At 48.2% G+C, this 142,075-nt stretch overlaps 3 protein-coding genes and 1 long non-coding RNA gene across 8 annotated transcripts; 2 read left to right on the forward strand and 2 right to left on the reverse strand.

Annotated features, from left to right (window-relative positions):
- Positions 1 to 2,917: 2,917 nt before the first annotated feature.
- LOC132507574 (uncharacterized) lies at positions 2,918 to 33,634 on the forward strand. 3 transcript variants are annotated; one of them, XR_009536222.1, is made up of 5 exons: positions 27,574 to 28,011; positions 28,168 to 28,316; positions 29,535 to 29,630; positions 30,752 to 30,783; positions 32,156 to 33,634. It is a non-coding gene; the product is annotated as an uncharacterized LOC132507574 (long non-coding RNA). The 3 variants fall into 3 exon arrangements; XR_009536221.1 differs by lacking the exon at positions 27,574 to 28,011 and adding an exon at positions 2,918 to 3,037 and having other exon boundaries at positions 28,168 to 29,630; XR_009536220.1 differs by having other exon boundaries at positions 28,168 to 29,630.
- On the reverse strand, positions 31,740 to 66,105 carry RASSF4 (Ras association domain family member 4). Of its 3 annotated transcripts, none has more exons than XM_060127078.1 (11): positions 66,012 to 66,105; positions 56,577 to 56,670; positions 54,482 to 54,557; positions 43,109 to 43,239; positions 41,620 to 41,711; positions 40,766 to 40,923; positions 36,670 to 36,771; positions 36,348 to 36,399; positions 35,604 to 35,725; positions 34,660 to 34,757; positions 31,740 to 33,267 (listed from the first exon to the last, which is right to left on the reverse strand). In XM_060127078.1, exons 2-11 carry the CDS (start codon positions 56,636 to 56,638, stop codon positions 33,207 to 33,209), a joined length of 954 nt encoding a protein of 317 aa, XP_059983061.1. In that variant the 5' UTR covers positions 56,639 to 56,670; positions 66,012 to 66,105; the 3' UTR covers positions 31,740 to 33,206. The 3 variants fall into 3 exon arrangements, with proteins under 3 accessions (XP_059983061.1, XP_059983062.1, XP_059983064.1); XM_060127079.1 differs by having other exon boundaries at positions 56,577 to 56,673; positions 66,012 to 66,078; XM_060127081.1 differs by lacking the exon at positions 34,660 to 34,757.
- DEPP1 (DEPP autophagy regulator 1) lies at positions 46,961 to 48,439 on the forward strand. Its single transcript, XM_060127082.1, has 2 exons — positions 46,961 to 47,187; positions 47,758 to 48,439. The coding sequence occupies exon 2, from the start codon at positions 47,785 to 47,787 to the stop codon at positions 48,409 to 48,411; it is 627 nt and encodes a 208-aa protein (XP_059983065.1). The 5' UTR covers positions 46,961 to 47,187; positions 47,758 to 47,784; the 3' UTR covers positions 48,412 to 48,439.
- A 16,862-nt stretch (positions 66,106 to 82,967) lies between the features above and the next one.
- TMEM72 (transmembrane protein 72) lies at positions 82,968 to 104,373 on the reverse strand. The gene is made up of 5 exons (XM_060125693.1): positions 104,304 to 104,373; positions 90,367 to 90,433; positions 86,606 to 86,677; positions 84,864 to 85,003; positions 82,968 to 83,446 (listed from the first exon to the last, which is right to left on the reverse strand). Exons 1-5 carry the CDS (start codon positions 104,371 to 104,373, stop codon positions 82,968 to 82,970), a joined length of 828 nt encoding a protein of 275 aa, XP_059981676.1.
- Between the last annotated feature and the right edge of the window lie 37,702 nt (positions 104,374 to 142,075).

Here is a 142,075-nt window from a genome sequence, read left to right on the forward strand (position 1 = left end):
CTTCAGTGATCACTTCGTTATTAAGTAGTGTATTGTTTAGCCTCCATGTGTTTGTATTTTTTACAGATCTTTTCCTGTAATTGATATCTAGTCTCATAGCATTGTGGTCGGAAAAGATACTTGATACAATTTCAATTTTCTTAAATTTACCAAGGCTTGATTTGTGACCCAAGATATGATCTATCCTGGAGAATGTTCCACGAGCACTTGAGAAAAATGTGTATTCTGTTGTTTTTGGATGGAATGTCCTATAAATATCAATTAAGTCCATCTTGTTTAATGTATCATTTAAAGCTTGTGTTTCCTTGTTTATTTTCATTTTGGATGATCTGTCCATTGGTGAAAGTGGGGTATTAAAGTCCCCTACTATGAATGTGTTACTGTCGATTTCCCCTTTTATGGCTGTTAGTATTTGCCTTATGTATTGAGGTGCTCCTATGTTGGGGGCATAAATATTTACAGTTGTTATATCTTCTTCTTGGATTGATCCCTTGATCATTATGTAGTGTCCTTCTTTGTCTCTTCTAATAGTCTTTATTTTAAAGTCTATTTTGTCTGATATGAGAATTGCTACTCCAGCTTTCTTTTGGTTTCCATTTGCATGAAATACCTTTTTCCATCCCCTTACTTTCAGTCTGTATGTGTCTCTAGGTCTGAAGTGGGTGTCTTGTAGATAGCAAATATATGCATCTTGTTTTTGTATCCATTCAGCCAATCTATGTCTTTTGGTGGGAGCATTTAGTCCATTTACATTTAAGGTAATTATCGATATGTATGTTCCCATTCCCATTTTCTTAATTGTTTTGGGTTCGTTATTGTAGGTCTTTTCCTTCTTTTGTGTTTCTTGCCTAGAGAAGTTCCTTTAGCAGTTGTTGTAGAGCTGGTTTGGTGGTGCTGAACTCTCTCAGCTTTTGCTTGTCTGTAAAGGTTTTAATTTCTCCATCAAATCTGAATGAGATCCTTGCTGGGTAGAGTAATCTTGGTTGCAGGTTTTTCTCCTTCATCACTTTCAATATGTCCTGCCACTCCCTTCTGGCTTGCAGAGTTTCTGCTAAAGATCAGCTGTTAACCTTATGGGGATTCCCTTGTGTGTTATTTGTTGTTTTTCCCTGCTGTTTTTAATATGCTTTCATTGTATTTAATTTTTGACAGTTTGATTAATATGTGTCTTGGCGTATTTCTCCTTGGATTTATCCTGTATGGGACTCTCTGTGCTTCCTGGACTTGATTAACTATTTCCTTTCCCATATTAGGGAAGTTTTCAACTATAATCTCTTCAAATATTTTCTCAGTCCCTTTCTTTTTCTCTTCTTCTTCTGGAACCCCTATAATTCGAATGTTGGTGCGTTTAATGTTGTCCCAGAGGTCTCTGAGACTGTCCTCAGTTCTTTTCATTCTTTTTTCTTTATTCTGCTCTGCATTAGTTATTTCCACTATTTTATCTTCCAGGTCACTTATCCGTTCTTCTGCCTCAGTTATTCTGCTATTGATCCCATCTAGAGTATTTTTCATTTCATTTATTGTGTTGTTCATCATTGTTTGTTTCATCTTTAGTTCTTCTAGGTCCTTGTTAAATGTTTCTTGCATTTTGTCTATTCTATTTCCAAGATTTTGGATCATCTTTACTATCATTACTCTGAATTCTTTTTCAGGTAGACTGCCTATTTCCTCCTCATTTGTTAGGTCTGGTGGGTTTTTATCTTGCTCCTTCATCTGCTGTGTGTTTTTCTGTCTTTTCATTTTGCTTATCTTACTGTGTTTGGGGTCTCCTTTTTGCAGGCTGAAGGTTCGTAGTTCCTGTTGTTTTTTGTGTCTGTCCCCAGTGGCTAAGGTTGGTTCAGTGGGTTGTGCAGGCTTCCTGGTGGAGGGTACTAGTGCCTGTGTTCTGGTGGATGAGGCTGGATCTTGTCTTTCTGGTGGACAGGTCCACGTCTGGTGGTGTGTTTTGGGGTGTCTGTAGACTTATTATGATTTTGGGCAGCCTCTCTGCTAATGGGTGGGGTTGTGTTCCTGTCTTGCTAGTTGTTTGGCATAGGATGTCCAGCACTGTAGCTTGCCGGTCGTTGAGTGAAGCTGGGTGCTGGCGTTGAGATGGAGATCTCTGGGAGATTTTCGCTGTTTGATATTATGTGCAGCTGGGAGGCCTCTTGTGGACCAGTGTCCTGAAGTTGGCTCTCCCACCTCAGAGGCACAGCACTAACTCCCGGCTGCAGCACCAAGAGCCTTTCATCCACACGGCTCCTTAATTTGGGATGATTCGTTGTCTATTCATGTATTCCACAGATGCAGGGTTCATCAAGTTGATTGTGGAGCTTTAATCCGCTGCTTCTGAGGCTGCTGGGAGAGATTTCCCTTTCTCTTCTTTGTTCTCACAGCTCCCAGGGGCTCAGCTTTGGATTTGGCCCCGCCTGTGCGTGTAGGTCGCTGGAGGGCGTCTGTTCTTTGCTCAGACAGGACGGGGTTAAAGGAGCCGCTGATTTGGAGGCTCTGGCTCACTCAGGCCGGGGCGGAGGGAGGGGCGTGGAGTACGGGGCGGGCCTGCGGTGGCAGAGGCCGGCGTGACGTTGCGTCAGCCTGAGGCGCGCCGTGCGTTCTCCCGGGGGGGTTGTCCCTGGATCCCGGGACCCTGGCAAAGGCGGGCTGCACAGGCTCCCCGGAAGCGGGGTGTGGATAGTGACCTGTGCGCGCACACAGGCTTCTTGGTGGCGGCAGCAGCGGCCTTAGCATCTCATGTCTGTCTCTGGGGTCCGCACTTTTAGCCGCGGCTCGCGCCTGTCTCTGGAGCTCCTTTAAGCAGCGTTCTTAATCCTCTCTCCTCGCGTACCAGGAAATAAAGAGGGAAGAAAAAGTCTCTTGCCTCCTCGGCAGGTCCAGACTTCTCCCCGGACTCCCTCCCGGCTAGCTGCGGTGCACTAACGCCCTGCAGGCTGTGTTCACGCCGCCAACCCCAGTCCTCTCCCGGCGCTCTGACTGAAGCCGGAGCCTCAGCTCCCAGCCCCGCCCGCCCCGGCGGGTGAGCAGACAAGCCTCTCGGCTGGTGAGTGCCGGTCGGCCCTGATCCTCTGTGCTGGAATCTCTCCGCTTTGCCCTCCGCACCCCTGTTGCTGTGCTCTCCTCCGCGGCTCCGGAGCTCCCCCACTCCGCCACCCGCAGTCTCCGCCCGCGAAGGGGCTTCCTAGTGTGTGGACATTTTTCCTCCTTCACAGCTCCCTCCCGCTGGTGCAGGACCCGTCCCTATCCTTTTGTCTCTGTTTATTTTTTTCTTTTGCCCTAACCAGGTACGTGGGGGGTTTCTTGCCTTTTGGAAGGTCTGAGGTCTTCTGCCAGCGTTCAGTAGGTGTTCTGTAGGAGTTGTTCCACGTGTAGATGTATTTCTGGTGTATCTGTGGGGAGGAAAGTGATCTCCGCGTCTTACTCTTCCGCCATCTTCCCGGAAGTCCTCCAGAAAGTATTTCTCTTTTCATTATTGAGTTGTATGTCTTCATACTTCCTGATAAGGGGCTGGATATTTTGTTGCTTTGGTGGGTTGTCTTTTCACTTTTTTATGGTTATATTTGAAGCACCAAAGTTTTTAATTTTGAGCAAGCCCAATATATATATATATATATATATATTTGTTTTTCTTTTGTTGCTTGTGATTTTAGAACCATATCTAAAAGAGTGTTGCCTATGCTAAAGTCACAAAATTTTACTCCTATGTTTTCTTCTAAGAAATTTGTCATTTGAGTTTTCATTTAGACCTATGATCCATTCTGCTAATTTTTATGTATGGTGTGATATGGGGATACAAATGCATTCTTTTGCATATGAATATCCAGTTGTCCTGAAACCATTTGTTAAAAAGAAGATTCTTTCTCCATTGAATTGTCTTGGCATCTTGGTAAAAAGTGAATTCACCATAAATGTAAGGGTTTATTTCTGGACTTTCAATTTTATTCCATTGACCAATATGTGTGTCTTTTGTCAGTGCCACACCGTCTTGATTACTGTAACTTTATAGTAAGTTTTGAATTGGGAAGTGTGAATCTGCCCTTGTTCTTTATTTTTCAAGAATGTTTTGGCTATTTTGTGTTATTGCATTTTCATATAAATTATAGGATCAACTTGTCAATTTCCGCAAAAAATAAAAGCAAGCTGGGATTTTGATAGGGATTGCACTGAAGCTGTAGATCAACTTGGGGAATATTGTTATCTTAACAATATTAAGTCCTCTAAACAAGGAACTGGGATATAATTCAATTTATCTAAATCTTTTCTAATTTATTTTAATAGTTTTGTAGTTTTCACTGCACTTTATTTTGTTAAATTTATTCCTGAATATTTTGTACTTTTATTGAAGAAAGCTGTATATATGTATATATGGTTTTTGATCTCTCCAACTTTATTAGGGTATAACTGACAAATAAAAATGGCATATATTTGAGGTGTGCAACATCAGGTTTTGATGTATAAATACATTGTGACATGCTTACTGCAATCAAGCAAGTTAACACATCCATCACTTCACATAGTTACCTTTTCTTTTTTTTGGCTTGGCAAGAACACTTAAGATCTACTCTATTAGCAAATTTCAAGTATACAAAAGAGTATTATTAACTATAGTCATCATGCTGTACATTAGATATCCAGAACTTGTTCATCTTGTAACTGAAAGTTTGTACCCTTTGACCAACCTGTCCTGATTTTCCCTACCTCCGCCCCTGGTAACCACTGCTCTACCCTATGGCTTTGAGTTTGAGTTTTTAAGATTCCACATAGAAGTGAGATCGTACAGTATTTGCTTTCTGTGTCTGGCTTATTTTACTTAGCGTGATGTCCTCCAGTTTCATCCATGTTGTCACAACTGGCAGGATTTCCTTTTTTATGGCTGAATAGTATTCCTTTGTGTGTGTGTGTGTGTGTGTGTGTGTGTGTGTATACACACACACATATACATATGTACACATATATACATCACATATATATCACATTTTCTTCATTCATCAAAACTTAGGTTGTTTCCATATCTTGCTATTGTGAGCAATGCTTCAGTGAATATTGGAGTGCATAACTCTTCAAGATCCTGATTTCATTTCCTCTGGATATGCACAGAGGTGGGATTGCTGGATCATATGGTAGTTCTATTTTTAATTTTTTGAGGAACCTCCATACTGTTTTCCATAGTTGCTACACCAATTTACATACCAGCAATATACAAGAGTTCCCTTTACTCCACATCCTGACCGTTGCTTGTTATCTCTTGTCTTTTTGTTAATACTCCTAACAGGTGTGAGGTGGTATCTCACTGTGGTTTTGATTTGCATTTCTCTGGTCATTAGTGATGTTGAGCACCTTTTTGTGTACCTGTTGGCCATTTGCTAACCTTCTTTGGAAAAATGTCTATTCAGACCTTTGCCTGTTTTCAAATTGAATTTTTTTTTTCTTGCTGTTGAGTTATATGAGTTCCTTTTTCCTTGTATAGTTTGGAGGTTAACCCCTTATCAGATATATGGTTTGCAAATATTTTCTCCCATCCAGTAGGTTGTCATTTCATTTTGTTAATTGTTTCCTTTGCTGTGAAGAAGCTTTTTGGTTTGATGTAGTCCTACTTTATTTTTACCTTTGTTGCCCTGCGCTCTTGGTGTCATCCAGAAATTATTGCCAAGACCAATGTTAGGGAAATTTTCCCCTATGTTTTCTTCTAGGAGTTTTGTGGCTTCAGGTCTTACATTTAAGTATTTTATCCATTTTGAGTTGATTTTGCATATGGTGTAAGATAAGGATCTGATTTCATTCTGTTGCTTGTGGATATCCAGTTTTCCCAACATAATTTATTGAAGAGACTATTCTTTCCCCATTGTGTATTCTTTGCACCCTTTTCATAGGTTACTTGACCATATATATGTGGGTTTATTTCTGAACTCTCTTTTTGTTCCGTTGGTCTATGCGTCTGTTTTTATGTCAGTACCATACTGTTTTGATTACTATAACTTTGTAATATAATTTGACATCCAAAAGTGTGATGCCTCCATCTTTGCTCTTCTTTCTCAAGATTGCTTTGGCTATTCATGGTACCATATGAATTTTTTTTTTACACCTTTATTGGAGTATAATTGCTTTACAATGGTGTGTTAGTTTCTGCTTTATAACAAAGTGAATAACTTATACATATACATATGTTCCCATATCTCTTCCCTCTGTGTCTCCCTCCCTCCCACCCTCCCCATCCCACCCCTCTAGGTGGTCACAAAGCACCGAGCTGATCTCCCTGTGCTATGCGGCTGCTTCCCACTAGCTATCTATTTTACGTTTTGTAGTGTATATATGTCCATGCCTCTCTCTCGCTTTGTCACAGTTTACCCTTCCCCCTCCCTATAGCCTCAAGTCCATTCTCTAGTAAGTCGTGTCTTTATTCCTGTTTTACCCCTAGGTTCTTCATGACATTTATTTTTCTTAAATGCCATATATATGTGTTAGCATACGGTATTTGTCTCTCTCTTTCTGACTTACTTCACTCTGTATGACAGACTCTAGGTCTATCCACCTCATTACAAATAGCTCAATTTCGTTTCTTTTTATGGCTGAGTAATATTCCATTGTATATATGTGCCACATCTTCTTTATCCATTCATCCGATGATGGACACTTAGGTTGTTTCCATCTCCTGGCTATTGTAAATAGAGCTGAAATGAACATTTTGGTACATGACTGTTTTTGAGTCATGGTTTTCTTTTTGAATTATGGTTTTCTCAGTGTATATGCCCAGTAGTGGTATTGCTGGGTCATAGGGTAGTTCTAGTTTTAGTTTTTAATGAACCTCCATACTGTTCTCCATAGTAGGTGTACCAATTCACATTCCCACCAGCAGTGCAAGAGTGTTCCCTTTTCTCCACACCCTCTCCAGAATTTATTGTTTCTAGATTTTTTGATGATGGCCATTCTGACCGGTGTGAGATGATATCTCATTGTAGTTTTGATTTGCATTTCTCTAATGATTAATGATGTTGAGCATTCTTTCATGTGTTTGTTGGCAATCTGTATGTCTTCTTTGGAGAAATGTCTATTTAGGTCTTCTGCCCATTTTTGGATTGGGTTGTTCGTTTTTTTGTTATTAAGCTGCATGAGCTGCTTGTAAATTTTGGAGATTAATCCTTTATCAGTTGCTTCATTTGCAAATATTTTCTCCCATTCTGAGTGTTGTCTTTTGGTCTTGTTTATGGTTTCCTTTGCTGTGCAGAAGCTTTTCAGTTTCATTAGGTCCCATTTGTTTATTTTTGTTTTTATTTCCATTTCTCTAGGAGGTGGATCAAAAAGGATCTTGCTGTGATTTATGTCATAGAGTGTCCTGCCTATGTTTTCCTCTAAGAGTTTGATAGTTTCTGGCCTTACATTTAGGTCTTTAATCCATTTTGAGCTTATTTTTGTGTATGGTATTAGGGAGTGTTGTAATCTCATACTTTTACATGTAGCTGTTAGTTTTCCCAGCACCACTTATTGAAGAGGCTGTCCTTTCTCCACTGTGCATTCCTGCCTCCTTTATCAAAGATAAGGTGACCATATGTGCATGGGTTTATCTCTGGGCTTTCTATCCTGTTCCATTGATCTATATTTCTGTTTTTGTGCCAGTACCATACTGTCTTGATTACTGTAGTTTTGTAGTATAGTCTGAAGTCAGGGAGCCTGGTTTCTCCAGCTCCATTTTTCGTTCTCAAGATTGCTTTGCTATTCGGGGTCTTTTGTGTTTCCATACAAATTGTGAAATTTTTTGTTCTCGTTCTGTGAAAAATGCCACTGGTATTTTGATAGGGATTGCATTGAATCATTAGATTGCTTTGGGTAGTAGAGTCATTTTCACAATGTTGATTCTTCCAATCCAAGAACATGATATATCTCTCCATCTATTTATATCATCTTTAATTTCTTTTATCAGTGTCTTATAATTTTCTGCATACAGGTCTTTTGTCTCCTTAGGTAGGTTTATTCCTAGATATTTTATTCTTGTTTTATTGTTGCAATGGTAAATGGGAGTGTTTTTTTGATTTCACTTTCAGATTTTTCATCATTAGTGTATAGGAATGCCAGAGATTTCTGTGCATTAATATTGTATCCTGCTACTTTACCAAATTCATTGATTAGCTCTAGTAGTTTTCTGGTAGCATCTTTAGGATTCTCTATGTATAGTAGCATATCATCTGCTTTACTCCTTCTTGGATTCCTTTTATTTCCTTTTCTTCTCTGATTGCTATGGCTAGGACTTCCAAAACTATGTTGAATAATAGTGGTGAGAGTGGACATCCTTGTCTCATTCCTGATCTTAGAGGAAATGCTTTCAGTTTTTCACCATTGAGAATGATGTTTGTTGTGGGTGAGTCGTATATGGCCTTTATCATGTTGAGGTAGGTTCCCTCTATGCCCACTTTCTGGAGAGTTTTTATCATAAATTGGTGTTGAATTTTGTCAAAAGCTTTTTCTGCATCTATTGAGATGATCATATGGTTTTTATTCTTCAATTTGTTAATATGGTGTATCACATTGATTGATTTGCGTATATTGAAGAATCCTTGCATCCCTGAGATAAATCCCACTTGATCGTGGTGTATGATCCTTTTAATGTGCTGTTGGATTCTGTTGGCTAGTATTTTGTTGAGGATTTTTGCATCTATATTCATCAGTGATATTGGTCTGTAATTTTCTTTTTTTGTAGTATCTTTGTCTGGTTTTGGTATCAGGGTGATGGTGGCCTCATAGAATGAGTTTGGGAGTGTTCCTTCCTCTGCAAATTTTTGGAAGAGTTTGAGAAAGATGGGTGTTAGCTCTTCTCTAAATGTTTGATAGAATTCACCTGTGAAGCCATCTGGTCCTGGACTTTTGTTTGCTGGAAGATTTTAAATCACGGTTTCAATTTCATTACTTGTGATTGGTCTGTTCATATTTTCTGTTTCTTCCTGGTTCAGTCTTGGAAGGTTATACCTTTCTAAGAATTTGTCCATTTCTTCCAGGTTGTCTGTTTTATTGGCATAGAGTTGCTTGTAGTAGTCTCTTAGGATGCTGTATTTCTGTGGTGTCTTTTGTAACTTCTTTTTCATTTCTAATTTTATTGATTTGAGTCCTCTCTCTCTTTTTCTTGGTGAGTCTGGCTAATGGTTTATCAATTTTATTTATCTTCTCAAAGAACCAGCTTTTAGTTTTATTAATCTTTGCTATTGTTTTCTTTGTTTCTATTTCATTTATTTCTGCTCTGATCTTTATGATTTCTTTTCTTCCGCTAACTTTGGGTTTTGTTTGTTCTTCTTTCTCTAGTTCCTTTAGGTGTAAGGTCAGATTGTTTACTTGAGATTTTTCTTGTTTCTTGGGGTAGGCTTGTATAGCTATAAACTTCCTTCTTAGAAATCCTTTTGGTGCATCCCATAGGTTTTGGATCCTCGAGTTTTCATTGTCATTTTTCTCTAGGTATTTTTTGATTTCCTCTTTGATTTCTTCAGTGATCTCTTGGTTATTTAGTAACGTATTGTTTGGCCTCCATGTGTTTTTGTTTGTAATTTGTTGTAATTTTGTAATTCATTTTTAATCTCATAGCGTTGTGATCAGAAAAGATGCTTGATATGATTTCAATTTTCTTAAATTTACTGAGGCTTGATTTGTGACCCAAGATGTGATCTATCCTGGAGAATGTTCCGTGCGCACTTGAGAAGAAAGTGTAATCTGCTGTTTTTGGATGGAATATCCTATAAATATCAATTAAATCTATCTGGTCTATTGTGTGATTTAAAGCTTCTGTTTCCTTATTTATTTTCATTTTGGATGATCTATCCATTGGTGTAAGTGAGGTGTTAAACTCCCCCACTATTATTGTGTTACTGTTGATTTCCTCTTTTATGGCTGTTAGCAGTTGCCTTATGTATTGAGGTGCTCCTATGTTGGGTGCATATATATTTGTAATTGTTATATCTTCTTCTTGGATTGATCCTTTGATCATTATGTAGTGTCCTTCCTTGTCTCTTGTAACATTCTTTATTTTAAAGTCTATTTTATCTGATATGAGTATAAGTACTCCTTCTTTTGATTTCCATTTGCATGGAATATCTTTTTCCATCCCCTCACTTTCAGTCTGTATGTGTCCCTAGGTCTGAAGTGGGTCTCTTGTAGACAGCATATATATAGGTCTTGTTTTTGTATCCATTCAGCAAGCCTGTGTCTTTTGGTTGCTGCATTTAATCCATTCACGTTTAAGGTAATTATCAATATGTAGGTTCCTATGACCATTTTCTTAATTGTTTTGGGTTTGTTTTTGTAGGTCCTTTTCTTCTCTTGTGTTTCCCACTTAGAGAAGTTCCTTTAGCATTTGTTGTAGAGCTGGTTTGGTGGTGCTGAATTCTCTTAGCTTTTGCTTGTCTGTAAAGCTTTTGATTTCTCCATCATATCTGAATGAGATCCTTTCTGGGTAGAGTAATCTGGGTTGTAGGTTCTTCCCTTTTATCACTTTAAGTATATCATGCCACTCCCTTATGGCTTGTAGAGTTTCTGCTGAAAAATCAGCTGTTAACCTTATGGGAGTTCCCTTGTATGTTATTTGTCATTTTTCCCTTGCTGCTTTCAATAATTTTTCTTTGTCTTTAATTTTTGCCAATTTGATTACTATGTGTCTTGGTGTGTTTCTCCTTGGGTTTATCCTGTATGGGACTCACTGTGCTTCCTGGACTTGGGTGGCTATTTCCTTTCCCATGTTAGGGAAGTTTTCCACTATAATCTCTTCAAATATTTTCTCTGGTTCTTTCTCTCTCTCTTCTCCTTCTGGGACCCCTATAATGCGAATGTTGTTGCGTTTAATGTTGTTCCCCAGGTCTGTTAGGCTGTCTTCATTTCTTTTCATTCCTTTTTCTTTATTCTGTTCCGCAGCAGTGAATTCCACAATTCTGTCTTCCAGGTCACTTATCCGTTCTTCTTCCTCATTTATTCTGCTATTGATTCCTTCTAGTGTAGTTTTCATTTCAGTTATTGTATTGTTCATCTCTGTTTGTTTGTTCTTTAATTCTTCTAGGTCTTTGTTAAGCATTTCTTGCATCTTCTCGATCTTTGCCTCCATTCTTTTCCCGAGGTCCTGGATCATCTTCACTATCATTATTCTGAATTCTTTTCCTGGAAGGTTGCCTATCTCCACTTCATTTAGTTGTTTTTCTGGGGTTTTATCTTGTTCCTTCATCTGGTACATAGCCCTCTGCCTTTTTATCTTGTCTGTCTTTCTGTGAATGTGGTTTTTGTTCCACAGGCTGCAGGATTGTACTTCTTGCTTCTGCTGTCTTGCCTCTGGTGGATGAGGCTATCTAAGAGGCTTGTGCAAGTTTCCTGATGGGAGGGACTGGTGGTGGGTAGAGCTGGGTGTTGCTCTGGTGGGCAGAGCTCAGTAAAACTTTAATCCACTTGACTGCTGATGGGTGGGGCTGGGTTCCCTCCCTGTTGGTTGTTTGGCCTGAGGCAACCCAACACTGGAGCCTACCTGGGCTCTTTGATGGGGCTAATGGCAGACTCTGGGAGGGCTCACACCACAGAGTACTTCCCAGAACTTCTGCTGCCAGTGTCCTTGTCCCCACGGTGAGCCACAGCCACCCCCCTCCTCTGCAGGAGACCCTCCAACACTAGCAGGTAGGTCTGGTTCAGTCTCCCCTGGGGTCACTGCTCCTTCCCCTGGGTCCTGATGCACACACTACTTTGTGTGTGCCCTCCAAGAGTGGAGTCTCTGTTTCCCCCAGTCCTGTCGAAGTCCTGCAATCAAATCCCACTGGGCTTCAAAGTCTGATTCTCTAGGAATTCCTCCTCCCGTTGCTGGATCCCCTGGTTGGGAAGCCTGACGTGGGGCTCAGAACCTTCACTCCAGTGGGTGGACTTCTGTGGTATAAGTGTTCTTCAGTCTGTGAGTCACCCACCCAGCAGTTATGCGATTTGAGTTTACTACGATTGTGCCCCTCCTACCGTCTCATTGTGGCTTCTCCTTTGTGTTTGGATGTGGGGTATCTTTTTTGGTGAGTTCCAGTGTCTTCCTGTAGATGATTGCCCAGCAGCTAGTTGTGATTCTGGTGTTCTCACAAGAGGGGGTGAGAGCATGTCCTTCTACTCCACCATCTTGGTTCCTCTTCTGCCCCCCAGTCACTCATTCTTAAAAGCTCCTCTGCCCCACTCATCATATGGCCAACTCATTATTATCTTTTGGGCCTTAAGATTCTGGTCACCAATTCTGATGTGTGGGAGGGTTCCCCACACCACCAAACAATTCTCAGACACCAGCTAGATGTGGTACAGTTCAACTTGATTCTGACAGTATCAACCTGGAGATCTGAAGAATTTCTTAAAGGTGACCACTGGCCCCAAAGAAATCTTCTACTCCTAGTATCTTACCCCAGGTGTTTCCTCTGGAGCCAATTAGACTTCAAAAATAGTTTCTGATTCTAACGAAAACTGTTGTTTCTGTTTTTCCCTTTTCTTCTCAGTAACTCTCAAGGTGAAATGTATAGGATCATTCACTTTGTTTTAGCAGCTTTATTGAGGTATAATTGATATATAAAAACTGCACATATTTAATGCGTACAGTTTGATGAGTATGACGTGCAATCACTACTTTGTTTTGAATGTAGAAATTTCAACTTTAAACCCTGGACTATGCATTTAGAAAAATGCCTGCGATTTCTCACTGTTCCTTTACTTTGTTCTCAAATCAACTGTGATGATTTAGCTCTAAAAGTTACACAGCATTGCAAGAAGGCAATGCTACCCTCCCATTGTTTCAGAATACAACTGGGTGGACAAATCCTCCATGTTTAACTGGACTAAAAAATTGATTCTCTTTATTATGGCAAATAAAAATGATAGAAGCAAGTTATGAGTGTATAACTGAATCTTTGGGATTGAAGAAAAACATATTGTTTGCTATTGTAGATGGAAGCTGAGAGTACAATTTGATATTGATTTAAAAGGGATGAGTTGTTCATCCCTTTTAACTGGATGGTTCTTCATCCAGTATTCTCATTGTCATTCATCAGAAGCAGAATGATTTGGGGCATGAAATTCAAGAATTTCATGAACCATAGGCTGACTGTGGCATTGGCACATAGGTTGGTAGAAACCAAATCTAATCGCTTCTAATGGGATTCTGACACACAAAAAAAACATGTTGAAGCCCTCAGTGGTCTCAGAGACTATGCAATCAATAGAGCTTTGAAAACTACCGCTAATGACTCAGTATGATCACTAATAGATTTTCTTTCTTTTTTAAAAAGTATTTATTTATTTTTAGCTGCGTTGGGTCTTAGTTGTGGCACATGGAATCTTTTGTTTCAGCACTCAGGCTCTTTGTTGTGGCGAGCAGGCTTCTCTCTAGTTGTGGCGCATGAGCTTAGTTGCCCCATGGCATGTGGGACCTTAGTTCCCCGACTAGGGATGGAACCCACATCTCCTGCATTGGAAGGCGGATTCTTAACCACTGGACCACCAGAGAGGTCCCTGATCACTAATAGGTTTTCAACATGCCATGAAGAACATATGTTGTGTTATTCATCTTGGTTTCTTATAATTTTATATTTTCTATATTTTGTAATGGATTAAAAAATGAAATACTTAGACAGGTATCGAGTGTTTAACAGAGCATTACTCATTTAACAAAGCAGAAATATGAGACTTGATTTGTATCCTTAGAAAACTGATAACCCAATTAAGAAGACCCTAGTACCCATGCTGGTGAATATAAAAAGAAAAGGCATGAAGGGGGCTGCACTGCACGGTGTGGTATAACGGTGCTGTGGATGCACAGAGATGTGTGTAATGTGGAAAGAGCCCTGAGCTGGGGGGAAGAAGATATGGGTTCATATCCAGGCTCTTTCAGAGCACTCAATCCATTTGAGCTCTAGTTTCTTTCTAAATATGATGAGGACAATAAATCAACCTAGAGATGCAGCCAAGACTGAATGAGAGAACTGAAGACAATGATGTCAAGTGCTATGCAGGTTTAAGATGTTGCTATTGGTGAGTGATCACTGAGGATAGGAGCAGCCAAGGAAGCTGAGAGGTCACAGCTCCTCACCCCTGCCTGGCTCAGAGTGATGTTTGCAGTGGTTAACTGGAAAGGGTAAGTGGGGGCTAAATAGCATGTGACCACACAGAAAGAGGCCTCTGGGACCGCTGTGGATTTGACTGTAAAAATGACCTAGTGAGAAGAATCAACTGGGCTGGGTAAATGAGAAATCATTCAGTGGCCCCTGATTTAAAGTAGATCCCGTTAATCTCAGGAAGCCTCAGGCTCCTGAGTGACACCATCCCTACTCAGGAAAGGCCAAAAAAGGGAGTTCCCTGACAGAGATGGATCATCAACCTTTCCTTAGTCCTAGATTCTCTCCCAGCTCCCAAAGCCCATCTTCTTTCAGACCCAATGTTCTTTTTCTTTTTCCTGCTCTTCAAATTCAATCAGGTCCATTTTTTTCAGATCACTTCTTCTCTTTCCCGTTCAGTTGAGTCCCCTGTCTTGGGCTCTGTTCATCTTATCCATCTGAACTCTATCTAAGCAGTTGGTCCTCTCTCTGTAGCCCTTTTGGTCCAGGTAGATCATCCCTCCCTGCTGAGTGTTGCCTTGCTTGGAGTTTGCCTTCTCAGAACAAATGCATTCTTTTCCTTAAACTGACCTGGAAACTGAGATTTTGGGTTTTTTGGTGGGAACTGGCACCAATGTGCCTCCCTTAGTTGAGACACAGAAGAAGCTCTTGCTTTCCCATAATGTTATCTTTTAAAATTAGTCCTCGTGATTTGATGCAGACAGACTCATGACCTTGTGTGCATTCAGCAGGCAGCACTTTTCTATGACTTCACATTATCAATTCTTTGAAGAGCCATAGAGAGGAACTGATAGAACTTTCACTTCTATTTCTCTGCTTTTTGTCTTTGATAATAAGTATCAATTTTTTGTTCTCGTTCTGTGAAAAATGCCACTGGTATTTTGATAGGGATTGCATTGAATCTGTAGATTGCTTTGGGTAGAAGAGTCATTTTCACAATGTTGATTCTTCCAAGTGAAGAACATGGTATATCTCTCCATCTGTTTGTATCATCTTTAATTTCTTTTATCAGTGTCTTGTAGTTTTCTACATACAGGTCTTTTGTCTCCTTAGGTAGGTTTATACCTAGGTATTTTATTCTTTTTGTTGCAGTGGTAAATGGGAGTGTTTCCTTAATTTCTCTTTCAGATTTTTCATCATTAGGGTATAGGAATGCCAGAGATTTCTGTGCATTAATTTTGTATCCTGCTACTTTACCAAATTCATTGATTAGCTCTAGTAGTTTTCTGGTAGCGTCTATAGGATTCTCTATGTGTGGTATCATGTCATCTGCAAACAGTGACAGTTTTACTTCTTCTATTCTGATTTGGATTCCTTTTATTTCTTTTTCTTCTCTCATTGCTGTGGCTAAAACTTCCAAAACTATGGTGAATAATAGTGGTGAGAATGGACAACCTTGTCTTTTTCCTGATCTTAGAGGAAATGCTTTCAGTTTTTCACCATTGAGAACCATGTTGGCTGTGGGTTTGTCGTATATGGCCTTTATTATGTTGAGGTAGGTTCCTTCTATGCCTACTCTCTGAAGAGTTTTTTATCACAAATAGGTGTTGAATTTTGTCAAAAGCTTTTTCTGCATCCATTGAGATGATCATATGTTTTTTGTCCTTCAATTTGTTAATATGGTGTATCCCATTGATTGATTTGCGTATACTGAAGAATCCTTGCATTCCTGGGATAAACCCCACTTGATCATGGCGTACGATCCTTTTAATGTGCTGTTGGATTCTGTTTGCTAGTATTTTGTTGAGGATTTTTGCATCTATGTTCATCAGTGATATTGGCTTGTAATTTTCTTTCTTGTGACACCTTTGGCTGGTTTTGGTATCAGGGTGATGGTGGCTTCGTAGAATGAGTTTGGGAGTGTTCCTCCCACTGCTCTATTTTGGAAGAGTTTAAGAAGGATAGGTGTTAGCTGTTCTCTAAATATTTGATAGAATTCGCCTGTGAAGCCATCTGGTCCTGGGCTTTTGTTTCTTGGAAGATTTTTAATCACAGTCTCAATTTCAGTGCTCGTGATTGGTCTGTTTATATTTTCTGTTTCTTCCTGGTTCAGTCTCGGAAGGTTGTGCTTTTCTAAGAATTTGTCCATGTCTTCCAGGTTGTCCATTTTATTGGCATATAGTTGCTTGTAGTAATCTCTCATGATCCTTTATATTTCTGCAGTGTCAGTTGTTACTTCTCCTTTTTCATTTCTAATTCTATTGAGTCTTCTCTCTTTTTTTCTTGATGAGTCTGGCTAATGGTTTATCTATTTTGTTTATCTTCTTAAAGAATCAACTTTTAGTTTTATTGATCTTTGCTATTGTTTCCTTCATTTCTTTTTCATTTATTTCTGATCTGATCTTTATGATTTCTTTCCTTCTGCTAACTTTGGGGTTTTTTTGTTTTTCTTTCTCTAATTACTTTAGGTGTAAGATTAGGTTGTTTATTTGAGATGTTTCGTGTTTCTTGGGGTAGGATTGTATTGCTATAAACTTCCCTCTTGGAACTGCTTTTGCTGCATCCCATAGGTTTTGGGTCATCGTGTTTTGTCATTTGTTTCTAGATATTATGATTTCCTCTTTGATTTCTTCAGTGATCTCTTGGTTATTAAGTGGTGTATTGGTTAGCCTCCATGTGTTTGTATTTCTTACAGATTTTTTCCTGTAACTGATATCTAGTCTCATAGTGTTGTGGTCAGAAAAGATACTTGATATGATTTCAATTTTCTTAAATTTACCAAGGCTTGAATTGAGACCCAAGACATGATCCTGGAGAACATTCTGTGAGCACTTGAGAAGAAAGTGTATTCTGTTGTTTTTGGATGGAATGTCCTATAAATATCAATTAAGTCCATCTTGTTTAATGTATCATGTAAAGCCTGTGTTCCCTTATTTTTTATTTTTATTTATTTATTTATTTTGCGGTACGCAGGCCTCTCACTATTGTGGCCTCTCCCGTTGTGGAGCACAGGCTCCGGACCCACAGGCTCAGCGGCCATGGCTCACGGGCCTAGCCGCTCCACGGCATGTGGGATCTTCCCGGACCAGGGCACGAACCTGTGTCCCCTGCATCGGCAGGCAGACTCTCAACCACTGCACCACCAGGGAAGCCCTGTGTTCCCATATTTATTTTCATTTTGGATGATATGTCCATTGTGAAAGTGGGGTGTTAATATCCGCTACTATGATTGTGTTACTGTCGATTTCCTCTTTTATGGCTGTTAGCATTTGCCTTATGTATTGAGGTGCTCCTATGTTGGGTGCATAAGTATTTATAATTGTTATATCTTCTTCTTGGATTGATCCCTTGATCATTATGTAGTGTCCTTCTTTGTCTCTTGTAATAGTCTTTATTGTAAAGTCTATTTTGTCTTATATGAGAATTGCTACTGCAGCTTTCTTTTGATTTCCATTTGCATGGGATCTTTTTCCATCCCCTCACTTTCAGTCTGTATGTGTCCCTAGGTCTGAAGTGGGTCACTTGTAGACAGCATATATATGGGGCTTATTTTTGTATCCATTCAGCCAGTCTGTCTTTTGGTTGGAGCATTTAATCCATTTACATTTAAGGTAGTTATCGATATGTATGTTTCTATTACCATTTTCTTAATTGTTTTGTGTTTGTTATTGTGGGTCTTTTCCTTCTCGTTTTTCCTGTCTAGAGAAGTTCCTTTAGCATTTGTTGTAAAGCTCATTTGGTGGTGCTGAATTCTCTTAGCTTTTGCTTGTCTGTAAAGGTTTTAATTTCTCTGTCGAATCTGAATGAGTTCCTTGCTGAGTAGAGTAATCTTGGTTGTAGGTTTTTCCCATCTACCACTTTACATATGTCCTGTCACTCCCTTCTGGCTTTCAGAGTTCCTGCTGAAAGATCAGCTGTTTACCTTATGGGGATTCCCTTGTATATTATTTGTTGTTTTTCCCTTGCTGTTTTTAATATTTTTTCTTTGTATTTAATTTTTGATAGTTTGATTAATATGTGTCTTGGCATGTTTTTCTTTGGATTTATGCTGTATGGGACTCCCTGCACCTCCTGGACTTGATTAACTATTTCCTTTCCCATATTAGGGAAGTTTTGAACTATAATCTCTTCAAATATTTTCTCAGTCCCTTTCTTTTTATTTATTTTTTTAATTAAAATTTTTTTTAATTTTTGGCTGCATTGGGTTTTTGTTGTTGCGAGCGGGTTTTTCTAGCGAGTGGGAGCTACTCTTCATTGCACACGGGCTTCTCATTGCAGTGGCTTCTCTTGTTGTGGAGCATGGGCTCTAGGCACACAGGCTTCAGTAGTTGTGGCACTCGGACTCAGTAGTTGTAGCTCACGGGCTCTAGCACACAGGCTCAGTAGTTGTGGCGCATGGGCTTAGTTGCTCCGCGGCATGTGGGATCTTCCCAGACCAGGGCTCGAACCCATGTTCCCTGCATTGGCAGGCGAATTCTCAATCACTGTGCCACCAGGTTAAGTCCCAGTCCCTTTCTTTTTCTCTTCTTCTTCTGGAACCCCTATAATTCAAATGTTGGTGTGTTTAATGTTGTCCCAGAGGTCTCTGGGACTGTCCTCAATTCTTTTCATTCTTTTTTCTTTATTCTGCTCTGCAGTAGTTACTTCCACTATTTTATCTTCCAGGTCACTTATCCGTTCTTCTGCCTCAATTATTCTGCTATTGATTCCTTCTAGAGACTTTTTAATTTCATTATGTTTTTCATCACTTTGTTTGCTCTTCAGTTCTTCTAGGTCCCTGTTAAATGTTTCTTATATTTTCTCCATTCTATTTCCAAGATTTTGGATCATCTTTACTATCATTACTCTAAATTCTTTTTCAGGTAGACTGCCTATTTCCTCTTCATTTGTTTGGTCTAGTGGGTTTTTACCTTGCTCCTTCATCTGCTGTGTGTTTCCCTGTCTTCTCATGATCCTTTGGTTCTTAAGGTACAAATAAATCCAGACTTATGGGAATCTATGCAACCAAGGTAGACTCAGCCAGGGAGTCAGGAGAGCTGAAGGCTGTGTATAGAGTCAACACTCATTCTTATTGTCCCTATTCTTCATGTCTCCTCTCTCTCTGAGGTCAAAGAGGATGGGGTTGTTACTTTTGTTTCTGATAGCCATAAAAGTGGATTCATCTCACATGGTCTAGGATGTGGTAACAAGATTTTAAATAGGGGCATTCAAAAGAACATGGACCTTTTGGTCCTGTTTAACCTTGAGTAAATTACTAGAATTCTCTGTTTATAATAGGAAATATCTATTGGGGTCTGAATTGTTTCCTCCCCAAAGTCATATGGGAAAGCCCTAACCCCCAGTGTGACTGTACTGGTAGATAGGGCCCTTAAGGATGGAATTCAGGTTAAATAAGGTCAGAAGGGTGGGGTCCTAATCTAATAGGACTAGACTGGTATCCTTTTAAGAGACACTAGAGAATGAAATCTCTCTCTCTGCTCCTGTGCATGGAGTGAGGAAAGGCCAAGTGAGAAGGCAGATGTCTGGAACGTAGGAAGATATTCCTCACTGGAAACCATCTCTGCTGGAACCTTGAACATGGGTTTCTGGTCTCCAGAACTGTGAGAAAATAAACATCTGCTGTTTAAGCCACTAAGTCAGATATCTTGTTATGGCAGCCCAAGCAGACTAGTATACATCTAACGTATATAAAGCATCTGGCAAAGAGTGGCACAAATATTGAGTTCCTTCTTCAATATCTTCTACACTTCAGACACAGATATTCAATCTCCCGTTATATTTTTCACCCAGATATTCCAAGCATCTCAAGATCAGCACTTCCTAAAGCAAATTAATCGTCTTCTCCCTCACACCTCCTAGTCACCTAGGCTGGAAACCTCCATCATCTTGTTTCCTCTCTTGCTTGCACCTCAAATCTGATGTGTCTCCAGGCCTGTCCACTGCTACCACAGTATCTCTTACTTCTTTCCTCCCTGCACTCCCTACTCCATAGCCCTGCTTTAAACATTTCTTTCAACTTGGACTATTACAAGAGTACCCTTGACTCTCAGGGACACCAAGTGGTCTCTGTGACCCAGGTGTCTACCTTTCAAATCATAATGAGAAGTCTCTCCAAATTACCAACTTCACATCTCTTCCCAAAAACTTCACTGACTTTTGGAGGATATGGAATTGCTTGGTCACAAAACTGATATATAAAAAAAAGTCTCTTTTAAAGTCTGCCAAGTCCTAAAAATGTTCCAGATATGCTTTTAAGGGGGAAAACACAGAGTTTTGGGTGACTTAAAAGTTGAAAATGACATTAGTTTTCTAAAACCATATAGATTCTATGTGTATTTTATACTTCAAAGAACATAAGAGAAGAATCTGGTCATCACAAAATAATCATCCAATTTAGAGGAGGATGAGGTAAGTGGCCTTCCCAGGTTCCTTCAGACCATGAGAATCTGATTGCTTAGAGTTTGATGGTATTTTATACATCTGTCCTTTCACTACCTATTTAATTCATTCAACAAATGTGTGTGCTATGTGCAAGGCTGAAGAATGAATTATGCAATGAGCAAGGGCTTTCCAAAGAATAGAGAAGACTGAAGAAGAGGGAGAGGGATGGCAGACAGGGAAAGTGACGTTCTAGGTGGGACTCTAGCTAGGTTGCCACGGAAGCTGACAGCCAACCTAAAAACTTTCCAGAACTAAATTCTTACCTCTTTCTCTAACCTTCTTTCTGTACTTCCTTCTTGGCCTTTCTTCATTAAAACTTTCAATTGAATGACTACTATAAGCCAGGAGTTCACTGTCTAGTGAGATGGTTACAATTCAGTTAAAAGAAGAACATCTAAGGAAGGTTCAAAGCCTACTTTCTGGAGGCCTAACTCTCAGAAATATATACTAGTCAAAGCAGAATAAGCAAAGGTACAGAGCAGTTTGGAGTTGATGTCATTAAGTGTGGGACAGGGAATGAAAGGTGACTTGCGCCCCAAGGCAGGAAGTGAAGCTTTGTAGGTCCAGTGAGCCAAGTGGGTCTCTTCTGGGAGATTTTTCTTCTGGCTGGCTATTATTTCTCATTGGATCATCCATTACCTTCTAACCTGTGCTCCAAAAACCTTCATGCATCCCATCTTATTAAACCATTTCACTCTTAATGTTGATATTTAAGGCTCTGCTGGAGGCCCATTCCAGCCTTCTCTCTCACAACTCTTAGATGAAACTGGACTGTCAATAAAGCAGCCACCTGCTGTTCTCTGAGCAGATTCTTCTGTGCTATGCAGCTTCTGCTCCATCATGTACCTCTGCCTCTCACCATACCAGGCTCTCTCCCTCTGCCACCCCCTCCTCCAACACAGACACAGTCACACACAGAGCCTTCAAAATACAATTCAGGTGTGGCAAACTGGTTAAGAAGTGTTGTGAACTTTAAAATCTGTTTCTCTTGGAAAATCAAAAGACCTGGCATATCTGGGCCAGAATCTCTGCATGGCATTAACTGGCTAAAACTGAGTCAGGGTTATCCTTTTAGATGGGCATGTGCACTTCAGTTTACAGCACTCAGTTCTTCTCATTTCATTTACATTAGCTACCTGGCCTCTACAGACTTTTGGGTTTCTATTCCCTAACCTAATGTAAATGTCAACCCTTTCAAGATCCCTTCCTTCTTCCCTGTACCAGATGTAAATTCTCCCAATTTGAATGGCAGTCATACTGTATATTCATGACCTGTATTTTTAGTATTACCTTAAAAAAAAATTACATTTTCTACCAGTCTTTTACTCATGGCCAGTATTCAACAGATATTTATTTTCTCGACAGAATGACAGCACTTTACTTCCCTAACATGAGAATAAATACTGTTTGTGGCTACGAATTTCTATTTTGAAGAGGTACTCCCACTACCTGCCAAAAAAAAGCATACAAATACTTACATTTTCCTTAGGAACTTATTAGATGGTTTTTGCCCTTTATAGGTATCCCTTTCTCTCAGGAGTACTGACTCAAGCCAAAATAAAATTGAACTCACCTTTAAATTTGTGGGAGTAATACTTTTGCCACTGACAATTTCAGATTTGATTCAATAGCTTCTCTGCCTCTGAAGACATAATAAGTCGATCAGTAAAATCTAAACAATGTCTTTTGTAAAAGATAACTGTGATCACTTCATAAGGTATACCTTGTATTATTGTGCTTTGCCTTACTGCTTTTTTTTTTTAAATAAATTGAAGGTTTGTGTCAACCCTGCATCAAACGAGTCTATTGGTGCCATTTTTCCAACAGCACTTGTTCACTTCATTTTTCTGTGTCATATTTTGGCAATTCTTGCAATATTTTAAACATTTTCATTATCGTTATATTTGTTACATGATCTGTGATCTTTTTTTTTTTTTCTTCGGTACACGGGCCTCTCACTGTTGCAGCCTCTCCCGTTGTGGAGCACAGGCTCCGTACACGCAGGCTCAGCGGCCATGGCTCACGGGCCCAGCCGCTCCACGGCATGTGGGATCTTCCCAGACCGGGGCATGAACCCGTGTTCCCTGCATCGGCAGGCGGACTCTCAACCACTGCGCCACCAGGGAAGCCCTGTGATCAGTGTTCTTTGACGTTACTGCTATGACTCACTGAAGGCTCAGACGATGGTTAGCATTTTTTAGCAATAAAGTATTTTTAATTAAGGTATTACATTGTTTTTTAGACATAATGCTATTGCAGTTAACAGACTACAGTACAGTGTAAACATAACTTCTATATGTACTGGGAAATCAGAAAATTCAAGTGACTCACTTCCTCACGATATTTGCTTTATTGTGGTACTCAAGGCATGCCTGTACTCACAAAACACTTTGTGGATATCCTATTGGATGAAATGCTGTCAACAAAGCCATCTTCTATGACTCTGCACTCAAATACAAGGCCACGAGGGAGGCAAAGTTCAAGTATGAGACAATCAAAGACAGACAAAATAAGTGATTCTTCCAAAGGCTGTGATTTTAGATGTTGCCTACTACATCAAAACAATTTCCCAAGAGAAAAATAAACAGAAGGTAGTAGTATCCAAAATACTCCATTTAAAAAAGTTTTTTATGGATAACTATCATTATGAGTACAGCAGGAACTGCTATGATTTGAAAGATACAAAAAAAACCCAGAAGAATGTTAGCATTCAATAGAAATTAAAACCTAAGCTGAAGGCTAATCAAAATGTTTGTTTGGTACTCGGCATTGTTCTGATGAAAGATAAGAAATTGTTTGGTTTTGTAAATAATTCATATAACTCAGAAAAAGTTAAACTTAGATTTCAAAGGAGCTACAATGCACCAACACTTGACTTTTTAAAAACCTCACTTTGCTACAGGCAAACATTTAAGATAATCAGGGTTATATGAAGCTCTCAAAGGGGAAGGCAGGGAGGCAAGTAAATTGTAGATTTTTAATTTGCAAGTTGAGATGGTTTTGGAAAAATAATTTTGGTTTAATTATTTATTCATAGATCTAAAAGGCTAGTTCAGTTTGCCAGAGCACAAGAGAATGCCAAGAGACGTCAAATCCAAGGGGATGGACTAACATAAATCCATTCTGATTTCTGGAAAACAAGTGACATGGCGTAACACCATCACAAAGGATAGTATTAGCAGGAATAGGAGACCTACGGTCTAATTCAGTTCTCTCTTTGGCTTCTAGAGTATCACTTACTAAGAATTTAGTGAAAAACAGGGAAATTCTACTCCTTTAATTAATTATCCATAAGCAGCAGGAAAGAAACAAAGGAAAGCTAACATAGAGTGATGCACCTTCTTGATTAAAAATTTGTGAACATGAATTCATTTTAATATGTTGAATCTTGAGTCATACTTACAAACCAATGGCTAATACACTACAAAACTTTACAAACATAAAATCTCATCTACTACAGAACTCCAAAACTAATGGAATTAATTCTTCTCCCTTTTAAGTATTCCTTCCACAGAAATTCCTGAAACTGAGTAGTCATTGGAACTACACTTCTACACGTGTCATCAAAACATGACTGTTTTGTCAAAATGATGCAAGAAGCAATTTCGAATGAGATCAAGCTTATATTCTCTCAAAACACATTTTCAATTCTTTGTACTCCAAGTTACATAAAAAATAAGGAAGGTTGGACTCAAATTTCTCTCAGTCCAATGTCATTAAACTCCCAATGTCTCCATGCTAGGAAAGGATACAGTATTTAAGTGCACTATTAAAAAATATCTCCAGTTCTAAAAGAAATGCTTTTTATTTTTAAAAGAGGGCTGTTGCAGTGCCCTTTACTTAGCGGAGACCAGCCACTGACTTCCTTCCTTTACCAGCTTTCCAAGATGATACTAAGTGAGTTTTTGCCCTAATATTTTTGCCCCGGGTTTTACGAGGCTTCTCTTCTTTGTGCACCTTCATGTGCTGCCTAAGATGAGAGCTCTGGCTGAAGCATTTGCCACATTCACTGCACTGGTAGGGTTTCTCCCCTGTGTGGGTTCTCTGATGTTGAATGAGGTGGGAACTCTGGCTGAAACATCGGCCACATTCATCACACTGATAGGGTTTTTCTCCAGTATGAATTCTCTGGTGCTGAATGAGATTTGAGCTCTGTTTAAACCTTTCTCCACACTCATCGCATTTGTAGGGCTTTTCCCCAGTATGGATCCGTCGATGCTGAATGAGATTAGAACTCTGAAAGAAACTTTTTCCACAATCAGCACATTTATGGGATTTCTTTCCAGTATGGATCTTCTGGTGTTGAAAAAGAGTTGAGCTCTGACTGAAACTCTTTTCACATTCGACACATTTATAAGGCTTCTCATCCAAGCTTCTTCTCAGTCTACTCAAGCTTGATTCAAAGCGAACAGTCATTCCCCATCTCTGCCGCTGCCGGCCTGTTTTGCGCTGGTTCTCATAGACTTTTCCTTGGCTCGAGCTCCGAGATATACCTCCCTTAGGTTTTCCTAACCGCATGGTGAAGAGCCAAATGTATTCTTAAGAGTCTACACGCTTCTTCTGAATGAATATTTCACTTCCTAGAGCTACACAGCTCAGAATTTTCTATGTGTAGAAAAAAAAATAGAAAACAAATTATAGATGATTTGTTAATTATTCAACTTTAATATCTCTTCAGCCCATCAAAACTGCATCCATTTTTAAATTAAATATCGTATATTAAAGCATATATATGGAATCTGAAAATATTGGTATAGATGATCTTATTTACAAAGCAGAAAGACACAGAGAGAGAACAAACATGAATACAAGGGGGAAAGGGGGCGGGTGGGATGAATTGGGAGATTGGGATTGATATATATACACTACTGATACTATGTATAAAATACATAACTAATGAGAAACTACTGTATAGCACAAGGAACTCTACTCAGTGTCTGTGGTGATCTAAATGGGAAGGAAATCCAAAAAAGAGGGGATATATGTATATATATATATTTGCTGTATATGTATATATACATATGTATATATGTATTTGCTGTACAGTAGAAACTAACACAACATTGTAAAGCAACTATACTCCAATAAAAAATTTTTTTTAATGTATTCAATATATATAAAAACAAAGACGGGCTTCCCTGGTGACGGGCTTCCCTGGTTGAGAGTCCGCCTGCCGATGCAGGGGACACGGGTTCGTGCCCCGGTCTGGGAAGATCCCATATGCCACGGAGCGGCTGGGTCCGTAAGCCATGGCCACTGAGCCTGCGCGTCCGGAGCCTGTGCTCCGCAATGGGAGAGGCCACAACAGTGAGAGGCCCGCGTACCGCAAATAAATAAAAATAATAATAAAAACAAAGACAATTCTGGCAAAAAATACTTGCAAAATAATTCTAATAATTCCAGAGTCCAAACATAATAAATATAACCAAATTTACCTTTGGAGTTTTTGTCTATTGGGACAGGACAAAAAAAAAAAAAAAAAAAGAAAAAGTGATAATATGAAATCTAAATTTTTGTTGGACAATAACAAATGAGATTAAAAAGTGGAGACAATGTAATATCTTAATAGGAATAAAAGAACTCCAAAAGACAATCAAAATTTGGGTAATAGATTATCATTATATTTTAATATTTACTCCCATGTTAAACTTACACTCATGGGTGACTCATTATGGTGTCCAAATCAGAAAGAAATGACAAATCATACTACTTTGTTAACTATTTCTGTTTATCCTTGTTTGTTTAGCTGTTCTACTTGCACAGCTTTAGAGAACAACTGAGTTCTAACTTTGTAGCATAAGTTGTTTTGAATGCAAGAACTACTCTATAAGGAGTGGAAAATTTCTGTGAATCTATTCAATAAATACTGGATGAGGAAAATGTCAATGAAGAGATATTTCATAATTATTTCCTCTAGACTTTAAAATGGGAATAATTACCCTGGGTCTCTGCACACAAGCTTACAAAGCAAATAACTGAAAACAAAAATTACATCATTGTTCTTGCCTTTCCATCACCTTATTGTATAATTGAGACTCCAGGCCTGACAGTGCTGAGACTTCGTGTATTTAAGTATATCTGCTGCAATTAAGGTAAGTATCAGAAAAAGCAAACTGCATACAACACAAAACTACAGAGAGAGCACTACTCATTTCTTAACTTTAGTAAATATTTATAGAACATCTATTACAAGGAGGTATGTCAGGTACATGATGTTGGTGTTCAAAAATAGCTATAATGGTAATTATACACTGAAAAACACCCCACGTTTATTTTTCAACACTACAGAAGTCAGTTCTAGTAGGAAACTCAGAGACTATCTAAACCATCTAGAACACTACAGATGAGGAAATCATACCAACAGGCAGCCTGGGTGCCAGTCACTGGGCTATCTTATTTAATTCTCAGAGCAGCTTTATGGGATTATCTTCATTTTACTTCCATTTCTAAGGAAAGGCAGGTATACTTTGGCCAGGTTCCCACCCCCTAGTAGCCTGACCCCAGAGCCTGTATTCTTAGTGGCAGAACTGACTGCAGCCTCAACTTCCAACGCCAAGTCCAGCGCTCCGACTGGTGCTCGGCCTCATTTCACAGCAAGTGCGGGTATTAAGGGAAACTTGAGTGAAAGGAGCTGTTGGCTATGCGAATACGCCTCACTGGAATGTGCCTGCTTTCTCGTCCATAAAATGGGGATGACAATAAGGCCACTACATTATCATGGTGTTAGAAGTTTAAATGAATCTGTAAGTCGCTCAGAACAGCCCTGTGCTACCCAAGCGCTTGGTTCAATCTGTTTTATCCTGACACGCGACTGATGGAGGGCGTAAGGAATGCGGCTCACGATCCCGGGCCTGTCCTCCTCTGGCCTCAACTCGCCCGGGCTACCGTTAAGATCTCCGCTCTCCCGAGGCCTCTGGCTGCCGCTCCTCGCAGGCCGGGCCCGCCCCGCTCCCTCCGTCCCCGGCGCCAGCCACGGCAGAGCCCTCGCGGCAGCCGGGAGTTGAGGACCGAAGCCGCGCCCGGCAGCCCGTTGCCCAGTCGGCACCGCCCCACTGCGGCCAGCTCGCGCTCCTGAGGCCCCGGCCCACTCACCGCGCCAGCCCGCCGCCGCCCTCGCTCGCTCGCCCCGCGCCCTTCGCGCCGCCGGAAGTGCAGGCCGAGCCGTTCGCCTGCGCCGCGCGGTCGCTCTAGGATCCTGGCGGAGTGACCCTCTATGCTCACGGGCCCAGCGGAAAAAAGCAACTTTTCGTTTCTTCCTGTCGTTTTGTTTTCCTCTCCTACCCCTGGAAGGCGTCCTGTGGCCCCCAGGACCACAAGACCTTTGAGATGGAGGAGCCACCCACAGGGCCGACGAGCTGCAGCCTGTGTGTCACGGCTTTTGAAACGCAACACCAGCCTATCCCACCCTGAGACTTCATTCTTTTACAAATATTGTTTAATTATTATATAGAGGTACTTTTGGAGAGCCTAAACTGTTCCCGATATTTTTCATGAGTCAACTTATTTGATTATACCAAAAAGCCCTTACAAAATGGGAACGATCATACTCATTTTACAGGTAAGGAAACCAAGGCTTAGAGTAGAAGTTTGCTCGAGTTCAGACAGTGTATAAGTGGATGGCCAAGGACTGGAATGGCTCCAAAGTCTCGTGATTTTCAACACACCCCCTTTTTTCTCTTTAGTAATGATCTCTCCTGGTTCTCATTTCTTACAGCCAACCTCCTTCTCCGCCAACCTAACCTGTGCTGGGTCACCCCATCTCCTCTCTTCTCTCCGGGCCCTCGTTTGCCTGCAGAACTCCTTCAGTCTAATGGCTTCAGATACCATCTGTAGTCGCTGAAGACTCCCTAACTGGTAACTCCAGTCCAACCTTGGGATGCAAATATTACTGAACTCTAGACTTATATATCCAGTTAATTACTCAATGCCATTTGCACGTGTGATGGACATCCCGAACCTAACATACCCCCAGATATTCACCTAACCTGATAGAAGATCTTTCTGGGAAAACTGGGTCAAGAGAGGCCAGATCCCTTAATGGCTGGGGTTCCTCTGGGAAACGGCTCGCAGTGGGGTCCAGTGTGTCCCTGAGCCCAGTTGTATTTGAAGGGCTCATTCTAGGAAGAAGAGGCTTCTGGGCTGAGAACAGTCTTGGCAAGACAGCTTCCTTTTACTATGGCTTTGTCCCTTGCACCCCACTCCCTTGCAGACAGACAGAGACACACACCAAAAAGCACTGTCTCAACAGGGAGCACTGCTGCCTTGGGTCTGCATTTGGCAACAGTGCAAAAGAAGCCAGTCACATGTGTGGTCCAAGGGCCAAGTGCAGTAAGCAGCAGTCTGTCTCCCATGAAGGGCCCCTGAACAAGGGTTCTGTCCACCAAGTCTGAGACTTTGCTTTCTGTTTCCTTTGGGTTCTCTGGGAAAGGAGACTCTGGGAATTCCCATTCCTGAGTTTGCAGAAAACATCTCTGTTAAAAGCCCAGCCAGGAGGGAGCAGAGCCCCACCCGAATGCTGGGAGTCCAAGGGCGGGTCAGCAGCTGGCTTTCTCCCAGACAATCACAGCTCATGGGGGCTAAATACAGCACTTGTACTTGCTGTTTTTACATTTGGAAAGGCTTGAGTCCGACTGCCTTTCCTGCCCTATCATGGCTGAGGGACTGAGGGGCAGGGAGGCTGCTGCCTAGCAGGGCACCTGACAAAAATATCCCACTGCTGCTTTGCAGCTGCAGGGCACCTGTGTCCTGCCCACATGGGCACATTGTGTATTGCCAGCTTCTCCACAGATCACCTGATCCGACAGGATAAGCCTCGTGCTTTGTTTCCCTAGGACTAAGGGGCCAGATGTATCCTGGGTGGACAAACAGCATTATTTTAACAGTGGGAAGGTCTTTAATCCATTTTCTTGTAAACATTCTAAGCAGGTAGCATATGGTTATCACCATGGGAAAAACAAGCTCTTTTTTGATTCCTTCTGGTAATTTGCTCTGGGCAAATCACCCTGTTTTTCCTGAGTTCAGATCTTCTTTTGCAATCATGTTGATTTTATCCTGTGTTTATGATTTTCCCTGGTTCCGGAGGCCTGACCTGGGAAGACCGTCCTGTTTTAGGTGAGGACACTCATCACAGGAATTCTTCACTTTATCTTTGGATAACATTTACTACCTGCGATACCAGTGAGTTAAGCAACATATGACAAATAATCTATGCTCTGTGGAGAGAGGCACATGGAACTCCCATACAAACCATCAGGAAACCGCAGAGCCAAACAGAGAAAGTCAGGGTGAGCTGAATTAGCAGGTTTTCAAATTGCCTCTGAAAAGCAAGTAGTGTCGATAAAAAGTTTTGTAACGCCCCAGATGATTGCAGAAGTGCACAGGCATACCTTGTTTTACTGTGCTTTGCTTTATAGTGCTTCACAGGTATTGCATTTTGTTTGTTTGTTTTAATTGAAGGTTTGTGGCAACCCTGCATTGAATAAATCCATTGGTGCCATTTTCCCAATAACCTTTGCTCACTTTGCGTCTCTGTGTCACATTTTGGTAATTCTCACTGTGGACAAAAAAAATGTAGCCAGCCATTTCAGTAAACAAGAAATGTTGGTGCTATCAAGACATCAGCCACTGCAGCTGCTCCAAGGGGTGCACCCTGAGGGCAGCTTAGGATGGAGAGAAACAGGATACTGGCCCTAGATAGTTAAGATGCGTATCTAAGGAATAATTTTAATGAACCCAGACTCTTGCATCTTCCCATACACCAAAAGGCACTAAAATCATTAACTTGAGACTTCTGCTTTTTGTGGTCAGCAGTCATGTTTTGGTGTTCAACTACATGTTTGGCTTTTTTTTTTTTTTTTTTAAGCAAAAACTCCTGCATATCTTGGTTCCTCCCCTACCTCTTTGGAACAGTTCCTCAGAGCTGTCTGACAGGCTGTCTCATGGGATATAGTTCTCAGTAAGGTCCCCAAATAAAACATAACTCACAAATTTTAGGTTGTGTTTTTTTTTTCAGTTGACATCACGATTTTCAAGCCTTTCATTATTATTATATCTGTTATGGTGATCTGTGGTCAATAATCTTTGATGTTTCTATTGCAAAAAGATTACAACTTGGCTCAGATGATTGTTAGCATTTTTTAGCAATAAAGTATTTTAAAATTAAGGTACGTACATAGTTTTTTTAGACATAATGCTATTGTACACTTAATAGACTATAGTAGGGCATAAATGTAACTTTTATATGCACTGGGAAACCAATCTGTGTGACTCACTTTATTGTGATATTTGCTTTATTGCAGTGGCCTGGAACCAACCCTGCAACATCTCTGAGGTATGTCTGTACATTTTCCCCTTTTTGTATAACTTGTTAGTGATTTCTTAGCTATGTTATTCAGAAGTTAGTTTTGATAATTCTATTTCACAAGTGACACGTATCGAGATAGGCCTTAAATGAAGTAATATTGTAACAACTGAAAGAAAACAAAACAAAAAACCCCAAAAGCAAAACTGGGGATGTTTACAGAGGGTTTCTTCATCTGATGGCTTCCCATGTGCCAAGCCCTGTCTGCTCCAGGGCTGGCAGGCCTCTTCAGGCTAGAATGTCACACACACTCTCTTAGGCAAGTCGGGCTCAGCCTTGGGCCTCCTTCCAGGGACCTTCACCATCTCTCTGCCCTGCTGGTCCCCTGACCATCCAGGGTGTGTGGCCGGCTTCTCCCAGGTCTTGTCTGAGACCCCTGAACACAGGGCACAGCATGGCTCTGTCTTTGTCCCTCTAGGGCTGAGCGCAGGTCTGGCACAAGGCGGTCCCTCAATTACTGCTGAACAATGGACAACAGCTGTGCTTGACCTGAGCTTATAAATACGGTCTGGGAGCTATTTCACTATTCTACTGAGGAGCCCTGTTTGAGTCGTTCTCCACCCTCTCCTAGACCCTGTCACCATGCCCCGCCCCCAGCCCTGCAAGATCCCCGAGGTCCTCCTGATGCTGGGACTCTGCGATTCGGGGTGACCCTCGTGCTTGTTGTCCGGGCTGTCCACAGACCCCCACCAATGACTCCTCCTCTTGGCCCTGCAGCTGCCTCTGTCCTCAGGCCCCACACCAGCCCCAAGAATGTGCACGGAAAGGAAGGAGTCGTGTCAGTGTCATGAGCCGCGGGCTGTGGCTCAGCTTTGGCTCTTCTGCCAAACTTGGCCACGCGGCCTGTGGGACAGGAGTGTCAGAGGTTAGAGCAGAGGGTCAGGGTGGACACACACAAGCAAAAAATAAAGCTTGGACCTAACTCCTTCAGTTCAATACCTCACACCTTTATTGAGTACCCAGGAAACTATGCTGCCAAAGGCAAGCAGAGACAGCAGAAACTACAGCGGACCCTCCCCTGGGCGTCTCTGCGCCTGCCTCTGTGCAGATGGTGCCAGGTCGGGGCAATCCTGTTGCGAAGTTCACCCTGAACGGTGGGTTCCATTGGCACGGCTGCTCCCAGGCTCTGTTCTTTATGGGCGCTGCACAAGGCACCGAGGGAATCTCCCTCATATTGAATTTCTGTATTTGGGAGACTTTATACTTTTTCCCTTTAAATCCGCTATCCATGGGCCCCAGTGGGAGAATTTGGTCTTCAGTTTGCTCTGTTTTGGACAAACACCTCACATGACCAATGTAAACTGTTACACAATTTTTGCAAATGCCTTCTTGTTCATTCCAGACGTTTTCCATCAGCTGACAAACCCAGATCGTTCTGCATCTGGCCCCAGGGAATTCAAAGCCCTTTCTCCTCAAACAGACATTTTTCCCTTGGTGGCCCTTTGATGGGAAGTATTGAGAGAGGAGGAACGCACACCCAGAGAGGGCAGGAGGCACACAGGTGTCCGAGGAGAGCAGCAACGGGGCAGAGCGCGGCCTTCCCGAGCCACTGCCGGCGGTCCCTGGACAGCTCCTGGACCCACACGCACCCTGGCAGCATCCTTTACAATGCCACGCGGGTCACCTCCTCAATGTGATCAAATTGACATGTTTCTGGCAGCAAGCTCCTTGTAAGAATCCCTTCAGGTCTTGCTGAGGAAGCTCAGAGTGAGTGTTGCAGAGAGAAGATGGGCTGCTGGTGGTCTTACTCCCAGTCTGACCTCTGCTGCCGGGGCACGGGGCTATGTGAGGCTCATGGAGTGACATCAGAGGCTCGAGGGCCAGGGACGCCATGGTGAAGTGATGGCTGGGAGCATCGCACACCCCATACCCGCTGGCAGCCCTTGCTTTGCCCAGCGGAGTTTCTGAGTGGCAGCATGAGACGAGGGCAGACGGGGGTCGAGTGGCTCATGTGTTTGATGAGGATAAGGGCTTGTGGTTCTGGGCTGGGCACTGGGAGAGCAGATGGAGCCCACGCCCTAGCAACAAGGTCATGTCCTGCTCTCCTGAGCAGGAGACGTGTGGAGTGAACAGAACTGGCCATGCTATGCAGCTACATAAGTGGCCCATGTCACAGCTTCAGGGCTGCTCACGGCCCAGGCCAGTCTCACACGCAGACCCCACCCAGCAAGTTCCTGGCTCCTCAGGCTTAGATCTGGGCACTGTGAGTGCTCACCTTGGAGCCAAGAGCCAGGGACATGGGACTCACGCTACCTAGGCAGGTGGACAGGTAGAAACACGGGTGCTGGATTCCTCAGCCAGTGTGTCCAATGTGTGTGACAATCAGGGCCCGGCCACCAGCGCTCAGAGTGCGCTGGCTGCTGGGGGCTTCGGAAGAGGCAGGTGCTGGTGGGCTACTTGGCCTCCACCAGCTGCTCCAGGCGCTGTAGCATCGTCAGACGCAGGGCTTGGAACCTGGAGGGAGACACAGCCAAGAGGACTCACTGCTACTGGAGGGGACAGGGAGGGGGCGAGCAAGGGAGCACGTAGATGCTGGGCCCGGAGACCCACGGCTCCTGACCGGCTGATTAGTGGCCACTATGTCTCCTCTGCCAGGAGAGGGAAAAGCCAGGCCCACATCCCACAAGACCACTGGCTTTGAGGAGCAGTCAAACAGGGCTGCAGAGCCTGCCAAGCTTCGAAGCAGAGTGATCTTTCTATTCCAAAGATTCTCCAGTACAAGATATGGGGACATATGTATATGCATAGCTGATTCACTTTGTTATAAAGCAGAAACTAACACACCATTGTAAAGCAATTATACTCCAATAAAGATGTTAAAAAAAAAAAAAAAAAGATTCTCCAGTACAGACAGGAGTGTGCTGGAGTGTACAGGGCGGCAAAGTAGGGATCAGGAAGCCTCCGTTCAAGCCCTGGCTCTGCAGTCACATGGTGCTGCCTCCTTATCGCAGGCCGCTGTTTCCTCTCTGTACATTGAACAGGCTGACCAGGTGACCCTCAAGTCCTTTCTAGCCACGGTGACACTGCTGACTGCATGTAGATTGTATCCTCTGATCGAGGTCTCTGCTGACTGCCTGAATGGGGCCTGACTGCACACATAGAAGCCTTTCTAAGAATCATTCAGCCAGATGCCAGAATCGGAACCAGTCCCCTGACCGCGGGCCCTCACAGCAGCCTCTCTCCTTCCCTGCCTAAGAGGGACTCTGGGACCGAGCTTCCCCTGCAGAGGGAGAGACAGATCATTGGGATGTGCAACCTGGCTGACCTCACACAGCTGGGCCCTGAGGTAGCTTCCCCAGGAGCCAGCAGGTAACACCTGCTCACCTTTCCATTGAACTGGTCCCCTGCACCTGCAAGCATCAGCTGGTGCAGGCAGTTCCAATAACTGCTGCTTTGGGACAGGCCTAGGATTCCAGCTAGCGTGAAAGGCCCAGGCGAGGCTGAGGGTGCACAAGCAGGCCCCCTCTCGGTTGCTCCTCCAGAGCAATGTCACCAGCAGAACACACAACCCTGGTCCAGGGCCCGCCCGTGCTCCTGCCTGACTCTCCTGGGCATCTTTCAGCAGCGTGTGCCCGTCCTGTGCTGGCGAGATTGCCGAGGCTAGATGAGTGGTCTGGGCTGCATCCCCCTATTCTGGCAGGCTGTCACCCCAGCTTGGTGTCAGTGTTGAGCAAGAGGTCAGAGGGCGGTGCTGGGGAGCCAGGGTTAGCAGGTGTCCCCGAGCTGCGTGAGGACACCTGGCACACCTGGAGGAGAGAGGCCTCCCAGCCGCGGGCCTGGGTGCTCTGCCCTGCAGACTTGCCCTGACGTTCGGTACCCACGACTGGCTCTTTAAGTGCTGCTTACTTCATGGTCAGTTTGATTATTTCTCTTTCCTCCTCTTCTTTTAATTTTTCAACAAAACTGTCCAGCACCGGCATTTCAAACTTAATGTACTGAGCGACCTAGAAAATCCAAGAACATTTTAATGTGTTTTAAATTAGAAGCCAAAAGTGTGTTTTCTTTTCCTCGTGGCTTCCATAGTGGCCGATTCAGCAGTCTTAAATCCAAGGAAGAGGCTGTCCTGCTTTCCTCCCACGCCCAGCACTGCTCTGTGTGTACCAGGATGGGAGGATGGAGCCCATTCTTACCTCAAAGGCAACTACCATCCCTGGGAGGAAAGATTAAGCTGAATTTTAGGAAAAGCATTCAATAGTGAGTGGAGTCACACTGGGTGTTCTCTGGGGGTGGGGTGGAGACGGTGGGAATGCCATTGTTTTTAACAATGGAATGAAACTACACTAGTCTGAATGGCTCAAGGGATACAGGGTCACTGGGCCTTCTCCTTGGGGTCCACACCCTATAGGCCTTTTCTGTGCAGGGAGTTTGGAAATGTGCCCATTGCCCAGCCAGGACTCAGGCTGTCCTGAGACACAGACCTCCATAGGGTCCCTTCCATAAGCCCTAGTTAAGGAGCCCTTGTTGTGGGTCTTTAATGCAATGACAACAAACCACGCTCCAACGAAGGAAAAGATTCTATCTGTCTGAGGGGGAAAGGCCAGGCCATGGTTTTCTAAGACCCAACTTCTTATCTCCCCTGAGCCAGCTGATACATCCGGTGGTGGCTGACAGGAAGAAGAAGGGCTGAAACGAATACTGTACTGGTCCTTCAGAACGGCCATGGGGGCCCTGGAAGCATCGCCCAAGAGGGCTCTGCCCAAGGTCACCTTAAGAGCCCTTGGGGGTCTGCCATGCTGTCCCCCAGCCCCTAACTCAGGAGCAGGCCTCCCCGAGCCTCAGCTCTCACTCACTTCGTGGGGGACTTCCTCGCCCAAGTCAGCTTCCATCAGGAATATCCTGGCAATCTTCTCACAGGGCCCGTGCAGGATTCTGGAAATCAGCGGGTACTCAGAGTCTTTTAATTTTGTCCTCTCTGAAAAAGAAAGCGGTGGACAAAATTCATGGCATCTCTGCGTCTCTTTGTTCCAGGACAGGAACGTAATGGAAGACAGGTGTCCAGGGGGCCTGGCAACACTGCCAGGTGTTGTGTGGTGGACACTGCCCTGATGATGTGTGATCATGTCCTTCAGTGAAGGCCCAGCTCCGAGAGGAACAGTGGCTGAAGGAGCGGGGGATGGGGAAGTGGACTTGGGGAGGCCAGGCCTGCTCAGTTATCAGACCTGTGCTGTGCAGCACTGGACACAGGGCCATGCAGTACAAGTTCTGCAACAGCAGTTCTCAGTGGGCGAGGGGCTTCTGTTCCACCTTGAAGACCCAGATGCACATTCCTCCCCACTCCCTGCTGAACCTACTGGAGAGAGTGGCTTACCATGTGGTTTTGGTGGGATTCTCAAAGGGATGACAACGTGCCTGGATTTGGGCCTGGGAGGGATGCTCGTGGTGGGGGCATAGCATGTCCCGAGGCCAGGAGGGCACCTGCCCCATGCCCGCTGCACAAGCCAGCCCAGCCCTCAGAGAAGGAGCACAGCTGGTGAGCTTGCCAACTGGACAGGGACTTTCGTTTTTATGATCAGGAAGCAAAGGCAGACACTTACCCCCAGACTCGTGAACGATGTAGAGTGCAAACTCACTGGGACCATTTTCCACCTGCACAGGTAGTAATAGGAAGTCAGACCACGGTTTTTCCAGACAGGAGAGACAGAAAGGGACCCCGGTAGTAACCACATCCTCAGTGCCACACACACAAATCCCCAGGGACCCTCCCCTCTCTCTGCTTAAATTCCCAGAGATGCCAGCTCAGCTGAGGAAACCTTGGTCATCCTTCTAGCCAGGAGCCATGGCTTTCTCCAGCCCCCTCCCCCAACAAAACAGCAAACCACCAGCAACTGGGGCAGGGCCGTCTGTGGCCAGACTTACTCGGAACTTGTTCAGCAGCAGGGTGAGGACCTGCAGGGTGGTCATGGTGCTGTTGACTCTCACGTTGGTCATGGACCCATAGGCAGGAGTAAACACGGAGGTCTGTACAGGAACGGGGAGGCAGTTCAGGGCAAGTCCAGAGGGGACACGGGGCTGACATCACACAGGGTCTGGGCATACTGTCGGCCAGATGGTGCTGAGCAGGCTGGAGCAGTAGGCGAACCTGAGCTTCGGGAACACCTGCGTCTATCCATCCACAAAGATCCACACACAAGCTATGCCCAGATCTGGGCACGCACAGGGAAGCTGTAACAACTCACATCTTACAGAGGCCTCTAAGAAAGATGCCTACAAAGCTATAAGGTCCAGCTCTCTGGATCCCAGGAACCAGGGCCGTAGAAGTAACTCACAAGGGGTTGGGGGAACCAGTCTCTCCTTCACTCTTTCTATCCATCAAATCACCAAGTGTCTGCTGATCCGAAGGCTGAACATTCTCAAATCTGTCCACTCCTCTCCATTCTCCCAGTGGTGCCTGAGGTGAGGCCCTCCGCTTATACTGCATCAGCTTCTCAACTCTCCCCTTCCAGTCTCCGCCCTTTCAACCCATTACCCACACTGTTGGCCAGAGGAACAACCTTTCAAGATTTTGCAACTCAAAGTGTGTTCTGGACCAGCTGTCAGCATACAGTCTCAGGCTCCCCCGAGTCCAGACTCCTGGATCAAAATCTGCATTCGAGGGCTTCCCTGGTGGCGCAGTGGTTGAGAGTCCCCCTGCCGATGCAGGGGACACGGGTTCGTGCCCCGGTCCAGGAAGATCCCACATGCCGTGGAGCGGCTGGGCCCGTGAGCCACGGCCGCTGAGCCTGCGCGTCCGGAGCCTGTGCTCCACGACGGGAGAGGCCACAACAGTGAGAGGCCCACGTACCGCAAAAAAAAAAAAAAAAAAAAATCTGCATTTGAGGAAACTGCCCCGTGATGCTATCTGTAGGGTACACTTTGAGAAGTACTGTCTTACAGCATGTCCCACAGCCTAGACAGTGCCATCCGTGGCTCCTCTCATGTTATGCACATATGATACATGGTTCCCTCCCAAGTACCCTGTGCTCTAGCCACATGGCTTCTGCACAGTTATGGGGGCCCATGACATTCTCACAGGTATCTTGCCTTTGTTTATGAGACACCATCCACGAAAGTCAACCAGGGCATTGTCTGAGGCTTACTGAGTCCTCAGTGATCACTAGCTAGGTAGGAAACCTGCTAAACACTTTATATATAATCTTTGATTTAATTCTCACAACAGCCCTTAGAAGTACCTGTCACTAGTCCCCTTTTCTTAGGAAAGACATGGAAGCTTGGACAGGTTAAGGGGCTTGTCAGCATCACCCATCTAGAAAGGGCAGAGCTGCCCCAAACCCCATGCTTCACCACTGTGGCACAGGGGCCTCCCTGCGCGTCTGACTTCCGTGTGGGTAAGCTCCTCCTTGCTTTCCAAATTCCAATTCACACATTCCTCCCGTATGGCCCTAGCTCTGCTTTTCCCAGTAGGGGCTCGGGGTGCGCGAGGGACTTGTTCAGCGTCCGCAGCTGGTCCCCGAGTACCAGAGCCAGACTCCAACTTGGACCTGCCTTCTGCACAGTGAAATGTAGAATGTCTCTGGGTGATACAGAAAGCCAGCCTAGGTTTTCAGTTTCTAAGAAATATGGAATACAGAAGTCAGGCTATTTCTAGGAGAAGAAAGGTCATGTCAATAAGACATTGTTAGTGTTTCTTCTGCCTGAAGTTTTTTCTCAAGAAGATACCAACCAACTCCACGTAGAAACAAGGGTACTGTGGCTGTTTTCCCATCTCTAACCACAATGGTTTTCCCCTCACAGAACACATGTGAATCTAACAGGCCAGGGCAAAGCAGTGAAAACAAGTACTAAGTGTGACCCAGTCTGGAAATCAAGCCAACATTGCTGTGAATAAGAACACTTTTGGAAAATAATTGAGTGAAGCAATAGGGTACAGTTCTAAGAAATAAAACCTGGAATAACAACCCCAGGAAGTTAATTCTAGGAATTTTTTTTTTTTAATTGTTGCCTGTGGCTCAAGTACTTTGCTGCCTGATTTCTAGGGACACTGATTCTGAATGCATGTAGCGCAGGGAGAAAAAGAGGGAGCCCCTTACTCATCCAGGAGATGTGAATCAACTGTCCAACATGCCTAAGACACTAGTTCCTGTCCTGGCAGGTACTCAATTTGCCTGGAAGAATGGGTCTACATTTCGGCGCAGGTAAATCTGTGACTGGGGGAACATCTGCCCTTACTGGGGCCTGAATGGGTAGTGTATCAAGTGTTGGCCTGGCTGGCTAAGAAGCCCTTCTTGGCAGGATGGCTCCAATGGACATGAAAGGCTGTGATGAAAGCCCTCACTGTTCATTTGTTCATTTCAAAGGCTACAGAGTGCTCAGACATCTCCACGTCCCTGTGACATTTGCAATGACTAACGTAAGATTTAATGTGCCCAACACCCCTCTTAGAGATGACTCCTTTAGAGTAGAGGTGAATGTACTGAAGATAAACCCCGCTATTTGGTACCTTGAGTCATGGAGCAAAAAGCTCCTTTTTAGGAATGTAGAACTAGAAAGAGCCTAAACCCGTGCAAATAGTCTTTATAAATTTTTGAGTAATCCCTTAAAATAGCATATCAATATATATTCAAATACTAGCACATGGTACTTAACACTTTAAGGACAAAACCCCTTTGGAACAAGATTTAAAGAATACCCAAATCAGATGGTGGGTTCTTTGGCTAATCTAGACATTCTTAATCTCTGTTTAACTTCAGCCCTGCCTCCCCCTCCCTCTCTCAGGAAACTACTCTCAAATAGTCCTGGGTTTTCCTGGATTTAGTAAAGATAACCTATTGTCCCTCATGAACACTCACTGCAAACCTAGCAGGGAGTGGAGGGAGGTCCTGATGGTGAAGCAGGGTCCTTTCAGCTGCCTTGCTGAATTCTTCATCCCGAAGTGCAGGGCACCCCAAGAGTGGCTTGAATGGCTCCCAGCAGACCTCACCTGGGGGACTGTCCTTCAGATCTGACCCTGAGCCTTCCCTTTGCCCAGGCTCCCCTTCCCCTCCCACGAGTCATCACCTATCAAGAAGGCAGCTGCTTAACCTAAAAACCTTGGCTTCCAGTTTCCCAGTGCTGCAGGATGTGGCTCTGTTACCAGGACACTCCCATCTAGGGCCTCACCCACACGGCCACTCGTGCCATTTATAGTATAGCAATCAACTTCTCCTTTTACAGTTTGGTTTGTTTACGGAATGATGTCATCTGGGGAAGGAGCTCTTTTTCCTGAGGTCAGTACAATACTTGGACAAAAGGCTAATTGCTGGGAATAAGGAGCAGTGTGGGTTCTCTGGGACACAGACACATGTGCTCCTGGGCACACCTCAACCTAGTTGCCTTCATCTACCAAGTGGAAATGACAGTAGGGGACAGGACGTTCTCATATCAACTGAGCTTGGGTGGAAACCTCATAGAAAATCGCCTGATTAAAAGTGAATTTGGTATCACTTTCCAAATATCCATGCAACTTTTTTTTTTTTTTTGTGGTACGTGGGCCTCTCACTGTTGTGGCCTCTCCTGTTGTGGAACACAGGCTCCGGACGCGCGGGCTCAGTGGCCATGGCTCACGGGCCCAGCCGCTCCGCAGCATGTGGGATCTTCCCAGACCGGGGCACGAACCCGTGTCCCCTGCATCGGCAGGCGGACTCTCAACCACTGCGCCACCAGGGAAGACCTCCATGCAACTTTTGAGAATGAATTGACAGTGAGTGTGTGATGGAAAAAATACAGGCTTTGGGGCCATGAAGTGGAATGATATTTTGATGTGACTTTGGGCGAGACAGTTCTCCTCCTGAGCCCGTTTCTGCATTGGGACAGGGGCATGACCACATCTGCACACAGGGCCATGGTGAAGGTGAATTCTGGCATGACCGCCACGGAGCCCGGCCTACAGAAGGCCCAGTGGTTACACCCGTGCTTGAGGCTGTTCCCTGTGGCCTCAGCTTCAGGGCCCAGGGGAGAGGCCAGGCTGGGACATCACCTTGTGGTTGTAAAAGTGCCCGTTGATAGAGAACCGATGTCGCCGGATCCTCTGGGCCTCACCGGGGGCGCGGCACCTGGGCCGCCTCTGAATCACACAGGCTGCATCGCTCTTGGTCCGCATAAGCTGTGGGGTCTCCTCGTCCTCCTCCACAGGCTCTGTGGTGAGAAGTGGATGAGGGGGTCAGGCTGGGGTGAGGGCGGTGGTGACAGAACTGCTCCCGTGGTGGTCCCGAGTGTGGAGCATGGCTCCCTGTAGCACTGGGCTGCAGCAGACGGCGATGTGACCACTGTCCCTGAGTCGGAGGCTGGGGTCCAGCCTGCGTGATGCCCACTTTGCAGATGGGAAAGGTGACCCCCAGACAGGATAACCTGTGTCACCATGCCACATGGCCATAAGCCTCTGGGCCTCCGTCTCCAGGGATCCAGAGCAGGCCTTTGACAGCCCCAGCCCTCTCCTCCGGGACAAGCCCTTCACTGAGTGCAAGGGGAGAGCACAGAGAGGACAGACCCACAGGGATGGATCCCGGCGCGTGTGGGGAAGAGGTCCCAGATGCCTGCAAGGCCAGGAGGCAGCCGCACCCTCTGCTGATGTTCTCTCCTTTCTATAAGGGTGCGTGTTGCAGGGACTCAGGCAAACGACATCACCTCTGCAAGCCTCTGATTCCTTTTCCCTTGGTGAGGAGTCGATGAGAAAGCCTCTTCCGGGTTAAGGAGGGATTTAGCAGGGGCTGCGGCTGAAGGGCAACAGGCCATTCTTTGCTACTCCACAAAGCTGATATTCAGAGACGGTGGTCATGAGCCAACCCCTCCCTTCCTTCCCACCCCAGATGAGCAGGACAGGGCCCCCCTGACCTGAGCTGTCTCTGGAACTCTCCTCCCTGGGTCCGGCCTGAGCGCCTGGTTCTTGGGCAGTGACTCTGCCATCCTGAAGAGGTGGCTCCTTTCTGAAAAGAGACAATCGTGGTGCTCAGAGGGCTGCGGCAGAGAAAAGTAGCTCAGGTCAAAGGGAAGAGGCTGGCTGCCTTTGTGGACAGGACACAGGCAAGAATCAGGGCAGGCAGAGCTGAGGCCAGGATTTCATATTAAGGCAACGTAAAAGATTAAAAGAAAGGCAAAGGATCGCCCCAGTGTCTGCTGGAAGGAGAGCGAGTCTGTCCTGAAGACCCGGTGTACTGTGCTGGGCGCCGTTGCATGGACACAGGGACACACACAGTGCCCGGGTGCTGCTGGGTGCTGGGCTGAGGCAGCTGGCATCCGCGGCCACATGCTGAGGGGGCTCTCTGGGCTGCCCTCAGGCCTGCGGGGGCCGGGCAGCAGCAACCTCGAGGGGGCCAACCTCCAGGCCTCTGAGCAGGGTGGTCTCCAAGCCAGGGTAGCTGGTGGTGGGCTGGGGAAGGAATGGGCGTGATGGGAAGTGGCCACACGGTGAGGAGGAACCTGCAAGGAGCAGACAGAGCATCCAACCCAATGCTGAGAGGCCTCTGCAGGCCCTTGTCTGAGACTGCTCGTGTGACCACTTTTACCCTCCTTTCTAAGGAGCCCATCCAAACTCTAAGCTCGAAGTCTGTGCGGCTCAAAATTTGCTATGAGTGACCAGGGATACCTGGGGACGCCCCAGGGGTGTCAATGTGTTAAGGGCTCTCAGAGAAGCAACTTTACTTCAGTTTCTGAAGGGGAAAATATTTTGAATTTCTGACTCTTAGAAGGATTTATTACATGCAGAAGCAGGCAAAACGCAGCAGCAAACTGCCCGTCTATGGAGTGGGGTGGGAAGAGGCAAACGTCCACTAAAACGATAAGGCAGGTAGAAAGCCATTTCATCCTGATCGAAACATTCTTCTGACAGTTAAATAAATCTGATATTAAATTCTGATAAATTTATAAAAATAAATTCTGATATTGGAATAAAAGCAGAGCAGGAGGAGGCTAAAATTGTGTGCGTTTTTAACATAGAACAGGAGGTGCTGAGATGCTTAACTTGCAGAGGGTGTTGGAAGCCCCCCACCTAGAGCCCTCTCTCTCTTACGGACAAGGAAAGTTTGAGAAGCACAGCCAGAGGTGAGGGGAGCCTGGAACGTTCTCCAAGAGGGAGGTGATTTGGTTGTCATGGAGAAGGACCACCTGGGGGTGAGGCTGCAGGTTGGCAGGTGAGGTCATGGGCTGAGGACGTCACGGGGTGACAGGGATGAGGTTGGGTTATCCTGCCATGCTCCTGCCCCAAATGGGAATGGGGCTAGGCTGAGAGCAACTTCCCCCGCCCCCGACACCCCAAACGATACTTTCGGGTTGAACGGGTGTCACGGAGACCGCCTGGCCCCGCCCCACCCAGCCTGGCACTCACGGGTGTCCTGGTGCCCAGGAGGCGGGGGAGAGGTGCACGCGCTCTCTGTCATCCTGTATCTGGAGCCGGATGGGCCGCCTCAGTCCCCAGGAGATGTTGAGGAGCCCCTCGATGATCAGAGCCCCTTCTTCCTGTGGGGATCCACACGGGTCAGCCTCTTCCCCCAGAGCAGCTGCGCTCAGGGGTCACTGCCCACCCTCCCCACCCGCCCTCAGGACTCAGCCCCTGCCCACGGGACTCACTGTGCACTCAGGCCTCCCCAGACACGCCCTCTCGTCCCTGGCGTCCTGTCCTCCTTTGGGGGAAGGCCCACGAACTTCTATGTGCTCCAAGGCACGCGGCCCGGGGCCGAGAGGAAGCCTGAGGCGTGCCCTTCCACCGCCCAGGCGCAGGGTCTGGGACAGGGCGGCTGAGTCAGGTGTCCCACAGGAACGCGGCCGCTGTCTGGCAGGCACGTCCACAGAGCGGCAAGGAAACACATTCCAGGGAAGCACGGCTGTGCAGACACCAGTGCAACACAGGGCACCTCTCCACCCACTGCTGCACCTGGGCAGGGGACCCACGGTCAGCTGGCCCTACTGGGCATGTGCCGAGGGCACCGGATCCCATGCCCACGAGAGCAGAGGTGGACTAGGACAGTCCCCACACTGTTCCCATAGTGGCCTGAACCCGCCCCCAGATTACCGAGCTGCCTTCTTTCCTGAGGGCCAGTCTCGCTTTCCTCACCACCTGGGATATGGACAGTCCCGCGCCCCACCACTGGTACACACTCGGAATATCTACAACGGCTCCCAGCCCGAGTCCCCGACCAGCCTTCATTTCCCAAGGTCTGCAGACGGCATGGCCACGCCCCTGCCACCAACCCTGAGGTCCTAATCGACAGAGTCCTCCGGAGGCACCCTCAGCCAGCTCCCACTTGCTCCCCTCAGGTCCTTGATTCTGTTCCTCTGACCTATTTGTGGCTCCTGTAGGAGCGCTACCACCTCCAGGCTCCCTGTGTCCAGCCTCATCACTCCCACATGTGTGCCTGGCCAGGCTGCTTTGTCTGCACCCTCAGAGCACCTGCCAGAAACCTTCTCAGCTTCACGCTTCCACAGAGTCTAGGTCTTCCCAGCTATGTGCTCCTAATCTGCTTTGATACTGGTCTTTTGGCAATGAACTTAAATCGTCATTCTCCCAAAGCCATCTCAAGCACCATTTTAGATTCACAAATGCCATTTCTTTCTCCTTGCTGACATCAAAAGCCCTGTGAGAAGAGGGACCTTGTGGGAAATGTCATATCCCTGGCAGTGCTTACAGAGGTGTCCTGCAGTGTCGATTTCATGGTTAGTCAGTAATAGTTTAAAACACCCTGCCATACACGGAGAAAACATTTCTCCTCTGTTCAAGTTTATCAAAAATACACATAAAATGGCCTTGCACTGTTTGCTAAAAAAGAAAACAAACAACAACAACAACAAAACCAGAGCTATTTTTGATAACCACTGATGCTACATAGGCACAGATATGTAACTAAAGATATGGAACTGTATGTATGTAATATGTAACAGATATGTAACTGGAAAGGAAAGACTAGATTTATCCACTGCAGTTAAAGGTCCCGTGGGGATAGTAAGAAAACCCAAAGTGGGGTTCAGGTCTTTGTTTTCAGACTTAGCTTCACACGCCTCCATCAGATGTTGACAGGTCGCTGGAGAGAGCCTCTGCCCCACCAGGAACACATCTCGGTGTGTTCATTCATGGACATGTTTATTCATGGACACCAGCCCCATGATGGACTCTGGGTGGAGGAGATGAAGCAGACACAGCCCCAGACCCTTTGATGCTCTGGGGGCACCGCTGGGGCAGGGGCAGCAAGGCCAGACCTCCAAAGCTGCTGTATGAAGGCTCTGGGGACCTTGCCATGAAGAAAGAGGCAGGGGGACTTGCTCTGGGGAAGCGAAGGGCTGAGGCAGAGCTGCTGCCTCTGAGGTCAGGGTTAAGCTATGCTGGGGACCAGCTGGCCTGATGTGACTCAGGCCTGGTGTCCCTGCACAAGCGGCATGGGTGCGCCCAACCTGAGCCCCCTACCACTGCTCTACTGCTCCCCCAGCCTGGCCCCATCAGAATGGAGGGGAGGCCCTGTCAGCCTGCAGCATTCTCTGATCAAATCAGAGAAGCCCAAAGTAGAGAAGAGGGACCTCCAGGGCAGCCCTCACCACGCAGGTGGGGAAGTAACAGGACGAGAACACAGGTCCCGGGGCCTGGACTTTCTACAAGTTGGGAAATCAACCTGGGCCCCCTAATTCTATCCCAGTCAACACTTAACTCCTCAGTTCAGCCTATTGACTTATTTGCTAATTGGTAATGAATTCAAAGAGAGCCAGAGAAACAGACACAGGCTCTACAGAAGCGTCCAGATGGAAGAGCCATGGAAGTGGGACTTGGTATGTTTAACTGAAATCCTGATCACGGGTTGGCCGCATGCCTTGGCCCATGAGAAATACTCTGGCCAGAATGCATGAACTTGGGACTGCCAGCTCCTCCCGCTTGCCTCGGCACCTAGGGTCTGTCCAGCAATCAGACTTCTGACCTGAGCTTCTGTCTCAGTGACTTGCTTTCCATCCCCTGCCTGTGGGAACAAGACAGGTACCTTCCAGGTGGGCCCACGGCTAGGTGATGACGTGAGGTCTGTCTGAGAAGGGCATGGTGCTGGCTCTCTACAAGGGCTTTCCCAGGGTCACCTGCCTCTCCCTCAGCTGCCTCCTGTGCTGACACACTCATCCCTGGACACTAGCAGTGGCCTCCCAATGCTGGCCAGGTGTTCCTCGGTCTCCCTGTTAGCTGCCCTTTAGCCCACGCACAGCGGCAAAGTCAATCCTTCAAAGCAGAAGCCAGACTCTTGCACCCTTGTTCAAATCCTGCAGTGTCTGTCCATCCCCTTCAGAGGGAAACCCAGTGTCCATGCCAAACCCACTGACTTCTCCCCACCTGGGCCAGTCATATGGGCCCCTGGCTGTCCCCTGCCCAGCAGACTCTTGCCACAGTGGCTTTGCACGTGCTGCCCCTCCCCTGGGAACACACGACCCTCGTTTGTTCAGCTCTCTGCTCCATGTCCCCTCTTAGAGAGGACCCTCCTGACCCCTTGACCACAGCGCAGCTGGCCTTTTCCTTGCAGCTGTAATCAGTACCCAACATCACAGCACCCATCCACTGAGTACTTAATTCTTTCCCTCACTAACAGCTCAGCTCTAGGACGCAATGATTCGTTCACTGCTTATGTCCTATGTACCTAGAACAGTCACTGGTGCACAGGAGTACTAATTAGATACCTGGGGAACAAAGAAACAAACCAGTTATCATTTGAAAGCACATCTGGGAAGCAGCAAGACCAGGACCCTGCAGGCTGCCCCTGGTTCCAGAAGAAGGTGGGCACATCCCAACTCCCAGCAGGCCCAGGGAGCCTGGCCTTAGCCGCCTCCAGGCTAAGCCCTGCATCGCTGTGTCTGGCAGGGTCCCTCACAGGTGCAGGCCCAAAGCTCTGCAAGAGCGAGCACCGGGCCAGAGTGTCCTGGGGTTGCAGGGTACTAGTGTAAGGTGTAGTGGGGAGCACTTCTAGGCGGAGGTGGCAGACCCTAGGGTTGCTTGTGGGAGCCCAGTGGAGCCCTCTGCCTCTCCCAGTGGCCACCCCACCCCTGCCCTGCAGAGTAAACATTCCCAGAATGTCCCACAGGCACAAAGCCTTGCTCCAAGCTGGGCCAGGCCCCGCCCGCCAAGCTGTTTTCCTCTGAGAGCCTTCCTGAGAACTGCTATTTTTGGCCCGTGTGACGGTAACTGATTGCTGGTGGAAAGGTATAAAAGCAGCTGCCAGGCCCCGAGGTTCGCCAGACAGCTCAGGGAGGGTTCTGCTCTGGACAGTGGCACATCGTACAGGGGCCGTAGCACATCTTCCTCGTCGTCCCCCTCCCAGCAATCTGACGCCGGACACAGGGCTCCAACTACTGGACCCCGATCCCTCTGCTCTGAGCTTCCTGGGGGCTTTCTGTGGACTTCCTTGCTCATCCAGCTCCCCTGCTACCCCCAGACCTCCTCAGCTACAGGTAAGAGACAGCAACTGCCCTCTGGTTTGAGGTAAAACAAAAAGGCGTTGGGTATCTTTGAGGCAGTTCTCAGCCTGGGACGCGCACAGCCTCACTGCGGGTTAGAGACCAGGATGCAGCTAACTGCTGTAACAACAGCTGCGGAGGGCTTTATATTCATAATGGAATTTCCCATGAGGTGTCATTCCATAAGCTTTTCCCAACGCCCCTGAGAGGTGTATTTTTAACCCCATTTTATGGATGAGTAAGTGGAAGCTTGGAGAGGTGACTTTGCCAAAGAACTCCGGGTCAGGAACTGCTAAGTTTGGTTTTAAACCCAGGTTTCCTCTGACTCCAGTCCGTGAGGCTGGGTTCTCTGATTTGTACAGGTTCCTGAACAACAGTAATGATAGAATCTTAAGTAACGTTAGCAGGAAGAGCCCAGGAGTTCAAGCCTGGTCTTGGATCTGCAGACTTTAAACTGCTCTCAGACATGTGATTCACCCAGGCAGCCTCAGGTGGGGAGGGGACACAGGAAGGGTGTCAGGATGGCACACTAGTCCCTCACCCCAGTCCTCTGTCAACCAACAGGTTGCTGCTTCCTTGTGGCCGGCAGCCATGAGGTCCCGGCTTTTGCTTTCCGTGGCCCACCTGCCCACAATTCGGGAGACCTTGGAGGAGGTGCTGCCCAGTGGGCCTGGAGAGGACCCCCCCGCCTCCCCTAGCCTGGATGACTACGTGAAGTCCATCTGTCAGCTGGCGCAGCCCACCTCAGTGCCGGATGAGGCTGCAGCCAGGGTCCGACCCAGTAGACCCTACCGGCCAGCCCGTTCCCGTGAGAAGAGCTGCACCACTGGGTCCCTACAGGACATCACCACCCGCTTCAGTGGCCAGCAGCCCACACTGCCCGGGGCCAGCACTGTGGACCCTCTGGACTGGCTCTTTGGGGAGTCTCAGGAAAATCGGCCAAGTGGGAGGGACATGCCAAGGAGGACTGGATCCTCTGCTGACCCCTGGGCTTCATGCAGACAGACAGACAGAGGCAAGGCCCGGGGGGCCCCCAGAGGGAGGGTGAGTGATGTCAGGGCTCCAGGGCACTCTCTGCTGAGACTGCAGAGGGACTGGTGCCAGTGCTCCCAGGCTTCTGGGCAACCTGGCCAGGATGCAGTTTCCCCAACAAGCCCCCGTCCCAGCAGCGTCCTTAGAACTCTCTATTTGCACCTCCCCGTGATCCATGAACTCTGACCCCTCCCCAATAAAGACTTCTGCAAATCACATACAGGTCTGCATCACCTCTCCACCCTCTCCCTACCCCCACCCCAGGTGGGCACCGCCCCTGGCAGGTCTCTGGGAGGGAACAGAGCCTCTGCAGAGAGGCTTCCTGCTTTGGCAACTCATAGTGAGACCCCTGCTCCAAATAAGAGCCTATCTCGCATGATGTGGCAATCGATACGCATCCCGTCTGCACTACTCCTAACTGGCTGATCACCTCGGGCAAGTTATTTTAACATCTCTTCCTTGGTTTTCTCACAGGTAAAATGGGGGTAATTAATGGGACCTGCCTCCTAGGTTGTGCTGATGAGTAAATGGGCTAAAACGCGCATACATCCTGGGGTGCATGTTACAAGCCCACACATGGAGTACCTGTTGTTTACGTGGCTGCCTCACAGGTGGGGAAATGAGTAGGTGGGGGGAGAGGAGAAGCAAAGGCCTCAGCCCTGGTGGTTTCAGAGCCAGGCCCTGGGCACTCTCAAGTCAGCCCCGTGGCTCCCGACACCCCTGCTCCCCCAAGAGGCCCATGAGCAAACCGGGGGTCTCAGCAAATGCACCTGCTGTGTTTTGGGGGACTTGTCACTGGGCCACCCGCGGGTACCTCAGTGGCTCCACCTCACAGGTCCTGTTGTGTCGTGGGGAGCGTTTTCCCCACGCTGACGGCCAAGACAGAACCTGCACCAGCTAAGCCTGCAGGGCACCAAACAACTGGACCAGGTGGCCCTGTCCCCGCCCGTCCCCACCCTTACCTGCCTCCACCCAGGGGCCACTTATCCGTGGGGCAAAGTGCAGGGTGTTGTCCAGGTGCCCTGCTCTCGGGCAAGTTCAGGGGCCAGGGCCTCACTCCACATGTCCATGGGTCCCCCACAGCCCTGGGTCCCTACATCCTGGCAAATCCCAGTTCCCAGGGGCATCTGGCAAGCAAGGAGGTGAGGGTGAGGGATAGGGGAGGGGGCAGATTGCTTTCCTCAGGGAGACAGGTGAGGCATCAGAGAACTCAAAGAGACAGGCTTAAGACCCATTGCCCTGTTCTCTTGGGCAAGGCCAGAGCTGGCTGCCCTGGTCAGCGTGGGAGGGACAGAGGAGAGGAGGAGGATGCAGCTAGGGCCATGGGCAAGCTCATGGCCAGGTTCAGCTTCCCCCACCTCCTTGCCCTGTGGACTAGCAAACTACTTTGCCTTCCATTTCTCTCTCTCCCTCCCTCCCTCCATCCCTCCCTTCCCCCCTTTTTCCTTTCTTTCTTTCTTTCTGACTTTAAAATATTTTAAAAATTGCTTTGGACATTTACAATATTTATCTGTCCTTTTTTTTTTTTTTTTTTTTTTTTTTTGTGGTACGCGGGCCTCTCCCTGCTGTGGCCTCTCCCGTTGCGGAGCACAGGCTCCGGACGTGCAGGCTCAGCGGCCATGGCTCACGGGCCCAGCCGCTCCGTGGCACGTGAGATCTTCCCGGACTGGGGCACGAACCCGTGTCCCCTGCATCGGCAGGCGGACTCTCAACCACTGTGCCACCAGGGAAGCCCTGACCTCTTTTATGTGTTTTGTGGGGAGGCAAAATGTAAACCGTGAATTTAAAAGAAAAAGTTTCAGACAAGCAGTTTACTTAGTTTCCTGATCTGTAAAATGGGGACAGCAACGCCTGTCCTTCATACCCTACAGTGGTTGGGGAAACAGTACAAATGAACTTGGAGATGGAGTTATAAGCACTGTATACAAATTTTCCAACTGTCACAACCGCTGTGTCTCTGGTTGACTCAAACCTCTGGGTCCCTGACTTTCTCCAGCAAATATGTGTGGGGCAGGCTTTGGTCAGAACGTCCTAAGGAGGTGGTGAGGAGGGCTGACCTGCTGAGCGGGTGCCTGGCTGGTGACTGGACGGGTCAGGCTTACTGCGCCAGCCTCATAGCAAAGCGGTGTGAAACTAGGATGACGCTGGCTAATCCCCCCAAGCTCAGAAATCACACTGCTGCATTTGGGGAGATCAGATAGGGCCAAGGAGATTCCTGGGCTCTGGGCTCCTCTGCTAATACCCCCGACGTAAAAGAAGCTAATGGCACCTTCAGAAGTTGCCAAAAAAAAAAAAAAAAAAAAAGATGAATAAAGGGCTGGGGGAAGGGGCTTCTGGCAGTGACCCAAGCTCCTGAGGACAGAACAGCCGAACATAAAGTCCTCATGGTGGGGCCCTATGGAGCAGTCTCATTCTCCTCCCACCCACCACTGAGACAGGGAAGGGACACAAATGCCCCTCCCGCCTGGAGAGACAGACTGGAAAGCACTCAGGAACCCCCAGGGAATACATCCACGGGCCTAGCACTCACCAGGAACCGGTGGTCTGTCTGTCAACCCTGTCATTCCTGCCTTCAGGCCTTAGAAGAAGAGGGATCATTATAAGAGGAAAGGGCACCCCTGGCGGAGGGAAGGTCCTTCCCTTTCTTGCACTTGTGCAGGGGGCCAGGGGCTGAGGTCTTACACTGGGTGTAGTGTGCGCTCACGCCACCAGGGGGAGCTCTGAGCCTACTCAGAGCGGAGCGCGGGGCGGGGTGGGAGGCTGGCTTTGGCAGCGGCCACACACCACACACCAGGACACCAGGGCCCTACTGCCTCCAGCTCACACAGTCAGCAGTGATATATTTGCCCACTGGCATTTCCGGGGTGGTCCATTATTCTGTAGAGGCACCAACCAGCCTGGTTAAAATGCTTTGCTCTCTTCAAAAGGCACAATTGCTCCCAGTTGATCACACTTTTCATTGTAAAACAAGCAAAACGATCCCAAAGGCAAGGTTTACAATGAAGGAAGCTACTGCTCCGGCCTCCTGAGCGGGAATCCTTTGTTCCTAGTTCTGTAGAAGCTGGCGGAAAGTTCACAGGGAAATGCCTGGCCCAGGGTGTGGCCCCTGCCAGTGACACATTTCATCTCTCTGAGTTCTGTGGGCCCCAGATGAGACAGTGGACAAGAAAGTGCCCCAAACTGTAGCAGCCAGGCTGAGGGTGCTCCGGGGCAGGCCCAGAGACAACAAGCTGGGTGGGAGGGTCTCTTGCAGAGCCCCTTGCGGCGCTGGGAGGGCATACCCGAGGCTGAGCTCCCCACGCTTAGCTTGGGGATCGAGCTTGGGGGGGCAGGGGTGACAAACCGCTTTCCGAGTCCCTGAGTCCTGGTGAGTCCTACTCAGTCAAGACCTCCACAGACCTCCAGAGCTTAACGCTGGCGATGGTATCGCTGTATTATACACTTCTCTGCTCAGGCCTTGGAGCCACGCCAGAGCCTCTGACTTCCTTCAGGGTCATCTTGGGCCAGAGACTCTAAGAGTCTCAGTTTCTTTGTTTGGAAAATGGTCACTCCTCCCTCACAATGCCCTTGTACTACAATAAATACAACAGAGGCAAAGCTCCTCTGGTCTGCCCTGCCCTCAGCGTCTGCAGTGCCGGGAGAGCCCAGTCTCGGGTGGCCCGGCAGCAAGTTCTAGGAACTATGAGTCTCTGAGGCCCAGAAGGTCCCAGGTCAGCAACCTGAGGAACTGCAGAGCCCCGGACGCTGGGTGGTGGGTGAGTCACCCAGAGATGTCGTGCCCCAGGACCCAGTCACGCATTTCAGCATTAGAACTCCCGACTCCCAAGCCGGTAGCCTGTCTCTATGGTGGCGGTCACCTCCCAAAGACACACACTCCCTCAGGCAGGCACACCTTGGCTGTTAAAGCTGCAGAAGGTTCCTGAAAGGTACTTTCCGGCTCCAATGAGATCAGGTCAGACCCTCACACCTTCTTTAGGGTTAGGAATATGAAAATCCCTGCCTGTGGGATGTTAAGTTCCTGCCTTTGGGGCCAGCAGGAGCGCCTCTTCCCCACTGCAGGGTCCTATACTACTCCATGTGGACTGTCCCATCACACAAACAGGTCTGGGGCTTCCCTGTCCCTCTCCCCACTCAGCTGTTCCAACAGAGGGGATTGTTTTGGGGAATCCCAAGTGCCAAGATCAAGCTCTTAGACTGGCTGTTCTCAGACTTGGCCTTCATCAGAATCCCCTGGAGGACTTGTCAAAACACAGCTGGAAGGGTGAAGAGTTTCTGATTCAGCAGGCCTGCGGGAAGGAGGGTGATAAGAATTTGCAGTTCTAACCAGTTCCCCGGTGATGCGGAAGCTGCTGGTGTGGGGACCACATGTTGAGAACCATCATGATCTTAGAGCAATCCCTGGATGGCCCAGAGCTGAGGAACAGGGTCCAGTCAGAAGACCGCACCCCATGCCTTCAGCACAAGAACTGAAGTGGGCCCAACTCCTCACTTAGCAGCACAGATCAAAACTGCCCAGCACGCTGGGGCTCAGGACTCATCCCAACTTGCTCCAGGCCTGCATCTGCTGGTTAGTTATCTAATACCTATGCACAGGTACCGCCCCATGCCTAGCCGAGGGGATGCAGGACTAGTAGGGCACTTGGCCCAGGTCTAGGGGCTTATCACTCAAGTAAGAAAAGAGACAGCAAAAGCAGAGATAGCAGGATGCTAGGATGAGAGCCCTGCGGGCAGCAGTAAGGAGCTGGGCCAGGGCGGGCTGCTGAGACAGGCGTCAGAGGCTGCTCTGCAGAGGAGTGCGAACACAGAAGCATGCAGAAATTCTGAGGGGTGGGGAACAAGTTGTCAGGGCTGGTCCCAAGGCCCCACGCAGGGTGGGTGGGTCAAGGGGAGGCAGAGTGTGAGGTCTGTGTCATTCCAGGTTGTCACAGGCAGCCTAGCACTGCCTGAGCCAGGAGCTAGCAGCCTCCCTCCCGTCCAGGCTCCTGAACTGTGTGACCCTGGCCTGGCCTGGCTGATGGAGGTCACCTCCCTGACACTGACTGGCTATCCCCCTGCTGCCCAGAGCTGCCTGCACCTCGGGGCTCACCCTCTGTTCTAGTAATTACAGAAGGGGATGTGTGGTTGTTTGAAGAACTAATGGAAGCGAGATTAGTGAGCAGAGTGGCTTCCGCCTGCATGAAGTCTCTGTGGGTTGCCGGGGCTTGAACTATCCGTTCCCATGTTCAACAACAGAAGGGGAACTCAGAGGCCACTGGCCCTTGCCAGACACTGATGGACTAGAGAAAATTCCAAGAGTCAACCCGATCTCAACCGTGGAAACCTCCCAAAATAAAGCCTAATCACGATCACGAAAAGACACCCCATTTTGGCTTTTCAAATGCCCCAGTATCCCGACCAGGGCTCCCATGTGAAAGATTTGGAAGTTCTAGATGGTGGGTGGCAAGACCAGGCCTTCACCTGACCTGCCCGGTGAGCAGCTCCCCGAGCCTGGGCCCTGCTGGCCACTCCCTGGAGTCCAGCTGGTGCCCACGTGCTTGTATTTGGCTTGTTTTGCTTAGGCCACACGGTGCTTCGAGGTTTGGGAATTCCACATGAAATTCCAGATACCTAGCTTCCTTTGAAAAATCAGGAAGGGTCTGGGTGTACCAAGCCCACATCCCTGCACAGCTGCCCTGGGTTTGATCTGACCCGTGCTCTCCAGTGTCCTCCACTCCCCACGCCCACCCTGCCTCTCAAGTGCGGACCTTCCTGGCCCTGTAAGCATCTTCTGGGGAGCTCTCCTCTATCGCAAGGCTTTCCTGTTGGTTGACAAGCACAGAGAGGCTGCTTTCACTCCTGCATTGCCCCGTGAACTTGGGCAAGCCAGGTCCTTGTGCTGAGTTCCTCATCTATGCTGGGATGAGCAGAGGAAGCACTGGACCGTGCGGTCTCAAAGATTTCAGACTCCAATGTCCCGGCCTTCATGAAGACAAAAGTCCCAGGTGGAAGGAGAAGGCGTACAAGGGGATTTCCATCGGCTCTGCATTCTCACGGGGATGGTCCGACCCTCAGTACCCCTTGCAGGGATCTCAAAGGAGATAACCTGGTCCCCAACTCAGGGGATGGGTGACCTTACAATTTATTATCCAAACTGGACACTCAGAATGAAGGAAATGGTCTTTAGCATTACCCTTGATTAACAGGTATAAAGCAGCACTATTTTTGGCAAGCCAGGATAAATGGTGACCCTATGAAAAAGAAGAGAAATGGGCCTTACCTCTCTGTGTCTCAGCTGAAAGCTTCTGCCCTCATGGTAGCAGTTGTAGGTCTTCAGCAGGCTTAAGAGCTCTGACCTAAAAAAGGTAAAGACACACATATGCTCTTGGAATGTGGTGGGGCCTTGGATAAGGCATCTGGCTTCGCTGGGCTCAGTTTCCTCATTTGTAAAATGGGCATAATGTACACATTTTGCCAACAACATATAATCCATTGAGAGACTAGACTTTGCCATCAGACACACACCCTTTGGTCTTCTAAGGAGTTTCGCAGATCAGCGCTCCTGGAAAGCCCGGGGTGGGGCTGCGAAGGAAGCAAAACTCACAGAGGGGTCCAGGTCAGAACTCACAGAGGGGCCCACGCTATTGTACTTCTAGGGTGTTTGCACAATTTCACTATTATAGATAAGAGTTCCTGGCAATCTCCCTGTACCTTACTTCTGAGTCACCTTCTCAGAATAAGTCACTTGGGCTTGGATAATTGGCATTTTAAAGGCTTCCTTTTTCTCCCCATATTTCTTCCTACAAGGGTCTGGGGTGGCTGCTATGAAGGTACCACCAGGGTGCCTCTTCCCCATCCTGACTTCCGGGACGTGTGATCATGGGATGAAGGTGACAGCCCCTGAGACTAAGATCCTGAAGGCCCTAGGATGGCTACTCTGTCCAAATGCTGTCTCCCCAGGATAAAGGGAAAGCCACAGCTTGTGCCTTGGCCGAGGTGTGGCAGAGAGAAAACGAGGACAGCTCCCTGTACCCAAGCTGGGCTCTGCAGGGCAGTGCAGTCCAACAGACATGCAATGCAAGCTACACACATCATTTTAAATCTTCTAGTAGCTATACTACCAAGGAAAATAAAACAGGGGAAATTAGTTTTAATAACATTTTATTGAATCCAGTGTATCTAAAATATTATCATGTCAACGTGAAATCTATGTAAAAATTATTAATGAGATTCTGCTCGTTATTTTATTTTGTAAGAAATGTTCGTTAGCTGGAGCATCTTTTATATTCACTACATCTCTCCAGCCACAGGTCCCGTGCTCGGCAGCCACATGTAGTTGGTGGCTCCCCTACTGGACAGAGATGCTCTTGAACCTCTCAGGTACTGCTTTCACCCACACTCGAGCAACCCAGGGCCTGGATGAGAAAAACACGCTCTGGTGCTCTGTTGTGCAGCCCTGTGTGATGTGGGGTGATGGTAACTGACAAGGGCACCCATTTACAACTTAATGGCATTAACAATGCAGGATTCAATACTGCATGTTCACTGTGCTTATAAGTGTGCAAACGCCGAATATAAAATTGTTAGGATACGTACATGTATAACATCTAAATCAAGTATGGTTGTTATTATGACTTTTTTCAAAATGATATTTAATATTGTTACATTGTTCTTATTATCGGATTTAAATAAGGAAAATGATGGTGTGGGAGCACTGTCTGTTTTCTCAGGGTCTTTAGTAGGAGGACCCCAGCGGGCAGGTCCTCAGCAAAAGCTAGTCCATTTCAAGGAGGCTTGCTTTGTCTTCAGAATGGCAGATAGGAGCTACCCAAATTTAGAAAATACTTGGACTCAGGACTTGAAAAGCAAGATAAAATGAAAAAATACACTTTTCTTTAGTTCAGCAATGAACTTGGAAAAGTATCCCAAACAGTTTTTTATGATGAGACCAGGAGTCTCATCATAAACAAAATAAAATAAATAAAAATAAGCTGAGAAAAATATACCTTTTTAATAAAAACTCAAAACTAGTTTTGAGGTTTTTTTTTTTTTCCTGAACTGTTTAATGCAATAAGATGTTAGTATTGCTCTAGTTTTTATATAAATTAAACGCCATCTCTGCAGGTTCACAGCAGGCACTGTCACGCTTTCCTGCTTTTGTCTGCCCAGGGAGGCGGGGGTCAGAATCATGCCTTGATCCTTGATCTCCAAAGCACTTCAAAAAGAAGTGCTCTCATCACTGTCCCTGGGGCAGGCGCATCACTGTATCTACAAAAAGTGCCCAGAATTCCTCCACCCACAGGCTGCCCATGGCAGGGGAGTGGCCACGGGGGAAAGGCAGGCATGGAGACCCCTCTTTGCTCACAATGGCTTACTTCAGAATGGACTTGCTGTCGCTGATGGGCACGTGAGAACTGGGTGGACAATCTTCCTTCATCTTCTGTTGTTGTCTGCAGACTCGGAAGTTACCTGCTGGTAGACAAAGGAGGGCCCACAGACACCTAAGCTGGGAGGAGTGATGGCCAGTGTGGCGCCGGAGCCTTGGTGCAGAGGCTGCAGCTTCTGCCTCACCTCCCACCTCCCCACCCTCTCACGTGCCCACGCCCCAACCTCTACCTCACTCCCACCCCATCCCCGCCCCCAGGTACAGGACCAGACCTAGAGGACTTCATGGGACCCCACACCCACACGCGTCAGCCCTGGCAGGGCAAGGTCAGAACCGCCCTATCAGCCCCCTTCCCAAAACCTATTCATGAGCCCCAGGAATCAATCAATCGCCTCAGTATTTCAGATTATATGCTTTTTGTCTTGATGGACACCCTGAATGATGGGTTCTACCTTGATTGCTCCCTCAAACCTCTAAGTCACCCCTGGCCTTTCTCCTCTGTTTCCACGGAGCCTGAGGTGGTCCCCCCATCACTGCCTTTGGAGTCAACACACCTGGACCAGCTCTCCTAGTGACGGGCTAATCGGTACCATGTTCACTACATGCTGGAGACTGTTGAGCATATTCTATGGATTATCTTGTTTATTCCTTACAACACCATTATGAGGTAAGTACCATCCTATTCCCATTTCACGGATGAGAAAACAGGGACAGAAGTTAAGTACTTGGCCCAAGATTCCCAGTGAGTAAATGGCGAAGTCACCAAACACAAGCATCTAGACTCCAGATGCCGGTCTCTTAGCCCCTTCTCTATACTGAAATCGGACAGTAACTTAAACCCCCAGACCCTTCATTTTCTCATCTGTACGATGGAGTAACCTCTATCCTATAGGATTGTTCGTGGACTCACCCATGAAACTGTCTCTATCTCTTCTCATTCACAACCTGGAAACGTTTGTGGTGCTTCCCAAGCCCTCCTGGGTTTCTTTCACAGAAAGAAGTCCACTAGATCCACCAGAGCTTTCTCTACCCTGCTGGCATCCTCCGTATAGATTCTTCTCTCCGTCTCTGCGTTATTCTGGCCGAGCACTCTCTTATCAAGGCCCACTATGTGTCGGGCACTGAGCCCCAGCTTCACACACATGCATACTCTAACCTTGACCCTGCCTCTCCCCGCCCTTCTCCCAAGTTGCAGCTAGTAATCTGAGGGGTTTAGTTACCCTGGGAGGTGGCACGGACAGGGCACACAGTGTGTCTTTCACACCATGGAGCTTGCTTGGCTCCTTCACAAAAAACCCCCAACATCTGTTCACACAAACCTGGCTCAATCGTGTCTTCCTGACCTGTGTGTGCCTGTGCTACTGGGGGTGGGCGGGAGGTGGTCAAGGTCAGGTCCAACTGCCGTGTTATCGGTGACCTCAGAGCAGAGCCCGTCGCGGCGGAGGGGCGCTGACTCTGACTAGCCCAGCACGCTCTTGCCTGCTGGCTTGATCCACCCACAAACAAGACGTACCAGCCTTCTTGTGGCCACATCAGCCCTGAATGAGCATCTGACGCTGGAGACAGGGGACACACGGCTGGCGTAGAGAAGGGGAATGGTTTGAGAGAGGTGGGCTTCCCAGTGACATCAGAATCATCCCCTAAATTCCTCCCCTCTGCCTGAGTCTACAGGGAGGCAAACTGTGGCCTGCAGAGAGGGCAGGCCCCCGGCTGTGGCCAGCAGCCAACCCTACCTCTGTAGGGCACAGGGCATTGGCACCGTGGGGGCCTGGAGCTGGGGACTCCCAGCTGCCTTCTTCTTGGCCTATTTCAAAATAGGGTTTCGGTTCCTCAGCACCTCAGATACCCTGTGGAAAAAGTGATCTGCCAGGCTCCCTCTCTGGGTCCTTCCTCAAATGCTTCCAATGCAGAAGCTGGCTTCAGCCCAGGGCAAGGCTGGGTTTCTCCGTCAACACCGTTTCTGTGGGTCCATGACACAACTGTCTTGCTTTAAGGCAGCTCATAACGGGAAGGGCTGGATTTACCCAGAAATAACAAGAGATGGTTTTTTCTCTTGCCTTCCTCTGTAGCCAGCTTCTCTTCCACTCCCCCCACGTCCTGCTCTGAGCTCCACAGTTCCCCTAATGGGCTCTATGATTTTTCTCTTGCCTTCCTCTGTAGCCAGCTTCTCTTCCACTCCCCCCACGTCCTGCTCTGAGCTCCACAGTTCCCCTAATGGGCTCTATGATTTTTCTCTTGCCTTCCTCTGTAGCCAGCTTCTCTTCCACTCCCCCCACGTCCTGCTCCGAGCTCCACAGTTCCCCTAATGGGCTCTATGCTTTTTGTCCCCTTTGGGCTTTTACAGCCATTCTCTGCTCAGAACCCAGCGTCGTCCTCGTCCTACACCCTAAACCGTCGCTTGCCAGGCAGCCCGTGCCGGAGCAGACCCCTTCTGCAGCAGTAGCAGCAACAGCTCCTCTCTGGCCTAGTTCCTGCTCTCGGCTCTCCCCTGCAGGGCCGGCCTCTTGTTTGGACTCTCCCAGGAGAGGAGGAGGGTGGTGTGGCTGGGATGTTGCTTTTCTGCCTCACCACTTGTTTCCAGCACGGAGTGCAAGCCTGGGACGCTGCAGGAGGTCCACAAATGGCTGTTAAATCATTGGACGAATACAGAAAGCCTCATGGGGTCCCCCAAAGTCAACTTTCGAGAGTTGTGCATACACAGCTGGAATAAATCATGCAAAAGTCTCCAGGGGCCGGGGAAGTGACTCAGCTGAGGGACACTGGTCAGGGCACTTGGGGACACATTCCTCTTCCAGAGGGGCAGATCTTCTGGTGTTTCACGAGAAGCCAGACATCTGGATTTTTATGGGCTACATTTTACTGTTTAAAGTTGGGTGACTGTGGTAGAGACAATTACTGCCCCTGGAATGATCACATGATAGCTCCCGTTCCCCAGCCCCCTGCAGCTATGGGGCCATGTGACTAGCTCTGCAAACAGAAGTGTTGTTGTCACTCTCAGGCCAGGGCATCTGAGCCAATGCATGACCCTGCGGCTCTCCTGTTCCCTGTCGTGGTGACCCAGAAAGCCACATGTCCCAGTAAGTACAGCTTCCTGATGGTCAGCCTGGGTCCCAGAGTGCTTCTGCGGTTGCCTCTGCCAACCTACAACGAATGTGGACTGGGAAAGAGAAATAAACCTCTGCTGTGTTTCAGGGATTTGTTACTGCAGCATAACCTAGGCTATCCTGACTGATTCGGTAAAGAATAAAGTTAAAATGAATATATACATGTATGTATATGTGTGTGTGTGTGTATGTGTGTGTATAACTGCTGACGCATGACATGACTCCATTTATGAACACTGTATTTCTCCCAAAGCATGTGGGGAATATGCCCATTTTGCTCTATTTAGAAGGGACACTTACAAGGGGAATTCTCTATATCAAGCAGTGATTAGTTATTAATAGAAGATGCTTCTTAAAGTGCTTTGGGCTGGGAGCTGCGAAAGACCCGTGTAGCTTCAGTTGCATGCTTTTTCCTCTCTGGGCCTTGATTTTCCCATCTGTACAATGAGAATATCGATCTCCAATGAGTTAGAAATTTTCTCAACTGTAGAACTCTTTGTTCAAATGTAACAGTTATGCAAATCAGATTAAAGGGGCTGCTCTGGTTGAAGGTGAGGTGCGTGGCGGGGAGCCCCATCCGCGGCTTTGCCTAGGGCTTTTGATAATACTGTGCTGAGTAACACAGGAGAGGCTCCCTGCAACGGCCTTCTGGAAGGCTTTGCCCTCAAGAGCCTGCTTATTTAAAGGACACAACCAAGGAGCCGAGTGTCTTCAGCTGGAGTTGGGTGACATCAGCTGGGGGAGGTAGCTCAGAGGGAATCAGGAGGAAAGTGCAGAAGCGTCCTGGATTGCAGAGAGCAAAGTGAAAGGAGAAGGTGGCTCGTAGGGTAAACAGCTTATGTGGCAGGGACAGAGAATGGGGTACACCATCCCAGGTGAGGGAAGGAGATAGGTGAACAAGGCTGGGGGAAGGCAACGAACTGAGGGTTCTTTCAAATTGCCGGGCGGGGTGTGAGCCTTATGGGGGGGGGAGAACTTTGCTCTGTAGAAAAACAATCTCTTCTTTGAGAGAACCACATACTGCTGTGTCCTCTGACATCCGTCATGTGCGTGGCCCGAAGCCAGTCTCATGGTCTCTGGTTCTCACATGTCCCATCCCCCCACCCCAACTCGGCAACACCTCCATCTCCTTGTGTTCCAGACCTGAGCTCTGGGGTCACTCTCAGAATTCCTCTCCCAATGCCAGCACTGCATTTGCGCCTCCTTTACCCGACTGGAGGTAGAGGAGGTTTTCATTGATTTTGATACTCCCAGTGTCTTGTCCGGTTCTCAAGTGAGCTGCATGTGTACCTGAGAGGCATCCTGGGGGTAACCTGAACGAGAGAGCTTTGAGGGACAGCGGGCACACAGACCCCGGGAAGAAAGCCAGCTGAGATTTCTCTCCATTTGGAACGTGTTCCTGAAACCGCCCGTTAAACACTCACCGTCCTCATGCATTGGGCAGGACTTAAATGAATCTCCAGTGGAGCGTTTTTCTACCTTTTAAAAAAGGACAATCTTATCTTTAAATAAAGCCCTAGGAGAAGCTTAACACACAAACGGATTAAAGCGGGGCTGCTCTGGTTGAAGCAGGAGTCGGGGAGAGGATGGGCTGGCCCACCACCCAGGCGCAGGCTGCAAAGCACAGAGTGACAGGTGCAGCTGCGCAGGCCAAGCCCTGTGGCTCTCGGGAGTCCAGCCTTCCTTGTCCCAGCCTGCTCCCCTCCCCCAGGCCCCAGGGCACAGAGCTCAGGCCTCCACACTTGCTTCCCTGGCTGGAGGAGGCTCTGTCCCCAACCCGAGGACTCAGGCTGCGCCAGGGCTCCCTGTCCCCCGGAGGAGGGGCCCCAGGGCAGCAAGCCAGCCCTGGTTACCTGTCCCAGTGAACAGGCAGTGGATTGTTTTCGCTTTCCACTTCAGCAGCTGCTCTGCCAGCCGTGAGGAGGGGCTGCTGAGGACAGTGGGCCCGCTGCCTGCCCTCGCTTTGTCCCTGGCCTTTGGTCTGGGACAAAGGACAATGAAGCCTTTAAAGCTGCGGCCCATCTTTCCTCTTCTGGGGTCATGGAGCTGCTGATTATGGGAGCAGGCAGCTCTGCGGCTCCTCAGGCCATCACTACAGCCCACTTCCTACCGTCTAACGGCAGAAGGAGAAAAAGAAAGCTAACGCAGTGGCGTTTTCATGAAGCTGCATCCACTGCGTTCAAAAGCCTTTTATTTCAAGACGACGTGCTGCCTACTTATTAGTCCTACGATGCCCTCTCTTTCATAAAAGAGTGGCAATGATAGATGGTTGTTGTTGTTCTAACTCGGCAAAGTGGAAAATGTATCGGCATCCAAATTAAAACGTTCTGAGGATGTCTGTGAAATCTGAGTGCTTGGTAACCTCTGTTCTAACATCTTATAAAATTATGACTCTGAAGTTCTTCTTTAGGCAGGATTAAAATCAAATATGTAAAGACCGTGACATGGCGAGTCCAAGAAAGAGGACGGAGCACGTGGGGGCACAGCTGGGAGCCTCTCAGCCCAGGCTGCTCAGACCAGAAGGAGGTCGGAGGTTCCTAGGGAAAGGGCAGTTGCTGGTGACACTGCCATGCATTCCTGTGAAGGCTGAGTCCCCTCCTCTGCAGTCCGTGGCTGCACCTTTCAAATGCCAGCCAGGGCCAGCAGGAAGGTGGCGCAGAAAACAATGAACCTTTAAATGGGCCCTCCCTAGCTAGCACCTGTTAACCGGCAAATGGCAGGAGGTTGGCCAGGGAAGAAGCTGTAGTGCCTGCTAGTACCAGCTGCCTCTGAGAGGGGGTCTGGCCAGACACAGGCCACCCCTTGGCAATGTATTTTTGCCGAGAAAGCCAGCTGTTGGGATGCGGGTGGCGGGCAGGGACGCAGCAGCTGCAGCTTCCATCCCCTTCCACACTGCTGTCCTTGCCCTTCCTCGCTCCTCTACCTTCACCCCCTGGGCTTGGCCACACCCTCCCTGCCCCAGCCTTGGTGGCTGGAAGCCCAGGGGGACGTTGTGCACAGTCCAGCTGGAGTCGAGGGAGAGCAGGAACGGCAGCTGCAGAGCCACCCGTTACCTCCACTTGCCGCCTTCCCCTTGGTCTACCCCCTGACCCCAGCTCACCTTTACTGTGTCGTCCCCACCCTCGAGGTCCTGGGCTTCCACCAACACTCTCCCTGAGCCTATCCCAGCACCAGGCCCCCTGACACCATTGCTCTTCCTCTGAAGAGCCCGGGCCTCTGCATCCAGGCAGGTTGGCCCTCCTCACAGCTTTCTGACAGTCGCCACCTAGAGGCAGTGCTGCAACCAGACCCCTGCAGCCGGGTCTCTGGCTTCTGCCCTCGTTTTCAAGGCCTGGCTCCCTGGGGCAAGAAAGCATTTCCCATCCTACTGCTTCCCCTTACATACATATTCCCTGGCCCCGCGGGATTCTCCCTCCCCAGACTGAGCTTAGCTCTTGCCTATGGAAGAAGAGATCTAGGAAAAAAGGAATCCTCTCAGCTATGCTTTTTGGGCCAAACAGGTACTCAGAATGACCACTGGTTACTATCCCAATGGAGCCAGAGGTGCCGGCCCTCCGAGTGCCCAGTGCCAGCTGCTGCAGGGCTGCACTGGGTGCACAAAATCGCTGCCCCCCCTCGTCCCCCACGTCCTCTCATCCCCCCAGCCAGCGCTACCCACTGCACCAGACCTGTGCGCTGCACGCAGCTGCTGGAGGTGGTTTCCTGTGAGACGCGGTTCGGCTCAGAATATTCTGGGTCATGGAGCCCTCTGGAGTCTCCTGAAAGCTTAACACACTGTCTCCAGAAACATGCCCGTGTGCGCACACATACACACACTGAATTTGCACACATACACACACTGAATTTGCACACCATTGCAGAAGGATCAGTAAGCCCCTGCTCATGTGCTCCCGGACCTGCAGGTCCCAGGTTAAGAACTTCTACTGAAATGTGCCACAGCAAGGGAGAGGAGGCAAAGGGGCATACTAGAGAGAAGTCTGGGTATGAGCTTCGCTGGGGTATCAGCTTGGCACATGACTTCAATGTGTTGTGACATCTCTCGGGCCTCAGTTTAGCCAGGATTGCACTGGCAGCTGGACCAGAGCGTCTTTAGGTCTCTTCCTAGCTCTTTGGCTATGGGGCTGTATGACACCCTCGACTCCACCCCCCAAGGTCAGGCAAGGCAAGGGAAGGGGGTTCCAAATCTCTCTAAGCAGTGCATCCTGGGGAAGGAGGTCAGACAGCCAGAAAAGGAGACTGAGCAAACTGCAAGTTCCCCTTTAACAAGAGTGACAAAACTGCAGAAGCTTCGGGAAGTGCAGCCACTTCCTAGTTGATTTTGATTTACTTTAAAACAACTTGAAAATATTTTCTTCAGTGCACTCTGTGAGAGAATAACCACCAGCCTTTGCAAGGATCTGGGTTTAAAGCTCTGCTCTGGGATTCTTTAGCTGTGTGACCTTAGGCAAGTCCCTTTTCCCTCTCTGAACCTCAGGTTCCTCATGAGCTGAATCACTAACTGCTGGGAAGGTGAATGAGGAAACAGGTGAGATGGGCCTCATATGGGGTTCACCCATGATAAACAGAAGTTCCCAGTAGAGGTCATAGTGGGAGTCAGGGTCTCCAGAGAGACAGTGAGGCTCTGGAGATGGGAACCTGGGACACAGATAGGATGACAGTCCTCAGCAGGAGCATCTGTGAGCCACAACATCTGGCTGAGTTCACTCTCAAAACCAAGATCAAGTCCAGAGTGCTTTCTGGTAATCAGAGTCTCCCCTTTGAGCCTTTGCATTTACAGGAACTGAGCTATAACACACGCCTGGGTTCTGTTCATGTTCTGTTGTCATGGGTCATTGTCCAGCTGACCCTCACCCGGGGGGACCCTGGACTTCACTCTATTCTCAACCTCCAGGCCACTTGCTGGAGTCTCATGGTGGAAATATGGTCCCACCTCCCGGCTTTCACACTGACACTTTAATCTGTGGCCTCAATCTCACTTTCCCTGTAAAGTCTCAAAGCACAGGCACTACACACAGAGGGAATAATGACAAAAACTAATGAAAACGTACCGACAGTGTTGAAACACACCCCATCACAACTTCTTAGCCAGCAATTTTGTGACCTAGGTTTAAGGAATTCATCTTCTCTTCTCTCCCTTCCCCTTCCTGTCCTCTCCCTCCCCAGTACACCCCCTGCCCCCCACCCAGCACCTCCCACCCTGCTGGCAGCAGCTCAGGAATTACTCAGGGGAGCGGGGGTGGGGGGGCAGGCAGATTGGCATTTTAGCTGTAGTTAATATTTACTCATGGCTTCTGGCAACAAATCTTGATTGTGCCGTGAGCAGTTAAACTAGATAGAAGCCAGTGAGGATCCTGCCTGCAAGTGCAAGCACATGGCTTTGGAGTCCAACCTGCTTGGGCTAAAATTCCAGAATCCCAGCCCTCACCTGTTGTGACCCTATTTAATTCCTCTGTGAAGTGGGATTACTCACAGCTCTCTTTTCAGTGTTTCAAGAAAACACTGGCACTGGCCTGGCACTGATCCTGGTGTGAGAGAAGGCCCTCACTCCCCCAGGCCAGATGAATAAAAACAAAGGCATCTGTCTGGAGTGGGAAGTGCAGGACACAGTCAGGAGCACGGGGGTGAGCAGAGTGGCTGGCAGGGTGAGCTCTGAAGTCAGTGGGTGAAATGAATGAGACCTGGCATAACAAGCCCTGGGTTAAAATGCTGACTCCACCACTGACTCATCTGGGTAAAACTGGACAATTCCATAACTCTTAAAGCCTCAGTTTTCTCATCTGAAAATGGGGATAATGAAAGTATCAAGGCTGTGAGAAGTAGGTGGCATACTGTGCTAAAGCTCTTAGCACAGGTCTGGGAACAAGGCAAATCCTCTATAAATAGCAATTGTGAGGCCCTGCTTCTGCTATTATCTTGGTGCTCATGGTCTTCTATCCATGAAATCTGAGAACAGTGCCAGAGGCACTTCGAGCCTCTCCCCCCAATTCTGAGATCAATGCTTCTAGGATACTGGCCAAGATGAGAGTCAAGGTGGGCAAAGATGTAGCCTGCTGCCGCGCACACACCTGCTGTGCTCAGGTTTTAGCCTCTAAAGTGCCCTCTCCTTGAAGGAGGTGCCTGGCGCAGTGCTCACTCTCAGCCTTGGGCCCGAGGCCCGCAATACGCCAGGCTGGCAGAGGGAGGGGACTTTGCACGCGGCAGCCAAGGGCACCAGTGCCCAGACTCCGGAGCCCCTGGCTGGGAAGGTCCTGGGCTCGGGCGGTGGGCGGAGGTCGGAGCTCCGTGGACGCCCCGAACTCTCTCGCCCGTGCATCACTCACCGTCCACTCATCGCGCTGTCCAGAAGCCGCTGCTGGTGCCTTGCCCTCGCAGTCACCGGAGACGCATCCGCAGTGCCTACTGCTCCGGGGCTTGGAGCGTCAGGCCCGCCCCTCCCCGCCCCTCGCCCCGCGCCGGCCAATGGCGTCACGTCACCTTGTGCGGCCAGCCCAGCCCCAGGCACCGCCGGGAGGGTCCGCTCCAGGCGGTGTCTGAGAGGCCTCGGGGAAGGTTTGGGGCGTCTGCTTTGCGGGGTGTCCCCGGACTACACAGAGGGCGCCTGGAGACTCGCGGAGGAAGCAGCCCCGACTCGGTCGGGAGGGTCCGGTATGCAAACCAAGGACAGGGAACTTGGGGGAAAGGACAACCTTGGGTTTCCAACAAAGGTCGCAGTGCGGGCCCCGCAAGTACTAGTGTGCCTGTCACGAAAGAGGAGGTTATCAGTAGAACCTGAGCGATGTTAGTTTTTGCTCAAGGGCCACCTGTGTGCCGTCTGGCTGTTTGCTTGCTGTGGCCTCTCAGAGCTCCACTCGATTTAAGAAGCCAGACCCTGGACTTGCCTGATGGCGCAGTGGTTAAGAGTCTGCCTGCCAATGCGGGGGACACGGGTCCAATCCCTGGTCGGGGAAGATCCCACAGGCGGCGGAGCAGCTACTGAGCCCGTGTGCCACAATCCATGAACCCTAGAACCCGTGCGTGGCAACAAGAGAAGCCACTGCAATGAGAAGCCCGCGCACCACAAAGAAGAGTAGCCCCCGCTCGCCGCAACTAGAGAAAGGCCCCGCACAGCAAGGAAGACCCAATGCAGTCATAAACAAACAAACGAACAAACAAATAATAAATAAATAATAAAATCAAATCTCATTTGTAAAAAAAAAAAAAAAGAAATCAGATCCTCTGATGATTAAGTGGAGATAAGCTTCTCTGCCGGTTACTGCCTGCTGGAGGAGGATTTGCCTGTGCAGAGGCAGAGGGGACAGAAGGGCACAGGCCTTTTGGGGAACTTAGAGCAGTTCAGTGATTCTGGGGTGTGGGGTGACAGGGAAGGGGAAGGGGCTGATGGAAACAATTGCAATTTCTGTTTTGTGTCGCTATCCCAGTACTGACCTCGGGACTTCCCCTTCCCTCCCCCAACGTGAATCATTTTACTTTCGTTCAGTCTGTGGTTCCTAATCTTTTTACAGTCACATGGCCATTTTAGAATCAGATATGGACCTCTTAGAAAAAGGCAGGTGCCCACATAGGCAAAACTCAGCCTGGGATTTGAGTCTTTGAGCCCCTGGACCCGACTTGAGAGAGGCTGGGCTAATCGTTGTTGTTAGGGTTGCTGGATTGGGGGTAAAGAGATTGGTCTCTACCATCTACTTCCTGCATGACCTTGCCATGTTGCAATCGCTCTGGCCTCAGTTTCCCTACCTGTAAAAATGAAGGCGCTAAAGATGACCAGGCCAGGTAGGGATCTTTCAGCTCTGCCTTGACATGAATTCGTGAAGAGTGGCCCAACCTCTGCCAGCTCAGGGCATCCCAGTGGCTGGGGACCTCCACTCCTGCATAGCCCAAAGGTCTGATCCGCAAAGCTGAGGACAAAAATTGGGTGCTTCACAAAGTTGTTTTTTTTTTTTTTTTAACAGTAAGTAAAATTCAACATAGCCCTCAACCTCTGAGCATTCATTCATGCCCAGTAGGATAAGTAGACATACCACCCAGGTAGGATACAATTTCCCTGGCGCCCTCCAGCACCTGAGAGTGTGGGTGAAGCTGATGCTCTCATCAGGGCCAGGACTAGCCTGGAGTGACGATTGGCTTTGAGGAAGCAACCTGATGTGTCCTGCACGCCCACTGTGTGTCAGGCACTCCGCTAGGTGCTTTGCAGCAGGGATCCCACACAATCCCCTCAACGTTCCTGGGGAGTTGGGTGTTACTACCCGCATTTCACATGGACCATGAGTGTCCATCGTCAAGTACCTTCAGAAGGAGAATCACCTTTTCCTTCAGTATTCAATGGAACTGTATTTGACCCGCAGCTCACTTATGGTGGGTGTTGTGTATACGGTTAGTGGCCAGCCCAGTACCCATTCCCTTCTTTGGAAAAAAGAAAGAGAGAAAGGAAAGAAAAGAAAGGAAAGTTGATGCAGCCACTATGGAGAACAGTATGGAGGTTCCTCAAAAAACTAAAAGTAGAGTTGCCACGTGATCCAGTAATTTGGAGAAAACTAGAATTCGAAAAGATACATGAATCCAATGTTCATAGCAGCACTATTTACAATAGCCAAGACATGGAAACAACCTAAATGTCCATTGACAGATGAATGGATAAAGAAGATGTGGTAAATATATACAATGGAATATTACTCAGCCATTAAAGAAGAATGAACTAATGCCATTTGTAGCTACATGGATGGACCTAGAGATTATCATACTAAGTGATGTAAGTCAGAAAGAGAAAGACAAATACCATATGATATCACTGACATGTGAAATCTAAAATATGACACAAATGAACTTATCTACGAAACAGAAACAGACTCACAGACATAGAGAACAGACTTGTGGCTACCAAGGGGAAGGGGGCATAGGGGAGGGATGGACTGGGAGTTTGGGATTAGCAGATGTAAACTATTATATAGAGGATGGATAAACAACAGGGTCCTATTGTATAGCACAGGGAACTATATTCAATATCCTGTGATAAACCATAATGGAATAGAATATGAAAAAGAATACATATATATATATATGTAACTGAATCACTTTGCTGTACACCAGAAACTAACACAACATTGTGAATCAACAATACTTAAAAAAAAAAAGTTGAGAGGGAGACAGAGAGAGAGACAGAGAGGGAGAGAGCAAGGGTGAGCAACTTGTTTGGAGCAGCAATGTGCCACTCCCTGGTGAAGGATCATGACAACTTGTATTTTTCATACTGTACTTACAACCCAACAGTGTATCATGAAATTAAGTTAGTAGGTGATTTGACTAGTATTTAAAAAAAATAGAAAATATCAGTGTATAGCACACATAGTAAATGTAAGTTGTGTCTTGTGAAACTTTTGTTTGCACTATGTTTCATTTATGTGTATTAGGCTGCGATATAAAATGTTTCTCACTGTGGGCCACAGTCAAAAGAGGTTGAAAGCTAGTGTCTAAGTCAGTCTTGACAATCTTTTTCATGGCTTTCTCAGCTTCCTTTGAAGCTATAAGTGGTCACATGACCCAATTCTGGGCCAAGAGATAGGGAAAAGTGTGCTGTGGGAGAGTGAAGACAACATTTGCTTTCCTGATAGAAGGATCAGATAGATACCCCCTTTCCCTGCCTTTCTGTCTCAAATGTGGAAAATGTGCAATGTCTGGAGCATTGGCAGCCATTTTGAGGTTATGATACAACATGTCCACATACTAAAGCTAGGGGAGCACAAAGATAAAAGAAGTCTGGGTCTTTTTTAACATCATGGAGTTGCTGCATAACGCCTTCACTGCCTACTCTAGACTTCCTGCCATGGAGAAAAATAAACCACTATTGGTTTAAGCCAGAGGTTGGTTAAGTCTTTTCTGTAAAGGACCAGATAGCAAATATTTTAGGCTTTGTGGGTTAAGTGCTCTGTGCTGCAGCTCTGCTGTTGTGGTTCGAAAGCATCCATAGATAACAAGCAAATCAAAGGGCATGGCTGAGGTTCCAATAAAACTATTAACAAAACAGGATAGGCCACCTGTGTCACATGGGCTATAGTTTGCTAACTTTCACTTTTCCTAGATGATCTTACCCCTTTTATTGCCTCTCTGACCTCATCTCCTCCCACTTCCCCTCCCTTTCTTTGTTCTGACCACACTCGTCTTCCCACATATCAGGCCCACTCCCACCTCATGGCCTTTGAACATGCTATTCCCCCAGCCTGGAAAGCTTTCCCCTCAAACATCTGCATGGACTCCCTCCTTCATCTCCTTCAGGTTTAACACAAATTGCTTTTCTCTGAGGTCTTCCCTGGCCCACTATCTACAATGCCCATCTCTGGCCCATGAATACTATTTTCTGGCGCACTGTGTATTTCATATCTTTTATCATGAGCTCCTTGATGGAAGGAGATTATATCTGTTTCCTTAGATATTGACTCTGCCTGGAATGTCAAGGTGTTTAATCAACATTTGGTGTAGGACTGATTTTTTTTTTTCCTTTCTGCAAGATTCAGGTAAGAAAACAGACTTGGGGAGGCTCATTACCCCATCCAAGGGGACATGGAATCTGGGTGTGCCCCCTGCTGGCCCTGGTGGTCATGATTGTGCCACCAGAGAATGAGAGTAGAACGATATCTACCTCTATGGGAAGATCAGGCCTCAGGGAAGCTGGGGCCACAGAATTTTCTGCAAGACTACTTCCCCCAGGGCATCACCCCAATAAAGGGGGCCTTTGGGAGTCCATTAAGGGAATAGAGCATTTATCCTGTTATCTTGGGCAGTCTCATTTTTTATAGCATTCCTGCATCAGAAAGTCTGTAGAAAAGTTATTATTTTGTGAACAGGCCAGACTGACTTGTAAGATCCATAAAAAGCCAAATGGGGGCGCTCACGAGCCAACATCTTTAGCTAAGAAAGAGCCACGGAGAATAAACTTATATTTGATTTGTACGTGTGGAAATGGAAAGGAGCCTGAGTCTGATCAAACACGTGTGACTTCTTGCATCGGGTAAGGCTGCCCCTGGGGCAGGGTGCTCTGCTCAGCTTTCGCCTGAAGCTGCTTGGCAGTAGGGCACCGTTCCAAGGAGACTGAGCAATTGCTTTCTTCCCTCTGGTGCTTTGAGAGGCACGTCGTGAAAATGACTCGGTATAATCACATGTTGTTGAGACGCAATTTAGATTTCTCTGTGTCTTGAAGGAAAAACAGGCTTATGTATTTTAACATAAATCATATTAATAATGAAGATTATTTTCAAGGCCATTCCCTTAAAACAGTAAAGGGGAGTTTGAATTAAAATTACTGGTTAATTGCCTAAGGTCTTTTATGGAAGACTTTGTATGATTTTTCCCCTTTACTCTCTCCAACATAAGATTCTGAACAAGTGAGTTTTTAAAGCAATTTTTCAAAAAGTCTGCAGATTCTGAATGTATATTCTTTAGAAAACAATTGGATGATTGTACTTGATTGAGATCTGTAAGATCCAATTTAAACCAAGCAGCTTTTCTTTATCTTTAATGGGCTCTGTTTTATTAAACCCATCAGGAGGAAGAGGCCACTTACAGAATGCTTCTTGCACCATTTGTTTTGGTGGAATCCTTGAGTAGTAAGGTCATCCCATTGCACGATCTTAACATGCAGCAGGATTTGCCATCACTTTTTAGATGGTTTCTCAAATTATTTGCATACCATCTACCTTTCTTTCCTATGTGAAATGGTTTTCATTAACTCCATTTGTTAGCATAAATATAATAACTTTAGGTTAATATATGGAATTCTGCAACCCATTCCAGAGGTGGGCTGGGAATGGGAATTTATTCTCCAAATGGACATAAATTTCAGTGATATATGCCATATAAGTGCCTTCTCCTTAAACGGGCATGCATGTGCGCCTGTGTGCGTGCACATACACACACACACACACACACACACACACACACACACACACCATATTGTTTGTCCTTTAAGTTATGCTTTGGAAAACCTTCTGTATCCCATTCTGCAGAACTAATAAGTGCTTAGGCACTGAGTTTCCTAGGAGGAAGAGAGTTTGCTTTAAAAGGTGATACTGCTAAAGACTGCTGCTGAAACTTCCTTCTGAGGAAGAATAACAGCTTATCTCAAGTCCCTTCTCCACTTGGTCCAGAGAAGACGATGTAAATTGGCCCCAGATCTGCTCGAAAAAAATATATGAGAACAAGGATGGCATGAACATCTACAGACAGAGAACATAAACAGATCTGGTTTGTTGGTAAGTCAAAGATCTTTCTCTTCACCCCCTCCTCCCTATCTTCCTGACACTGGACATACATACTTTTTTTTGGTTCATCCAACAGTACAAATCAGAAGGCTAGGGAAAGGACATCTCTCCACTTGCTTGGATTTTCCCTGCCTTCCTGAGCCTCCCCCAGACCTGTGTCACCTCCCCACTCACCTGCATTTCATATGTTCTTCCACCTTCTATGTGGCTATGCCCCTGGAGGATGCTGCTAGAAAGTCGATTATTATGAATGGATATTGTAATGGCCATGAGTTAATAACGTCTTAAAAATAAGATGAAAATAACTGGCAATGCAAAATTCCTGAGCAAACTGCATTTTCATTGTAACTATGATTTTAATAGTAGAAAATGACTTTATGTTTTTTTTAATATTTTGATTCATTTAGCAAAGAGCAAGACCGTTTATTGGACACAGTGGCTGGCCATGAAACAGTACAAGGGCAGGACTTACAGGACAAGGCTTCTCAAAGGAGAATGTCTTCAGTAAGGCTTTCCCTCCACACAGAGTCTGTTGCTGCTTAGGAGCCAGAATTTCTATGAATAGCAAGATACTGACTGATACTCAAGGCTGAGAACTAAGTGTTAAGACCTTCCCTCAAGCCAGGATATTAAGCAGCCAAAGGAAGTGGAGACCTTCTAGATGGAAAAGAAAGGAACCTTGAGAGAGCACAGAACATTTGACAAACAAGGGCTGTTTGTCCAGCTCCTGGGTTGTGAATTTCAAAATGATCTTCCTCAGGCACTTTGGGGAGACACACCAGCTAGAGAATGTGGCTGCTACTGTGTCCTGGAGGGAAGAGCGGGCTCCCCTACCTCTTCCTCTAAGCATGCAGCTTCCCGAGGAATGTAAAACATCCCCAGTGGGGAAGGGGCAAGCTGGCCAGACTTGACCCGTAAACCCTGGGTTTAAAAAGATGTTTCAGCTGAGTTGACCTTACCTCTGAACCTGCCATCAAAGCCACCTCTGTTTAGCCCCTGATGTGACAGAGGCTGTCCATTCCCAAGTTTCCTTCCCCAAATGTGTAACTATAAACTAAGGTCCTGGGTGTTTAAGGAAGGATGGCGCCATAGAATTACTAAAATTCTTAAATTTTGTGTCCATTGGGAATCATTTCTGGTTCTTCACTTTGAAAACTCTCTCATTGTAATAATTAAGATGTCAGCCTTACAGATGGGACAGAATTAGAATGACCAGTGTAATAGGGTTCTTAAGAGAATCAGACCAATAGGAAATATGTATTATGTTATATTATTATATTATATTACATTATACTATATTTATTATATACCCTATCGTGATAGGTAGAGATGAGAGATTTATTTATTTATTTATTTATTTAAAGGAATTGTGAATGTGGGGCCTCACACAGGTCCAAAATCTTCTGGAAGGGCCAGCTGGCTGGAGATTCAGGTGAGAGTTGATGTAGCAGGCTTGAGTCTGAAAGCTGCAGACCAGCAGGCTGGAAACTCGGTCAGGGTTTCTATGTTGCAGTCTTGAAGCAGAATTGTTTCTTCCTCAGGAAACCTCAGTCTTTGCTCTTAAGGCTCCCTTAAGGCCTTAAGATTGGATGAGACCCACCCACGTTATGGAGGGAAATCTGCTTAACTCAAAGTCTCCTGATTTAAATGTTAATCCCATGTAAAAAAAAAAAACCTTCACAGCAACGTCTAGGCTTGTGTTTGACCAGACAGTTGGGCACCATGGCTTAGCCAAGTGGATGCAGAAAATTAACCATCACAACCCGTGAGTTTGACCAACAGCTTGTATCCCCTCATGTCCTTCTCGGGACAGACTCTGTGGCAGGTTGTGGCCTGATGCTTAGCATTTGAGACACTTTAGGATGTGACAGTGCCTCCTTTCCTAGGGATTTCATGTTTTCATGTACCTATATATAATCTGTGACAATTTTTTTTTTTTGCGGTACGCGGGCCTCTCACTGTCGTGGCCTCTCCCGTTGCGGAGCACAGGCTCCGGACGCGCAGGCTCAACGGCCATGGCTCACGGGCCCAGCCGCTCCACGGCATGTGGGATCCTCCCGGACCGGGGCACGAACCTGTGTCCCCTGCATCGGCAGGCGGACTCTCAACCACTGCGCCACCAGGGAAGCCCAATCTGTGACAATTTTTGAGGAACTTTTGCTTCTCTATTGGCCTACTGAGTGTAAATTAGGAGTTGGCCAGATAGTAAATATTTTCTTATTTGTACTCCATGCTGTCTCTCTTGCTACTACTTCTCAAGCAGAAGCAGCCACAGACAACTCTGTAAAAGAAGGGCATGGCTGCGTTCCAGTAAAACTTTATCTATCAAAGCAGGCAGAGGGCCTCATTTGGTCCACGGGTAAAGAAAGATTTGGGGTTGATATAGGACATTTTCTTTATGCAAAACCTGGCAAAGGGTGTGGGTAAGTTACACTCTAACATGGGATGCTTTCATCTGTGAGGAATAAAAAACCCAAACAAAGGGGATTTTATTATCTCACACAGTAAAAAGCCCCCAAAATGGGTAGTTCCATGGTTGGTTAAGTCAGTATCTCAAAGACATTTTCAAGGACCCAAGTTCTTCCCGTCTCTGCACTCATCCTCAGCATAGTGGTTAAGTTCCCGCTCATATTTGCACATGGTTCCTGTATTTCTCAGCAGTCATGACCATATTCACCTGAAGGAGAGGAAGGGTTTCATCCAGTCTGGGTCATTTTAATAGCAAGGAAACCTTTTCCAGAAGGTACTGGGCCACCCCCCTCTCACTTCTTGCTGTCTGGCAGTGGGGTAGGGGTGCGCTGCAGAGGATGGACCCTTGTGACTGACAGGGTGAAGCACATGGCTGGTCGAAGGGAGGAAGATAGATCAGCTGTGAAAATCCAGGCTCTACCAGCAAGCAAGGGATCAACGGTGCCCCTGGCAAGAAGTCCGGCAATGCCTGCCCTGACTGCAAAGCCCCCGAAGACAAGGCCAGCCCATTCCAGGGAGCAAAGTCACTGTCTTGTGATGAGTGAGCCAGGTCTGAAGGGGGAGGGGGAGGACAACAGACGGAGAGAAGGTCAGGAGAGTACTGGCCTCTGTTGAGCACCAAGGAAGTGGGGTGGATGCTCTGAGTAACTGGGAGAGGACCCTGGCTAGAGAAAAGTGGCCTGGCTGTGAGCACAGGGGGCTGCCCAAGCCAGAGAAATGGGAACTGAAAAGGTCCATGGAGAAATGAAGAGCGGCCGTGGGGTCCTGAGGCCAGAAAGACCTCCCACCGGCTGCTGGGGGGGCGTTAGCCAGGGGGCTCTGGGCTCAGGGAAGCAAGGGGACTTTGGGAGGTTGTGCCGGCTGGTCTCTCTCTGCTGACCTTTTTTTATAAGCCCCAGGGACTGGAGCACAGCAAGCAGAAGCCGCAGGAGCCCCGGGCCTCTGGAGGGAAACCAGAGGGTAGCCTGGGTGTTGATGCTGTCTCCCTAAGTGTCAGAGATGTTTGCTTCGCCACTTCTCACCTGCATGGCGGGGGAGACCCTGCTGAGGCTGGGAGTTTTGTCCTGGGCGTGGAGGCGGGCCGCGTGGCGGGACCTGGCGCAGCTCCCAGGCTTGGCTCAGGCCCATCAGCCACCAGGGAAAACCCCAAAGGCGCCAGGCCTCTGGCAGGGTGAGCCGCATGGCACTGACCGTGCCGGGGGCAGGAGTCAAGCACTGCTCAGGCTCTCTCTGTGTTGGGGTTGGGAGAGTTTAATGCTCAGAATAGAAACTGCTCCTGGGCATGCAAACACAGGGTGAAAAATGGGGTAAACACAGTCACAGCCTCAGTGCGGAGCTGGTTTTCTGCCTCGTCCCACCTAAGCTAGCTCTCTAAACTTTCTTTCTCCCTCCCTGTTCCTTTCCTCCTCTGCATCCACCCCTGAGAAAAGTCAGTCTCAGGTGACTTAGATGTCAAGCACCTTAGGGTCATTTGGTCAACACCCTTCTCTTTCAAAACACAAGGGTGAGAGGCCCAGGGGAAGGGGCGTGGTCAAGTCTATGGGCTGATGAGGTCTGTGGCCAATCTAAGACTTTGTTCTCCTGATGGCGTTAAGAATTTCACTTCCGGGGACTTCCCTGGTGGCGCAGTGATTAAGAATCCACTTGCCAATGCAGGGGACACGGGTTCGAGCCCTGGTCCGGGAAGATCCCACATGCCCGTGTGTCACAACTATTGAGCCTGTGCTCTAGAGCCCATGAGCCACAACTACTGAGCCCACGTGCTGCAACTACTGAAGCCCGCGCGCCTAGAGCCCGTGCTCCTCAACAAGAGAAGCCACCGCAATGAGAAGCCCGCGCACTGCATCGAAGAGTACCTCCTGCTTGCCGCAAGTAGAGAAAGCCCACGCGAAGCAATGAAGACCCAACACAGCCAAAAATAAAAATGAAAAAAAAATTAAAACTAAAGAATTTCGGCGCTGGAGTCTGGAATGAATACTGGCTCTACGGCTTTTTAGCTGTGAGCCAGCGTGCAAGTTACTAAATTCTCCATGCTATGATTTCTCATTTGCGACATGTAATTGTAAAAGACCCTGCTTCATAGACTGTGAGGATTAGAGGAGAATGCACCTGCAAAGCACTGAATGCCCCCCACACACTCACGTCGCTTCTGTCCACTGTTATTGTCTTTGTTGTTGATAGGGTTCTCTGCCTTACGCCTTCTGTACTGCACAAAAATCTTCTTTGTTATGTATGGAGAACATATCGGCTGGCTTCAGATTCTGATGGACTTTGCCATGCTCCCCTTGTCCCAGGATAGACAATTACATACCTGGTAATATTCTAGTCCTTCTTCTGAAGCTCAAGACAAATCTACTTTCCTAGGTCTCCCTCTGAATTCATGTCTCGTGGCACATTGTCTGCAATTTCATTGTAACGCTTATATCTGCCTTGTGTCCGCCACACTTCCATCTATGGGGTCAGACAGTAAGCTCGACTCACCCCTTTAGCCCAGCACCTTGCATAGTGCCTGGCCCCCCAGGAAGAGTTTAATGAATATTTGTTGAGTTAAATGGACTCTTGTCCCTAGCAACCTATTCTCTAAGTTTATACTGGTGCTACTGATCGAAAAGAGAGATGTGTTCCACTTTGGAAAGAGGAACCTGCGATTAGGAGCTGCAAACATCTCACCGAGTTTCCTGGAAACTGGATACTGAAGCGATAGTGGGCTTCAGGCCCCCTCATCCCCACTGTGTACCACGTGCAGCCTCAGACAGAAGCAGCTGTTTAGGGGCAAATGAATTATCACCGGCATTGCCTATTTACTCGTCATCTTCTCTTCAAAGAGGAATTTGATTTGAGACTCACAAAGGCTTTCAATATCCATTAGGTGGTAAACATTTCATTGGATGGTCTCTTGCACCTGCCCCAGTATACGTCAGTGCACTCCCGCAGTTCTAATGCTCCCAGCTGCCCCAGATCTCTGTCTTAAGAGGTTGTACAAATTTCCCGGATGATCATGCTGTTAAAAAACAACAACAACAAAAACCACACAGCCTATCTTTAGACTCAATATTGGATTTTCCTTGGACCTGTTCTGAAGTCTGGGCACGCACTCCCTGTTAATGTGCCCAGCTGGGCATCCCTGAGGCTTGGAGCTGGCAGAACCCTTAGAGATGACCTCATTCTCTCACGTTACATATGAGGAATGACCCAAGGCCCCAAATCTAAGCAGAGCCCAGTGGGACCATTCTCCTGGCCTCCTGGAAGCTTCTTTTTATAAAGTGTCTTCACTCTTATCATAATGTGAAACTCACAACATAATGTTCCACTGAAATGAAACTTGGCTTCTCTGAATTCCACCTCTCTCCTGTGCAAAGGTCTTGACTTACCAGTTTTTCCTTCTTCTCCAGACGACGATAAAATAACCAGCCAGGCAGATCTCATGGGGGCAGCCCCTAGCCAGCCAATGGGGACAGGCCCTCTTTGTCTCCCAAGAGCAGTAGTTTTTCCTGCCATCGACAGGATGGCAGCTCTAATCTCCAGCTTATCCCAGGGTTTTGAGGGGAAGGTGCAGGCTGGATGACTGACCAGTTTGCAGAGAAAGCTTGAAATTTTGTGCAGGCAGGGGATGGTGCAAGAGGTTCTCCCATTTGGATATATCAAATAGTATGTGTCCTTTGAGAGATCAGTGAGGTGTGGAATGGAGTAGAACACCAGGAAAAGAGGCTCAAGTGTGTTCCCAGGACATATATACCATTGGCAAGGTTTTGGCTCTAGGCTGAGCTGAAAGGGTAGGTGGGACTTCGAGACAATAACATGCAGCCTGCAGAAAGGAGCTGGCAAACGCTTCCAGAATGGCTGTAGGCACCCGCATTCCAAGAAGGGAGCACTCAAGGACCAGGAGGGCCAGGGAGCTGATGCTTACTGAGCCCCTGCCAGCAACCAGGTGCTTTACTTCACTGATAACATAGTATTTGACTCTCAGTCAATTCTTGGAGGTAGGTACTTTTATTATTTCCTTTTTACAAATGGAGAAGTGGAGGCTCAGAAGGGTTACACGAGCTCTGGCCACATAGCTGGTGAAAAGCAGATCTAGGGCTCCAGCCTACATCTTGTGCACTTGATGGTCAAAGTTCTCATCAATGCATCCCATTTCTTCATGGTCATGGCACAAAAAATTAGGAGCAAGACTTCTGGACCGGCAGTGCAAGGAGCTGGGGGGACACTCTCCCTACAAACCAACTATTTAACTGGAGGAAATTAAAAGTATCAATTATTTCAAATCTCTGGAAATTGTCCTAAGGGCATGTAGCAAACAGAGAAAAATTCATTCAAGAAAATCTACTAAATCTTGGTGAGAACAGGGAGGGTATATGGCGCTTGAACCACTACCCCTTCCCTTATTCCCTCTCAGCTCTATCTCTTGGAAATTATTCCAGGCACTCCACTCTGGGCAGGGATGGCTAATAACATGGGGACTCCCTCTCCCTCCAGCGTTCACTTTACATTACAGTTTTGCCCCAAGCATTTGACAAATCGAATAACCTTTCGTGATAGGATCACTCAACAATGTGGAAATAGAAACTTCCCCAACCTCATGAGGACATCTACAAAAAACCTAGGTATCATCGTATTCAAGGTGAAAGAATGCTTTCCCCAAGAATCAGGAACAAGATAAGGATATCTGCTCTTGTTCTATTCACTGTTGTACTGGTGGTGGTAGCTAGGGAAATCAGGCAAGAAAGAGAAAAGGCTTCAAAGGACTCTATCAAGAAAGTGAAGAGGCAACCCATAGAATGGGAGAAAATATTTGCAAATAATGTAACTGGTAAAAGTCTAGTATCCAGAATATGTTAAAAACCCTTACAATTCAAAATAAAAGGGCAAATAAACCAATTTTTTTTAAAAGGGCAAAGCATTTGAATGGACATTTCTCAAAGAAGATATATAAATGGTCAATAATTACATGAAAGGTTGCCCCAAACCGTTAGTCATTAGGGAAATGCATATCAAAACCATAATTAATGAATGACTATAATAAAAAAGTCAGACAATAACAAATGTTGGTGAAGATGTGAAGAAATCAGAACCCTCATACACTGTTGATGGTAAATGGTGCAGCCCCTTCGGAAAACTGGCGGTTTCTTAAGAAGTTAAACACCGATTTACCACTTGACCAAGCAATTCAACCCCTAAGTATATATCAAGGAAATGACTATATATGTCCACCCAGAAACCTGTACATGAAAATGTTCATAGCAGCATTATTCATAATAGGCACAAAATGGAAACAACCCAAACGTCCATCAGCAGATGAATGGATAAACACAAGTAGTATAACCATTATAATTGACTATTATACAACCATGAAAAGGAATAAAATAAAGATACATGTTACAACATGGGTGAACCTTGAGAACTTTATGCTAAGTGAATAAAGCAAGTCACAAAAGACCACATATTACAATACAGGATTCGATTGACATGAAATGTCCAGAATAGGAAAATCTATAAAGACAGAAAGTAGATTAGTGGTTGCTTAGCATAGGAGTGGATTGGAGTGGGGAATAATTGCTAATGGGTAACAGGCTTTTCTTAGGGGCGATGAAAATGTTGTGATCTTAGATTGTGGTGAGGTCGATCTTGAATATAATAAAGGACATACAATTACACACTTTGGTGAATTTTATGGTACTTGAATTATATCTCAACCAAGTTATTTTAAAAACTAAAAAGATCCTTTCAGACTGGTGGGAGAGATATTGGAACACTGGGTGACCCCCCAGGGCGTGGCTCCCCGTGACTGGCGGTCCACTATGGCTCTCTAAGCTGGAGGGTGGTATCTACACCCTTTCCAGGCTCAAGCCCTGGAATCTGGATTTGAGACCTGCATTGGCCTTGCCCTGGAGATAAGCCTTGGTGATGTTTTCTGTTTCCTTACTTTGGGGTTTCCTCACTGAGAGGTCCCCATAGCAATAGGAACATGCACTCACACCGACTTGGGTGATTTGTAATCTGAAAAGCACTTTCCCCATCTTTCTTGGAGGACTCATTGCACCCATCCTGAGAGAAGTGCTGTTACTCCCACTTACTAGGGGAGCCTGAAACCAGAGAAATGAAGGGGCTTGGCCCAGGTCAATCAACGTGTTAAGGGCAGATTTAACGATCCCCAGCCCAGGGCTCTACTTCCAATAGCTCAGTTCTACGTCTACGCAACATCTGCTCTGCCTTCTGCTGACAAAGGAAGGCGGGCTACGACAAGGTCAGCCCTTCTAGTCTGTGTTTCTCAGCAAGGATGGGTGTCATTACACATTTGCAGGGACAGCAGTAGCTAAGGATGTGGTTGTAGCGTCTTGGGCTGAGAATCAAATGGAGACACGTGGTAGTCGCCTGCTTTTGAGGAAGGTGTCACTTTCTTGCCTGGTCCACTGACAGAGATGAGGGTTCTGGTCTCTTGAATGATCTCACCCAGACCCTTTTTTCGGGGGAGGGGGTGGGGTCAGCAATAAGAGTGTGGAAGAGCTTTACTTTGTTAACCTAGGTAAGCTCATAATCGCCTCAGCCTCTAATGCAGCATACCCAGCAGACTCCCTTAACTGATGGCAGCCACCAGGAAGCCTCGATGTCTCAGAATCACACGCATATCACCCAGAACTCCCAATGCCCGCCTCACCTCTAAGACACATCCCAAACGCTGCTATAGCAGAGGTGTTTATTAAATGGGGTCTGAAAGCTCAGACATTATGCTTCCCAGTTTGCTTCCTGCAGCCTACTCATCTATCCAGCTCTGCTGACTCGGGCTGAGAATGGGGCAGGACCATCGGGTTCCCCACAGGCCTGTGCCACGAGGGTGTCTGTGCCCATCGTATCCTCCTCTCCACGTGACAGGTGGGGACCCTGGCTCCTCCCCACTTGGGACTCCTTCTGTGCACTGCAGGCCAGCCTGGGACACCTGGCCCATTCGGAATCAGGTACCATCCCCGCCTACCCAGACCCATGTTCCATATTACTCATCCTCCCCCAGCTGTGACTCTCAGCCCCTGAACTTCCTCCTGGGTGGCGGCTAAAGAAACAACGCTATTGCTTCCACCTCTGAAGGCTTGTGAGAATGTCTTTTCTCACTTGGTTTTACAGAAGAACTGGGTTATTGCAGGGAGGAGTCTACTTGTTTGGGATACCTGCTGCATTTAGGCACCAAACTGATACAAGCTCCTGCTTGGCTATTTCCATACATTTGCAAAATAACTTGTAGGGAATGTTGAAAAGTGTACAAGAATGAGCGCACGTTTCTAATCTAGACCTTAAAGCATGTGCTCTAAGTTTTGCTCTACAGAACCCTGGTGTTTGCTCACACGCACGAATGAAGAAGCATTGTAATTTCTCATTAATTAAGATTGCCTATGAAGAATAATGTGTCTGCTCTGCCTTGTAACGATCCCACGGACCACAGAACACTTTGTAGAAATACATATTGCACATCCTTCACTGAGTATCCGATTCATCTTTGTTTGTTCATTCTGGGTTAACTGTCGCTTCCGTGGCCCCGTGGCAGAGGCCTAGCCTGCTGCCTGCCCACTTTCCTGTCTTCCCTCTTTTCCCATCTCTTCCTTCCTTCTCTCCCATTTTCAACAAATATAGATCTCTCACCTATCCTCCCGACAGTCACCAAGCAGGGCAGAGCGATGTCTCCGTGCTGTGTGAGTCTCCAGGGCACCGCCTCTGCGGTCCCTGCATACAGCAGGCGCCTTGTCCTGTGTGTTGGCATTCACGGCTGAGGACTGTCCGATTTCAGTCTCTTTCAGTTTACATCATCTACTTGGAATCTTGAGAGCCCATGTAGTGAGGATGTAGGGAGCCCTCAGCGATGCTTCTGGAAGGAGCATTGCTCATCTGGCCTGGCCCTCCCTGCAGTGAGCACAGAGCCGCATTGTCTCAAGTCGCTCTGTGACTCCTGCTGCCGGGCGCCAGCCCCAGAGCGCGCAGAGAATTCGGCCCACTGCTCGGCGCTACTCCCGTCCTGAGGGCTCGCAGCCTTGCCTTTTCTCCCTGCTCCCGTCCTGAACCACCTCGGTTGGAGTTCAGGACCCATAGCTGTAGTCTACACCTGCCTCTGAGACGTGTAAGCTGCCAGAGCGTCCCTGGCCTTTCAGAGCTGAAATGTTACATCAGAGATGAGATGGGCCGTGAGTCCTTGCTGAGTGCTGGGTCCTGTGTCAGGAGCAAGAGAAGCCCCAGGGCTCCTGGACTGACGCAGCCTTGTGTGAAGTGGGAATGATGTTCTCCTTCAGGGAAAGCACAAGGATTTCTCCGCTCCATGTCTGGGAGAGAGAAACTTGTGAGGGTTCGAGGCAGTGCGAGCTTCTTTGGAGCCACCCTCAAGGTCTCCGCAGGACCTGTCGTGTCGCTCGATGGTCCCAGAGGCCCAGCTACCGTGGGGATGTCTGGTCAGCCATTGAAGAACTGACCTGTGAAGACCCCGAGCTCCCCGCAGGGCCCCTGGACATCAGGAAATTCCAAGCAGGGCTGTCTATCTATACAGACCCCTTGCTGAGCATCCCTCAGCCTGGAACAAGCAGCTCAGAAGAGGCTGGTGCCCGCGAGGGAAGACAGGAAGAGTGGGGCCTCGGGGGGAGGGATGATGGGGGCGGTGTCAGAGGTGACCTCCTCTGGCTCGCTGTCCCCATCGTTCAGGTCTTCGGCCAGGTCCGGGATCATTCTGACCGTACTGTCCTCAAAGTGCACCTGCTTCTTCTTGGCCAGTGGGTCAGCTGGCTCCAGAGTCAGCTCCGTCAGGGCATCTGGGTGCTGGAGGGCGTTGGGCTTCCTGGTCCCTTTCAGGATGCTTTTCATGTGGATGAAGAGGGAGCCAGGCCCCTCCTTGAGGGCCCCATGGAAGGTGTACGTTTGCTCGGTGTCCCCAGAGCCGGTGGTGCTCACGGCGCTGCCAGAGGGGTCCGTGTACTGCTCTGGGGGGGCCAGCACCTCTGCGGCAGCTTTTCTCTTTTTCCGCTTGCTCAGCAGGAAGTAGGCCAGGCCAGTGATGATGAGCATAGAGCCTGGAAGAGATCTGGGAGGTCAGGATGCTGGACGAGTCCTGGAGGAAAGCCAGAGGCTGTCCACGCCCACCATCCCAGAGGGCCACTGCGGCACGCCTGTGTGGCCACACTCAGGTCCCCAGTGCTGCAGCCCTCACGCCTGACTTGTCCTCACAGACCCACATCAGACCCGTGTGGCAGGCCTGATGCCTGGCCGGGGGATGTCAGCGGGGCCAGTGCTGTGCTGGGGCCCTCACCCTGACAGTTAGCCAGGAGACCCTGTGCCCCAGGCCCCCTTCTTGCTGACAGCCGATCCTGGTGCTGCCCGCCTGTCCTCCCATCACCACGCTCAGCCTCCCTCTCAGGGGTGGCTTGTTGGGGCTGGACCTGCAATGCTTTCGACACACCTGGACTCTATGCTGGATACTGGGCCCAACTGCTGAACTGGGCTTCCTTCCATTCCCAGGAGTGGGGGGATCCTGCTTTACTGCCCGCTGCCCTACAAACATGGAGGAAACGGCAAATCCCTGTGGGTACAGCTGGCACGGTGTGGGCTCCCCTCCTGGCCCCTCATGCAGCCTCCAGGCCAGAGGTCCCTCTGTCTCCTGCTGGCATCCCCACCCTGTCCAGAGGAAGGGGTGAAGGTGGCTGTCCCGCCTGCCAGAGCCAGGGCCTCCCATGCATCTCACGCTCTCTAAGGAGTGGGGGGCCGTGGCTCGCTGTGGCCTCGGCAGCTCAGGAGTGAAGGCTGCACGGGGCGTCCCTGAGAGGCCACGACAGGTACTTTAAGAGAACCAGCAGGAAGGAAGAGGAGGCTCCACCTTTCCACCTCATCTCCAAGGGCGGTCTGCTTCCTGGCACTTTTAGATGGGTTGTGAGGAGGGGTGCAGTTTTCACAGCTAAGGAGGAGGGAGAAGGGTCCTAGCAGAAAAAATCATTGTCAAAGCCCAGGAGGTGGAAGCCTCAATGCTGGCTTCTGAGATCAGAACCTGGGCTGACGAGCAGGGCGAATGGGGTGGGAGAAGAAGACGGAGTTGCAAGGGTCTTTGGGGATCCCATTTGGTGTGCCTTTCAAACCAGGCTGAGGAGTTTGGACTTGAAGGGGTAGGTGCTAAGGAGGCACAGAAGGGTTTGGATGGAGAAGTGACTATCTTGCTCCCTCTGAAAGTTCAGACCGCACACCAGCACTGGAGAAAAGGTCAGTTCGCTCTTGTGGGTAGAGCCTCTGGACGCCTATAGGAAAGGTGCACTTCTTGGGACTTTCCTACCACTTGATCAGTTCCTCATCCCTATGCTCTATGCTAGAAAGGGCAGAGGGGCTAGTGGGGCCCTGGGGCCAGCATCACTGCAGGTCCATGAGAGCGGGATGCAGCCCCTTCTGCTCAGAGCCTACCTGCAGTGGGGGCTGCCTGCCTCCACTACCTCCTGGAGCTCCTACCTGGGATGGTCACGTGCCAGACCAGGACAGGGTGGAGGAAGCAGGCCACAGAGAGCAGCATGTAGGCCAGGAACCTCTGGAAGCAGCCCAGCCAGTGGGCCTTCTCCCTTGCTCTGTAGGCCAGGGACCCTGGCTGACACCTGGGGGGAGGAAGTCCAGGATTGGCAGGGAGTAGGCAGCGACCCAGGAAAGCCCCAGCAATATATAAAGCCACCAGAGTCTGGAATTGGGTCCTATTATGGCCATGTTCCCTGCAGTGGCCTCTGGTTGAACACCCCCAGGGGCTGAAGACCTCACTGTGGGTTCCACAGTTAGGGGCCTTGCCTGAGCCTTTCCAGAGGGTCTCCAGCAATTTTGTGAAATGCAGCCCAGACATGCCTGTTTGGCCCAGGGGGGAGGAAGGTAAATGCTCTCAGGATGCTGCAAAGGCAGTGGGGAGAAGAGTAGGAGACTCAGGGGCACACTGGGAAGTCCACAGTGTAGTGCAGAAAGTGTGCAGTACAGGAGACACCTGGCTGGGACAGTTGTAAGGGTTGTGCCCTGCACAAAGGGCCTGGCCACAGGCCAGGGCTGTGAGAGGGCTGGAATCCAGCTGCACCCTACTCAAAGGAGCCTTGGCTAGGCATGAGATGGCATTGTCCCAAGGGGGCTTCTCTGTTAACTGACATGCAAGGACCACACGTGGGCCTGGCAGAGGCCTGATGCTGGGCAGTTTTCCTTAGGGGAGCTATCTCCAGGCTGCAAAGGAGGAAAGTGTTTGCCTTTAGGTCCATCTCCTTCATCCTCTGAATTGGCTTGGAGCGGGGCTCTGCACACCGCCTCCTGCCCAGTCTGGCTTTGGGGGAGTGGTGTGGGCTGGCGGATGACGTGTTGGACCAGAGCACAGCCCTCCTCCCACATTCTGCGGCCATGGCTCATTGGTGCCCTCTGGTGGTCATTATTTTGTAACAAACCCTGGCTGGGAGTGGAGGGACTCCAGAGACGGTAAACTGCCCCTTCAGGCCCGGGGCACCTCCCTGCCCTGCCCCGAGAAATTGCAAAGGTCCTTTAGCAGTGACATTCAGCAGAAATGGGGGAGGCCTGCTGCCTCAGGGCGGCCTTGCACGATGCCAGGACAGCTGGATTTGAAGCCTGGCTTTTTAGCTGACCACCTAGAGACCCAACTGTCTAGATTCTGAGAACTGTGGCCAGGGGTCAGTCCTTGGCCACCCTGATGACTGCTTCCATGAACGGAGCATGACTGGGCAGAGGTATAGGCCTCTGTGGCCATGTGGTTTCCCAAGATTCTGAAAAATCTGCATTCCTGCCTCACAAACGGGCATGGAGGCAGGCCCTGACTTGTCCCTGGGTCCCAGCAGGAGGCAGAGTCAGTTCTCAAACCCAGCTCTGGCTGCTCCAAGCTGGCTTTCCGCGAGGTACTCGCCCCGTGGTAGATGACTCAGATGGGAGGTACCGTGACTGGTTGAGGATGGGGATGGACTCTGTCGGGGGACTCTGGGGGGGGTCAGGCCCTGAATGGATGAGTCAGTCCGCTCCCTGGTTGGGAGAAGGGAAAAGGGGACCACTGAGCTCCACGAGCCTGAGCCCATGTCCAGGCTGGGGCTCGCGGCAGGGTCGGGAGGGAACCTGTCCGTGGCTGCTTCGGGAGCAGAACATCTACCGGGTCGTGGTCTCGTGGGTGGAGGCATCTGGGAGTGTCTGGGGCTGGGGGTGGGAGTGGGGCCGCTCTGGAGGCTACTTACGGGAAGCAGATGGCCAGCAGCTGAGCCACGAAGTAGGCCCCTTCACTCACGGAGACGGCGGCTCCTGTAAACCTGTGGCGGAGGCAGGTGAGGGAGGCCGGGTACCCTCTGACCCTCCCTTCACTTCCCTCGGCTGTCTTCTCCCAGCGCCTTGGCCTCCTGGGCCTCTGTGTAGCCGAACAACTGACCAGGAGTTTCTTGACCTAATCTTGTCACCCAGTCAACATGCACCAGAAGCTGCCTGGACGCCAGGGCCTGTGCTGGGTTGGGCTGGGCCGGGGCCCAGAGATAGGGGAGGGAGCTGCAGGCCAGCAGGGGAGACAAACTTGTCCCCTACACTGTTGCTTGGACACCGGCAGGCACATCCTTCTACCCAGTGTCGCCAGGGCTGACACCGACTGCTGGTTGTCTGAGCCTTAAAGCTGGATCCCTTGCTTTCTCATCATCCAAACAGTCACCAGCAGGGGCTGACTGTGTTCCTTAGACAGCCTGAGAATCACTCCCATTCTTTCTGGTCTCACCTGTACTGAATTGGACACTGCCCCCTGAATCCTTATACCAGCTTCCCCTTTTGGCTTCCCTGACTCCCTGACCCTCACCTCCTGGCCTCTGTTCCTCCAATCTATCACCATCAAGCTGCCCGAGGGCTCCTTCTGAATCTGATATTCCTCCGCATCCAGACTTCTTCAAAGGCTCCTCTGCTTCAAGTGTGGTCTGGGGATCCTGCAGTCAGAATCTCCTGGAGATTCCTGGGCCAGCCCCAGACTGTATATATCAGAATCTTTGGAGGGGAACTTACATTTTTTATTGGAGGGTCTTACTGGCCTATAGAAATGAAATTTCTTAGCACGCCTTTGAAAGCCCTACATGAAGCTGTTAGGTGCCACATGGCCTTTGCACAGGCTAGTGCCTCTTGGAGGTCTCCCCCTTTCTTCTCTTGTCCGTTTGACAATGTTAGTTATTTCTCTCTTTCTCCCTCTGACCATTTAGTACTTAATCTCTACCTTCTCCCACTTTCTCTGTGCCTCCCAGTATCTGCCTAGCTCTTTCTCCTCAGCTTTTAAATGGTAATAATTAATTTACATAATGAATACATGGCGTACATTTCTAAGGGCTTTACAAATACCAATTCATTTAATGATTTTTGTTAAATCACTGTGATTACCCTCAGTTTACAGCTGGGGAAACTGAGGCACAGGAAGGTCAAGCCCCTTGCTTATGGTCACATAGCTGATCAGTAGTGGGCCAAGATTCGAACCCAGCACTCAGACTGCAGAGCCTGTATGCCTACCAAGCGCACCAGAGCATGTGTTTTTTTTTTTTTTTTGCGGTACGCGGGCCTCTCGTTGTTGTGGCCCCTCCCGTTGCGGAGCACAGGCTCCGGACACACAGGCTCAGCGGCCATGGCTCACGGGCCCAGCCGTTCCGCGGCATGTGGGATCTTCCCGGACCGGGGCACGAACCCGTGTCCCCTGCATCGGCAGGCGGACTCTCAACCACTGCGCCACCAGGGAAGCCCCAGAGCATGTGCTTTGATAAACAAGTGACATTGCCTTTTTCTATGTCCTGGAGCAGAGGGGGAAACTGAGGCTTTGGGAATAGAGTGGCTCATTCAGACTTCCCAACTGGTGCTACAGAGGCTGTGCCTCTTGAGGCCAGGGATGCTGGGCCACTCAGATGAGGCAGTGAATCCAAGCAGGGAGCCCTGCCCTTGTAGCAACATCCTACACACGAAGGCCTCTGCTCAGGGTTCCATGCTACCCATGTGCACCCTTCAGCCACCGTTTGTGGGTAAGTGTGAGGAAGGTGTTGAGGGGCCTCTTTGGAAGGAGGAAGACAGGAGGCAGCAGGGGTAGAGGAGAAGTGGAGAAAAGCCCGGAGAAAACCAATGACAGGTCCGCTCCTACTGGTGCCTACTCGCAGCCATGGCCCCTGCTTGGCCCTGGGGACACAGAGCAGGAAGTGACAGTCTTATGGGGAGATGCTCCAGTAGACGGAGAGAACACAGTGGCAGGACTCTGAGATCTGCAGGGGTGGGGGAGATTGTGAGTATGGGAGGAGGATAAGTGGAAGAAGGAGTGAAAAGAGGAGGGAGGGACATTTGGGCCTTTGGGTGTCCCTTGCGGAGTGAGTGGGGTGTGAGTAGCAGGAGGGATGGGCCAGGTGGGCAATGGGTGCCCATCCCAAGGGGTAAGAGCAGGGCATGGGTGGAGAACATAGACTAGTTTACAGTAAGGGGCAAGGGTCTTGAGGGTGGAAGAAACATCGTCTAGGACTGGACCACAGAGTGACCAGATGGGCACAGTGTCCCCTCAGCACAGGGACGGAGCAGTCAGGAAGAGGCAGGGTTCTGGGTAGAAAACAGTCTGCATTAACCAGCCATGGATCTGGACTGTTCCGTAGGATAATACCCTCCACCTCTTACCCGAAGTGGATGTTTGTGGGTGAACTAGGCAGCCATGTGGAGAGGAGGAAGGCCCGCCCTGCTTCTGGATTCGAGGCAGACAGTGCACCGTGGCCAGGCACAGGCTCAGTAAGATGTGGAGGCCCTTCGGAGCAAGGAGAAGCCCCTTCCAGCCAGCAGGGGCTCCAGGCTCGGGGAGGCTTCCCAGGGTGAAATGCAGGGAGGAATGACAGGCTTTGGGAATGCCGGAGTGGCTGGGAAGGCACTCGTGTACTTTACAGGATGGAGCAATGGCTTAGAGGGGAGGTGATGTGGGTGAGTTTGAGAAGAAGACAGAAGCTCTTGGGGTGTAAGTTGGGTGACAAGAAATAAGGTGGAGGCCAGAAGATGGCAAAGGAGTGTGGGCTGGAGGCTCTGGGATCCCTTGAAGGTGGACAGAGGGACCAGGTTTCTAGGTGGCAGTGTGGAGATGGGCCAGAAGGGTGGAACGGAGTTGTGGATGGGGTGTGATCCATGTAGCAAACCAAAGAGGCTCCCTGGGGCAGGAGGGCTCCTTAGGACATAGACCAGGCCACCGTGATGAGGGTGGGTATGGAGGGGAGGAGTTGGGGGGCAGAGGATGCAGCCTGGTGACCCTGCAGGCAGGCCAAGGCTCCCTTAGGATGGAGCTGCTGAGAAGCTGGGCTGTAGAGCCCGCAGGGACCCCAGGCTCTCCTCATCCCTCTGGGATACCACTGCACAGCGATCTTTTTCCCACTAGGGGGCGTCTGTAGAGGCAGCTGGCAGAGGAGAAAGGACAGAGGCTGAGACACTGAAGGGACCCAGGTGGATGAATCTGGGCCCTGCTGTTCATGGGCTTGGTGATGTGGGCTGAGCTGCTTACTCCCTCTGAATTATTATTTTTTTTTAATCTGCAAAACGGACTATATGCACTTCTTCTGTAATGCTGTCAAAGGTAAAGGACATAAGGTAAATAAAACATTTAACTGTGCTTGGCGTGTAGAGGAGCTCAAATAGATAGTCCTTTGAACTGATTCCCCAATCTTTAAAACAAGAGCTTGGTTATTGTTTTCTGAATAAAGACATGATTGAAGAGATGGATGGATGGATAGATGTATGGATGGATGGGTGGGTGGATGGATGGATGGGATGCTAATTGGTTGATTTACAAGATGATCTGGCGAAAGTCCTTCCCAACAAAGGGATATTCCAGAAGCCACCTCTACTCCTTTCACCTTTGGGATGGAATGGAGCTCGTGTGGGATGGGGGAATGCTGTGGGGGAGTCTCAGCAGATGGACTTGGGGTGAGCTGGAACAGAACATACAGGCAGGGAGGGCACATGCACACATACTCACAGCAGGTAGAAAGCCAGGCTTTTAAACTGTCCCCGGAGGAAGGTCTCAGTGCCCACGCCGATCAACACTAAGGGGAGAAGAAGAGGAGGGAAGAGTGGGCCCAGGTGCTCCAGCCACGGCACTGCCTTGTGCAGGCTCCTTGGACATGGAGTGAGCCCTCTCCTGGGAACTGGGGACCAGGGTAGGCTCCTCTCCATGTGACACAGGGAGCTGTAGCTGGGAAGGTGCAAGAGAGCAAGGAGGCTTCAGGATTGGTCTCTGGAAACCAGAGGGGTTTCATGCAGCACCCCAGAGGCCTTTTAATCCAGTCTTCCCAGAGCAGATGCCTGTCCTTCTCTGTCCACATTGGTCATGCTGCCACCCCTTTAGTGCCCCTGAAACAGCCCACACTGACAGGCCACCAAGCCCTGGGCTCCACCGGTGTCCTCCACATGCAGTGGCTTCAAGGGCCCTTACCATCCCGTAGGCCCATGTGGGCTGTGTTTCTGGGCCCTAGAGCTTGGCCATGGGACCTGCCCCCACCTGTGTTCCCTTTGCCCAGATCACGGTTCTTGCTCTTTCCGTGCCCTCGTTTTCACTTGCTGGCTTGGCGGCTGCATCACGCACTCCTGGTTCATCGCTTTGGACCCAGGGCGGATTAAGCCCCTGGGGTTTTGCTGGGACACGAGATGCGGCTCAGCCTCATCTTTCCGCCCGTCTCTTCCTGGCAGTTGGTGTCTGTGCTCAAATACCTGACCTTGCATTTGCACGTGTAAATCCATCTTGGACCCACGTGTGTGGACTTGCTGGGTCCTGGCTGTCTCCTGACTCTCAGGGCTTCACTCAACCAGCCGCAGCCCTGACCCATCCGCCCGCTGATGGAAACGCTCCACGGACAGCTGCAGATGTTCCTCCCGCCGTGGTGACCCACCCCTCAGACCTCTTTCTGGCCCTAACTGATTACAGCCCACGCACCCTACGTTTCCCTCTCTGGGCTCTGACGACCCACGCTGGTATTTGCCGAACACTGACTTTAGCTCGTCTGCCTCCCAGAGAGTCAAAGATGGTGGGACTGAGCTTCTGTTCTCGGCTGCCCGTGTGTGGCCCTTCATCTCTGCCGCGCGGGGGGCTGCTTCCCTGGGCCTGATGCCTCCTCTTTGCCCTGACAGATTCTCTGTGTAAGCACCCATGCTCGGGTGACCGGAGCCCTTTGCCCACTGCGGAAATGCAGGGTGGAGCTGTTCACTCAGGTGCCAGCACCTCCTCCCCTCCCTTCGTGGGGGGATGCGGAAGTACTTCAGGGAGAAGGGGACAGAGCTCTTCCATCGAGGAAGGGGGTGCCTATGTATTCTTAGCGATGGGGGTTCCAGCGCTCCCCGTGCTTATGGGCCAGGGCGGTGGAGGACACTGTCCTCTCCAGGTCCTAGCCACTTGCTGGCTTGTCCCAGGTGAGGAGTCAGGGATGCCACACAGCCTCGCTCCCCTCTGCAGTGTTAACGTGACCTGTAGAGCACTCAGTGGCTGATACACAACGGTCACACGTGTCCTGGTTCCTCACAGCAGCCCCGCAGCACACGGAGTGCTATACTCCCCATTTCATAGGGACGGAAATGAGGCTCAGTTGCCTTGTATAGTTCCCCCAAGGACACATCTAGAAAACAAAGGACCGATAGAGCAAACTTGAGCCTTCTGGCTCCAGGCGATGGGCCATTTCCTGGTTTCCACTGTCGACCTGTGCGTGCGTGTGTGTGTGTGTGTGTGTGTGTGTGTGTGTGTTATGCAGGCAAATATTCACGTATTTAGTTTTCACTGTGTCTCCTGTCCTGTTCCCAGCACTAAGCATTTATTAACTTATGTAATCATCATAGCAGTCCTATGTGAAAGTACTGTTACCCTCACTTTACAGAAGAGGAAACTGAGGCACAGGGAGTATAAGTAAAACAAAGAAACAAACAAACCAATCATGGATGCCTAGGTCAGGTCCTGCATTTCGGTCTCCCATTTGCCAGTTAATAGCTGAGCCAATCTCTCTGAGGATTCAGTAAATTAATTAATGTCAAGCACATCACCGGTGCTCAGTGAAATCACCAATCTTTTGTACAAGAATCCAGTCCAGCCCGGGGAAGTGTCTTCCCACCCAGCGCCCGGGGAAGGGGTCTTTTGCTCAAGGCTGTTGCTTGTGATTGTTCACTTCTGGGGTGAGGCAGGACCTTCATCCACCTTGTAATCTTTGTAGATTTGCATGGGATTCTGGCGATGACCAGCAGATGGCAAGAAGGGGTCTTGGGAACTCAGCCCCTTTTCCTGATTTGCACCCCTTTGGCATATGGAATGCTATTTTGACGTCTTTTGATGGAAACAGAGGGTCAATAGTCAAAGGGGCATTTCAGGAACACTCTAGAGGCAGTTTGCAGTCAAAAAATGAGAATAACAATAGGGAAAAGAGAGAGCTGGGTTGAAATCCCAGTTCTGTGTGGGTAACGGTGGATAAGTACTTAATTCATCTGAGCTGGGTTTACCATCTGTGGAATGGGGCGAATTCGTTGTATCTCCTAGAGTTGTTGCTTGGATTGGAGAAAAAAAACGGGTCTGAAAACCTGGGATTTGTGCTCATAAATGTCACGTGGCCCATACACACAAGCTCCTTCCTCCCTCTACCTCTGGCCTGGGCAGCTTTCCCAGCCTCCAGGTAGCCCATTTTGCATCAAGGAAAGTGGGGTCACTCTTCCAAAAGCTCTCAACCAACAGTAAACATGCTGGATTCTGCAAGCCCAGGGACAGAGATATGCCCTTTGGTAGGGGGAGGAGGGCAAGGGGGTGAAGTCAGAGACATGACCCCTCAGGCCAGGAGATCTGTAGGGGGTTCTCACGGGAGGCCATAAGTCCCTTTGACACTGGGGTCAAAGGGTCCCCCGCTGGATCCTCCCAGTTCTGGGGCTCATGCTCTCAGAGGCAGACCATGTGAGGTTGAGGCAATGCTTCTGTCCCCCTCATCCGTCTGTCTGCTTGTGGCCTCGACCCAGCTTCTGCCCGCAGCTGCCTGCCCAGGCTCCGTGGTGTCTCCTGACAGCTATTCCTAGACTGTGCTTCCATCTCGTCTTCTGTGGTTTCACAGGGCTCTAGCTCTGAGCAAAATGGGCCAACTTACAACAGCCACTCACCCCAACAAATGACGCTGTGGCCCTTGCCCTGAGCTGGACCCGGGGACAGAGGAGATGAGATTGAGAATGGAGATGGGGGACAAATGCCATACATGTCCCCAGAATCATGGCTTCATTGTAACAACTTCTCCATAAGAAAGAATTGCCCCAGAAGAGCCTTGATCCTGGGCGGCGTTGTTCTTTGTGCCACAGGGGGTGCGGGCGCTGGGCGGAGCCGCCTGTGCTGCTTTTGCACCCCCACGGAGGGGCCTTAGACTCCTTCCATCCCTCCCTGTTGTCTGTCCCTTAGGATCACGTTGCCCCTCATCCCAACCCAACAGAATCATATTACAAGCCCACCCTGGCATAGTCTGGCCCACCCCTCCATCTCACTTCCCCTCCCTGTCTCCAGGGAGGCATCTTTTCTGGCGTCTGGTTAGAAACCAGCATCTGTGGACCAGCCTGTCCTCTGCGTCTTATTCCCTGGTCTCTAGTTTCTTTCCCTCCTGTCTGGGCCGAGTCCAAGCACAGCACAGTAGTTTCTTCTCCCAGAGGCCAGGGCTTTCTTCTGAGCTGCCTTCCTGAGCTGTTGGTTACAGTTCAGACTTAGCAGGGATCAGAGATTCTGGACCTGTGGTGCAGGCCTGGGCCAGGCACACACCGGAGCATCTTTCGGGCATCCTGAGGCTCTGGTCCAGAGTGTGGGTCGATGAAAGCTATGGGCGTGCAGTGCTGTGACAGAGAAAATGCGGCTTGATCAGAAAAGCGGAGTCCTGGCTCCTCAAGCAAACGATAACTCCCTTCCTTGTTTCCTATTCCAGAAAAATGGGGATGATACAACACGCATAACTGACTAGGAGCCTCAGGCTTAGTAAATTATAGAGAGTTGTGCGAACGTAGATGGTGGCTAATGGAGTTATTAGGAGAGGCAGGTCGTTCCCATCAGTAGTCTCAGGGGAAGGGGAGGGTTTATTCTTATCCTTTCCTTCATTAATACATGTTTTTATTGTGGCTCAAGAGCTCTTCTCTATGTATTGATGTTGTTCATTGATTTTCCTGTCTCGGGTCCCTTCTGCAGGCCTGATTGATACAAGTGGCCCAAAGCCCCATCTACCGGTACATCTCATGTGTTAAGCCCCTCTGTGCAGCCTGCTAAGGGCCTGTGTGCTCCTGAGGATGGGGCCTGTCTGTGGTACTAATGGCTAAAGGACTATCTCCAAGGCTTCTGGCCTCGTGCTACCTTTGCCTCAGGGCCAATGTCATGGTTGGCTGTAGCTTATCTGTTCTGACTCCATCACTGGGTTGAGTTTTGACACCTGTCTTGCATTCAGTGCAGTGCCCTGGTGGCAACATAGGACACTTCACAGAGGTCACTAGAGGCCACGCTAACTGGCTTTCCATGCCAGGCAGTGGTCTTGGCCCTGGATGACTGGGGAGCTGGGTGAGTATGTCATATTCACTGCTGCTAAGGGCACCTCATAACTCCCCACGTCGTATTTATTGCTTTTCTTCATCCTCAGCTATGGCATATCTCCTACTGGTCTTAGTGTCTGTAGGGACATCTCAGGTAGGGACACACTGATCTGATGACAATGGCTGGGGATGGTTCAAAGGGGGTCACAGCTGACTGTAGACACGAAGGCTAGGTTTGCACCATTTCTAAGAACACAGAGGTGTTGGAACTAGTTGCTAAGAATCCAATGAGACAATAAAGTAGTAGCTGCAGGTTTCTTAACTCAGGAGAAGTTGTGGCAGATGCTAAGCCTGGCAGGGAAGTTTACCAGTGTGTTGAGAGCCATTCAGGGGACACCTATGAGCCAGGGTTCAGAGACACTATGAGAAAAGGCCAAGATTTTATAGAAGAAAATTCTAGATATTCAGTTAGAAGAGAATTTAGAGTATAGGGTGGCCCTCAGTGCCCTCCAACCCACTCACAAGCCTGCTTAGGGAGAATTTCCTGAAGGTGAGAGAGTCCTCATTCTCTACTGGATTCTCTACTATCGACTATAGTAGATCATCCAAGAGGACTGTTTTGTTTGGCCTTGTAGATTGGCCAAAGTGCCTGTGGTAGATTGCAATGATGCCCCTGCAAGCCTTCACCCCCTTGGTATCCACACCCTTTGTTATATGACTTTGCAGTCCCTTGCACTGAAGAGAAGTCTGTTCCCCCTTCCCTTGAATCTGGGCTCAGCAATGTGACTTGCTTTGGACAACAGGATGTTATCAGGTACCAGGCAAGCACAGATGGGAAACGGGCTTGTGAACTGGACCTGCTTTCTCACGCCTCCGCCATTATCATGGGCACATGGCCAGGCCAGCCTGCTGGAGCACAAGGGACCTTATCATCCCAGCCAAGGCCAGTCTAGACAAACCAACAGCTGTCTGACCCTCAGATAGGTGAGTACACCCAGCCTACGTTAGCAGAGATGCCTAACCTACTCGCCCAGATGTGTGAATGATAAAAGCTTATTACTCTATGCCACTAAGGTTTTGCAGTTGTTACACAGCGTTATTCTGGCAATAGATAACTGACACATCCACTATTAAAAACAGCTTTATTGAGGTATAATTGACATGCAACAAACTGCACATATTTAAAATGTGCAATTTGGTAAGTATTGACATGTGTGTATACCAGGGAAACCATCACTCCAGTCAAGATAGTGAACATATTTATCACCCCAAAAGTTTCCTTATATCCTTGTAATCTTACCTTCCAATGCTTCCGTCCACTCCCAGGGAAACACTATCTATTTGGATAATAATATAGCTTTTCGTTTTTAGTTGTTAATATGGTCAATTACATAAATTGATTTTGGAATATTAAAGCAACCTTACATTTCTGGGATAAACTGTACTTGGTTATGTATATTATATTTTTGTATATTTTAATTTGATTTGTCAGAACTTTTAGAATTTTTACATTTATGTTGATGAGGGGTATTAGTCTATAGTTTTCTTTTCTCATCATGCCTTTTTCTAGTTTTGGTATCACTATAATGATAGTTCATAGAATGACTTGAGAAGTACTCCCTCCTTTTCAAGTTTCTGGAAAGGATGTGTAGCATAGATATTATTTCTTCCTTCAAGGTTATAAAATTCAAGGTTATGAAACCATCTGGGCGAATACACCACCTTTTGCTGATGACATCGTTTACGTGGAGGGACTCTGCAGACCTTTGCTGATGCCATCGAGGATATTGACCCTCAGGCAGAACAGCATCCTTCTTGCAGAGACCCACAAGGGGAAATTTCTTCTAGGTCTTGATTTCAGGTCACAGTATTTGGCTGAAGTATTTGATTCTTATTCTTTCTTGCATTTAAAGAGAATGTATCTGCTCACTCCTCCACATGGCAGCTTTCCCGGCACTAGAAAACAATGACCGTGCCTCCAAATGGTCTCTCTCCATGCTACACATACCATGTTTCTTTCTTTCTTTTTTTTTTTTTATTGGAGTATAGTTGCTTTACAATATCGTGTTAGTGTATACTGTACAGCAAAGTGAATCAGCTATATGTGTACATATATGCCCTCTTTTTTGGATTTCCTTCTTATTTAGGTCACCACAGAGCACTGAGTAGAGTTCCCTGTGCTATACAGTAGGTTCTCATTAGCAATCTATTTTATACATAGTATCAAGAGTGTGTATATGTCAATCCCAATCTTCCAATTCTTCCCACTCCCTCTCCTTTTCCCCCTTGGTATCCATACGTTTGTTCTCCACATCTGTGTCTCTATTTCTGCTTTGTAAATGAGACCATCTATACTCATTTTTTTCAGATTCCACATATATGCGTTAATATACGGTGTTTGTTTTTCTCTTTCTGACTTACTTCACTCTGTATGACAGTCTCTAGGTCCATCCATGTCTCTACATGTTTCTTTATCCGACCTTTACCTAGCCTATGGCAAGCTAGGAAGGCTCAGGGGAAAGCCCCAGGAGGGCTCCATCTCCCCAGCATCAGCCATTTGTTCCTGACTACATTCTTTTTTGATAACAGCCCTCTTCAGATGGTTGCACAGAGCTAAAGAAAAATCTTAAAAGAACTGTCAGCCCATGAAAAATTAAATGAGGCTACCATCTTTCTTCTGGTTTCATCACTACATGTGATGCAGAAATAACTAATGTGCTGTGGGATGATCTTAATGACCCAAGCACAAAATGTGAAGAAAAATGTTACTCAGCGTTAAGACCTTTCATAGTCTAGCCCCTTCCTCCCCTTCCAGCCTCCAGGGTCATATGTTAGCTTGTTCCTTTCCTCTGATCTTTCTTCTTTTTCCATCCTGCAAGAAGTTCTCATTACTCACACTGTGCCATCCCTGTGTCCTGCACGTTCGTCTAAAATTAACCAGCGCTGAGTGAGAATCTAGGTGCCATGAAGTTTGCTGCTTTAGTCATTGTTTCATTGAATGCTCACGTTCCCAGAGCTCAGATGCACTTGTTATTCCCATTTCATAGATGAGAAAACTGACATTTAAAGTGATTAGCTGACATGCCTAAGGTCACACATCTACTAAGTGGTAGAGAAGGACACAAATTCACCCTCTCAAACACTAGGCTGCAGTGTTTGGCGCTGGAATATGTATTTACTAGCTTGTCTCCCTGGTCACCTCATGCGCTCCTCTAGGTTAGAGGTCATACCATCCTAATCTATGTGTCTACATTGCACAAAGTGGGGGCTCAGCCAATGTTTGTCAGATAAATGAATCCTAGGTGGAGATCCAGATTTTTTGTTCTAAATCTAAGAAGGAGGACACAGGCACAAATAAGTAAAGAAAGAAATGCTTGAAGTAAATTATATTATCTTCCAGTGGTAAGAGGGTGGAACTAAGGTGGGGGTATTTCATTTGCCCATTGGGACAATCAGACTGGAAAACAGTGCACATCCACTCACAGGATCTGAAAACAATTCGTTCTTGCCTGGTAATAAACCCACCTGTGGACGTGTTGGAGCGCACGAAGCTTCCTGAGATGGCAGGAGGTGGTCACTGAGATATACATTTAAGAAGGCTGGAAATTAGCAAGGAAGGCCCAAGATGATTGCCTCAGAAGCATTCTTTTTTTTCTTTTGAAGGCTTTGAATAGGGCTAGAGTCAAACTATGCATTTGTTGTACTCTTTAAATAATAATGAGAACATCTGGGTTTAAATGCTTCTTTTATCCTAGACTATATTAATAAGCCTGCATTTGAATGGAATGTGGCAAGGAATGGGGCTGTCAGGAATGTGGCTCTGTCCTTTATGTAGAGAAGAGGTTAATGGGTCAAAAACCTGGAACAAAGCAAAACTCCTAAGTGATCCCAGGTTGATCGAAAGTAATTGATTTCTGGCAAGCAGGACTTGCTTAAAATGGCTTTGTCTGAAGCCCGGCTCCCGTCCTCATTGGCTGAGTGGTGCCCTTCTCTTGGGAGCTGTGTGCCGACAGCCCTCAGATGTTCCGCTGCATCACTGCCCTGTGAGTGGGCAGACTGGGGCTCCAACACCAGATCTGCTGTTTACTGGCTGTGTAACTTCTCCCAAACTACCTAAACATTCTGAGCCTCAGTTTCCTCATCTGTAAAATGGGATTTAGCTCAGCACTCGGCCCTCACAGGTACTGGTAGGGCTGCAGCAAGATAATGGCTTTACAGCAAGTTGTCAGTCATGTACCTCTGGACCCATACATGGAAGGTCCTACTGCGATAATTCCTTCTGGAAATTTGTGCAGATTTGTCTGTCCCCAGATGAGGTCCAGGTGTGGGTTTGGCTGGAGATGGTCGTGGTGGTGCCAGTCAAAGCATGCTTGGCAATCATTCACAGACAGAGAATTAGCAGTTGGATCAAATATCAGTGACTTTACAGCTTTAGAGAACAAACTGGTGGTTACCAGTGGGGAGATGGAAGGGGAGAAGGGCAATATAGGAGTAGGGGGAAAGGAAAAAAAAGGGTTATTATGGGATTATATGAAATCACGTGTGTGAAACTTTTGAAAGTTGTAAAGCACTCTAGAATTTAAAGAAATTTCATTCAATAAGAAAAGATCATATAATATTGCAGATAAAAAGAATATCAGTGTCTTTAGGTTTAGGAAGTGTCTGGTCAATCCCTCCTTTGCTTCAGTGTAACTATGTCCACTCTCACCATGGCCTCACGTGCCTGAGGCTGTGCGTGGTCAGGACTGACCGATGGTGGGGGCACTAGACAGATAGCGTGGCCTCAGCCAGGCTCTTTGGTACCCTCTGTGCGTCTTGCATTCTGCATCCCGTCATTTCGCCAAGACATAGAAAGACATGTCCTTTGGCCTGATTTAGGCGGAAGGCATGCTGATGAAGAGTAGGGTCTCAGGAGTAGAGAGTCATCAATGGAAATCTTGCCTCTTTGCTTCCTGAGTGTGAGACTTTGAACCAGGTACTTCACCAACCAGCCCTCAGTTCCCCCGCAAGTGCCATGGGGACGAGGATGAGTGTGATGGTGCTTCAAAGGGTAGTTATAAAAAAAAAAAAGGTCATGAAGAACCTAGGGGTAAGATGGGAATAAAGACGCAGACGTAGAGAATGGACTTGAGGATATGGGGAGGGGGAAGGTCAAGCTGCGACAAAGTGAGAGAGTGGCATGGACATATATACACTACCAAACATAAAATAGATAGCTAGTGGGAAGTAGCCGCATAGCACAGGGAGATCAGCTCGGTGCTTTGTGACCACCTAGAGGGGTGGGATAGGGAGGGTGGGAGGGAGGGAGGGAGACGTAAGAGGGAAGAGATATGGGAACATATGTATATGTATAACTGATTCACTTTGTTGTAAAGCAGAAACTAACACACCACTGTAAAGCAATTATACTCCAATAAAGATGTTAAAAAAATAAAGGGTAGTTATGAGGATGAAACGAAATACTTCATTTAAAACATGTAGCCCTGAGCTAGGGTCACGATAGATACTCAGGTAATAATGTTCATGAGCAGCTGTTACATCAAGAGCAGAGGCTGGAAGAGTGAAAAAACGCCCCCGAGAAGCTTGAGTGAGTTTTGCTCTGAGGAAAGTTGAGAGACCTCCCCACAGGGCCCAGAGACATTTCCTCAGCAGTTCCTCTTTGCGGGAAGCCCAGGCCTGTCCTTGTGCAAGGACACAGCAGTGAGGAGAGGGCTTTCTCTCCAGGGTCAAGGCCCAGGGAAATGAATCTCCTCACCTCCCTCCGTACCCCAGCCCAGATCTGGAGGGCCTTCAAGGTGTAGCATCTACCCTGACACAGGGAGCTCTTTCCACCCTCTCTCTGCAGGCTTGGGGCAGGGGCTGAGGACTGGGGAGGAAGTTCATGGAGATTCACTCTGGGGGTTAAGGAGGAAAGCAGAGGTGCAAAGGGAAGCCAATCCTGCCTTCCAAGCACAGGATGGGGACCAACCTCGCTGGATAGGCCCCTTTCTAATTTTATGGAGGAAGTGCGCCCTGGGCCTCAGCGCTCCCATCTCAGTTGAAACCCATTTTCCCAGGTGCCCCCCTCCTGACAGTTAATGAGAATGAAACACAGGGTTGAGCCTCCCCTGGGGCCTGAGTCTCTGACTCGGATGTCATGACCCTGTCTTCAGGTGGACACAGTGAGAACCTGCCGGAGGGATGGGCACGTAGGGATCCGGCATGTTTACTGGCAGGTGTGCAGTGCTTCCAGTCTGCTCCAGTGCAGTTCCCCGGTTGTGTCTTTTCTTTGGCTCCTGGTGCCACATCTCAGCAACAGAGGGACACCCAATGCCTTCCATGGCCAGGCAGGGGATACAAATGAATGACACCAGCCAAGTGTAAGTCAGATAAGGAGGAGTGGGTCTGTGATGACCTGGAAAGCTTATGACTTCAAAGGGAGAGAATTGCCTCATTTTCTAATTTTCAAAACACTTCTGCCTGGGGGCAATCTGCAAGGCCTGTTTACCCTTCTCTGGCGGTGGCAATGCTCTGTCTGCGCCCACTCATGGTGTGGGGCTGGTCATGGGGGTGGGACAGCAATGACCCCTGGGACCACTGGACATCCTAATGAAGCTTCATTTAAAAGGGCTGAATGGGGAGGAAGAGGTGAGCTGTGCCTTGGCCACAGCCGCTGGGCCTTGCCATCCTGGTGCATGTCCCCAGGTCCTGGCGCCTTTAGAGCTGCTGACAGCCTCAGATCCATCTGCAGAGGGAAAGGGAAACCAGGAAGGGGCTGCTGGATCAGGAGCTGCCTGGTCCCTGCAGGTGACACTCTGGGTGACCTTGGGTCACACGCTTTTCCTAGTTTCTAGGCAACCCACACTCCTCCCCACAGGCAGACCAGGGCTACCTTAGGTCTCCCAGAGTTTCTGCAAAGTGACAGCCTCTGTCTCAAGTCTGATTTCCTCTCTAGCAGCAATGCCCCTATAAATGAGGTCTGGACTTCTTAACAGAGGATTTCAACAAAAAAGAGGCTTAAGAGAATAAGGAATTTGCAAATCTTACACATTGGAAATAGGCCAGCAGTTCAGTGACGCTGAAAGAAACTCGAGAGTTTCCCAAGATGACTAAAGTCCCTCTTTCTAGCTTCCCACCTGCTCCCAGCACTCTAGAAAGCCCAAACACAATTATTGGAAAGCCTGGCCATTAGAAGGCAATATAGTGGCCTATATTTAGCCTGGATCCTATATCAAGATCAAGGGAGAGGACCGTCTTCTGCATTAACAGTGGCCCTCTGCACAGAGATAAGGGCTGTAGTTCAGAGAAGTTTGTGTGTGTGTAGTGTGTGTGTGTGTGTGTGTGTGTGTGTGTGTGTGTGTGTGTGGCTGCAGACCCTTCCACTGGTTGGGATAAATTGGACTTTTAAACTGCCTGTAGCTAATCCATTAAAAGTTTATATACCTCTTAAAACAGCTTCCCGACAGGAGCCAGGTCTCCCCTCTGGGCAGAGCGTGGCAGGGGGAAGTGTCACTGTGATTTCTGACAGATGAAAGGGGTGCATTTTACATATTTAGAAACCAAGGCAAAGAGGAGGGCAGGGTGTAGTCAAGCTCAACGGTGGTAGATGAGGACTCAAACCCCAGACACAGACACAGAAACCCTACTGAGGGTTAACTTCCCTTCCCCAGGATGGGCATTTAGGGACCTTGGAGCTCATGTAGGTGACAAGGTGGTTCTGATGGAGGCTGGACCTGGCTCCCCTACTCGTTCATTTACTCAGGGCCCTCAGCAGAGCAATTCCAGACCCGTCCTGGTGCCCACTGGATGGGGCTTCCTGCCCTGGGAAGAAGGAGCTCTTTGGGCAGAGTCCTGGCCTTTTTAAAAATCCAGCCATCAGGGCTTCCCTGGTGGCGCAGTGGTTGAGAGTCCGCCTGCCGATGCAGGGGACACGGGTTCGTGCCCCGGTCCAGGAAGATCCCACATGCTGCGGAGCCCGTGAGCCATGGCCGCTGAGCCTGCGCATCCGGAGCCTGTGCTCCGCAACGGGAGAGCCCACAACAGTGAGAGGCCCGCATACCACAAAAAAAAAAAAAACAAAAAAAAAACAGCCATCAGGGTTCCAGGCCGGCTATCTCTCTGACCTGTAGCATGACCTTGGGCAAGGTCACTGCCCCTATTTGAACTTAGGTACTCCTTCTTGTAACAGGAGGGGTGGTATTAGACCATTGACTGCAGGCCTCCCTGTGCCAAGTCAGGGCTAATTGCTAGAAGAGCCTGCTGGCCAGCATAGCAGTGAAGCTGGCCCTGAACCCAGGGAATGACACAGATCCCCACTGAGCTCTGAAGTATGTCCTGGGGCTTCTCCCAAAAGGTTTACATCCTCAGTTTTACTTAGCTATGCTCAGTTCATGCATCCTTGACTCTCCAAAACACCTGGCTAGCAGACTCAGTTATCTCTATCATAAAGATTAGAAAGCGTGATCCCAGAGGGCCCAGGTGGCTCTCCTAATGTCACACATCGGTGAGCAACAGGGCTGGAGTAGGAACCAGCACTGTTTGGGTCTGAGCTGGGAGCCATTTCCCATTTTCCAAGACCCATTCGTAAGATTGTGTGTAATGGTGGGCAAGGACTTGATCGGCAGTGGGTGTCTCTTCTCTGTCCCCAGGGGACAGTGGGGGCCAGAGCCACGGCTGAGAATGCTGCCTGCTCACCTCCCCAACACAGATCCTGGCCACGTGCGGGGCTCGGGCTAGGGTCCGGGTCCGAGCTGGGGAAGTGAGCAGGCAGAGCTCAGGGTCACAGCTGTGCAGGTACTACTGTAACCATCTGTCTTCCCAGCAAGTCGAGCAGCCCCCGGATCAGGCTGGGTGAGGAACAGCAGTCCAGCATGGGGAACCATTTCTCCCCCCAAACCTTCGGTGTTTTAAGGGAAGCCTGGGATCTCTGTGTCCAGCTCTCTAGCTCAGCCTGCCCCGTGTGCTGGGAATTCTCTCTCCATGAAGTGGGGCTGTGGTTCGAAGAAAACAAGATGCACTCCATTGACCCTTGACTGTGCAGTGAGGCAGCCGATTCTTCCATTTGCCCAGCCCTTTACACCTTCACCTTCAGCTCCCACCTCCACCTCACAACAGCCCCCAAGGAGGTGGGGCAGACTCTTTCAACTCATTTCACAGATGACGATGCTGAGGGTTCCCAAGGTCACAGGGATGGTGGGTTGCCAAGCAGAGATTCTGTACCAGACCCCTGGATCCCAGCCCCAGGCTCTCTCCACTGCACCTGCTGCTGCCTTGAAGAGCAGTGTTTCTGGGGTTTGGGGAAAGAAAGTGACGAATATGTGGCCAGGTGTTTCTTCCCATCCCTCGCTGGCCGGCTCCCACCCCTTGGACAGTCCTGTCTGCGGTGCCCAGTACACAGAGGACCAAAGCTGAGGGGTGGGGTCCTACCTGCAGCAGTGGTGATGCCCAGGAGACGACAGGTGTATTCCAGCCCCGTCCAGAACACCTGCAGTTTCATGGTGCAGGGTCCCAGAAAGGCAGGCAGCCGAAGCTCCGGCCCGAGATGCTCCAGGTGGCCTGTGTGCAGCGGGAGGCTGTGGCTACCAGCTCCGGGCTCTTGCCAAACCAGTCCAGGCCACCTCAGCCTGGCCGAGGTGTGAATAGGGCTCACTTTCCCAGCTTGCCAGGCGCTCGGCTTAATCATTACCTTGGAAGAATGTTCCCGCTGCTCCGCGCAGCCAGGGCCTGGTCTGGAGCTGCTGCGGCCCCAGCGTGGCTGTCTGAGATCAGGCAGATCAGGGCTGGGCTAGAGGCAGCGTGGAGCTGACAATTAACTGTTTCTGGCTGGGAGGGGGGAGCCAGCCAAGGAGTCAGCCCAGGCCGTGCCCTACTGGGTAGCAGAAAGGCGCAGAGAAAGTCACATCTGGACCTGAGGCCTTCAGGGTCTGAGAGTCAGTGTCTGGAGGTCCCAGTGTACATGCAGGTTTGTGTTTGTGTGTGTATGGGAGAGAGGGATGTGTCTTTAAATCACCAGCAGAAACAACTTTTGAAATGAGTTCCAAGCCTCTATTCTGCTGTATTTAGGTGGATTAGAAAGCTTCCAAGTCTGTGGCAGATTTGGAGTCTGACCAGACATGCTTAGCTCAGGCCCAGCGCCACACACGGACTTTTCTTTATCCCTGACATGCATCCGTGACATGTGATGTGGGAAATTACTATAATCTTTGGGAGGTGAGTTGCTATGTCAACAATTAACTAGGTGACCTTGGGGAAACCCAAAGATATGCGTGAGCCTTAGTAACTTTTGCAGAAAACAAATGAGCAGATTTGGTTGGATTGGTGGTTCTCAAAGCACGTTCTGAGAGCTGCTCCAAGAAGCCTATCCTCTAAAATTGGACAATGGTGGGCTTTTACTAATTCTTACTTTACTAACTGACACAAGGGATTGAATTATAACAAGTTTTAGTTTTCCTCCCAGGCATTTTTCTGGAATTTTTATGCCTCTGGCCATATGGGGTAGACATCAAAAACAACCAAAGGAGGAGAAAAAAATTCCAAACTAAATTCTAATAATAGAAAACTCAGGCATGGTCCATTTTGCTTTTTTCTTTGTTGAGCATGCGTAAGCCCTCATATAATAAATATTCTTTGCCGTTAAATTATTTTAATTTGATTGATGAATTTGATCAAGATTTCATAGTGTTCCAGAAAGACTACTAATTTTCCTGCGTTGCATGAGTTTAAGAACTTCTGTGTTCACGTGATCTTTAAGATCAAGTTTAAAAATGTATGATTTGACGTATGTGTTTATTTCTTTGGTTAGCTGACTGAGTTTAATAGCAGACTATGTTCATCAACTCCAAACTTCCCAATTTCGACAGGTCTTGACACTCGCGCACCTCTCCCCCAATGCTGGTACCTGAGCCTCTGTGACACAGGCTGACTTGCACAGGTGGAGGTGCTGGGGCCTGGGGTCAGCAGCCTGTGGCCCACGTCCTTCAGGCACCTGTTCTTCCTGAGCTCCGTGGGAAGCTCTGGGTGCCCCACAGCACACCTGGCTTCTTCCTTGCTAAAGCAGCTGACTATGCTGTAAACCTGGCCCCTCCGTGCTCAGGAGACATGGTGTCCTTCCAGGCCTTCGTTGGCGGGGTCTGTTCAGCCCGCTGGTCCTGGTTACAGCTTCTCCTTCCTAGCAACTTTGGTTTAGGAATAAGCGTGTAACCCAATTCCGGTCAAAGAGCCTGGAAGGGGCAGGTACTGCTGTGCTGCTGGGAAAGTGTCTCTGACTTTTAATGTGTGGCCTGAGGACGGGCTGCACTCTCTCCCTTTGGATATGCCGGTGTTGGGGTGGGCCGCTATCTGGTGTTGAGGAGATGAGGTGAATGGCATAACCAGCAGTACCGGGCACCCGATGTCCTTATGGAGCTGGCTAAATTCACCTGTTCCTTGCTGGTAAGCCGGTTGACGTAAGCTCCATTTCTCTCCACAGCCTTTCTCTTGGGAAGCTCTTTTTTTGTGCACTGGGCTTAGGTTGGGAGAGACTGAGAACTACAGGGGTTGAGCATTAGGAATGTTCTTCCATCCCTGAGGGTCCCCTTGCTTCACCGGGGTTGCACCCTAAGAGGGATGGAAGAGGAGGGGGTGTAGGGCCTGTCATAAGGGTAAAATGTGGAGGAACCCCAGAGAGGGCCCTTTTTCAAGAAACTGCAAAGAAGACTCTGGCAGAGTTTATGACCCCTCTTACTACGATTCAGTGATCTGTGGAGCTCCACGGGGAAAGGAGAAATCTGGTTGGGCCCGATTAGACCTTTCAGAATTCAGAGAAAATATTGCCAGGAGCCAGGGGCCAGAGACCTTAAAATAGAAGCTGGCTGAGAAGGCAGAGAAGCTCCCAGACATCCAAGTCTGACCTTGCAGTCGCAAATGGGTCCAGAGGAAAAAGAGAAGGGGCGTTTCCTGGGGAAATTGGGGGACTGCCCAGGCAGCTTGTGAAAGGCCGAGAAAGGGACAGGACAGAAGGAAGGACCGAGCAGGGCTGAGGAACCTGCATAAAGAGTGTGGAAAAGTACTCTGAATAACAAAAAGGGAGTCTCAGATTACAGTGCCTAAGAAGCAAAGTGCTAGAGACCCCACTGCTCCAGACAATGGTGTGACCTGGATCTCATACATAGAAAGCATTGTTTCAATTGTTATTGCATCCTGAGGAGTCCAAGCTTGCACTAGCGGCTGGAAGTTATGGGGGGAAGCTTTTAGCTCCAAGTAGGGGAAGGTGTTCTAGCCATCATTCCCCCATTGGTAGGATGAACTGTTGCAGGAGATAATAAGCTCCTTGGAGCCCACGTGAATACTTGGCGGGGGGGAGGTGACATGATGGGCAGTTCTCAAGCACTGATTGGATGATTCAGACCCGGAAGTCTGTGATTCTAAATGATTATGATTCCTTAAAGAATCCAGACAAGGACTGTGAGGTGTGCCAGCGATGCCACCTAGAATTCAAAGGAAGAGAGCTGGGGTTTCTGCCTGCGGGCCCTGGGTGCCCAGCCAGGGAAGAGAAGCAGTGTGGTGATTGGCAGGGATGGATTCCAAACTCACTTCTGCCATTAACAGCTGTGTGGCCTGGGACGTTCCTTACTCTCTTTTAGTCTCAACTTCCTTATCTGGAAAATGGGTCTACTAGCTATCTTACTGGGTCAGAAGTGGCATGTCAAAAGTACCTGTCCAGAGCAGATGCCAGTAAATGGGAGCTAATGCATAAGTGAACAGACTGACTGCACTGCGGCCCACCCTGTGCAGGTTTGTTAACACAGGACTCCACCCACTGAACCACCGATACCCCAAACTGGGGCACAGCCTGGCCTCAGCATCATAGAGAACCAGGGTAAAGTGAGATGACAGGGCTCATCCAGAGCTTTACTTACTGTATTGTTTTGTTTCATGCTACAACAACCGGAGCCCCTGTGTTGCAGCCATAGGAAGGTAGGTTGACTCAAGAAACTTACAATAGTCCAAGCCCTGACTCCAGGGCTGTGAGAACCAGTGATGATGTCAGTGACGACTGTCATAGCTAGGCGCTGTGCTAAATGCTATACATACCACCCTATTCTTATTATTATTTGCATTTTACAGGCGAGGAAACTGAGTCATGTTTGGTTAAGTGCATTTGCTCAAGCTCACACAGAACAGAAATGAGGAGATTTTGAGTCCAGTGGTCTCAGCTTGGCCCCCTCTACTGCCCCCTCTGGTTTTACAGTTGCCTCTGTCACAGAGCTGCCCCAAGAGAGGACACCATCCCAGTACCCTTGGGCAGATCATTCAGAAAGCCTTTGGGTGGAAGCTTGGTGTTGATTTCCTCACTGCTCCTGGATCCCAGGAGGCAGAGGTGGGCTTGGTGAAGCTCTTCACCTTGTTGTCCCAGTGGTGGTCCATGGGAATGAATGCTTCCAGTGGTGGAATGCAGCTCTCCCTGGGTCTTGTCTAGGGCTTCTGTGTATTGCTCTAAGTGGATACTTCGCAGATACTCCTCACTATATGGGACAGCCATAAATTGTGCACAATTAAGAGCAGCAAAAAAATTCCAGACGCTTGGGATGGCTCTGGGGAGCATAAGTCAGGAAAAGATGAAATGCGGGCGTATACGAATCTTCCTCTGTTGGGGGTGAGGAAACTTCAGCAAAATAGTAGGAAGCTCACGGGCATAACTCAAGCAAGGGCCTGGCACTGGAGACAAATTCCGGGATCTGGTCTAAGCCTTTGACCTCTTCAGATGCCCTGTCACCTCACTCCTCATTTCAGTGTCTGCAGAAGAAAATAGACCCTCAGACCTGCACCCCAAAACCCCTTGCATTCCTCTTAACTGCATCCTCCCCTTCCCTTGTCCTTTCCTTCCGATGGAGGCAGCGGGGTTAGTCCTCACACTTGTGCTTTCAATCGCTGTCCTTGTGTGTCGCCTGAGCCTTTGGAACCATGTCTTCCACTTTCGCCTCCACCTTTCCCATCTACTCATCTACAGCTAAGAGCAAAGCTATGCTGCAAGACGCTGCTTTCCCCTGCAAGCCACGTGCAGTCTTTCCTCCCTTCACCACCTAGACTTTTGAAAGTGCTCTAAATTTACCACTCCCTCCCATTGTTTCTTTTTCTGTTCAGTTGTTCACCTACTAAAATGTGGCTTCTACCCGGGTACGCGTCACTGCAACTATGCTGGCCTGGCAGCTGCCGCCAGACCCAGGGGCCTAATTGTTGTGCTCATTCAACTCCACCTCTTGGATTTTTTTAGCATTTGACACTGTTAACTCTCCCTTCCTTCTGGACAACCCCCCTATGACATTATCCTTTGGCAATCATCCTACGTGCATTAGGGCTTGCGTTCTTTCCTTTTCCCGTGTGTCCTTTACAGAGTCCTCTTTCTTTGCTGGTTCCCTGGTGGCGATCTGTGGCTGGCAGCCTCCAAATGGTTCCAGTGATCTCCCCTCCTGGTACTCACACCCTTGTGTGGTGTTCTCCTGCATTGGGAGGGTTGGTCTGTGTGACTGAATACGGAAGAAGTGGTAGAATGTCAGCCTGATGTTAGGTTATGAGAGACGTTACCTTGGCCACTTTCTCTGTCTCAGGGGAAGCCAGTTGCCATTTCCTGAGGAGCCCTACTGAGAAGACACATATTGGGGAAATGATACCTCCTGCCAACAGCAGCAACGTGAGTGAGCTTGAAAGCAGACCCCCTGCCCCAGTTGAATCATCAGATGTCAGGCCCCGGCTGCCTATAATCTTAGGAGGATCCTGAGCCAGACACTACCCCCTCCGCCCCCAGCTGAGCTTGTTGTTTCAAGTTGCTAAGTTTTAGGGTAATCTGTTACTCATCGAGAGTTAACTCATACATGCTTTGGAACCCTCTTTTCTCTCATCCGCTCTCCACTCTCTCTAATTGCCTGGCTTGAGTGTTACCAGAATGAGAATAATTCCCAGGGAGGCCCTCCGGCCCAAGCCTCCTTTCCTTAGCTGTGGAGCTAAATTTCCACCTGTAATTTGGTCAATTATACATCAAACTCATTATGTCGCAAGTTGAACTTAGTATTTCCACTCCATTCTTTCCCTTTTTCCTGAGTTTTACATCCTGGATACTAGCCTCATTATTAGTCTAGTCACCAAAGCTAGACACATCAAAATCAGATTCCCGCTTCCCCCAGTTCTTCTAATTCTACACTGTAATTCTCCTCATCTGCCTCCTCTTGTCTGTTACTCTTAGTCCTCTTTGAGCTTAGCCCTCATTATTTCTTTTTTTTTTTTGCGGTACGCAGGTCTCTCACTGTTGTGGCCTCTCCCGTTGCGGAGCACAGGCTCCGGATGCACAGGCTCAGCGGCCATGGCTCACGGGCCCAGCCGCACCACGGCATGTGGGATCCTCCCGGACCGGGGCACGAACCCGCGTCCCCTGCATCGGCAGGCGGACTCTCAACCACTGCGCCACCAGAGAAGCCCGCCCTCATCATTTCTTGCTCAGCTAACTGCCACAGCCTGGTCTTCCAGCCTCCGTCCTATGCCTGAATTGTTGGTGGAGATTGCAGATCTTCACAAGTTACAACTTTGCTGAATACCTTCAAAGATTTCCCACTACCTAAAGAATAAATCCTGAACTCCTCAGTCCAGCATCCCAGGCCTTCTGTGAGCTGTCCCATGCCATTTCTCCAATCTTTGCCCCCTCCCTTCTTCTCTTTCTCCAGACTGACTGGGGTCTCAGCCCCAGCCCCACCAGACACACTCATGCTGCCTTTCCTCATGTTGTTCTCTCTGTAATATCTTGTTTCCTTGTGCAATAGTCTCTCCTCCTCATTACCATTACACTCATCACTGAAAGTCCAGGTGAGTAGCACCTCCTTGAATTGTTTTTGATCTCCACAGTCAATTACTTCTCCTCCCAGGCCCCCAGGACCGGTCACATTGTATTTGAATTATTCCCTAATTCTTAGTGCTGCCCTCTCCCACCAGCCGACAAGATCTGTGGACTCAGGGATGGTAGATGCTTGAATGAATGAAGGACACTTGTTCAAGGGGATCCTTTATTTATATTTTACTTCTTTAGGATCAATTTAGCCAAAAAAGCAGGAAGTACGCAAAGCCACATACCCAACAGTGTGAGGGTGTGCAGTTGATACATTTCAGGTAAACTCATCTTTGCCCCTCATCTCTCTCTCCTTCTCTGAGTTTGGTGCAATCTGTGTTTGCTCCCTTATAGTGCAGGGGGTACCCAGAATCTGTGCACAGCTTGCGTGCAGGGTTGTGTTAATGATTTTCTTGCAGGTCTTGTGCTCCCAGGGAGATAGAGCTGCCCAGGGCCCACCAGGCGTTGCCTGTGCAGGGTGGGGTGAGATATCTGCTCTGAAAGGGGGTGGAGAGGGGCTACCCAAGCTGCATGGGTCTGTCCCCGCTGCAGCTCAGATAAGGGCTTTGGCAGCTCTCATTCTGACACCCTGGTTCTGGCAGAGGGATGGCACAGTGGTCTTCAGGCCAGGTTACCTGGGGGTCAATTCCAACTTGCCTCTAAGATCAGTGTGAGCTTGGTTAGGTCATGCTTCTTGGGTGTTGGTTTTTCTGTGTTTATAATGAAGCAGTTGGACTCTTCAGATCCTTCTGAGTCACTGAGGCTGACGTTTTTATAGCCTGAAGTCCATTTCAATGAAGACATCTTGAAAGAGAGGACTGACAGTGTGAGGGATTGCTATTCCTGGTGGGGGTCTGACACAGGCACCGCCTGCTTTGCTGAGTAAGCCTCGTCAGACGTGGTCAGATGGCCCTGCCGGTGCAGCTTGGGCTCCTGGGACCATCTGTCAAGACACAGATTTATGGGGTGCGGCTGTGGAAGGTTTTAAACATTCCGTGGGCTTGGCCTTCTTGATGACCACAGATTTCTGGAAATTGGTCTCTGACATCAGTCCTCCCAGGGGACACAGTGAGACTAAATACCAGTCCAGGTTTGTATCATTTAGGAGGTTAAATGCCCAGTGTTCCCGGGAGTGGGCCCCAATGTGCAGCGGAAACAATATTTTAGTCAAAGGCGTAGAGTCGCTTCGGACAGGGTCTCCCTCTGCTGTTGCTGTGAGGAACGGGTTTTCCTCATCAATCAGAGCCCCAAGGGAGGCTCCGGAGAAAGAACACAGGCTCCTTCATGAGAGTCCAGCTTGTGCTCTCTCAGAAAACCACACCCACCCTGAAATGTAAGTGCTGGAGTGAAATTAGGAGGGGAGAGCTACAATTTCCGTTCCGTGTCAGTGCTTTTAATGATTGTGTCTCTGAACATTTTGATTTTGTAGTTTAAATTACAAAAAGATGTTCAAGGCTCTGTGAGGAAAAATGAGAATTCTGTTCATAACTCAACCAAAGTCATTTGTAACTTCCTATAAGTACTAAATCATGTTTTATTCATTTGTTTCTGTTCAGTCACCCAACATCACCCAATTGGTCACATACCAAAAAAATATATTTTCTGATATAACTAAAAAAGAGTTTATTTTTGAAAACACAGGGGCTTCCAGGTGAACGTGGCTATTTAGTGGTAGACATTTGGCTCCCCTCCGCCCCCATCAAAGTGCAGCGTGAGAATTTTAAAAAGTGTTCACTCCAAGGACACACGGTAAGAGCAGAGAGGAGGATTCAAGTGAAGGATGGAGGCGTGGCAACTGAGTTTTCAGAACATGGGAAGTTTCGAGCTACTTGCCTGCCGTAGGTCTTTCCTGTCAGCAGTGTGCCTTTCACCCTGCAAATCCCTGAGTGGCTCAGCACCCAGGGACACCAAGAACTAAAGAACAAGGGTCAGGCGTGGGGCTAAAAATGAGTGGATAGTTGAAAGTCAGTAAATAGGGACTTCCCTGGTGGCACAGTGGTTAAAAATCCACCAGCCAATGCCGGGGACACGGGTTCGAGCCCTGGTCCGGGAAGATCCCACATGCCGCAGAGCACCTAAGCCCCTGCACCGCAACTACTGAGCCTGTGCTGTAGAGCCTACGAGCCACAACTACTGAGCCTGCGCGCCTAGAGCCCATGCTCTACAACAAGAGAAGCTGCCTCAGTGAGAAGCCCGCACACCGCAAAGAAGAGTAGCCCCCTCTCGCCGCAACCAGAGAAAGCCCGCGCACAGCAACGAAGACCCAATGCACCCACATCATCTGGGGACCCCCATCCCTCCTCTCTGCCCAGCCCTTCTCCTGCTTCCCCAGCCAATGGAGACCAGAGGCTTATTCTCCAGATGAACTGAATGGTAGCAGTGTGTCAGGCCTTGGAATGCTAGGCAAAGCAGAGGACAGAAGACAAGGATTAAAGTCAGACTTGTGCTGAATTGTGGGCTCTTCAGACTTTTTCTCCTCCCTGACTCTAGAATAGTAGCAGGCAGACCTATATCCCCGGGGCAGGCAGCTGGAGGACTCTTTCTGGAGAGTATGAACAGCCCCAGGGAAGACCTGGGCCCTAACTTATGAGGAACCAAAATTCTAATGACCTTCTGATGAAACCCACAAATCCTTGAAATCTCCACAGAACATGTCCAATTACTGTTGCAGTACCTTGTCCTAGGTATAAGGACAGCGCAGGGCCATGAGATATTTGAGGAAGGTGCCAACGTGACAAAGAGGGCCTAAAACAAACAGAAAAAGAGGGCTCAGAGAGAAGGTGCAGGCAATGTAGGAAGCATAGAAAACTTAAAACTAATAAACCCTCTTATTACCATCTTGAGAGATACGTGGGAATATGTCACATCTATAAAACAAGGACAGAACACAATGAAAAAATAACCAGAGCATAAAAATTTTGAAAAGAAAAACGAACAGAACCCAAACAAAATAAAGCAAAGAAAAAAAAAATGATAGAACGGTTGGAAGCTAAAATCAAGTAGAACAAAAGACAAAGGAAGAAGGGAAAGACTGAGGTTCATCTACTGACCTATAGGAGTTCCAGACAGACAGAGCAAGGGGAAAAAAAGTATTGAAGATGTAGCACAAGAGAGTTTCTCAGAAATGAAGAAAACAAGTATCGAGAATGATTATATTTTTGGAAGATGGGAGGAGAGGTAGTGAGGAGGATGTCACAAGTTCATGCCTACAGCTGATCAGTCAAAAACTGCAACATGAATATTACCAAAAATATGAAAGTGAATATCAGAAGAATTTGCCAGAAGAGTCGACATTTGTCTTTGGGGAGTGGAACTGGGGAGAAGAATTAGAGAAACAAATAGTTGTTTGTTATTGTTGCTTTATTAAGGCTGATTATTTCTTGACATATTAAGCTTGGTTACTTTTTTATTACTTAGACAAAAATAAAAGTGTATTTTGAAACAAGGATAAAAATTAAGGAAGTACCTCCCTCCAGATGCTAATATATTAGAGAAAATCCTTCAAGTTATATCGTTGTGCATATATCGAAAAACATATTACCACAACGGGATTATAACATGCATGCTGCTAACTAATTGATTTTTTAGGCTAAAAATATACTGGAATTGTGCACCTGCCAACAAAAATATATAGAATGCCTATATATGGAAGGCCCACTGCTAGATGGTACAGAGAGAATGAAGTTGTATATAGTTAAAAACTATTGTATAAAAGCTGCATGAACTTAGTGCTATGGGAGAGAAACTACAGGGCTGAGCCCATCCAGGGAGGTTCCTTAGAAGTGGCTTCCAGGAAGCACTTGAAGCCACAGATGTGGAGGCTTCAGTGACGGAGAGGACAAAGTGCTCCAGACGATGCCAGCCCCATGCCATCCACAGCTACTGAAGCACGTGTGTGAGACTTGCTGGGCCCACATCAGTCATGGTTGTAGCCCACGTAGAGGCCAAGGGATAGGAAACTCCTTGCTTGGTTACAGGGGGCTCTGTCCCTGGCTGGGGAGGAGCGTGGGTGGAGTCAGGCTTCTTCCTCATCTCGGTGATGACATTCACCACGTGCCTCACCACACTAGACCCACATCCCTCTTTCCTTGCTGGGAAGTTTCCATCAATTGTCACACTGTGAGCTGCGTAATGGTGAGCCGAGCTGTCTTTAGCACGGCGAGGTCCCATCACTGGAGGCTTCCAGGGAGAGGCTGCATTAGGGCAGTGGGGATGCCAACATAATCTTCCACTTGGGATCAAGTCCCACATTCTGACCGCTTCCTTTGTCAGCTCCTTACCTATATGTTCTCAAGTTTAAAAGCTAGCCTCACTTTTCCTCTGTTTGCTTTTCCTGTGATACCTCACCCCTCTGTTCCTTCCACCGACAGTTTCTACCTGTGTAATTCCCACCTGTTTTATCTGGTCCAAAAGACTACCTTGGAATGGGGTTCTGGAAACTTTGAGACAGAGGAGACTGCACCAGGGCACACACACAGAACAGAAGCAGCGCACTTTGTGGTTCTGATGTAAAACCACAAAGTTCTGAGGCTTCAATGGGAGCCCAATTATTGAGTACATGTGGGGAACCCAGGTACATGGTTCTCCTTACTGAACCCAGTGGGAGCCATTGTGATAACTAAATCACACGCAATAAGTGTGAGTTCCAGTTATTGTTTCCACCCCTTCTGTAAAAATTTCCTATTGCCGTTGTAATAAATTCCCACACGTTTAATGTCTTAAAACGACACAAATTTATTACCTCATAGTATTGGAGGTCAGAAGCCCCATACAGGTCTCACTGGGCTAAAATCAAAGTGTTGTCAGGGCTGGGTTCCTTTCTGGGGGCTCTGTGGGAAGATCTGTTTCCTTGCTCATTCAGGTTGTTGGCGGAGCTCAGTTCCTTGTGGCTGTAGGACTGACAGCCCCATTTCCTTGCTGGCTGTCAGCAGAGGGCTGTTCCCAACTTCTAGAAGGCACTCACATTCCTTAGTTTGTGGTCCCCTTTCTCCATCTTCGAAGCCATCAAATGTGGTCCAGTCACTCTCACCTTTGAATCTCTCCTTCTTTTGTCTCATTTCTCTCCCAGATGGGAAAATGGCTCCACTGCTATTGCACTGGGTGTACCTGGATAGCTCTGGCTATCTAAATTCCATCTGCAACCTTACTTCCCTGTTTCTGTGTAACATAACCCTCACAGGTCCCAGGGATTAGGACATGGGCATTGTGGGGGACCATTACTCTGCCTGCTACACTGTCCATCCTTCCACTGCATACTCTGACTTCTACAGAAGATTGGGGAGGGGAACCAAAGCACAAGAAGTTGGGGTATTTTATTTAGCCTTTCAGAGAATCCTTAGAGGAAAACTGCAATTGCGAGAAAGGTAGAAAGCAGCAGCCTATGGACCAGTGTTTATCAAAGGATGCTCTCTGGACCAGCAGCAGCAGAATCACCTGTTAGAGATGCAAATCCTGCCCCCCACCACCCCAACCCGGGCACCCGACTGAATTAGAAACTCTAGGGGTGGGGCCCAGCAATCTGGGGTTTAACAAGCCCTGTGGGTGACTCTGATGAGACCCCCAGCTCCAAATCAGCCGTCCTTCCCTGCCTCACTGTGCTCTTGGGCTGGACCGTCTCTGCGTTGTGCTTAGGTTTCTTAGGCTGCCAGCGCTTCGCAGTCACTGGGGCCTCCCTGGAAGACTGGGAACTTGATTGCCTTAGAAGTCAGGCTGCTAATGCCTTGCAAGGGTAACATAACCCAGAAAATCTACCAGAAGGAACTGAAAGGCCTCTGGCAGGGTCTTCTGGGAAGCCAGCTGGCCTCACAGCTCACACAGGGCTGAGGGAAGTCAGGATGCAGAAGAGCCTCAGAGGCGGTTCCAGTGCAGGACACAGGCCAACCCGACCTCTGTAGCACCAGCTGCAGGTTTCTCTGTGTGGGAGAGTGTTTGAGGAGCAGGTGAAACCAGAGATTTTGACCCTGGAGAATGAGGTGGGCAGAACCCTATGGGGTTAAGCACCCAGAGGATGGGGTCCTTGGACTTTCCTGAGAAATCCAGACTCTCTTTCCCGAAGTGTCACCTAAGACATTGGGTCTTATTCTTGACTGCACAGAGGAATCAACTTGGGGAGTTTTACACATCCTAATGCCCGGGCCGCACCTCAGGCCAATTCAATCAGAACATTGGTGGGGGGATGGGGGTGATGGGGGGGGTGGACTCAGGCTCAGTACCCTTTTTTAAAGCTCCTCAGGTAACTTTTGAGAACCGCTGGTCCAACAGTGGCTCTCAATCCTGACTGCACATCAGGATCAACTGGGAAACAGCAACAACAAAGAGCAGGCAGCCTCAGTGCCCTAAACCAGCTCCTGAGATCAGCCTGGGCCTTGTAGGTGTTGGAACTCAGACAGGGTTGGAGGCCAGGGTCTAACGGGCACGGAGGTGTTTCTGCTGACAGTGTGTGGTCTGAGTTCAGCTCCACCCTCCATCTGTGGGGTGGGGGGGGTCTCACCTTTTAGTTTCAAGGCGTGAAGCTCCCGGCCCAGCCTGGGCACGCGGCAGTGCTCAGTGAATATTCCTTTGTCTCTGTTAAACTGGCTCTTATTTTTGTCCAGCAAGGAAACGTGCAGCAGAAGAAAGGCCCTCTAATATGAGACCTGGGAGGGATCCCTGAACACAGGGGACTCATGGGGCAGAGGTGTAGCTGCTACTCAGGATGGCTGTGGGCCTCCCCAGTGGGGTCACTCCATCTCTCCGGTCCCAGGAGCTTGGGGTGTGTGTGTGTGTGCTTCCAGGAAGCTGGGCCTGTCTTCTTCCAAGGAAGTTTCTCCTGCCTCACAGGAGGAGTTTCAGTTTCTAGTCGCTTTATGATCAGTGTTTGGCTTTTCTCCTTTTGAGCCTGCCATATGAAATACATCATTATGAAATACATCATTATGAAATACATAATTCATAATGATGTATTTCATATTTGCACTGAAGGGGGTCTCGTATCTGAACCCACCCATTGGCATGTCAACGTTTTGTTCTTGCTAAAAGAATCAGCTGGGACTCAAATGTCGGTTTAAAAAACAAAACAAAACCGATGTGTCAACAATGATCTCAAAGTCTCCCATTTGAGGAAGCATAGGTGCCGCCCTTCATAGAGGTTGGTGGGCATGTCGGGGTCAAGGGGCTGGCCTGGGAGTGACAGGCTTGGGGTTGCTTACTGCATGGAAACCCTGGGCCTCGATGATCTCATCTGTGTGATGAGGTGAGAAGTCTAAGGATCATCAACATCCCCCTGGCTCTGATACCCTGAGACTGTGAAACGAGGTGAAAACTTGCTGAGTGGGAAGACGACCTGTAGCCAAGGACACGGACGTCTTTCCCCCAGTCTCTGCCTCGCTTTCGCTGAAGGCCGGGAAGTGCTCCTCCCTGGGAGTTCAAGACCTCGCTGTGTGGAACTCTTACCCAGGAAAGCATCTTCTTGCTTTTTTTTTCAGACCCTGGAACGTCAGCGTACGAATGAGCTGGGATTTACATCCGTAGGCCTGGCTGCTCTTTGGCTCTTGCTAGGATTTTGGGATATAAATTACACCTGTGAGTTTGTCCTGCTCCAGGACCTGTGTTATTTATTGTTTGAGCTTGAGGATCACAGAGGATCAGATCTGGGGGACCAGGTGAGTCTGGCCAGAGACTGTTTAAAGGCTCTTTATTTCCCCTGTTCTTTACCCACTCACGTAGGTTCCAGTTGTTTTGAAAAAGAGCAATGGCTCATAAATATAAGTGTGAAGCCTGGGTGAGTTGCCCTTGGCCTTGCCTTCCTCCTGGGCACAGGGTTTAGCATGCACAGGAGTGGCAGGGTGATGGGGGAGGAGAGGGCTAGGACTGGCTTTCAACATCCTAGGTCTGAAAGTGACACAATACCAAGCTCTCTATAGAGGCTGCCAGTCCCCTGACACTTCTGTTTCCATGGAAAGAAGCATAGAGACAGTTATACATTTGGGAAGACCTTTGACGATGCCTTAAATTGCCCATAAGGTACAGAGTGCAGAGGCTGGTGTATACAACCCCGGACAAACATGTGTACTCTAAATGAATAGTGCACAGAGCAATGCAGGCATGTCACGAACACATATGCAGGAAACATTCTGACAATAATTATGGTGATTATATAAAAGAGAGCAAAAGACTGCTTCACACCCACTTGAATGGCTATTACTAAAAAAAATGGAGAATAATAGGTGTGGCCAGGATGTGGAGAAATTGGAACACTTGTGCACTGCTGGTGGGAGTCATTTTGGAAAAGAGCAGTCCCTCAAAAAGCTAAACACAGAATTACTGTAAGATCCAGTGATTCCTCTTGTAGGTGAAGCTAAGTGAAATGTTAGACACGAAAGGACGAATTCTGTATGATTCCACCTTTACGAGGTCCTAGAACAGGCAAATTCATAGAGACAGAGTAAAATAGACGTTGCCAGGGGCTGGGGGCAGGAGAAGTGTGGAGTTATTGTTTAGTGGGTATAGTTTCTGTTGGGATGATGAAAAAGTTCTGGGGATGGATTGGATGGTGGTGATGGTTGCATAACATTGTGAATGTACTAAAAGCCACTTAAAAACGTTTAAAATGGTAAATTTTATGTATATTGACCACAGTAAAAAGGGCAAAAGAGCCAGTGGTTGAATTTGCCTCACTCACCCTCCCTCCAGGGTTGGGGTGGACCCCATCACGTCCCACCTGTGCTTCACCACGGTCCTGTTGGGGGGACATCAGTCCCATTTTATGGGTGAGTAAACAGGGTGCGAGGAATCTGTCCAGGGTCTGTTATTCTCCTTTAGTTTCTCCCTAACACATACATATATATTCTCATGTGTATGCCTGCTTACTGTTTGTCTCCCCTCCACTAGCATATGCATTCTCTCAGGGCAGGGACTTTGTGGGGTCCCTCACCCCAGTATTCCTAGCGCCTGGAACAGTGCCTGGCACACAAGAGACATTTATAACAAATGAGGACGCAAACTATTCTCTTTGAGCTGGTGGGGGGCCGACACAGGACATGTGCCTCTCTTCCTTCTGGTTCTGCCACCCTGTATTCAGCCTGGATGGGCGAGTGGGGACCCCACAAATCGGAAGCCTTTCATGCTCCAAACCAGGATAAATGGCCTGAGGAGAGCCGCCCCCTGAGCACCGGCACTCTTTTGGTGGCTGTAGGGCCTCCCCCTTGGAGTCACCTGTTTCAAAGTGGCTGGATTCTTCCTAGCCTGCTGCCTCGCCCTGCCTTGACCCTGCCCCAGCACACCTCGGTACCTGGACAGATGTGGCCTCTTCTCTTACTTTGCTCCCGCTGGATCCAGACTCTTCTGCCTCTCAGTCCTGGGCCCGAGTGGAAGCTCGCCCTGTCCCTCTCAGGATGGCTGAGAGCCAGAGCCCGGGCACATCTGGGCAGGAGGTGAGAGCCGGCTCCAGGCTAACCTTCGGGCCCCTCGCAGTGGCTTTCTTCTCCCTTTGGTGCTTCCTCCCTGCCCTTGGAGCTCCCTGGGAATGACATTTTACCTATACTTTCACCCCTGTGTCCAGCACAAGGGCCTGTCCTGTCGAAGCTGATGGCAGATCAAGTTGCCCTCTGCTGACAGGGCAAGTCCTGCCGCTAACAGACCCCTGTCCCAGCCCTGGGTTTGGGGTGTGTCAGGGTTGTGGAGCTGGCCTGGGAGTGACAGGTTTGGGGTCTGCTTACCTCCTAATGATCTCATCTGCTCAATGAGGTGAGAGGGTCTGAGGGTCACAAACATTCTTCCAGCTCTGATGCTCAGATCATAAAACAAGGTGAAAACATGCTGAGCAGGGGAGATGATCTGTTAGCGAAGGACACGGACACCTTTCCTCCAATCTCTGCTTGGCTGACACCCTATGTTCAGGGTCATGGGGTACCACCCATTACTTTGATTTCAAAACAGCTCAGAGAGACTCATCTTTTCTCGATCCTGGTCCCCAGTATAATCTCCTTCTATGACATCACTATCTACCCATCACTCAGATTCACAACCTCAGAGCAGACTTTGCTTCCAGTTTTCCTTCAGCTCTTCCCAGGTCAGCAGAAGCCCTGCTGTTCCCACTTTCTGGCGTTGCCCTCATCTGCCTCCTTTTTATCACCCCTGTGTCTGTGGCCGACCCCAGGCCTGCCTGCTTATCCTCTGATGCGTGCCACTGACAGCCAGCTGACCTCCCCCCCTCTCACCCCTCCACCTGCCACTCCAGATGCCACACTACAGCCAGGGGGTCGTTCAGAGATATGGACTAAACCATACCACTTTCCAGTGTAAAGGTCAACAGTTCCTGCAGGTACACAGGGCTCTGGGACAGTAGCATGCTGGCTGGTAAACGTTTAACAACAGCCGTGCAGGACGAGAGCCCTTATTTGTAGCAAAATTCAATGTATGTACACCAGGTAGGTGAATGTCACGGGAGTGTGGTTAATAGGTACTCCAAACTGCTGAGCTCAACTTCAATATTAGATTTGTAAATGGTGCCTACGTACATCCGCATAACCCCTGTGGGTGGTATGACCTCTTACTTCCTAATTAAAATGATCCCTTTATCACTCCTCTCTCAGCGCTAACTCTGTCTTGTTTTTTAAATCTAGTTCACTCTATACCAGCAATTTTCATTATTTCCCAGAGGTGGAGATGTTTCCATGGTGATGCTGGGAGTGGTGCAGGTACCCTCAACTCTGACCTACCTAAGGGACTTGCTGGTGGGAGACTTTATCCTGGGATCAATGGATTGGAAGCAGGAGTTGTAACCTCTACTTCTATCTCTTCCCCACACTTCAGTGCAAAAGAAAGTTGCAGAAAGCAGAAGTGAGGTGAGTGGAGAAGGACCTCATGTGGCTTTTTACCCCCTAATAAATCACTTCACCAAATGCTTATATGATTATTCTGATCAGCATGGCAGCACGCCAGAAGTTCTCACAGAGAGAGAGAGAGAGAGAGAGAGAGAGAGAGAACAACAACATCAATGCTCCATCTCTCTGCTTCCCTTAGAACACAGCTTCTGAGTGAGGACCTGCATTTGTTGTCTCTTTGGTGTGTGGCATGAGGAGAAAGCTACCTACCCTACCACTGTTGAGAAAGCTAGCTACCCTACCACTGTTGATCTGTAGAAATTATACAGTTATATGGTTAATATAGTCAATGCACGTTGACAAACTGGATACTTTGGTGCCAAAGATTGGCATTTCTGAGTCATCCATAGCTGACCTTGGTATTTAGCAATTTAGTATAGTTAAGAATTTATAGAGCGCCTGTGGTGTGCCTGCCCCCAGCCAGGTACTGGGGGTGCAGAGATGAATGACATTCCTTGTTATGTCCCAGGAGTTTCTGGTGTGGGAGCTCAGAATTGGGGGAGGCAGGCAAGAATCCTGATTCAGGGAATGCATTTCATAGACACTGCCTCTGTAGGCAAGTTTAGATGTCCATGACTACATGGGAACCCTTCCTTAGCAAGTCCCTGGCAATGAATTGAGGGTTGGGTTGTAGCATTAGACATGGACCCCACTTTGTCCTTTATAGTCCAGGGCCCCCTCTTCCCAGCAAGAGACTGATCTCCATTCAGTGCCTAGGTCCATGATCCTCATGGAGAGAGCTTTAAAAGATTTTTAAACATTGAGGTACAACCAATATACAGAACCATGGAAGATTTTAATCTTTCAGTTTGGAGAATTTTGATAATCATATATATCTATGTAACTCCCACTCAAAACAAAGGCTAGAACATTTTCAATCTCCAGGCGAGCTCCCTGTACCCGCTTCCAATCAACCACCCAACCACTGTGTTCTTACTTTTGTGTGTTAGAGATTAGTTTTGACTATTCTAGATTTAATATAAATGGAATCATAAGGTATGTATCCTTTGTGTCTGGCTTCTTAAAAATTTAAGATTCTTCCATTTGGGTTTTTATACCTGTTTTTATTATACCATAATTCATTTACCCATTCATCTGTTATTTCCAAGTTTTTACTGACTATTATGAAGAATGTTGCTACGAACATTCAAGTACAGTTCTCTTTTGTAGACACAGGTATTTATTTCTTGTGGTAAATACCTGTGAGTGGAATTGCTGAGTCATAGGGTAGATGTATGTTTACCTTTATAGAAACTAACGAACAATTCTTTTCAGTGGATGTGGCAATCTACACCCACAGTTGTGGTGGAGAACTCTGGCTGGGTCTGATTTTAGCCAGATGTGAAACAGAATGTCATCATGGAGAGTTTTAACTCACGCTTGTTTGGCATTTTCACACTATCCTCCTGATGCTCACAGCCTACCCTACCTTTAGGTTTGAGGATATCTTGTTTACAGACCAGGAACCCAATGCTCACAGAGAGTGAGTACCTTGTCCAGTCAGCCAGGTGATACCTGGCACCTCTGGCATTCCAGCCCGGCTCTGGCTGCGTGTTATAATCAAAAATAGGAATTTTTTTTTTCTTTTTTATGCGGTACGCTGGCCTCTCACTGTTGTGGCCTCTCCCGTTGCGGAGCACAGGCTCCGGACGCGCAGGCTCCGGACGCGCAGGCTCACGAGCCTAGCTGCTCCGCGGCATGCGGGATCTTCCCGGACCGGGGCATGAACCCATGTCCCCTGCATCGGCAGGCGGACCCTCAACCACTGCGCCACCACGGAAGCCCCCAAAATAGGATTTTGATCTTTGTCCCTGGTTCCTGACACAGAGCTCCTAAAACCTGAGGAATTTCCTGAGCGTTTTTTTTTATTCATAACAAGCCCCTTTGGACCACAACAGAATTTATGCTAATGAGTTGACCACACCAGAATTTATGCTAATGAGTTGATTCTTGGAAGCTCCTACGGAGCTTCAGGATGGGGGTTGGTTGCCAGAGGAACCAACCACCTGATTAGAAGGTTACAACTTTCGGCTTCACCTCCTGACCTTTGTATAGGGTAGAGGGTCTGGGGATTGACTTCAATCACCAATGACCATGATTTAATCCAGCATACATCATAAAATTGTACTTGTAAGTAGAGTTGACTCCTTCTAGCAAATTATAAACCTGAGGGGGTCATGGGAACCCTGAATTTGTAGTCAGCCAGGCAGAAGGCAGGTCTGGGGACTTCATTTGCAACTGGTATGTAAAGTGGGGACAGTCTTGTGGGACTGTGCCCTTAGCCTGTGGGATCTGCATCAACTCTGGGTAGTTAGTGTCAGAATTGAATTGAACTGTTGGACCCTCAGTTGGTATCAATGAATCAGAGACCTGGTGTTGGAATGATGTATGTGACCTCAGTGAAGACCACGCAGGCTGACTCTTAGCTGCCCCCTCCCACTGCCCCTCTGTTTTCTTTGGGCACATAGTACTAGGTTGCCCTTTAAACAGTGGGACCTGCGGGTGTTAGAACTGAAGAGTGACGAGAGCCCTCCTCTGAGCCATGTGAATGCTCTGATGCTTGTGTTAAAACAGCAGAATCATGACGTGAGCAGATATCTCCAGGGATTTGCCAGATACAATTTATCAAGCTTCTCAGGACAGACACTTACCAAGACTGAATTCCAGAATGTGTCACAGAGATAAGGAGGGGAAGCAGACAACATAAATGCCAACTGTGAGTTGACATGGAGAAGAAGTCTTATAAGAATACTTTAATGGAAATAGAAATGTCATCAGTGAACAAGACTAAATGGCAATGGAGTAGTATGTAGGGACATTTTATGAGTTTTATTAAGTTTTGTGCATTTAAAAATACTAATAACAGGAAAAGAGGGATACGATTTTTGTCTCATTATTATTTATACATAATAAAAATATCCATTAACGTTGTTGGGACTATTTGCTAGTTTTATCTTTTTCAGAAGTGATGTTTTCCCAGAGTGTCTAAGACTTCTTCTCTCATACTGAGTTGTTGAACCTGGAGCACATTGCAGTTTAGACTCCAAAGCTGACTTTATCACAAGGATATCTGGGTACTGACACTAAGCTGTGAAGACAACCCTTCGCATTACCTGTGCATGAAAGCTGCTGGGGAACTCCTGATGCCTTGAGACCACACAGCTGCGTGAGCACATACTGTGGAGAACCATGCAGGGCAGAACTTTCAGTTCCATGCGTTTTTGCAGGAAGTGGCCCCGTACATCATCCCTTTTCACCACTCGTTAGGAGAGGAGAAGCTCAGTTCTGGAGAGGTGAAACACTTGCTTAAGTCCAGCTGGTCACTGGCAGGGGTGGGAGGAGAATGCCATCTCCTTGGACTCCTTGCTGCTGTGCGGGATGCAGGTTGTGGGGCAATGCCTCGCCTTCAGAGAGAAAGGAAAGAAAGAGAGAATGATGTCTTAGGAAAGTGAAAGCTCCAATCTATTGAGCATTTACCATGTGTCGGGACTCTGTCAATGCTTTAGGCATCCACAACGCTAAGGAGAGAAGACTGAGCCTGGGAAAGGCGAAGTGAGCTCTCCAAGGTCAGAGGTCAAGCGAATGGGCACCTGCCATGTGATCTGTCTGTACAGCAGCCCCGTGTTGTAAATGCTGCCCTCCCCCTGGTTCAGAGTCTCACTCATCCTCATTGTCCAGACGCTGACATGATTTGGGTCTTCCCGGCCTCAGTATTCCAGAATCCGTTGTCAGCTCGTTTCTAGGCTGGTCCCTGATCACCTGAGGACCACTTCCCAGGTGTCCTTGTGGAGGAGGCTGAGGCTCACCCTGAATCCTGCACCTTTATTTTCTCGGGGTTTTGCTGTAGCTCTGAAAAGGGGATGGGACACACGGAACACTGCTGTTCCAGGGTGACTGTGTTCAAGCCCACCTTTCACACACCTCCAGCGTCGGCAGCTTCCTCTTGGTCTGTCCATGGCTCTGTTTTCCAGTGGCTGAAGGAACACATGCCGTCTGTTTTGACACATGTTCTGTGTCTTCCCAGAGACCCCGTGCCACGCGCGGGCCTGGGAACTGCGTAGTCCCCCAGACACAGAGAAGTCTTCCAGCCGCAGGCAGACAGCCTAGGAGGGGAACATCCCTGGCCCATCAATGAGCCCTTCTAGTTCCTGGACCCAGGAATCAGAGCAAACCTGCGTTTAACAAGGCTTTCCTGGCCTTGGTTTTAAATCTGCAATCTGGGGAGAGAAAGAGTTGGATCCACAAGGACTTGGAGGCCAGAGCAAGTATTTAGTGAGGCTTTCACATTTCACACATGCTACCTTTGCAGGAGCCCCACCTTCCATCTAACACCCTGACCAGGAGCCTGGGGGTGGGCTCATCTTCCACACCCAATGCTTTCCTTGCCTTCTTAATAGCCCTTTGATCATCCCCTTCTCAGCACACTCACTGCTCCTGCCTCAGCTTAAGCACTAATCATTTCTCACCTCGATGACTGAAATGGCCTCAGGTAGGGTCCCCTGTGGCCGGTATTCCCTGCTCCCTCTTGTCCTGGGTGTCTTGCCCTCTTCACTCATGCAGCAAGAGTTCTTTGGTTGGAAGCAACAAGGACCTATTCTAGTCACTTAAACAGAAGAGGATACATTGGAAGGATGCAAGTTTGTCCAGGGGTTGGAAGGGAGGGCTGGTAGACCAGGCCTGGAGCAGGCAGATGTCCAGGGTCTCACTGGAGAGAATAAACCCACCTCCCCTGACTTCACTTTTGCAAATCAAATGTCCACTACAGTTGCCAACTTTCAGATAGTGTCTGGGGGAGGGAGCAGAGCCTGGCTGAGGACCTGACTTCCCAGGGCCCTGAGTGAAGGATTTGGGAGTAAGGGAATGAGGTGATGGGCAGTGTCTTTGAGAGTAAAATGAAATCAAAGCTCAGAGGGCCATGCAAACCATTCATCAACTGGAAGGAGTGAGGCAGGGAGGGAGAGGGAGGGAAGAAGGAAGGGGAGGAAGGAGGGAGAGAGAGGAGACAAAGAAGGCAAACAGATTAATGCGAAAGGAAGCAAAGAAGGGAGTAGAGTGGAGAAAAGAGGAGCTCTGAAATTTGAGACAGTGGCTAGAACCCAGGAAGCCTGGCCAGGCATCAGGAGGTTTGAAGCAGAGGGTGGGAGGTGTCCCCAGGGGAAATTCTTTGAGCTGCAGGGAGGGGCCGCTGGAGCATTAGATGGGGGATTCGAGGCCTCGGGTGTGGATAAGAAGAGATTCTTCAAGGACACCCGCCCAGAGCCACGCTGGGCATAAGGGGAGCGGAGCAGTGAGTCACAGACCTGTCCTCCGCGCCCACAGGGTGGCAGGGACCCCGAGGCCAGCTGAGAGATTCGAGAACAACCAAGGACAGGAGAGGATGCAAAGAGCTAAGTCTGTTGAGCTACATTGTTCTCGGTCCTCTGCAAGGTGGGTATCCCCGAACCTCCTTACAGATGAGGACGATCAGACCCAGAGAGCTCGAGAGCCTTCCTCAACACCCACAGCTAGACAGTAGCACCACTGGGGGCTGGGCGCAGGGGCGTCTGCTCCCGCAAGCACGTGTGCTTTCCTCCGCACTACGTGTGCAGCCTCTGAACGCCGCTGATCCGGATCTGAGGCTCGGGGTGGGGGGGCGGGGTAGGTGGAGAGCGCAGCTTCTCAGTTAAGGGGGTGTTTGTGCTGGGCAGGGGTGCACTGCATCGAGGCAGCCGTCCCCTCCCCGGCCCAGGTGCGCCCAGCTCCTTCTCAGAAACCCCTTCTCTGCAGGTGGGTGTGCAGCAAGGAAGTGGTGGGGGCGTCCTTACCTCCCCCAAGCTGGCCTTTCAGTGTCACCAGGCTGCTCCCTCCCAGGTTTCAGCACATTGCCCAGCCGTTGATTGCTCCAGGGCCTGCAGGAATGGGTCCCATGACCTGACTGTTTTCTCAACCCAGAGCGGTCACAAGGGGTTGTTTTGTTTTCTGCTGCCGCTATTAACTCAAACCGTGCTGTGTGGCATCTCATTTTGGCTTTCAAGCACCTGTTTTATCCCACCCCCAGGCTTGCCTCCATTGTCATACCTTTCAATATGCCATCTGGAAGTCCTATAACCATTCTGAAAGGCAAGGGACCTTGTTCTTTGGAATTCTCTGCTCCTTTCCTAATTAGGAGTCAGTGGATTGAACATAAGCGAGCCCTTAGATCCATCGGAAATGCCAAGTTCAGAAGATTCTGAATTTTCATTTAGATATTTTCTCGTTCTTGGCCCAGCCCTACAAATAAATAAGCATGTGAACGTTACCCAGTTACTTTGTTTGATATGGTTGGATAGAAGTCCTGTCTCTCATAATTGATAACTCAGGCCTCCGTGTGGCTTCGGTGAATTCTTCGATTTGACTGTTGCTGTCTTCCTTTTGGAAAGATCCTTTCCAAGGCCCAACTTTACATGTGTGAATGTAAAAATGAAACTGGGCTTGGTGACACAGAGCATCGTCACTCCCACAGCTGGTGAGGGACATTTCTCCTGGGGTCTCCGCTCCACGCAAGAAGGAGAGCTGCAGCTCTGGGGACTAGAGCCAGGAGTAGTGACCCTCACGGCCATACACTCACTGGGGTGGCAATTTGAGCAAAGGCTTTGCACTCGGAAGATGACCATGAACTGCAGTGGGTGGAGCTAGGACCCCACATTGGTGGGTTGGGGGGCACAGAGGGACCCTGCAGGCCTGGGGGCTGGATGCTGTCTCTGACCCTGCGGTGCTGTGTGTTCCACCAGCCCGTACTGTGGCAGCATCGCCACAGACACAGAGGTCATCGCTTGTATTTTATGATCCCTCACATTTTGTCCATGGGTCCCCCCCAGTATGTGGAGTAAGTTCTGTCTGGTTGATTCTCGTGCTCTTGTTTCTTATATCTGCTTACTTTAAGGGAGTGAGAAGAACTGGCCGCAAATAGTGGGTGCGTTTCAAGCGCCATCCTGGCGGGGCGGGAGGACAGGCCACTTTCACACAGGCGCGATTTTAAGTTTCATTCCTAGGCCAAGGCCTTGGCCCGTCCTCCACTGCTTCTGGTCTCCTTCTTCCTGGCTCATCAGCAGGGACCGAGACTTTCCTCCACATTTTAAAAGTCCACACCCTGCAGCCTGTGCTGCTGATTTTTCACCCCATCTCACGCCCCAAATCTTTTTTTCTCTCCTCTTCCTGTAACCATATTGCTTTTACGCACCCCGGCACCAGTGCTGTGCTCACTCAAGGCACATTGAGGAACTAAAGGGCCACCTGTAGACAAATTGGGCTGATGTGGATGGAGCCGGGCCTAGAGCTGAGATCTGGATGCATCATACGTAAGCATGTATGGGAAAGTGGAAAAGCACTTTAAGTTTTATCGAAGTATGGTCAATTTACAATGTTGTGTTAATTTCTGCTATACAGTAAAGAGGTTCAGTTATATATATATGTTCTTTTTCATATTCTTTTCCAGTATGGTTTATCACAGGATACTGAATATAATTCTCTGCGCTATACAGTAGGACCTTGCCGTTTATCCATCTTATATATAATAGTTTGCATCTGCTAATCCCAAACTCCCAATCCATCCCTCCTTCACCCCCCCTCCCCCTTGGCAACCACAAGTCTGTTCTCTAGGACATGGAATTCTTACAGTTTACTCCCCTTAGGAAAAGTGACGTATGTGTACCACATCCAGCTCTGAGGGAGGAACAAAGACTCTGCTTAGCAGAACACGTAGAATGCATTGTATCCAACATATAAGAATGTTTTGGAAAAGATAGATATGAGAAATGTCAGAAATTATTATTATTATTATGCCTACAGATATGTATGTAGCGACCCTAGCTTTCATCCTAAAATGCATTGACTTTTTTAAGTACGTATAACCAAAAATTATCTGGGCCTGCTTGCCTTGTGAAGGTCCAGTCTTAGCACTGTGATGAATCAAAAGAAATGCAGTTTCAACTCCAAAAGCATTTCAGAGTAACAGAAGACTTGAAGCCTTTTGGAGGGCTAGCATATGGGAAACACAAAACACAGCATAAGGTCTCACAAAATCTTTAGGGGTGTTTCATTGCAGTCCTTGCCATCACGGTTTCTCCCTCACCCCCTTTCACAAACCACAGTCCCTCTTCTGGTCTCTCCTAAAATCTCTGGCCCACCCCCCTTTCACAACCACTTTCCACCTCTACAGCTACCGTTCTGGTCCCCTGGCTGAACACATAAACGACTCAGGATCCTGCTTCCATTCACGCTGCCAATAAAAGTGAAATACAGGAAAGGTTATGAACACTTTAGGCCATATTTTTACCTTTGTGACATATTGTAAAACCCAGGCAAGGTGGGTCCAAAACTTTCTTTGGATCACATGTGAGGAGTTGCGTCTTAATTACCCCTTGCAAAGACCTTCTGTGGGGCATACAGGGACAGGAATTTCAGCCCTATTTACCCATGAGGAAACAAAGGTTCAGAGGGGTGATTTGACTTGTCCAAATCACAGAGTCCTCCAAGGGCGGAGCCCGGTCTTAAACTCAGGTCTTCTGGCTCCAAGTTAAAGGCTGTGTCCACTAATTCTCAGAAAGCAGGTCTTAGAGTTGATCTTTGGGTCATGCATGGTACAACGGGAATCACAACTGCACGGGGAATACATGTAGCTTTGTTTTGCTGCACAATCTGGTGGTGTTTCTAGCAGTAACACTGGCTGAGGGATGAGCTGGGCCAGGTTGAGAGTGAGGGGAGGGTGCTACCTTTGGGATTCAGGCTAGTGATCCTTATCTCACTCGTGCTGCATAAGCCCACCAAGAGGAACACTACCTTCTAGCCACCCTAGTCAGGCCCCACTAAGACTACTGGTTCCTTAGCACCCAAAGCAGCTTTTCTTGATGGAATGCAAACAACTCCCTGCCTGGGGCCCTGCCAGACCTTAGCAGAATTAAATGTGACATTCAGTTCCAGATTAATGCAAGTTGGAACGGTGTTGCTGAAGGCGTAGACTTTTGTTTGTTTGTTTCTTCTTTAACTTACTGAGACCCCGAATCTGCTTTAATGACCTGGTTTTGGATTTCTGCATGAAACACGCAGGAGCGCAGTCCGTGTGATTTTATGCGGGCTATCCATAGTAATTATATTAACTCTGGCACCTTCTGCTATTTCTTTAAAGTTTGTTTCTTCCTTTTAAGCTTCATCCCAGGAATTTGGGCTGGAATTCAGGGATTCGTAGAACTTCACAGTGTGAGAGGAGAGGAAGTGTCCTAGCTGCTCCCTGAATCCTCTCTATGAAATTCCCACCAGGGGTCCTCCAGCTTGAATCTCCCCCTGTTCACGGGGAACTTCCTACCTTACAGAGCAGTTCATTTCCCCTCCAACAGCACTGTCTGAATGTCTGTCTCGAACTGATTCAAGATATGTCAGACTTGGGTGGAAGAGTTACCGGGTCTGTGTTTTCACCAGCCCTCCAGGGGGCTCCCGAACATGCTAAAGTTTGAGACCCACTGCTCTACAGAGCACTGTCTTTCTGACCTATGGCTGTGTGATCGTTACTTTTATGTGTCAACTTGGCTCAGCCATGGTGCTTAGTCGTTTGGTCAAAAACTAGTCTAGATGTTGCTGTGCAGGTCCTTTTTAGATTTAAATCAGTAGACTTTGGGTAAATCAGACTACTCTATAATGCGGGTGGGCCTCATCCAATCAGTTGAAGGGTTTAACGAGAAAAGACTGAGGTCCCCTGGGGAGAAATGAATTCTGCCTCTGGACTGCCCTGGAACTCAACACTGCAGTATCAACTCCTGCCAGAATTTTTCTGCCAGCCTGCCCTGTGAATTTCAAACTTGACAGCACCCACAATCCTGTGAACCAATTCCTTAAAAATCTCTTCTCCCTTCCCCTCCTCTTCCCTCCCCTTCCCCTTTTCCTTCCCTCCTCTCCCTATGTCTCTTTTGCTCTGTTTCTCTGTCCATCTATTGGCTCTATTTCTCTGGAGAATTCCAACAAATACAAACAACGTTAGAATCCAGTCTGCAATCTTTCTCACTTAGCCCAAACTTGGCTGCACAATCCTCGTCGGTACAAGACTCCAGACAGCTATTTTATTAGGCAGGAGTTAGTACAGGCATGAAATTTAATGGCGATCCAGGATTTAAAATATTAACTAGGAGCTTAAACTTTTGTAGGTAGATTTGGCAGAAACCATTTGATTTGGGTCATTCCTTGGAAGCTTCTTTATGGAAAAAAATTCTAGCTTTCTGTGAGCAGTTTAAAACCAGATGGATCTGAATTGGAATCCCCACTGTCACTTAACATGTGTGAGTAACATTTTCCTCATCAGTGAACACGGTTACTAAGTTTTTTTTCCTTTTGTGGTGTTAATAATGCTTGTAGGTAGCATATCCAAAGCGCTAATTTATGTCAGGCTTAAGGTAGGCATTCAGTGAGTGGGAGCTATTATTATTTCAGCTGTTACTTCTAACAGTGGAGGTAAACTAGAAAGATATTACTGTCAACTGGGAGTTCTAGGTAACTGTTCTCTGGTTAATCCTGGATTTATTGTAATGTGATGCCTTTTTCTGCCTTTCATTTCTTTCCCTTGCCCTGTTGGATTTACTAGAACCTCCAGAAGAATGTTGAGTAGAAGTTGTAAGAATGGACATCCTTGTTTTGATCTTGATCTTAGGGGGAAACATTTAGCCTTCTACCACTAATTGGAATATGAACAGTAGGTTTATCATAGAGGTCCCCTACCAGATTGAGGAAATTCCTTCTATTTCTGGTTTTCTTAGAGTTATTATGAGGAATGGAAGTTGGATTTTTGAAAATTTTTTACTATGTCTATTGTGATGTTTATATGGTTTTTCTTTATTAAATGTATAAATATGGTGAATTACATTGATTGATTTTTCAAATCATAAACTAACCTTGCATTCCTGGAATATACCTCAGTCGGTCATGATGGATTATATTTTTATGTTGTTAGATATCAGTTGCGAAAGTTTTGTTTGGCTTGAAATATTATTTTTTCTTCTTTTGCTTTTGTGTTTATAGGGATCTCATCGGTCTGTAGTTTTCTTGTAATATGTCTGTGTCTGGGTTTGTTACCCAGATAATGCTGGCTTCTTAGAATGGGTTGAGAAGTATTTCCTCCTTGACAATTTTCTGGAAGAGTTTATATAGAATTGGTATTAGTTTTTTCCTCAAATATTTGGAAATAAAGCCATCTGAACCTGGAGTTTTCTTTGTGAGAAGATTTTGAAGTAAAAATTAAATTAAAAGAATAGATACAAGGTGCTTTCAGGTTATCTCTTTACTCCTGGGTGAGCACGGATAATGTCTTTCAAGGAATTTGTCCAGTTGATCTAACTTGTTGAATAGATGGGCCTCAGGATTTTCACAATATTCTCTTATTTTATTTTTAGCGTCTGTTGAGTCTATAATTATGTCATAACTCCCATTCCTGATATTAGTAATTTGGATCTTTTCTCTTTTTTTGGTCATCAATCTGACTAGAGGTTTATCAATTTTATGATTTTCCAAAAAAAAAAAAAAACCAAAAAAACCCAACAAAAAACAACAGCAAAACCCCCCAAAACAACCCCTACAGCTTTTAATTTCATTGATATTTTTCTCTTGTTTTCTGTTTTCTATTCCACTGATTTATGCCCTGATCTTTATTTTTTCCTTTCATCTGCTTACTTTGAGTTCAATTTGCTCTTCTTTTCTATTTTTTTTTAAAGGTGGAAACTGAGATCCTAGATTTGAGATTTTCTTCTTTTCTAACCTATTTTAGTGCATTAAATTTCCCTCCAAGTATTTCTTTGTCCACAACCCATCAATTTTGATATGCTATGTTTTGGCACTCAATCCACTGATAGAGTTTTCTTCCCAGTATGAGTCATTTTCCCTGCCTCTTTTCATGTGTGGTCATTTTTTACTGGATGCCAGACATTGTTACTTTTTTTTTGTTGTGTGCAAGATATTTTTGTTCTCCTGTATGCATTTTTGCACTTTGTCTGGGACACAGTTGAGTTACTTAGAAACAGTTAGATCCTGTCTAGTCACATGCCTTTAAACTTTCTTAGGGGGAATTGGAGCTGCGTTTACTGTAGTGGTACTTGTTTCCCACTCCTGAACCTTATGCCTCATGGTCTGTGAGGTTTCCAGCCGGCTGGTGGGAAGATACACTATTCTGGTTCTTTGTGGATGCTGGATTTTCTTCTCTCTGATCCTGTCAGGCGGTTCTTTCCCAGGCTCTGGTACACTCGTGCCGATCCACACTCTGCTGGATACTTCGCAGTTGTTTGGAGTTGTCTCTGTGCAGCTCCCTCTTCCCTCAGGAACTCTGTATCTGTCTTGGTTTCTTTGGACTCTCAGCTTTGTCTTCTCAACGCGTGGAGTCTGTGAGCTGTCCAGGGTCCCCTCTCTGTGCTGTAGCCTGGAAACTCTCTGGGCAGTGAGGTGGGCAATGATAGGGATCATCTGTTTGCTGACTGTCAGGGATCACTGTCCTTCCAGTCTATGGGCCATCTCTTAAAAACTAAGTTTCAGATTGGAGGATAAATCTGGTCCCTTTTACCTCATCTTGGGCATTTAAACCTCTTAACAATCTTACAAGTAAGGCCTATTATACCCCCACTTTACAGATAGAAAACTTCTGCAGGGCATTTTTTTTTAAACATCTTTATTGCAGTATAATTGTTTTACAATGGTGTGTTAGTTTCTGCTTTACAACAAAGTGAATCAGTTATACATATACATATGTTCCCATATCTTTTCCCTCCCTCCCATCCTCCCTATCCCACCCCTCTAGGTGGTCACAAAGCACTGAGCTGATCTCCCTGTGCTATGCGGCTGCTTCCCACTAGCTATCTATTTTATATTTGGTAGTGTATATAAGTCCATGCCACTCTCTCACTTTGTCACAGCTTACCCTTCCCCTTCCCTATATCCTCAAGTTCATTCTCTAGTAGGTCTGTGTCTTTATTCCCGTCTTACCCCTAGGTTCTTCATGACCTTTTTTTTTTTCCCTTAGATTCCATATATAAGTGTTAGCACACGGTATTTGTTTTTCTCTTTCTGACTTACTTCACTCTGTATGACAGACTCTAGGTCCACCCACCTCACTACAAATATCTCAATTTCATTTCTTTTTATGGCTGAGTAATATTCCATTGTGTATATGTGCCACATCTTCTTTATCCATTCATCTGTTGATGGGCATTTAGGTTGGTTCCATGTCCTGGCTATTGTAAATAGTGCTGCAATGAACACTGTGGTACATGACTCTTTTTGAATGATGGTTTTCTCAGGGTATATGCCCAGTAGTGGGATTGCTGGGTCGTATCATAGTTCTATTTATAGTTTTTTAAGAAACCTCCATACTGTTCTCCATAGTGGCTGTATCAATTTACATTCCCACCAAAGGTGCAAGAGGGTTCTCTTTTCTCCACACCCTCTCCAGCATTTATTGTTTCCAGATTTTCTGATGATGGCCATTCTGACTGGTGTGAGATGATATCTCATTGTAGTTTCTAATGATTAATGATGTTGAGCATTCTTTCATGTGTTTGTTGGCAATCTGTATATCTTCTTTGGAGAAATGTCTATTTAGGTCTTCTGCCCATTTTTGGATTGGGTTGTTTGTTTTTTTGTTATTGAGTTGCATGAGCTGCTTGTAAATCTTGGAGATGAATCCTTTGTCAGTTGCTTCATTTGCAAATATTTTCTCCTAAAGGTAAGGCCAGACACTCTAAAACTCTTAGAGGAAAACATAGGCAGAACACTCTATGACAGAAATCACCACAAGATCCTTTTTTGACCCACCTCCTAGAGAAATAAAAACAAAAATAAACAAATGGGACCTAATGAAACTTAAAAGCTTTTGCATAGCAAAGGAAACCATAAACAAGACCAAAAGACAACCCTCAGAATGCAGGGAGGTTTTAAGTGACTTCCCAAGGTCACCAACTAGAAAGCGGCAGTGTCTGAGCGGAGCCCAGCTTCAGGCGGCTGTCAGCTTCTGGGATCCCCCAGCAGAGGTTGTGGTATGGCCAGTGTCCACTAGAGGGTAGCAGAGGTCCAGTATGGTTTGCAGAAACACAGTGGCTTTGTTTCCCCTGTGGCTTCCACTTTTTCTTGGCTCCTATCCTCTCACTGCTTTTGTGTCCTCTCCTGGTGATTCCTTAGCTTTAAGCTTTATTGCCTCATGACTTTGTTTCTTGGATGGTAGGCTGAGACGAAGCCCCAGAACCACTGCCCTTAGGGCAGCAGGTTACAGACCCTGGGCAACGGGGTCTGAGCTGAGAGGCAGCTGCATGAGGCCAACCACAGAGGACACATGGCATGGAAAAGCTGGATTTCCCTTCACTCTCCAGCGTAACTTCTACAAAATGGTATGGGTTTTAAAAACGTGTTTACAGGCTTTCACGAGCTAAAGTCTGGTTACAGCTTCAAGTGGGCGTGGCTGACTAGTGGTTCCCTGGCTCCGTGCTCTCCACTCTCACAGTGATGACAAGGTGGGATAGATACTGTCCTTATTTTTAAAAAGGTTTGCTTTACTAGACCTTGATGAAATATATAAAAATGGTTAAGTGCCATAAACTCATTCTTTATGTAGACTGTTCAAGGAACTGATATCAATCAGTTCCTCTTGTTGAAAGCTCTGGAACTTAAGCCATCTGCTGGATGCAGAGGCAGCCTTCCTGACACCTGGGGGTGGACACCTTCCTGTCACTGCGTTTTCTCCAGGCACGCATGCAGACCCTAGAGGGACCAAGGGAAGCAGACGTCACTAGAAACCTTAGAATGCAGACTCCCATACACGCATGTTCGCCCCTCCTGGATCTGGGCTCCTGCTGGGTTCACCTTTTACCCCCTGGAGCTCACCCAGCTCAGAGCCAGTGTCAATACGCATTCTTAATAAAACAACATATTTGAGAGACATTATAGTCTCTTTCCTCATACGCACGGCATCATGACCTCAAAGACTTTCAACGCTTATTTATTTATTCATTAATGCAAATGTATTTATAGACCCCATGCTGGTACGGTGGTGTGCAAAACAGACACCGTCGCTGTGTTTATAGAGCCTGACGTCAAGCAGGAGGATGGATGCAAAGGCTGCAAGGGGCATGGAGCCAGGAGGCCTTCCTGGGTCCTGGGGTCAGGAAAGACTTGCTGGAGAAATGAGCTCTAAGCCTGCAGGTGGGACGCGCAGGGTGGGGGCCAGGGAGGAGCCTGGGGTGAGCAGATGATTGCTGCAGAGGGTGTGCCGGGAGGAGCCGTGGATGGCCTCTCCAGCCAGCAGTGCCTGGGACCCTGCGAGCTTCTGCTGGGGGCTTTTGCTCAGGGTTTTCCAGGGAAGCAAAATCACTCTAGGTATTTTGAGTAGAGAGAGATTTACTATGGGCAACTGGGGGCTTTTTAAACCATGGGAGAGACTGGGGGAGTGAAGGTCGGGAAGACTTCCTTAGGGCTTCCAGAAGAGATAGGGAGGGGACCCTGGGGCCTGCAGTCCCAAAGCAGGTGTTGTCAGGACACGTGCAAACCTGAGAGCTGCCTGCCTGTGGGGGTCACCTACCTGCGGCACCCGGAGGACGATTCTCAGAAGACCTGGGAGGCAGAGAGAGCACCACCCATGAGCAGCTGCAGGACGAGTTTTCTCCACTTCCGCACCAGATCCCAGTGCCCGTGCTTAGCAGCTGAATCTAACCTGGACCCAGAGGGGCAGTGATTCTGTGGCTCCAGGTGTATCCCTGAGAAGCAGAGGACAGTGTAGCAGAGACAAGGAGATGCTGCTGACAGTCGACAATCCAGAAAAATCAGTTTTGGAGGAGGAACTGGGCTCGTGTCCCCTGTCACTAACTGGCTGTGTACCTCTCTCCAGACCTCAGCTTCCTCCTCTGGAAAGTGGGGTGACAATACTACCTGCTTAATGTGTGTCATCGAACATCAGACAAGATGACATAAGTAAAGTTCTTAGCGCAGTGTTGGGCATGTACGTTTCAATGATTTCTGGTTATTATTATTAGTAATGTTTATGCTATTATATATTGAAAAAAAAAGTTGAAAACCATTAATGGATTTTAAAAGCAGAACAGAAATAGGCAGTAGTTTTAGGCTGTCACCGGGAATGACAACCACACGTGCCGAGCTGACTAGCTCTGTGGCCAGGACCACCAGGGTGAGGCCCAGAGCACATCCTGCGGGGCCATTCAACTCCCACAGCCTATCAAGTTCTTGTGAGGCTTCAACACGTTCAGATGGGCCACGTGCATGAGGCATGTGGAGTGGGCAGGATTATTTCCCCCCTTTTGGCCCAGTGAGAATTTGCCTTTCTCCATGGGCCACTGTTTCTAAAAGTCTGTCCATAGAGTTCAAATGGTGCAGTTTGCTTAGTTCCTGAACTGTTTCAGGAGGCTGCTCTGACTTACTTCTTTTTACATCTGGGGGGTGGCATGGGGCCACAGGAGCCTCTGAACGGGATTTGTACTCCTAGTTTGGGGCATGGTAGCAATGCAATTCTGGGAGTATCTGTCTTGGAGAAACAGCCCCTGAACAAGGGTGGGGATGGGAGGGACCCCTGAACAGGGCAGATGTGGAGTCATGGCTGAGCCAGATGGGCAGGGGTCCAAAGGCAATGTTCACAGGTCCAACAGGGAGGTTTCTCTCAAAAAACTAAGAAGGAGCCAGCTCCCAGGGGCACAGCTACACAGAAACTAAAGTCTCCAGACTCCATCTGGAGTGTGGCTGCTGGTGGGAAGGAAGATCTAAACCCTCTGCTGGCTCGGAGGTCCTGGGGGTCTGAGCCTGCAGGAGGAAGGTCTGGAGTTGCTGTGGGAAAGATGCTGTTCTGAACCCTGTTCTGTTAGGCCCATTTAACCCTCACACCAACTCTAGGAAGCAGGTGCTGTTATTATCTCCAGTGACAAATGAAGAAACCGAGGTTCAGAGAGGCTAAGGCACCCACCTCAGGTCACACAGCTGGTGAGTCAGATGGCTGGTGCCCCAGTATCCTGGCTCTGGAGAATGAGTCGGGCACCATGCTCCCCCGCAGATGCATCTGTGCACTTTCTCATCCGCATGCTCTGGAGTCATCTTGAGGGCAGTGCTCTTCAAAGGCCCATCTGCAGAATTTGTGGGCCTTCGAACCATTCATTGATCATAAAAGACAATCAACCTGGAGAGAGGGCAGGGCTGTTCTGTAGGAAAGAACGTGCCTAAGACGGGGCCAGATGTAGCCCAGTACGGGGCCCTGAGTGCTGCGTGTGTGCACGTGTGTGAGTGTGGCTGTATGCGTGCGCACGCGTGTCTATAAACTCCGGAAAAGGCAAGCACCAACTCTGGCAAAGGCTGGAAGCTAAAAATGCAAACACACTGGATATCTGCCTGACAAAGCCAGTTATTTCTGTGTATTCATTTGTTCTTTATCATTTTAATGGAGGCAACATTGACCCTGATGGAATAAGTTAAGAAATGAAGCCTCTGTGTTTTACTGGCATTTAGTAATCACGCGTATGCACACCCCCTTCCCCCTCCCCCCCCAATGCGTGCGCGCGCGTGCACACACACACAGTGTCAGAGACACAGGCAACTGGAATCACAGAATCTCATTCCTAATTTGAACGACTTTTCCTCTGAATGAGCTTAAATGCGTCTTCCTGAATTGTCTGTGTGTTAAGCCTGGCTCCTGGCTCCAAGCCTTTGCTTCCTTATCTGAAAACCTGTTTCTCAGGGGTGTGCTGAGGGTTAGTGAAGGAGCAGGTGTGAACATTAAGCAGGCTTGGCATCCTTGCAGGCCACCCATGTCGGCTCACTCTACACTCTGTGATTCCCCACCCAGTGCCTGGCGGTGTGTGTGGCACTTTTCTAGGGCACCGTGAGAAGCCCGAGTGCCCTATACCGTAGGGTGCTACTCTTCTTATGGAGGTGATAGGCCCCCCAAGGCGTTAGAAGAGGGACTTGGCGTGTTCAATAGCCTCTTCTTTCTGACGTCCTTTTCTGCAGTCCTCTTGCCATCTTGCCATCTCTGCACTGGGCCTGCCTGCTCAGAAGTGGGTCAGTGGAAGTCCAGCCATCAGGAGGAGTATCTGCACACTTTCTTCTTTCCTTCTATCCCAGGCTCCAGCCCTGGTCGGCCTGTGCTGACCCGGCAGGGGTCCCACAGTAGGGAAGGGAAGAGTAGGTTGGGGTGACATGTGTCTCATCACACAGGGACTGCCAGGGTGAGGTGGGAGAGGGCTTCCCAGCGTCACCTGCCCTGGACTCCCTAATTCTAGTACTCCATTTTTTTTTTTTTTAATCTTTATGTTCCTTTATTGGAGCAAGATTCCTGACCAGTATACAGTGATGTATTTGCTACAGAGACCTGTGCAGAAATTACACACTATCCATGTAGACAGGTTTTCGTTACACTTTGCCTATTGATGGAAGAGCTCCATTTATAAAGATTTTATACATCAAAAAGCTTTGAATTTGACCAGGCGGTCCATTAATTCATCTCTGAAAAAGCTAAGTGGCATTTAATTTTAGCTACTATCTTTGACAGCATTAAAAAGCTTCTGCGTTAGGTAGCTTCTCAAAATGTGATTTATGCACAATGGCATTTAGCAGACAGAGCAGAGTCCGTCATCTCCCCCAGAGTCACACAGACAGGTCTCATTCGAGAGCTGTATGCGAAAAGAGCTGGTACTTCTAGTACTCTTTTATTATTTCCTTTTCTGAGGATAACCCAGCCCATGTATGTATAGGCACCTTGATAGTTATCTCCCAGTGAAGAGAAAACTCTGCTATCTTTTATTCTCAGGGCTCCTGTTCTGAGGAAAGATCTACTTAGCCTGAATTTATAATCTTATTTCAGAATGTTGCCAAGGGCATCTGAGATGACGTGAACCATAAGAATACAGGGCAGCCCATCCCCGCCTCTCCATCCCAGCCACAGGGACGGGAGAGCTCAGAGAGCTCAGGTTGGTAAGTTCTTGCTAGTCAGACCTCCGTGCCTCCTGTTGCCTAAAGTCTAGCCAGTACTGGGACTGGGATTTGAGTTCCTGTGGTCTGAATGAGGCCCCCGGCCCCTAGAAGGGCAGTGGGCAGGCAGTTCTCCTTGGAGTGTGCATGTAGCAGGTACTGGACAACGCAAGCTGAACATGACATGGTCTGATCCCTGAATTTCATTTTACAGATGATCAAACTGGGACCCAACCATCTCTACTTCCACTCTGCCGCGGAGTGGATAAAATGTTATCGTAAAGTGGCAGGGACGAAGGCCACCGCTGTCCCGTCCCACCAAGTTCAGAGGCTGGGGGCTTTCCATTGTATCCCACGTCTGTTCCTCTGGGTGTCAGGGATGGCAGCGTTCGTCCCAGGGGACTTGTGAAAGTTGGAAAAGATGCTCAGTAGATGAAACAGTCTGGGTGAGGAGCTGTAAAACCCCTATGGGCTGGTGGGAATCATCTCTGCATGCAGCATGGGGACCCCTGCCTCTGGGTGGACCTCACTTGTCAGCAGTGAAAGCAACAGCTCACTTAGCTTTTCAACGCAGGGGATGTGCGGACCACTCAGAAAGTTAGCATCCAGTCAGTGGCTCCCTGGTGCTGGATGGAAGGTTCTTTCAATATTGACACTTCGTGACCTTCTCTCTTTTTGGTCCCCCAGGCCTCAATCTCCTTCCTTCTAGTCCAAGTGCAGCTGCTCATCTATTCTCCCCAGATCTAGGCCCACTTCTTTTTTTCTCTCTAATCTGTTGTATGGGAGGAAAGTTATCCCTGCTTCCCAGAGAGTGAGGAGTCCCCTTTAGAGGCCCAATTTGTCTTACCATGACTTGGCCCTTGTAAATCAACAGTTCTGCCTTTTCCACTACTGTCTAATATGTCAGTTTTGAGACCTAGCTTTGGAGTTCAAAAAACTGAATACTGAATATTTTATTTTCTTGTGTTCCAATAATATATGTCGATAATCTGAAATGTATTGGGGGGGGACGACCTAAGCACAGTGACTGATTCTCCTAAAGGCTCTAGTGCACAGTCGTGTTTGTCACGGCTGGCCAACCCCTTTGGGAAGTGGGCTGCAGCCATCTCCCTGCAGACAATGGTGCACGTTCAGTGCAATTATCTCTACCCCACAACTCCTCTGGCTCTCCCCATTGTTTCCAGGGATGTGTTTATAAGCCACCTTAGACAGATGATAGCTCTGTAAAAGCCTCATGAAGAATCCCCACAATCTACCCATAACCTCTAATGCACAGATAGTAATGTCCCCAGAAGGCAATGTGGTGGAGTGGGGACGGTACCGCCCGGGAGCTGCCGGTCTGCCTTGCCTCCATCCCACCCCTGCTCTGCAGCCTTGCAAATTGCATGCACTGTTTCAGCCTCAGTGTCTTTATGCGCAAAGCAATTATAGTACAACCTTGATCTGTTGGACTCACAGGATTGTTTTAAGAATCCAACCATTGTGGACGGAAGGTTCTTTGTAAACTGCACAATGCTGGGCCACTTGCTCTTTTATCCATGATCTCCTGG

The sequence above is a fragment of the Lagenorhynchus albirostris genome, chromosome 16 (genome assembly GCF_949774975.1).
Source record: "Lagenorhynchus albirostris chromosome 16, mLagAlb1.1, whole genome shotgun sequence".
Lineage (NCBI taxonomy): Eukaryota > Metazoa > Chordata > Mammalia > Artiodactyla > Delphinidae > Lagenorhynchus > Lagenorhynchus albirostris.

What these genes read in the sequence shown, in the direction of transcription:
- TMEM72 (XM_060125693.1), bottom strand. Translation starts at nt 104,373, where the DNA reads ATGAAACTGCAGGTGTTCTGGACGGGGCTGGAATACACCTGTCGTCTC. An exon ending in AGCCTGGCTTTCTACCTGCT is followed by an intron (nt 86,678 to 90,366) that starts GTGAGTATGTGT and finishes CCTCCGCCACAG; the next exon opens with GTTTACAGGAGCCGCCGTCT. An exon ending in CTGCTGGCCATCTGCTTCCC is followed by an intron (nt 85,004 to 86,605) that starts GTAAGTAGCCTC and finishes TCCTCCCCCCAG; the next exon opens with GTGTCAGCCAGGGTCCCTGG.
- RASSF4 (XM_060127078.1), bottom strand. Translation starts at nt 56,638, where the DNA reads ATGAAGGAAGATTGTCCACCCAGTTCTCACGTGCCCATCAGCGACAGC. An exon ending in GGCACTTTTACAACCACAAG is followed by an intron (nt 36,772 to 40,765) that starts GTGATGTCCCAG and finishes GTTCCTGTACAG; the next exon opens with ACCTCCGTGTTTACTCCTGC. An exon ending in GCGAGGAAGTCCCCCACGAA is followed by an intron (nt 34,758 to 35,603) that starts GTGAGTGAGAGC and finishes TGGATTTTCTAG; the next exon opens with GTCGCTCAGTACATTAAGTT.
- DEPP1 (XM_060127082.1), top strand. Translation starts at nt 47,785, where the DNA reads ATGAGGTCCCGGCTTTTGCTTTCCGTGGCCCACCTGCCCACAATTCGG.